General features: G+C 33.9%; 6 protein-coding genes and 1 pseudogene across 7 annotated transcripts in view; 3 read left to right on the top strand and 4 right to left on the bottom strand.

Moving 5' to 3' along the window:
* The window catches only part of LOC120091818 (21.7 kDa class VI heat shock protein), a 4,016-nt gene extending 3,402 nt beyond the window's left edge, over positions 1 to 614 (bottom strand). The window contains exon 1 of the mRNA XM_039049959.2: positions 172 to 614. Within this exon, the coding sequence (XP_038905887.1) occupies positions 172 to 484 (313 nt within the window). The 5' untranslated portion in view covers positions 485 to 614. The remainder of the gene's footprint in view (positions 1 to 171) is intronic.
* A 36,971-nt stretch (positions 615 to 37,585) lies between these two features.
* Positions 37,586 to 92,794, top strand: LOC120090527 (polyubiquitin-like). Of its 2 annotated transcripts, XM_090306733.1 has the most exons (4): positions 37,588 to 37,691; positions 38,190 to 39,324; positions 75,678 to 75,682; positions 92,558 to 92,794. In XM_090306733.1, the coding sequence occupies exons 2-4, from the start codon at positions 38,190 to 38,192 to the stop codon at positions 92,792 to 92,794; spliced, it is 1,377 nt and encodes a 458-aa protein (XP_090162859.1). In that variant the 5' UTR covers positions 37,588 to 37,691. The 2 variants fall into 2 exon arrangements, with proteins under 2 accessions (XP_038904175.1, XP_090162859.1); XM_039048247.2 differs by lacking the exons at positions 75,678 to 75,682; positions 92,558 to 92,794 and having other exon boundaries at positions 37,586 to 37,691; positions 38,190 to 39,499.
* Positions 39,686 to 41,488, bottom strand: LOC120090528 (2S seed storage albumin protein-like). The gene has a single exon (XM_039048248.2). The coding sequence runs from the start codon at positions 40,403 to 40,405 to the stop codon at positions 39,794 to 39,796; it is 612 nt and encodes a 203-aa protein (XP_038904176.2). The 5' UTR covers positions 40,406 to 41,488; the 3' UTR covers positions 39,686 to 39,793.
* LOC150032465 (uncharacterized) lies at positions 68,916 to 70,328 on the bottom strand (annotated as a pseudogene).
* Positions 92,795 to 94,235: 1,441 nt separating the features above from the next.
* LOC150032464 (2S seed storage albumin protein-like) lies at positions 94,236 to 95,900 on the bottom strand. Its single transcript, XM_090306623.1, has 2 exons — positions 95,673 to 95,900; positions 94,236 to 94,796 (listed from the first exon to the last, which is right to left on the bottom strand). The coding sequence occupies exons 1-2, from the start codon at positions 95,898 to 95,900 to the stop codon at positions 94,488 to 94,490; spliced, it is 537 nt and encodes a 178-aa protein (XP_090162749.1). The 3' UTR covers positions 94,236 to 94,487.
* A 36,315-nt stretch (positions 95,901 to 132,215) lies between these two features.
* On the top strand, positions 132,216 to 134,121 carry THI1 (thiazole biosynthetic enzyme, chloroplast (ARA6) (THI1) (THI4)). Its single transcript, XM_039049533.2, has 3 exons — positions 132,216 to 132,685; positions 133,038 to 133,526; positions 133,724 to 134,121. Exons 1-3 carry the CDS (start codon positions 132,263 to 132,265, stop codon positions 133,895 to 133,897), a joined length of 1,086 nt encoding a protein of 361 aa, XP_038905461.1. The 5' UTR covers positions 132,216 to 132,262; the 3' UTR covers positions 133,898 to 134,121.
* Positions 134,122 to 141,528: 7,407 nt separating this feature from the next.
* On the top strand, positions 141,529 to 142,155 carry LOC120090579 (uncharacterized). The gene has a single exon (XM_039048307.1). The coding sequence runs from the start codon at positions 141,529 to 141,531 to the stop codon at positions 142,153 to 142,155; it is 627 nt and encodes a 208-aa protein (XP_038904235.1).
* Positions 142,156 to 144,179: the final 2,024 nt, after the last annotated feature.

Genomic DNA, 144,179 nt, shown 5'->3' with positions numbered 1-144,179 from the left:
AATTTTAAAATTTTCAAATGAGATGATAAGAATAGTAATTAAGCTAATGTGAACATAATTTAGTGTAACATAAATTTATACTAAAAATCTCAAGATTTGAGGTTGAATTTTCCATAAAAAAAAAAATGTATTAGTATTTTTCAGAAAAGGTGGAATAAGTGAAAAAAATACCTAGTAATTCTGCTTGTAGAACGTATTCTTGATCAGTTTGAAACCAATCTATTGAAGATTTTCCAGAGCTGCGAAGGTTAGACAACAGTAGATCAGACTCAAACTCCCATAGCGGAAAAGCATCGGCCGGGTCGAAGAACTTTCCGAACAGCAACGGGCTAAACAACGAGCCATCGCTGAACACCTTTTGCACAGCAGTGTTAGATTGCCCTAGAAATCTTCTAAAAACATCTTCTCCCAAAGCAACAGTCCATTTTGATGGAGTATGGTGGTCTTCTTTACGGACTTCAAGTTGTTGTTTTGAAGTGGCCATGGCTTGAAGGGAGGGGTGGAGCAGTATGTGGCTAGGGTGCAAGAGAAAACTTGGAAGTGTGTCTTGGAGCTATTAATATTATAACACATGTTAAAGACAAAGGATGAGGGAAAAAATATGGCATTGCACAAGAGCAAAAATGCTTTGGGAATATTTGGAGGGCTGTAAAGGCAATTGGAATCTTGCTTTTGTTTTCCCTTTTTTTGTTGGGTTAATGGTGAGGTGATAATGTGGGTAGGCATATATTTGGGTTCTCAACTTTGCCTTAGATGCCATTATCTTGATGTGATACAAATTTTTACCTTTTTGAGGATGATAAAAGAAAAAGCTCTACCCAAGCTCTCCATCCTTTAGCTACTAGAATATGGTGTCATTTTCTTTCTAATGCAAAACTCACATCACTCCTTTCATGGTTCCATGAATTTGGTTTTCATTCGCCTTAGATTGATTCCATTGTGATGTATGATTCAAAATCGTTAATTTATTTGGTTGATTTTTAACTCATAGATTTGATTGAATTAGAGTGCGTGTCTATTACCTTCCAAACACAAATTCACATAGTTTACTCCTTTGGTGTCACTCGATTTGATTTTATGTAAAAATTTTATTAATTTGAGAAAATACATATTTCTTTAAGGAACATTTTAAAAAATAGAAAAATAAGAGTAACTATTTACACAAAATAACAAAATTATTTTAATCCTTTTTTATAGAGATTGATATAAGTTTATCATTGATAGACGCTGATAGAAGTATATTAGTATCTATTGAGTGTTTTGACATTTTTTCTATCTACTGCGTGTTTAGTTATGTGAGTCTAAGTTATGATGATTTTGTTTTTAGAAATTAAATCTGTCATATAACTAACTTCTTACATAAATTCTTCGTGTTTTTCACTCGTTTATAGGCACTTTTGAGAAATTTTAGTCAAATTATAGAACCAAAAGATTTCAAAATTTGGGTAAAATTTTACAATATAGTTTTTTTCTTTTGAAAAAGTTAGATAAGAAAACAAAGAAAATATGGTTGGATAAGAAGCCACTTCTTATAAAAACCAAAAAAAGAAAAAAAAAAAAAAAAAAGGTGTTATGAAATATGCTTTAAATAGTCTATTTTTGGGCTTATATATTTTAATAATTTTCTTTAAACTAACATTTGATGGATTAGTATATATATGGGATTCTATATTCTTTAAACTTTGTGTGAATACTATATGTAGTTTCTTTCCTATCTTCTTCTTAATTTTTCAAAGAAGGATTGGAGGACAACCGCCGTACTGCTTGAATAATCCATTCAACATTCGACTTTAGCTATACACAAAAATTTCTTTTCCTACTCCATTCTCTAAATCTAATCTTCTTTTAATATCTTTTACCAATCTCTCGTGAATATTATACCCTTTATATTTTTGTTCATATTCCTCTTTTACCTACCAAATCCATGTCCGTTTTAAGGTTTGTTTGATAATTATTATGTTTTTTTAGTTTAGTTGTTTTAATCATTTAATCAACGTTATTAAAATTTCATTAATAACATTCTTTTAAAGATTTCAAATATCGATCAAATTTCAATGACCAACAACTCAATTTTGACCATGAATCTAGCCGTAATTTTGAAAGAGAATGTTGTTTCTTTCTTTTCTAGTAGAGGTGGGAGAATTCGAATTACATACCTCTTAGTTGTTAATACATATCGTATGTTAGTTGAGTTATGTTTTGTTCGACCTAATTAATCATTTCTATGTTAGGTTAGATGTCAATTATGTAAATGAAGGATTTTTTTTATTAAAGTAAAATATAATATTACAACTTTGCAATTTATTTTATATAAAATATCTTTTGGAAAATAAAGATACTTTTTGAGGTTGCAAGAATAGCAAAACTATCAATTTTTCTTTATTTTGCAGGTTATCTCTTCTCCAAATTTACAATTGTTATCACGTGAAGATCATATGCGTTTTCCATTGTCCAGATTTTAACATCAACAGTTAGCGTCATCTATAAAAACGAGAGTGCTCTACCTTTCTATTCCAAAATTAAGAAGATGATGAAAACCAAGTTGAACTTGTTCGCAATCTAACTATCCAAGGAAGAAGTCTTGTAGAAAAAGACATACGTAATTTCACATCCATAGTCATAAACCAAAGAAAAATAAACCCCCAGTAAGAAAAATCTTTTATGGTAAAAGACACTAAAGAACGTCAACCCATGGTGAAAAACCAATGAAAAGACAATACTTATAGGATAGAATGAACAAGGATACATCAAAGAATAATGCAAGACATCAGGAGCTTAGACAGGGAAGATAAATCCAAGATGAAGTTGACTTGGGATCAAATAAGTTCAAGTGCAACCTAATCATTGATCCAATCAGATCTATTCCTAACTTATGTAAGATAAGGAAAGATATACCTCATCTTAATTCGAAGAGGAAAAGGTAAACTTCGGTCATTCTCCTTATAAATACATTATTATAACTTCATATAAGCTACTCTCAATTTTGAACATGAACTTCATCTAGAATTTAAATTTACGACTTCTTCTCCACTCTACAATTTTCTATCTCGTGAGTTTTTTAATACCTTCCATATAGGTGGTATTTTTTATATCTTGGAGATTAACAATAACAATATAACCTGATTAATTAATAAAATTATATCAATAAATCATTTCTACTAATTTTAATTAATTACTAAAATATAAATGTGTTATTTAGACTTCATAAATTTCAATTGTAGATGTACCATTAATATTTTATAAGATAAAATTTTCTTAATAATTATAAACATTCTATTTAATTATTTTTAGTAGTTAAATTAAATAATGAAATTAATGTTTAATGTTAAAATATTCATTTGATTTATGTTAGTGATTCAATAATTAATTGATAAAATAATATATTAAATTATATTAATCTGAATTTTTTTACTACTTTAATTTTTTTTTTTACATATAACTAATTAATTATTCGATTTTGGTTTTTTATAAAAAATTGATAAAACAAATGGGTCTTTTTAAATATAAAAAAAATATTTAAAAATATTTACATTTTATAGTAAAAATTTCTCTAAAATCAAGCATACAAATTTAACTTTTCGACATTAATAATTATTATGTATATTCAAAACACCTACATTAATTATTTATGATATTTAAAATTTAAGCATTTAAATTTTAGATATTTAATATTTATACTCATGAAATAATATTTCTCATCCAAACATGCATTATTAATTATACAAAGTTAAGGGAAAGGAATATATATTATGGGTATGGTGTTTGGCTCTTTATCTTTACTTTTAAGTACAAACATTCCATATTCTTCATTTTCTTAAGGGCCAAGGGCCCTTTATTTAACTACCAAATCACATTGTGATATATATATATTTTGGTGCATTTTTCTTCTAAATGGAATTGGCATCTTTCATATTTGCCTTTTTTTCCCATCCTTTTCTTAAAGCAATATTGGAATATGCTTGTTTAGTGTATTGGTTTTTCAGCTCTCAAAATTCCATTGTCACATTGAGAGGAGGAGGGGCATTCACAATTTCTTGTTCAAATGTCAACTTTTGGACCAAGTGGAGATATCTGCCACTTGTTGCAACATAACAATTTGGTTCTTATAACAATTTTTCATTTTTCATTTTTTTTTTTGGTACTTTATAAAGTTGATTTGTCACATCTTTTATGTAAAATTATATAAAATAGACCATGCCTAAGCTTATTATATTTTAGAATTTTCATTTTTTTTAAATCTAGAATCTTTTAAAATTTAAATTTACAAAACAACCAGTTCATCAACTTGTTGGTTAAAACAAAGATGGAATATGAAAATGTAACTTGATGGTGAGCATTGTATGAATAAGCACCATTAAAGTCACTAACGCATTAGCAATTCTTCTATTTTGTAGGGAATATTTTGGCTAATGGGTGTGTTGGGTTATTGACATTGAAAATAAGAGTAAGTTATTGCTTCCTTAGTTGTGGGCTGGGTAACAAACTCTACACAATTGACTCCATGTTGCTATTTTTGTACTCTCAAGGCTGTATAAATACTCCAAATAATAATACTCAATAAGAAGTGAGGTTCCAAATTCTATATTAATATTCTTCATTGTCATTTTCCATGAATAGAAGCTCGAATGAACTTTATAACCCATATCCAATCCAACTCACGAAGAATGGAGTGGTCATTGGCCAAGCACTACTAGGGTGTCTCCTAGAGCTCTATGACTGCATCAATGGCTTGTGATGTAGTTTATCTTAGCATTTCAAGGGAAGTGTAGGTAGCATTAGAAGACCAATATGCTGCAACAAGTAGGGCAAAAATAATTCAACTAAAGGAATGTTTTGCAAACCACAAGGAAATAGACTAATGAGGATGCCTAGCTTCCCTTGTATTCATGAAACAAACTTTGAAAATCTCAATCTAGAAAGTGAAGTTGTTCCTTTCAATTATCTTATATATTGTATTCTAGTCAGGTTAGAAGCTGAACTCATCCCAATAGTCTGTCAAATTAAAGGTATAGAATTAATTATGTGGTCTTCTTTGCATTATTCCACATTACTAACATTCGAACATAATATTGGGAGATTGAATGTGTGCGTGATAAGTGTACTGATGAAAATGTGGATACTTTGAATGCCAATTATGTCTCCCATAGACAAGATGCAAACGAAAGCAAACAAAAAAAATAGTGGCTCATTTAGAAGAGCCAATCAGGAAATGAACGAGGAAGATGACTTGATAGAAATGGAAACTACAGAAATAATGTCTCATAGCCAATGTGTCAATTGTGTGGCAATATATTCATATTGCAGTAGTATGTTTCAAGAGGTTCAAAAGAGATTTTGCTGGACTATATATTGGATCCTAAGTTGAAAATGATAGCATAACATATGTTGCCACTATTAGCGAGCTAGGATAGGTCACAGTACAAGAATTTTGGGCTTTAATGTCGGTTGGAAAAAGTGAAATTGGATGTATAATGTCGGTTTTGTTTTTTTTTTTTTTAAAACGGATCTTTAATGTCAGTTTTAAACTGACATTGTATGAGTATCTTTAATGTCGATTTCGACATTAAAGATCCACTTCACTTTTTCCTCTAACTTTCTATTTTCCCCCCATTTTTTTCATTTCCTTCTCTGAAGGCCAAAACCCAAGCTCTTGTTTTTTCATTTCCCTTTCTAAAGGCCAAAACCCTCTGTTACTCAAGATCATCTTCCTTTTCTTCGCTTTCAACACTCTAACTTTCTGCATTTACTTCACTTCTCACTCTAAAACCTCCCCTCCCACTTCCCCTCATCGGAATCCCACTTCTGAAAAACGCTTCCCCTTCCCGGAAAATCCACATTCTTCCAAGCCCTAGCCCATCTTGCCTTCTTATCTCCCTTGGTCTCACTCCCCTGTCCCTCTCCGTTCCTGTGAGGCCTATTTCGGATTTTCTATTTCTGGCTCAATTCCTTCAATTGTTCACTGGTTAGTTCGGCCTTTTACTGTTTCTTTTCACGAAACTACAAATTTCTCTAACTGAAACTATTTTATCTGAACTTTTTTCATGTTTCTCTCTCAATTTTCTCAGTGTTTCTCTATCATAAAGCAAGGCTATAGCTAGTTATAGAGATTGAAATGGTGAAGGAGAAAATTCAGATCAGGAAGATCGATAACGCCACTGCGAGGCAGATCACTTTCTCCAAGCGTCGGAGGGGACTTTTCAACAAAGCTAAAGAGCTTTCCATTTTATGCGATGTCGATGTTGCCCTCATTATCTTCTCCACCACTAGAAAGCTGTTTGAGTATTCCAGCTCAAGATTTCTCTCTTTCTTATATTTTATTTTTTCCAGAAACAAAAACTGTAATCGGTTTCCCACGTTTTCTGAGTTCTACGTTTCTCGAACCTACTTTAATTCCATTTATAAAGGACAGTATGTTATTAAAAATGGCGAGAACCGAGACAGCAATAAAGAGCTAACGAAAGAAAACACATGTACTTTGCTTACAACAATCTTACGGAAAAAGATGAGAACAAATAAGGATATTAACCAATTCGATAATGGATACAAGAGGATATTCTTGTAAAGTAGTGCCTCATAAATTTTGTCATAACAAACAGAAAAGGCTAAATGAAAACTATAAATCATGCCTCGAGCCTAGCTTTCTCATCAACAACGAGGTTTATGGTAATAGTGATGACTGAACTTTTCAGTCACTCAATTCTAACTATTGCGGTTATGATAACGATGTTTATGCTTGACTCTTTGATCTCTCTAAATTATAAAGATTGGAGTGGAAACATGAATTCATTATCATTAATTTCTTATTGTTTAGTCATTTCCTCCATTGATTATATTACTATCTGTGTTTGACTTTCTGAAGCATGAAGGGAATCATAGATAGACATAATTTACACTCTAATGATCAATAGTTCGGAGGAGGCGAGCAGATTGAAGGAGTGATCAGAAGAAAGGAAGAGATGAATTTGCCAGAATTTTGTAGCAGTGCTTTTGAGCTTGACAGCGGCGAGGAAAGGGTTCTTACCGATGAGAAGTTTCTTGATCGGTTCGTGTCGAATGGGAAGTTCAAAGGCACACTATGCGCACATTGTTTGGATCGTTTCAAGTTGTTTCTGGGAGTAATTTTGAATGCAAAGAGGTAGAATACAAGTTTTTATGGGTTTTTGGAGCTTTTTGTTCTTCTATTTCTGCATTTGAATATAAAATTTCATGGGATTTTGTTATTGACCGCAAAATTAACTTTTGTTTGTTGTGTTGGATTTTGGAGCATTTGTTCTTCTATTTTTTCTGTTTTTTAAAGGTCCTATTTTCATATTTTCATATTAGTTTTTGATTATCCATATTTAAACTAAAGAATATGAAGTTTTATGGGTTTTTGTGATTTGAGATTTCATTTACTGACTTCAAACTCAACATATATTTGTTGTGTTGGATTTTGGAACTTCTGTTCTTCCATTTCTGTAATTTTTCAATTTGAAAACTGATGAGAACTAAGAGAGATGGTTTAGATGGAGTTAGAAGAGCTGGAGATATGTAATTGGCTATATCTATTGATATCAACTTTTGGAAGGGGTGGGGAGCAGATGGATTTCTACCCTATACTTTTAATGGTGTTGTTTGTATGTTTTTTAGGTGTTTGGAAGGGGTGGGGAGGAGATGGATTTCTTGCAACAGCAAGGGATTCACGTAAAAATTGTTCCTAGTAAGTGCATTTTTGAATACTTGCAGTTTTAAGCACAGTTTCTAAGTGTTTTCAAGTGACTCTAATGATATGGAAATTCCTGTTTAAGAAGTTATAGTGTGCTTATTTCTCTTTGGACCATATTGGATTAGAATGTAACACCAGCTTATGACTCATGGGTACTATTTATTTGTAGTTTAGATTTGATTCAAGGTGTTTGAGTTTGTGGGTTACACTATGGTAGTTTGTGGGTTATTCATGCATTATGGTAGTTTTTGTGACAACTTTTGAGATTTGAAGTACATTGTGAGCTAAATTTGCTTATTGATGTATGTGTTCTTGAATATTAATTTTTTAGAAATTCTTATAGTTATGTTGAGAACAAGTGGTTGTGAAATATTTTTGGGAGTGTGTTTCTTTGAACAAGTTCAAGGTAAATTTTTGGTTTTGTTGTGGTAACATCGTTATGTTGTCGAAAATTTTGAAAAATAAGATTATTGAAAAAGGAGTAAAGATTTTGAAAAAGAAGATTCTCTCATTTATTCAACTATTGAGTTTTCTTGTTTTGCAGGTGCAACAAAGGAGTAAAGATTTGGTATCACAACCTCTTTATGCTTTTTCTTGGGGAACTCTAGATCCAACACATTCACTACAAGAATTTTGTCTTGAATGTACCATTTATGCATATTCCCAATAAACACGGTTAGTTGAATATGAATTCTGATCATATTTTTACTTTCAATCCTTTGTCTTAAACCTTTTTTATTTGTGATCCTTTGAACAACAGTAGTCAGATAAAGATGCCTATAACTAGATACTGCTGAAGCTGGAGGGGTCTGTTCAAGAAGAATTATGAAGGGATCTATACTTACCAAGTAGAGAGGGACAGTAAACTCATAGTGTTTGTAAAATCATAATGTTTGTATTACTTGTAATTTGTGTTTTCAAATCTTGAATTATTGTACAACCTTTTAAATTATAATTTTATAGCAGAATTTGCAGATTAAATATAATAAATTTACAATCCATACATGAATAATATGTCATAGCCACAACGTTCGATGATGATGTGTCATGTTATAATTTCTGACCAATAAAATGGATTCAGCAACGAAATTTTTAAAAAAAAAGGACAATAATTGATAAAACGGACAGATTCTGGACTTCAATGTCGGTTTAAAGGGCTTCATTTGATTCTTGGGCTTCAGTTACAACCGACATTAAAGGGCTTTAATATCGGTTGCAAATTTCATTAAATGGCTTTAATGTCGGTTGCAACCGACGTTAAAGACAGTGTTATTAAAGCCCTTTAATATCGGTTTAAAACCGACATCAAAGACAACCGACATTAAAGGGCTTTACTAACACTATCTTTAATGTCGGTTTAAAACCGACATTAAAGCCCGAAATTCTTCTAGTGTCAACTACTATTTTTGGTTTCATAACATACTTGTGCTGTCATTTTGTTGTTTTAATTCGTTGAGTTTCACTCTTCTTATTGCTTAGTTAAGGACAAGGAAACAAGGAGGGTGTTGTTTTAAAGACACATTTAAAAATGTACGCTATCAACTAGATCTTCTGCTTGCCATGTCCAATTCATCCCAAGTTCAACATTTTCTTAGTTTGCCATCTAAAGAGAATTTATATTGAATTTTAGTTCTTTTGAGTTAAGTTCTATAGGTGAGTCTTCAAATATTTCCTTTTTGAGCCAATTTGACGTGTCTAGAGATGTGGGGCACCAATGGCTAGGCCATCCATCTAAACGGAATTCTTTCAAATGTTTTCAAGTCTGCAAATGTAATTGCTCTTAATAATGAAACTAACCTGTTTCGCAATGTCTATCAGTATGGAAAATCTCATGTTCTTACTTTTAAAGAGTCAGAGCCTAGTGCTAAACAATTGCTTATAGCTTGTGATCTATGGGTCTATCACCAATAACATCTAGCTTGGGTTATAGATACTAGATTAGTTTAGTTTATAGTTTCACTAGATTGACCTATATCTATCATCTCAACCATAAGAGTCCATCCTCCCAATCCTTTATTTAATATAAAAATTTTATTAAGAATAAATTTGAGAAAAAGATAAAAACATTACAAACTGATCGAGGATATGAGTTTAGGAGTTTTTCGAATTTCCTTAGAAACCGTTTGGTTTAAGGTTTTAAAGATGTCTAGGAATTTTAAAATTGTTGGGGACATAGTCCTGCAAGATAGTTGTACTCTCCTCACTGTAGATATATTTCTGTTTACTTTAACCAGGTCATTCGTATTTATAGCTAGGTCAAAATTACCGGTTTACCTCTGTAAATACATCTTGCTCCTTAAGCTCACTGATCCTCTATTGAACAATTGGTTTATAGTCCAACTAATAAACCATATCCAACTTGACCATGAGAGGGTGGGGCCCCTTTGTGCAAAACCAGAAGCCAGTATTTAAGGGAACAACTTATCTACTAACCCTAAATTGGGTAGGAGTGAATTTCATCTTGTAAAACTATGTCTCCAGCTATCTATCCGGTCTTATCCCAAAATGAGAGGCTTATTGAGCAGTGTTATGGAACGACTCTGACCTGTGCAGATCAAAGGATAATCCCAAATAAACAAGAGTTCATAGTTAGTTTAGGATTAAGATTGAGTTACCCTAGGTCCTCGAATTTGAAATAGTTAGTTTTAACATTAAATGGTCGTTATAAGGAAAAGTGACTATTTCGAGGTTTGGTCTTATGCAAACATCCTTTGCATATGATGCCTCCACTTGCATGTCTCCACATGAATGATTTTGGGATCACATCATTTGTATTGGTATACAAAGTGGGCCGCATTCAGTAGTGTTGTCAAGATGAGGTACCCAATCTCATCCATATACTTATAGACCATTTTGACATATACTAAAACTTGATCCATATTTATATCTCTACATAAAGTTAAAGTATTCATATTATAGCCATGGATTCGTTTATTGGATTTTTATAACAGAATGCAATATCAATAACATTTTATTGAATGAAAAACTCAATAATACTTTTATTGATAAATAGATGCTTCCAATATTTACGAACGGCGAGTTTTAGGATATTTTCAACAATCTCCCACTCGGACTAATATTCCAGTGAGTTATAAATATATACAAATATATAATATACATAATGTTGAGATGCATAGAGAAAATATAATAAACTAGGGCATCTATATAGCCTTGACATTCTCCCACTTGCCCTAGATAATGAAGCTCGTAGTCCTAATCCAATCAGGTGGCCCTCGAACACTTTTGCCGAGAGGGCCTTCGTAAATGGATCAGTAAGAATATCTTAAAAGGTTATCTTCATGACTATCAAGTCTCTTCGATGTACTATCTCCCTGATGAGATGTTACTTTCTCTCGATATATTTTCTGCATTTGTGGCTTCTTGGTTCCTTTAAATTTTCAACTGCTCCACTGTTATCACAATACAAAGTGATAGGTACATGCATATTTGGAACCACTTCCAAATCTATCAGGAACTTGCATAGCCATACAATTTTTTTAGCTGCTTTACATGCAACTACATATTCAGCTTCCATCGTGCAGTCAAAGATACAACTCTGCTTGATGCTTCTTCACACTAGAGCTCCTCGCTAAAGAGTGAAAAGTGATCCCGGAGTAGATTTCCTAGAATCTATATCAATATGAAAATAAGAATCAATGTATTCTATAAGGATCAAATACTTAGGCCTATAAACAAGCATATAGTCCCTCGTTCTCAGAAGATACTTGAGGATATTCTTAACAACAGTCCAATGATTATGTCTAGGGTTAGATTGGAACCTGCTAACAATTCCAACTGCAAAGCATATGTCAAGACGTGTACACAACATAGCGTACATCAGGCTCCCAACTGCTAATGCAAATGGAATTCTTTTCATTTTCTCAACTTCTTGAGGTGTCTTAGGACACTGTTCATTTGACAAATGAATTTCATGTCTAAAAGGTAACGTATCATTTTTGGTATTTTGTATATTATACCTTGACAACATCTTGTCAATATAAGATAGTTGAGAAAGTGCATTCTGTTCTTGTGATTTCGAACTATTTGAATTCCAAGAGCGTATTGTGCATCTCCTAAATCTTTCATTTGGAATTACATTGCTAGCCATCTTTTTACGTCAGCAAGAATACTTGTCTCATTCCCAATGAGCAAGATATCATCAACATAAAAGACAAGGAAAGCTACACTTTTGTTGACTATCTTCTTGTAAACATAAGGATCGTCAACATTTTGCCAAAACCATAAGATTTGATCGCAATGTTAAATCTTATATTCTAGGATCTAGATGCTTGTTTTAACCTATAAATTAATGGAACTTTTATACTTGCAAACCTTTTGCTCTTGACTCTATTCAAGAAACCCTTCTGGTTGAGACATGTAAATACTTTCATCAAGATGGTCATTCAAAGAGGCTGTCTTGACATCCATTTGTCATATTTCATAGTCATAAAATCTATCAATGGATAAAAGTATTCTTATAGATTTTATCATGGCAACAGGAGAGAAGGTTTCTTCATAGTCTACCCCTTCTCTTTGGGTAAAACCTTCTGCCACGAGTCTGGCTTTATAGGTCTGCACCTAACCAGTTTGATCTCGATTTCTCTTGCAGATCCACTTGCAACCAATGGTTTTTACCCCATCTGGTTGATCTACAAGTTCCCAGATAGAACTAAAGTATATCAATTCCATTTCTAGGTCCATGGCTTTTATCTACTGATCCCTATCAACAATTTCCATTACTTGTTAAAAGGTTAATGGATCCTCCAAGCCATCATCAGGTATGATGACCTGAGTTTCTGTTAAACCCATGTATCGATCAGGTTGTCGTACAACCCTCTCACTATGTCGAGGCATTCTTAATTCTTGAGAAGGATGTGATGAAGCAACAACTGTTATTGATGGACCAGCTTGATCAACAACTCTTGTTGAATTTGTAATTTCTCTGGACATTTCCTTTAATACTAGTTTACTGCGAGGTTGATGATTCTTAATATGATCTTTTTCTAAGAATATAGCATTTGTCGATACAAATACTTTATCATCTTGAAGATCATAAAAAAAATCCACCTTTTTTTTTCTTTAGGGTATCCTACAAATAGCCATAGTTTTAAATGTCGTTTCAATTTCTTAGGGTTTTGCATCAACACATGTGTCAGGCATCCCTAGATTCTAAGTGACGTAAACTACCTTTACGTTCTCTCCATAGCTCATATGGTGTTCCCAAAACACTTTTTGAGGGATCTAGGTTCAAAATATATACAACAGTCTGCATTACATACCCCCAAAAGGATTGAGGTAATTTAGCATAACTCATCATTGAATGAACCATGTCCAACAAGGTTCGATTTCTCCTTTCTACATCACCATTTTGTTGTGGTGTTCCAAGTGCTATGAGTTGGGATTGAATTCTATAAACTACTAGATAGTTTTGGAATTGTAAATACATATACTCACCACCTCGATGTGTTCAAAGTGTTTTAATTCTTTTACCTAATAAGCTTTCAACTTCTGTCTTAAATTCTTTGAACTTTCCATGAGTTTTAGACTTGTGACTCATCAGGTAAATATAATCATATCCTGAATAATCATCAACAAAATCGACGAAATTGAAAGAACTTTAAATCGAGATCCAGTAAGTGGAATTGGATCGTTCCAAATCCCATTGAGAAGGAACACAACAATTACAGTCTAAACGGAAACGATTATGCATATACTATAAATTACAGCATGCTCCTTATAAATGAACAAACAGGGACAGAGTATGAAAACTTTGAATAATCTTTCTTTAAGTATCCCTTGATTGTTCAACAACTGGTTCCACAGTACGAACTCGATCACAACGATCAAAACACGATCTCAATGAATGTCTGGATGAACCTCGAACCTCAAACGAAACTAGAACACTACCACAATGGTTACCTTGGTATTCTTGGTGTGAGAATCTAGGAGTTATGGGCTTTGTACGATTTTGGATTGAGGAAAGCATGAGGTAGACAATCGAGCAAATGGGAGATGAATGAAGTCTATCGTATAGACTAAATACTCAATCGTTTAGAAAGAAGAAGTCTATTGTATAGACTTCTATTTTTATGTTCTTTTTAAAATTAATAAAAAAAAATAAGATTAAGCTTAATCAAAAGATTCAAATCAGAATTTGAATTTTATAAAATTGAAAATATTTTATTTAAATATTTATACGAAATGCGAGTTTTAGGACATTCCCAACAATCTCCCATTTGGACTAATATTCTAATGAATTATAAATATATACAAATATATAATATACATAAGGTTGAGATACAAAGAGAAAATACAATAAACTAAGACATCTATATACCCTTGACACAACAAAATTAAAAAATATAAAATCAAAATGTAATTAAATTTTCAAAACTATCGTAAATGTTGGAATTAGAATCCAACCTAACAAAAATTGGAAATTGAAAGGAATATTAAATTGAGAATCAATGGAAGATTATACAAAACAAAAAGAAAAACAAATTTTTGTATGAAAGCGAAAAGCTGTCCTCAAACTGTGTACATCCAAATACAATGTCTAGGAAGAAATTTAAAGTGAATATGAAAACAAAAATAAAACTCTATAAAGCAAATACAAAGTCTATACACATTATGGTGTAAATCCCAAGACTGGCAATTTAAAATCAAAATAATGACATCTACCACCCTAAGAATTAGCATGCATTTGACACATCTCCTAAATCAACATTAATCACCCTCTCACCCCATTTAACTGATATCTCAAATCCTTTCATATTCTCCATCGTCCCAAACCCTTTCATATTCTCAAATCATCCCATTAAACTGACATCTCAAATCCCTTCATATTCTCCGCCATCTCCTTCCCAATAAAGAAAAGAAAACATAAATGTTTCCTCTCTTATAAATACAGATGTTGTTTGTACCTTATGGGTGAGCTACTTATTTTTACCTTACATAGACAGTGTATTTGAAGGTGTCAAATCCTTTGAAACAATTAGCATAAACCAAGGATGTTGATAGTTGTCTTTCTTCTTAACGTCGTTATCCCCACTTAGATCCGACCACCTCTGTGACTGTCGGATTCACTTGAGTTCATCCTATTCTAATGTAGTTGAGCCTCGTCCACTAGCCTACCACTGTCCAGATTTATCGTCGTGACTATCCAGACTGAGTTTGTGTAGTGGCTGTGTTGTAGGTATGTCATTTTTGTTCTACTTGTTACCATGTATAGATAGGGTCGTTAAGATATAGCATCGTTTTTCTTTGGTAAATATAATTAGGTTATATTCATGCAATCTATTTCTATGCATAGTTAGTCAAGAAATACCTTCATTACCACCATGTTACAACTTCTCCTAATACGCTCTCTGAAATGTTCAAAATTGGAGTCAAGTGGCACATGGAAAGAAACTAAAATTAAACTAATGGTGCTTATTATTTTTATCCCACCTACCACATTGTAGAATACTCTAATCAGTTGTTTGTAAAGTAGTCTAAACAACAAAATCCAAAAGAGGGAGGAAGAACTGAAAGAGAGGAGGAAGTGTTGGATGGGAGATCTCAGAGAGAGAAAGAGAGCAATGTCATTGATGGGGCTACAACACAGAGACGGTGGTAGAATGGATTCCAATTTGTCTGTCATCAAATAGATGTTTGAGAAGCTTCGAGCCACTTCTTTTCTTCCAAGGAGCAATATACAGCTTGATTAAGTACAATAAAACTATGCTAGTTAATTAAGAGGAAATATTATTTAGAATTCAAAACAAGTAAAAAAAAATAACATATCCTAACAAAGATCCAAAAGAATCTATCTCCAAAACTAATCAATAAACCACGTAAATCTATTTTAAAACAGAAAAAAGGTGATAAGGCACACATAAAAATCACCTAGGGATTGTTTGAGACGCTGAGTTGAGATATGATGCTTGTGGAGTTCATATGTCTGTGAAGATCATATGTCTGTATTTGAGGTACAGAGTTATTTGGTTTGAGTTCATGTCTTTGTTTGACGTGTAGAGTTGAGTTCATATGTTTGATATATTTGGTACACTTTTTTTAACTCTAAATAATCTGTTTTTATGATGGTTATTTTCATTTTGATTATTCAATAATTCTATCTATCTTTGTGTTGAATAAAATATGGATTGCAATTTTTTCTTTTAATTTTTAAAGTATTTGTTTGTTTCTTTCTTTCTTTCTCTCCTTCTTTCTTTCTTTCTCTCTTTATGGGTAATGAACAACAATTAATCTACTACATTTCTTACAGAAATATAATTAAATAAAAAGAAATCAAAACTTTTGATTCATAATTTTTCTCCATGAATTTCATCATCTTCTTCCTTTTCTTCTTCTTTATGTTGTTACACTATACTTTTACTCTTTTGTTAATTTTTTTAGTTGAATCTCCCTCATCATTTTAGCAACCAATGGAATGTCATCACATTTCTTCAACACTCACTTTCAGTTCCTCCAAATTTGAAGGATCATAAGAGAACAAATCTCCATTTTTCACTATTTCTTGCCATAAAATGTTCTAGGAAAAAAATATCTATTTTATGATTTTTTTTTATGTATTACATACTTTTCATCTGCATACATACTTTTCCAAATATTACTAGCACCCGTTGATATGTGAATTCAATAAAATTTACAAATTTCTACATATAAATATTACACTTAATGTAGATAAAACAATATTATTTACATAATCAACACCCTTTAACATACTTTAACAGTCATCGATCTTATAATAGTCGAAAGTAGTTGTCCAAGTTGATTATCGAAGATGATTGTTGCTGGAGTATGTAGTTGGAGATGGTTGTCAAAGTCTGAAGTTAGTCGCGTAAAGGTGGTATTGGAGTTGGTCGTCGAAGTTTGTTGTCGGAGATGGTTTTCGGAGCCTAAAGTTGGTCGTCGGAGTTGGTTGCGCGAAGGTGGTTGTCGAAGTTGATCATCCAAGATGATTTTCGCCAGAGTTTATAGTTGGAGGTGGTTGTCGGAGCTCGAAGTTGGTCGCATGAAGGTGGTATTAGAATTAGTTGTTATAGTTGTTCACTCGAAGGTGATCCTCAAAGTTGATCATCAAAGGTGATTTTCATTGAAGTCTGTAGTTAGAGATGGTTATTGAAGCCTGCGAATGTGGTTGTCGGAGTTGGTCATCGGAGTTTGTTGTTGGAAATAGAGGTGGTTGCTAGGACCCAAAATTGATCGTCGGAGTTGGTCATGCAAAGGTGGTTATTGGAGTTGGGTCATCGGAGTTGTCAATAGAAGTGGTCCTTAGTTGTCGAAGTTGGTCACCGGAGTTGCGGAGGTGGTTTCCAGAGTTGCTTGCTCAAAGGTGGTCATCAAAGTTGATCATCGAAGGTGATTTTCGTCGGAGTTTGTAGTCGGAGGTGGTTGTCGAAGCCTATGAAAGTGGTTGTTGGATTTGGTCATGGAATTTATTGTCGAATGTAGTTGTCGAAACCCAAAATTGGTTGTCAAAGTTGGTTGCGCAAAGGTGGTTGTCGAAGCAAGAGTTGGTTCTTGGAGTGTGGCAAAGATAGTTGCCGACAGTAGTCGATGGGTGGAGCCATTGAAAACATTGAAAGAAGTGAGAGTTGGGGTGAGTTGGTAAACTAAACCAACTCAACTCCACCAATACTTAAAGTTGTTAGGCCAAATATTGAGTTGGTATATTATCCCAATTCAACTCAACTCATGTTGGTAAGTCGAACACTCCCTAAATCTATTTTTAAAAGAAGAAAAAAAATACGTGTGAAGCTTGGCTTACAAGATAGTTAGGAGGGCAAAAAAGAAAAATACAAATCAATAGATATACACATGTGCCTCACTATTAGACATTTTTCATTTATAATTAAAGTAGACATTTTTCAAAATCAATTCACAATTTTAGACATCCTTTAAAATTTCTCAACAATTATTGAACTAAAAACCATAAAAAGAAAATAGAACAACAATAACTGTTTTTTTTTCCTTTTCTTGAACAGACTATTTTAAAATGTGGAGACCAAATTGCAACCAACCAATATTTTACAGTAATTTTAGAAATACTTTGTAAGACAGATTGTGCAGCCTGCGAAAATTGTTAATCATCCACTTAAATTTTTTTTTTTTTTCATTCCTTCTTATTTCCCTTTTTTGGTTCTTTTTTCAGCGAACTCAAAATAGTTTTCCATTTCAAATTAGTTTTTTTTTTTTCGGAAATCTTCCGCTCAAAATAGCTTTTTTTAAAATCAAGTCAAATGTGTTTAACTTTACAAACTGCAAATCAAGTTAAACACATTTGGCTTGATTTTAAAAAAAGCTATTTTGAGCGGAAGATTTCCGGAAAAAAAAAAAACTAATTTGAAATGGGAAAACCAATCTTCCGCTCAAAATCAAGCCAAATTTTTTTAAACTAAAAAAAAACTTTAAAAATTTCTTTTTATTTTTAGAATTTAACTAAGAATTCAACTATTTTGCATAAAAAAAAATGTTCAAATTATTATACAAAATTAAGAGAAAATATGCTTAATTTTCTAAATCCAGAGACCAAATGGCTAACTAGGAGACCTCGGTTTTTTTTTTTTTGAATTTTTTAAAATCAAGTTTATAAACATTACTACTACTCCATAAGCTTCTATGCTTTGTGAGTTAAAAAAAAGTTTCCATGCCTAGTTACTATTATCTATTCATGTTTTCTAAAACTGAGCTATGTTTTAAAAACTAAAAGAAAATAAGTTTTTGTTGGAGATTTACTAATTGTCTCTATATTTTTCTAAGGCAGCTTCTGATAGTGTTTGTAGTTGTCACAAATGATGTCTTAAACTTCTGCTTCAGACATATCTAATTATTGCAGACTTTTTTATTTTCCTAATCTGGAATTTATATGCATAATATGTTTATTTTCTAATTCTATAAATCTCTACATAAATATATTGGTCGATATTTTCTTTTTTATAGTGCATTTTATCTTTCAAGAAAGGAAAATAATTTATGGACATTCTTTCTTTAATTGGCCACTATCTTTTTAAGGCGAATTCTGATCTTCTTCGAGGGTCGTTGCATTTGTTGATTATCAGAAGTAAGTAATTCTTTGTAATCAAATAGTGCATCATTGTGATATGTCTTGGCAACCGATTTATTCTTGATAGTCGTTTTCCACATCATGGGTTTTGTTAATCTTTGCCCACTTTATTCTATTGTGCGTATCCTTTGGATAAATCATTCAAAGAACTTGTGAAGATACTTGTTTTAAGGGGAGCCTAAGGATCGCTGAAGAAAAGGAATTTTCTGTCTTAGGGGGAGCCTAGAACTTCATACTCGAAAAGGATTTCTCCATCTTAGGGAGGGCCTAAGATTCATCAGTGAAAAGAGTTCATTGAGTTGTAAGGAAGATAGTCAAGTGGAGAGCAATCTCACAGACTGTCGGAAGCCAAAGTGTTCAACACTAATATTATCATACTTAGTGGAGCGTAAGTTCTTTTGAGAGGAAGACTTACATCTAGGGGAGCCTAGGTGACTTGTGAGTTGGACTCTACATAAATCACTGTAGTAGTCGGAGTATTATAGATAAGGACTATGTTGTAATTTATTAACTCTTTAATATTAGTGGATTATCCTTCTTGGGTACACTTCCCCTCTAACGTAAGTGGTTTATCGTCGAACTAGGTTACCAATTTTAGTGTTGTTTTGTTTGTTTTCTTGTTGTTGACTTTTTGTTGTTATAATATTTTTTAGTGCTTTTCATTTAACATTCGTATTTCGAATGATGAGTCATCCTATCGCGTTTTTCAATTGGTATTAGAACAAGTCACCTTTATTTCAGGTGTTTGAATCATGAACGGAATCAAAGAAGGTGGCTCCACCATTCGTCCTCCTATTTTATATGGAAGAAACTATTCTTACTGGAAAGCTCAAATGATGACCTTTCTAAAGTTAATTGATTGCAAAACGTAGAAGGTTGTGGTTACTAGTGTTAGGGTTGATACCTTAAATCTCCTGAGTCCTGTAGTATGTAATTATAATATATAAATAATTTTATTTATTTAATAAAATATGAGATATTTTATTCGACATTTAGTAGCATTAACCCACAAAAAAATAAACTAACATCCAAGGTTATCTTCTGTAGCTTAAACATGTATGTAGAGGCATACAGGTGGATCATGTTTACGTGATAACCTAAATTGTCTATAGTAAATGGATAAGGCTGGATGCCTTATCCTGGTGACACTACGAATACGACCCGTTTTGTAGATATTACAATTGTCGTAAAGTGCTACTAATGATCTGATCCTACTCCTTCATGTAGAGACATGTGAGCATGAGTATTCTATACAAAGGAGTTTGTATAAGAATGGACTACGAAATAACTAATCTCATTATATAGCACCGTTAATAATGGAGACTTGCATTTCATCAGAATAACCATAGGTGACATGACTTGAATTTTAAGTGAGTTGTGAATATAGCTACACAAGACGAAATTCACTCATTTGATTTGTATGGTTGAGAGTGGCCAGATCGCGGACTTAATAAGCCTACCATTTTGGGGATTCATCTGATTAGGGAGCTGAGAACACAGTTACACAAGAAGGAATTCACTCCTTCCCTAATATCAAGGCAAGTAGATAAATTGCTCCCTTAAGAGCTGATTTCGAGGCTTGAACAATGTGACGCCACACCCTCTCTTGGCCCGAGAGGGGTTTGGTCATAGTTGGATTATGATATATTGTTCATTAGAGGGATCAGTGGTACTTAAGGAGTTAGATGTAACTACAGGGGAAAAATGGTACTTTTGGCCCAACTGTACTTACGAATAATTTGTGAAAGATCATCGTGCTGTTTACTAGTTATATCCAATGGACACAAAAATATATCTGTAGTGCGAAGAGTGCAGCTGTCAGTCTTTAGTGGAGTGACCGACAGCTAATGGATATTGAATAATTTAATTAAAGGAGTTTAATTAATTATTCAAGTACCATTAGAGCTTCAATCTAGGGATTAATGAGAATCAATTTTAGATTAATTAGAATTATTCAAATTAATTGAAGGAATTAATTAATTTAACTAATTATATATGATATAATTAATATAATGTATTTGATACATTATAATATAGTTTATTTTGAGAGGAATTAAATATTTTAATATGATTCAAATACTTATTATATGGATGAGATTAATATAATTAAATTTAGTATAAATGTGATTTATATTAAATGCACGCATTATTGAGAGAGAAACAAACTATAGATTACATTGTATTTTATACAATATAAGAACTATAAGTTATGTGTTATATTTGATATAACATATATTTTAATATATATTATATGATAAGGTAGTTATCATATACCTATATATTTATTTTTTTTATTAAAATTATTTTATTAAATTATTTTATTTTTATATTATTTTTTAAAATTAATATGGGAGGGGTTGTAACTCCCCCCCCTTTTTCTTTCTTAGTAAAAAACGTGATAATGAGAGTGGTTATGTAATTCTTCTTCTTCTTCACGAGAAGTTACAAAGAGTTGTGGTGTGCATTGTGATATTTATTAATCTGAAAAAATTCTCCCAAGAACTATTTTTCTCTTAAAATTCTCTCCTTCTCCCAAAACTCAGAGCCGACACACTCTTGAGAATTCTCTACCCAAAAGAGAATATAGAAGGCTTCGTTTGGTGGTGTCTCTTTGGTTTGCTATGTTTTTGGAGATAGAAATTCATTGAAGGTTCATGACCTTTTCGGAGAGGAATTACGTGAAGAACGGTTCTTCAAGTCTAAGTTTTCTTGAAACCCTAATCCTATTCATTTCTTTATTGCATGTTGTAAAATTTTCCTATTTATTGCATAATTATATTCTTTAAAATTTCTTTTCTATGAAATCTAAAAATTGGGAAGATCCCATTTTTGCAATGGAACTTCATCGTTCTTTCAACTGGATGGTCTCATCCAACCACTAAAAACTGATGATGGGAAGAAAATCTTAAAACTAGGATTACAGTGGACATAAGTTGAAGATGAAACATCCTTGGAAAATTCTTGTACTTTAAATGCCATATTTAATGGTGTAGATCGCAATATACTCAGACTAATTAATACATGTGTTTCTACAAAAGAGGCTTGAGATATCCTCTCCATTGCTCATGAAGAGACTTCAAAAGTCAAAATATCAATGTTACAATTGTTGACGTTAAAGTTTGAGAATCTTAAAATACAAGATGATGATACTATTGCTAAACTCGACGTTCGTTTACTGGATATTACTAATGAGTCTTTTGCTCCTGGAGAGAAAATTTCGTAAGAAAGACTTGTCTGGAAGGTGCTTAGGTCTCTTCATAAGAAATTTGATATGAAAGTTACTGCAATTGAGGAGGTTTAAGACATATCATCTCTGAAAGTTGATGGACTATTTGGCTCCTTACTAACTTTTGAAATGTCTTTGGATGGAAAGCCTGAGAAGAAGAATAAGGGAATTTCTTGTCAATCAGTTAATGATGAGCATGATGATGCTAACAGAGAGTCCGAGGATTCCCTTACTAAATCTCTTTCATTACTTTCAAAACAATTCATTAGTATTTTTAAACAATTTGGTAAGAAGCCTGAAAATTTCAGTTATAAAAACAATAAGTTTGGTGACTCACTTTCTCCTCAAGCAAGTCAGAATTCAAAGTAGTTGTGAGAATGAGGCTAATAAGTTAGGTACTTTATATCTTCAAAAAGAAAGGTCATTGAAATGCAAAGAGTGTGAAGGTTATGGTCATTTTCAAGTAGAATGACATAATTTCATAAAGAAACAAGGTAAAAGTTATGTTTTAACTTTATCCGATGATGAGTCTGAAGATAGCACTGACTTTGAGCAAGATGTCAAGGCTCTTTTCAGTAAGATCTCATCTGACACCTCGACATGTGAGATTTCTGAATATGATGTATATGTAGAGAATGTTCACCACATGACCACTCATGGGTCTATGGATCCTTCCTATTAAGCTCTTTTACTTAAATGGCAGGATGATCAGAAAGTTATTGATGTGCAAAAGGAAAGATTTGAGACTCTGATGGTTGACAATCACAGGCTTTTGACGTTATTGTAAATTTGAAGCATGAACTTAAAAAAGTTAGAGCCAATAAAGAATTTGTTTGTAAAAATTTTAGAATGTTGAATACTAGTACTAAGTCGCTGGAGAAAATTTTGACAAAAGGAAAAAATCAGTTGGTGATAATTCTGGGTTAGGGGTCTCAAGAGGTGATAGGCTTTATAATTTACAATCTCAATACAGAGGGAAGTAAAATATTGAGTTTTTTAAAGCTCTGAATCCAGAGTCTTATGGCTTTACAAGTACTTCCTCTAGAAATTCAATGCCGAAAGTCCATCATATTTACAGACCAAAATGGGTCTATCACTACTGTGGAAGAATGGGCCATACATGTCCATTTTGCTATCAACTATTAAAAAAGTCTTAACAAATTTGGCTACTCTAGAAAGGTTTCTCAAATCTCACAAAATAATTCTCAAAGAAAGTCGAAAGTAAAACAGGTGTGGAGAGTAAAGAAGGTTCTTAATAGATGCAATGTTGTTCTGACTTCCCTCATATATTCAGCTAAAGGAGATTGGTATTTTGATAGTGGGAGCTCTCGTCACATGACTGATGACAAGAATTATCTGTCAGATATTAAACCTATCAACTTAAGAAAGGTCACTTTTGGTGATGGTGCTTCAGGAAAGATCATTAGAAATGGAAAACTAAAATTTTCAAGACTACCATATTTGAATGATATATGTTGATTGAAAGACTCAATGTCAAGCTTATTAGCATCAACCAGTTATGTGATCAGGGTCTGAATGTAAGCTTTACAAAAGATCAGTGTGTTGTTAGTGGCAATGTTAAAGCTCTTGTTAATGACAAATACATGGTTATTTAATAACTGTTATCTATGGACTCCTAACTTTGTCTCGCAAGTTTGTCATATTTCTTAATGGGATGTAGCAAGCCTATGGTATAAGCGCCTCTGTCATATGAGCATGAAAGAAATCCATAAAAACACTAGCTAAAAATGTTATATTTGGCCATCCATCTTTGCCTACATCGACTGGAATTATTTGTGAAAATTGTTAATCAGGAAAGCCACATAAACAGATATCTTACTCAGGTTCTACATGGATATTGGAATTTCTTCACCTGGACTTTATGATATGCAATCAGAAAGTCTGTGAGGTAAACTGTATGTTTTAATTGTTGTTGATGATTTTTCCCGTTACACCTGGATTTGGTTTCTTTTTGAAAATTCATATGCGTTTGCAAATTTTCAAACTCTCTGTCTTCAGTTACAACATGAGAAAGAGTTAAATGTGATTCAAATCAGGAGTGATCATGGAAGGGAGTTTGAAAACTCTCATTTTGCTGCCTTTTGTAATACTGTTGGGATTCATCATGAATTTCCACTTCAATCATTCCCCTGCAAAATGGGGTTGTGGAAAGGAAAAACCGGACTTTACAGGAGATGGATCGAGCGATATTACATGCTAAATATTTGTCTTTTCATTTTTGGACAGGGGTGATAGTCGATTTGATTTTGTCGATTTTAAGGTCAACCAAGAACCAAACAAATCAATCGATTTTAAAAAGAAGAGATCCAAATCAATGTCAAATAAAGAACAAAAACATTGGATTGATTTTATTAGATCATGTTATTATCAGTTTGGTTCTCGATTTTTGGCATTTTTCTTTTTTCTTCTAATTTTTATTTTTGTTACCACTTTGTTAGAATCAGTATTGTTCCAAAACCAATCTACTGTGCTACGCGATGAAGAACACGTAAAAAAGGTAGTAGTCAACGCGAGGAATAATCGAGGGGTGAGCATAAACGAATAAGATGCCAATAGGCTCAAAGGACGAAGGAGTAAGTAGGGTGAAAAGGACAAATTCAAGTAGCTTGTTCCACTATTCCAAAAGAAAGGGCTTTAGAGGCAATTTGACTTTTCTGCTTCGTGGGGCCAGAAACCCAGGTGAATAAAATCATTCGGATAGAAGAGGTAGTAAATACCTTGTCGCTGATTTGGAAGATGATTGGTAGAAAGATAAGATTGCTTCGACGCATCTCGTCATAGAAACGTTGAATAACATCTTTATTGATAATAAAATGTGTTTAACTTTACAAACTGCAAGTTTTAGGACATACAACCCAACAATACTCCCACTTGGACTGAAACTCTAGTGGATCAATATATACAAATATATACGATATTGAGTTACAATGAGAGAAAAAAAAAGAATAAATACGGACTAGGTCTATGAGATATTTGTCACTGGGGTAAGTGGGAGAATTTATAGGTATCTAATGCCCTAGTTTATTGTATTTATTGTATTTATTCTTTCATTGTAACTCAACATTGTATATATTTGTATATATTGATCCATTGGAGTTTCAGCCCAAGTGGGAGAATTATTGGGTTACAATGAAAGAATAAAAAGAATAAATACGATAAACTAGGACATCAGATACCCATAAATTCTCCCACTTGCCCTAGTTACAAATATCTCGTAGACCTAGTTTATTGTATTTATTCTTTTTATTCTCTCATTGTAACCTAACAATACTCCCACTTGGGCTGAAACTGTAGTGGATCAATATATACAAATATATATAATGTTAAGTTACAATGAGAGAATAAAAAGAATAAATACAATAAACTAGGGCATCAGATACCCATAAATTCTCTCACTTTTCTTAGTTACAAATATCTCGGAGACCTAGTCCTATTAGGTGACCCTCGAACACTTTAGTCGAGAGGGCCTTCGTAAATGGATCAGCTAAGTTTCCTTGTGAGGCTATCTGTATGACGATCATGTCTCCTCTGTGTACAATCTCCCTAATGAGATGATACTTCCGTTCGATGTGCTTTCCATGTTTATGGCTTCAATGTTCCTTTCAATTTGCAACTTCTCCACTGTTATCATAATATAAGGTGACTAGCAGGTGCATATTTGGAACCACTTACAAATCAGTCAAAAACTTTTTGAGCTATGCTACTTCTTTCGCCGCTTCACTTGCAGCTACATACTCAACTTTCATTGTGGAGTCAGCAATACAACTTTGCTTGATACTTCTCCACACTACTGCTCTTCCATTCAGAGTGAGTACTGACCCTGAAGTTGATTTCCTCGAATCTATATCGGTCTAGAAGTCAGAATTAATATATCCAGTAAGGATCAGATCCTTAGAACCATACACGGGCATATAATTTCTCATTCTCTGAAGATACTTGATAATGTTCTTAACGGCAATGCAATGATCATATCCAGGATTGGACTGAAATCTATTGACTATTCCAACTGCATAGCATATATCAAGACGAGTACACAACATAACATATATTAAACTCCCTACTGTTGATGCATATGGAATTCGTTTCATAACCTCCACATTTTGAGGTGTCTTAGAACTTTGTTCCTTTGACAGATGAATTCCATGTCTGAAAGGCAATGCTTCTTTCTTGGAATTTTGCATTTTATATCAAGACAACATCTTGTCTATAAAGATACTTAAGATAAGGCTAAAGTTTTGTCTCCTAAATCTTTCATTTGGAATTGCGTAGCCAGCCATCTCTTAATGTCAGCTAGAAATTCTACTTCATTTCCAACGAATAGAATATCATCAACATACAACACTAGAAAAGCGACAGTTTTGTTACCGATTTTCTTGTAAACACAAAGTTCGTCAACATTTTTTTTTCAAAATCATAAAGATTTAACCACATTGTCAAATCTCATATTCGAGAATCTAGATGCTTGTTTCAACCCATAAATGGATCGATTAAGCTTACAAATCATTTGTTCTTAACTCTGTTTAATAAACCCTTCTGGTTGAGACACATAGATATCTCTTCAAGATAGCCCAAGAAGGTTGTCTTGACATCCATTTGCCATATTTCATAATCATAAAATGCAGCTATGGAAAAAAAAAAAAAGTAAAACAGGTTTCCTCACAATATTCAAACTATGACTAGTAATGTAATACAAGTCATTTCCTAAATATAGTAAATAATATAAACAAGAAAAAAGTTTTCATAATTTTTTTATCTGATTTTTTTTTTTTTACGAACTTGACGTTGATAAATCCGCAGATTTAGAAATTCATTTTGGGGGCTAATCCCTGTATGTATGTGTGTGTGTGTGTGTGTATATATATATACACACACACAAACACACACACACATATATACGTATATGTATGTGTATATATGTATACACATATATGTATATATAGAGTTTGGCGTTGATGCCCTAAATCTCATAAGATTCTATAATTTGTAAACACCTGTATGAACAAACTCTTTGTGATGTAATAATATAAGATATTTTATTCACTATAGTGTATGAAATATGAGTTATTTTAGTTGCATTAACCACAAACCAATAAACTAAGATCCTTGGTTATCATTGTAACTTAAGCATGTATGTGGAGACATACAAGTGGATCATGTTTTAAGTGATAACCTAAATGGTCTGTAGTATATGGATAAAGAAGGGAAACCTTATCTTGGTGACACTACGAGTGTGGTCTGCTTTATAGGTGTTACAAGTGTTGTAAAGTGCTATAAATGGTCTGATCCTGACCATTCGTGTATTAGACATGTCAGCGGGGATGCTCTATACAAAGGAGTTTGTATAAGACCGGACCACGAAATGTTTAGTCTCGTTATATAACGTCGTTCATGACAGAAACTTTCATTTCAATAGGATGACCATAGGTAACGTGACCTTAATCCTGAGTGAGTTGTGAACTCATACCTATGAAGGCGGTCCTTTGATTTGCATGGGTGCAAGTAGCCAGATCGCCAACTCAAACCTACAACTTTGGAGATACGTCTGATTGTGGAACTGGGAACTCAGCTACACAAGACAAAATTCACTCCTTCCCCGAAGTAGGGGTGGGTAGATAAATTGCTCCCTTAAGGGTTGATTTCCGGGCTTGAACAATGTGGCGCCACACCTTCTCATAGCCCGGGAAGAGTTTACTCATAGTGGAACTATGACGTATTGTTCATTAGAGGAATCAGTGGTACTTAAGAAGTTAGATGTAACTACAGCGGCAAAACGGTTAATTGGCCTAACTGTACTTACGAGCAATTTTTAAAAGGTCATCGTATTGTTGATTGGTTATATCCAATGGACACAAAAATATATCTTTAGTGGAGTGTCCGGCAGTTAACGAATGATGGATGTCGTGATTAAAGAGTTTAGTCAGTTATTCACGTATCGTTGGAGTTTCAATCTACAGGTCCATAAGGTTCCCTTGGTAGCTCAATGGATTCAAGTTGAGAATTAGCTTTTGGGTTAGTTTGAAGTGTCCAAATTAACAAAAGGGAATTTGATTATATATGATATAATTAAATTGATTAGTTTATATGTGATATAATTGATTTGATGTATTAGATACATTAATTGGAGGAATTAATATAAATATGATTTATATTAAATGCCATGAAGAAGAAAAAGAATTATGGTTTAAATATTACATATGATGTTATTAAAATTATAGGTTATAAATATAATATGATAAATGAGTTATTATATTTATTTATTTATAACAAAACAATTATGAGATAATTGTTGTTGATTATCTTTTTCTCTATTAACCAAATGAGTGGGAAGTTTTAATCAATTTTGATAACTGATGGATAAAATGAAAAACATTTTTATTTTTTTAAAATCAATAGCACATAAAGAAAAGGATATACAATAGCCTTGAGAGTGTAAACAATCAAGTATCAAGTTTGCTAGACGATAGCTCCTCACTACTCAATGATCAAGTATCCAAGTTTGTATGATAATCTTTCTCATTCTCCCACTTCCTCGATCATTTTGTTCCTCCTTCCTTCTACCAAATCCATACAGAGCCCATACCTCCAGGATTCTCATATCGAGAATACCAAGGTAGCCTCTTGGTAGTATCGAGTTTGCTTTTCGAAGGTCGAAGATCGAGTGGTATCGATTGTGTTCGAGGATATTCCAAAGGCATTGCGTTCATGCTGTTGGATCGAGGAAGTATGAGAAGAAAATTTTCTTCAAGGGTATGTTCATGTGAAACCCGGATTTCCATTTTCCCTACTTAAGCAGGTGATTAAAGGAATTAACTAAGTGGAAGTTAAATCCTATGTTAAAGAGTAGGAAAATTCTAAGTGTTTAAATAAGATTGTTTAGTAACTTTGAGATAAGCCTTAACTAGTGAAAATTTGGTTAAGTATGAATCCAAAAAGAACTATGCGTTGGAGGCTAGGGAAAAGTATTTGACAATGTGTTGGCCTTGTGCTAAGCGTTGGTGTGGTGCCATGCTTTGGCCATGAACATTTGAGTGGTTATTTGGGTGTTGAAAGAAGCTATAGTATGGCCGAGAGGAAAGGCTATGCGAGGACAAGCACGCGGCAGCCCATGTCTTGGGAGGTTAGTAGAGCATGTGGTAGCCTCATGTTGTGCGGACATAGGTGCTAGGCGTTGGAGAAGCATTCGCGGGTTAATTGTATATGCGGCGATGCTAGACGATGGTATGCGGCGATGCTACGTGATGATATGTGGCGATGCTACACGAAAGATGCGGCAATGCTACGTGATGGTATGCGGCGATGCTACACGAGGGTATGTGACGACGCTATGCAATGGTATGCGACAACACTATGCGATGATGCTATGCGGCGACCTTGCTAGGCGAGGAGACAAGCTATGGTGAATGCATGGTGAAACGTCTTGCGTTGCTAAGGCTTGTGGTACATAAGGCTTGTAAGGTTAGTTGCATTGGTTTTGAAGTAGAGACTAAGGATGTTGACAAGCAACAAGGACATACATGCATTGGTCATAAAGGATGTGTTAGTAAGAGCCTAGGCGATGGTGAGCTATACCATGAGGTGTCAAGTTGAGAACCAAGTCAACCCAAAGGTTGTTATGCGTTGGTGATGTGCTATGTGCCGAGGACATTCGAGGCATGTGGACAAGGCTTGAACAAATAGTATGCGGTGGAAGAGGGTTGGTCATAATCCTAGTTGAGCGCATAAGGCAAAGGTAAGCCATGCAGTAGAGGGCATGCGACCAAGGATGAGCCTTGCAAGTATCTAGCATATGCGACCAAGTTGCGTCAATGGGATGCACAAGGTAAGGTTGGATGAACATATATGAAGTTAGAAGGATGCATATGAGGGATGAATGCATATGAAGTTGGATGGACACATTCAAGGTCGTCATCCGGACATGTGGCTTGTTGGAATGAAATTTTAGGCCTTAAGCAAATAAGGTGGATGCACAAGGAGGCATGCAAATGTGCAGGCTATGCGTTGGTAAAAGGGGAAGAGGACACCTTGGGTTGTGATGACGTAAGATTGCATTAATAGTATAAGGAAAGGACACTTGGACATGCGGACATGCGGCCGAGTAGGAGGTGTTAGCCTTGGAGAGATTTTGGACACCTATAAATAGGGCCAAGGACTTCTCTTCATATTATAACTTGAGTTCTCTTCAAAAGGACATTAGGAAGATTATATGAGGACTAATTGGGAAGAGACAATGCGTTGATGAAAGAACGCATGCGTTGGTAGCAAGACCATGCGTCGGTCATGAAGTTCCAAGAGAAAGAGATGCTGTGGACAGGAAGGTTTGGAAGTAGCATCAACTTGGGACGAAGAGTTCTCCCAGAATACTTGTACATTTAGAGTGATTTCAAAGCCACCTGAAATCTCTGAGAGTCTAGTTTTTAGGGTAGGGCTTCCATAGAAGAAGCTCCAAGGAATTGGGCTAGAGAATGAGGAAACAATAGAAGGGTCGAACTGTCGGGTAAGCTTGGGCCAGCCTTGATTTTTTGATGATTTCGGCCAAATCACGAGGAGTACTAAGCTAATATTTCAGGGTAATATTCTTGAAACATTTTAGAACATGTTTGCAGAAGGAAGTATCTTAAAATACGTTCTGGAACTATAAGTAATCTGAGCTTTAAATGTAATCTGGAATTTAGGGTTCAAAAGAGGAGCCCAAGAAGATCAAGGAACTTCTAAGAGAAAGATTCATATCCTTACCAAGGTGAGTGGCACTTTCCTTTACGTCTTAAGCATATCTTTTAGAGTAAATTGTATATGCTTATGTTATGAATGAGTATCTATCATGAGAATGAGATTATGTGATCGGGATGGTCAAGGGGTCAATAGACCTAGTTCTTGAGCTCGAAAGCAAAACCTCACGGGATGGTCAGGGGCCGAGAGGTCTAGTTCCTGAGCCTGTGGGAGGATCCTCGTATGGGATGGTCAGAGGGCCAACGGGCCTAGCTTCTGAGCCCATGAGCGAGGAGCTATGTGCACATAGGAGACATTGGGAACAAAAGGGAACGCAAAAGAGTAAGCATTTATGTTTTAGTAACAGTTAACTATCTACCGTGTGTGTGTAGGTAGGTAACATACTCACTTTAAGTAGTTATCATTTTAGCTATCTACCGTGCGTGTAGATAGAGTTGAGAACAGACCCATTCGAAGCTGAAGTTTGAATGTAACCTCGTATTTATGATATGCTTGTTATTTATGAGTTGAAATATACTTTAGAAATTGCTTACCACTCACTGAGTTTTGTGAAGCTCATTATTTTCTTTCATGCTTTTCTTCCCAGGTAGCGAAAGGTGAGGAGTTCCAGGGTGCTGCTAAGGTCAAGGTCTGCCACAGGCCACAGTTGCACTTCCAGAGGGTTTTAAGAGTGGTTTTTATGAACTTTTGTAGTTAAGCCTTGGAGTTGTATAAACTTTACATTGTTGTGAAATAAAATGGTCCTACTTATTTAGTTGTTGTTTATCTCCTTGACTTAAAGTTTACTGAGAGTAAATAGGTTCAGATGGATTGTAGATATCACAAAAGGGTGGTATCTACAGTCCCTCACGCCTCTCCTTGGGCTTCAGAGTGCGGGCTCGGGGCGGGGTGTGATAGTTCAATCGATCTCTTATATTGTCTTGTTGAAGCATGTTGTAATTTAGATTTGATGCATAATTGTTTTGTTAAAATGTAAATGTTCATGTTCTTTCACAATGGGATTTGGAACGATCTGCTTCCGCTCATTGGTCTCTTGTTTAAGAGTTTCTTCAATAGGATCCCTCTTGAATCAGAAATATTTTTTTTGATATATCGGGAAAATTGAAACCAAGAATGGAGATTAACTAATTATTTTATTATTTCGACAGAAGAACAGGAAAAGGCATTTTTCTAGTACCGACTACTATTTCCATCATTTTTTTATTCTCTATTTACTTATCTGATTTTGAATATCTAATCGAATTTGATTCTATTAGAATCAAAATGGATACGTTCAGTGACATTTCAATCTAGCACTAGCGAAATAATAATACTGCTCATATTTGCATTGTAAAAAATGAAAAAAAAAATAAAGAAGAGGTAAAATAGACTTCCTCGCAATATTCATCCTATAACTAGTAATCGGATACAAGTCATTCTCCAAATACGAAAAACAATATAAATAAGGAAAAAGTTTTTCATAATTTTTTTATTCTTTTTTTATGAACTTGATGTTGAGAAATCCACAGATTTAGAAATTCATTTCGAGACCATCCCTATCGGGAATAGCCCTCACGACCTAGTTTATCTTGTGCACCAGGATATAATGTCTTTAACTTTTTGGCTGCATATAAATATATAAGCGCTAAACCATTTTTCTTTGCTTTAAGGTATAACTGTAAACCTCGAACCCTAGTTTCCCTACTTAAGTAAATAATAAGTATGTTAATTAAGACTAAGTTTATGTTAAGATAAAGGTTAAAGGGAAATAGGCGAAGAATAAGTAAAGAAGCAAATGTTAAAGTATAGGAAACATGGCTCTCGGTTGAGGTTGAGTTAGCCTAGCAAGAGAGAAAATTTTGGCTAAGTGTTTCCATAGAGTTACCTTATGCGTTAGTCTTAGGTTGGGATTAGAGGTGAGATCATTATGTGTTGGTCTTTCTTTTTGAGGTTAGGCGAGTTCTTGTGGAGGCCAAGTGTGGCCGAGTATATGTGAGCTAAGCGTTGGAGTTGTGCACACCATGGTGGTTTTGATGGGTGCATGTGACCTATGCTTTGACAAGGTGTGCGGCAGCTAAGGGCTTGCAAGGTTAATGAACATGTGGGAAAGAGTGTGCTAGGCGTTGGCAAGGTGAAGAGCAAGGCTAGTAGGGTTGTCTAGGTGTTGGCGCAAGGCTAGGCGATGATCTTAGCGCATGCATTCAAGGGTGAGTGATAGTCGTGAGCTTGTGCATTGAGGGTAATGCATTGACAAGAAGCCTTGGAGGTTAGCATGCTTGTTCGACATGCAGCAAGGTAAAGCCTTGAGTGTTGGCATGATAAGGCGTTGGCTTAGGTGCTAGCTAGGTGTTGGGCGATGACCAAAGGCTTGATTTACGCTGATGAGGGGTTGCATTGGTCATCCCTTACGAGGTTAAAAGCTAGATGGTGTGATGGTTTTGAAGGCCAAAAGGCCAAGGCATCAGCCCTAAGCAAAGGGTTGAATGAGGCATGAGATGGCACAGGCGTTGGTCCTAGGGCATGCATTAATGAGGATGGCATGCGTGTGGGCTATTGTGCATTGAAGCTAGCTGAAGTCAAAACTTGTGTTGGTGATTTAGAGGAAGCTTTCAGCTCAATCACCAAAGTTAATAGGCTAGTTGTCGTGGTTAGGTTTAATGAAACCACTTAGAACTTGATGTGATAGCTTATTAAGGATGCATGGTTGGCAAATTCAAGTATAAAAGAGAAGGCTGAATTCAAAAGTCTGTTTTGAGCAAACCACTCGAGCAATTAAATTTATTCCAAGGTAATCTGAAAGTTGAAGGAGTCTAATTGATGGTGTGAGGCTGCCGGAAGAAGAATCCAACGGGAACAAGCTGAGAATTTGAAGAGAGTGCAAGAAGGTCAAGCTCTCGAGTAATCTAGGGCCAATGATGAAGATTTGAGATTTTTCGGCCAAACCACAAAAAAATTTGAACTTAAACTCTTAAGTAAGCTTGATAAGATAATTTTGAGCAAGTTTATAAAAGAAAATTTCTTGAGAAAGGTCTAGAAATGGAGTTATTTAAATTATAAGTTCAATCTTGAAATTTTTGAACAAGTAGGCAGCTGCTTGAGCTGAACAAGTTAGCAGCTCAAGGTTAGACACATGCGTTCATGTAGAAGTAAGCCTCAGCCTGTGTTGGGGCTGTGTAGGAAATCATAGGTGACTTAAACACCAAGGGAAGGTGTATATGTTGATGTGCATCAAGTTGGGTGATTGGCGCAAGGGCTAGCCTATGTGTTGGGCCATGCGATAGGGTGGTGGGCATTTGCTGAAGACTTGAATGCATAGGAGCAGTTCGTGCATTCAAGTGTGCCTGAAAGAACGCCTAGGCTATATGTTTGAAGCATGGTATGTGGTGGTGATGTATGAGACTGTCGCTTAGCCAAGCCTGACTTCTAAACATTATTCTAAATGTTCAATGCCTAGGAGGGTTGGCGTTGGAAGGTAAGGTCATTATGCGAGGAAGATTATGAGTTTTAAATATGAAATTAGTTTCAAAAGGGATACCATAGCATATAGTTAAAATATATTGTTATGTTCAGAGGGTTGACATCAATAGGAGAAGCTTATCAACCTTATGAGGATTGACCAAGGTTGTGAGTGACTATAAATGTTTTATAAATGTTTTGAATGTTTTAGTTAAAGTTTATTCTCATGCTAGCTTATTCTAAAATAAGTTTTCCAAGAAACCAAGTTTAGAAAGGATGTCAATGCATGCTAGTTTTAAAAAGAGAATTTCTAACATATGTTTAAGTAATGATGTACTAGGTGTTATGAGACATGCGTTAGTTGTTATGTGCTATGATACATGACTTCAGTAAGCTTGTTAATGGAATTATTTACATAAAAGTTATGAAGAGATTGACACATGCTAGGTTATAAAGATATAAAGTATGAATTCATTTAATGAGCTTTTATTATTTATGAGCATTCGTTAGGAACAAAGTTCTCATGAATACTATATCTATAACACCATGTTTTCAGTAATCCTTTCTATGAAAGTACTTTCTTATAATGTATGAGCAGCTCAATACTGAAGTACTAGGAGGTATCTGAGCTTAGTTTTAGTTATGATCCTTGATATCAGGATCCCGATTAGTTATACATGCACGTATGTCAAGTATAAAGGTTTAGGATAGAGGGTTGAGCAAAAGAGTCTCTCCCTCAAAAGAAGATCAACATGGAAGGCTTAGCAAAAAGGTCTCTCGTTCACATAAAGATCATGATAAGGTGATGGCAAAAAGGTCCACACCTTAGCCTAAGTTATATTGAAAGTTGGACAAAAGGGTTTCTTTTCTCAACCTAGTATCAGTTCAGTTATGTTTTCAAATATCATATGTTTTAAAAGGCCAGGTTTACGGTTGGGAATCAAACAAAAGGGTTCTTTCTCAACTGAGGATCAGACCAACTATGTTCTAGAAATATTATGTTTTTAAGTTATGCACGAATGTTTGCTTGGCAAGTTTTTAGTTTTAGTTTTCAATTAAAGTCACTTATTAGGCTAGTAGCTCACTCGTTTTTAAATATTTTCCCTTCCAAGTAGTGGTCATCTCCTAGAAGTTAACTGTACTGCTATTCTGCCAGTTAAAGATTAGTTGAAGGAAACTTAGGTGGCTACTTTGTAAATGTTTGTACACATGTGTTGCATATTAGGGACTAGTTTTGAGTATGTGGGACCCACTAAACCTTGCTTCTGTATGTATATATTATAAGTTGTATGAATGGTACCCAAAGGTTGTCTTAATGTTAGAAGTTCTGTAGGTTCTTGATTGTTAATTATAATGCTTAGGGTTCCTAAACAAGTCAGCTAGGCAGTAAGTGCCAACTAGAGAGTTGGCAACTGGGAGGGGATGTGACAATAACACTTTAGCTTCTTTAAGAATTCTACTAGCAAGCATAATATATTGGCTTTTCTTGACCATTTTGATTATCCTTGTTAGCACTATTCCGATAGCATTATCATTAAAAGCAAGATATAGTTAACGTTCCTTATCTGCAATTGAAGCTATCATTACTGGAGCGTTTGCTAAAGTCTCCTTGATTTTTGCAAAGGCTTGTCAATGGACCTCTTCCCATTTGTACTCTACCTTTTCTTTAGCAATTTTATAAGAGAGGGCCGATAAGGTTGCTAATCCTGGTAAGAACCTTCCCAAGTAGGAAGCTTTTCCTAAACATGCTTAAACTCTTTCACTAAGGTTGACTCTAGCAAATCGAGCACTGTTTTGTTTTAGCTTGGGCCTACATTCGTGCCTTGTCAATTCACCAAATAACCTAGAAATTTCCTTGATGTTACTTCGAGGACGCACGATACTATTACTTAAGGGATTCATCTTCAATTGAGATTTTCTTGATCTTTCAAGAACCCTTTATAGAGCGTTCGGATGTCCTTCTCCTGTCTTGGATTTGAAAAGTATATCGTCGACATACACCTCAATATTTATTATAATACATACATCATACCATGAAAGATTACAATCATAGCAGTATGGTATATATAACATTGTTGCCTCAATTTGTATATATGTGTGTATATATACATATACATATTAGGGTTGGCAAAAATCCCTGTGGATCGGGTACCCGCGGGTCCCCACCCCAAAGGGATAGGAGTCAAACCGAAATTCTAACCAAGTCCCCGTCCCCGACCTCGATAATTTTTTAATATATATATATATATTATTTGCAAATAAATGTATATAATATATAATTATATATATACCCTAAAAATATATTATTTACAAATATTTATATAATTATATATAATAAATATTTTATTTTAAAAAAAGAACAATGGGGATGGGTCCTCGCAGAGACCCGTTTCCCCCGGTGGAGAATCGGGGACGGGAATGAGGAATCCCCCCGTCCCACCCCGGCCCTGTTGCCAACCCTAGTACATATGCATATGCATATCTAGATATATGCATATACATTTATATGTATAAAATGATGGGTAAATAAGTGAAGAAAAATGTCTTCAACATAGGAGTGTCGAACACTTATGTATCAAGAAGACATCTAAAGTTTTTGAAATAATGTCTCCTATGTGAACATCTTAATATATATGATATCTTATATTTATGTAAATGCATGTTTGGAAGTGATTTTGAAATTGTTAAAATTACTTTTATCACATTTAAAATCACATCGAACATACTTTAATCATGCAAAGTCAACTCAAAATTTAATTTTAAACTTTTAAATACAATTTTATCATCAAATTTTATTTTGAATGATTAAAAACATGTTTTGAAGTGACTTTGAAAATGAAATAAAAAAGTGATTTTAACCATTTCAAAATCACTATCCAACATTCCTTAAATTAAGTTGATTAATTCAAATACTCATCCCATAAAAATTTTAAATATCTAGTTGATCAATTCAAATACTCATCCCATAAAAATTTTAAATATCTACCAAACTCATAAAGAAATCTATTCGATTTGGCCAAAAGAATAAAAAACATTAGAAAATTTATCAAATAATAAATTATGATTAGACAATTTACTCACCTAGCTGCATAAAGATACGGTGCTACCAAAATGCACATAAAGATTTGTTCATATATAAAATAGATATTTTTTCTATAAAGATTTTTTCATATATAAAATAGATATTTTTTCTATATATAAATAAGAAATTGGATGGTAAACAACGTTATGCCTTCTTTAGAAGGCTTTTCAAAAAGCGCGTATAAATGGAAAATTGACCGTTCCAACCAGATACTTCTAGAACCAATCTATGCGTGACACGCAAGTAAATAACAACAATACGTGTCAGTTTTCTATAGGATATGCTTGAGAAATGAAAGTCGGCAATTTCAGGTATAAATACATGAATTCCCAAGCCTTAGTTTTCCATAGACTCGAAAAGTTCGAAAGTTTTTCTCAACGCGACTAAATTCTAATTTCCAAATTCGCTCTTCTTCAACCGTCTTAAGGTTTTCATCTTTATCTTTCATCTGTTTTCAGATTGATTTTGATTCTTCTCTTGTTCGATTAATTGATGTTTGAGCTTTCGTGAAACCATTTCTTGTGTCCGTTAATTTAGAGCGATTCTTAATCGGGGTGTTCGTCGATGTTCTGTGGTTAGGATGAATGATCTGATAATATCAACTTGCTTTGTTTTGCTTTGATTCATTTGAACTTCTTAATTTTCTCTCTTTGTTGTGATTATCATGGTTTATATATTTTTTTCCTCAAGATTTGTAAGTTTGTGATTCCCCGTTCCGTTCTTGGTCTTTCTCATATACATGTATTCGATCTGTTTATCAGAATTATGTTTTTTCGAACGGATGTCTTCCATTACGTTATTTTCGATTTAGATGCATTGTAGGAAATACGATTTGGTATCTGAGTAATCGTTTGTTCAGACTATTCTTGATTAAATGATTTACATCCAATTGCTAATTGTTTTTGTTCAATTGGGGTTCTGACAGATGCAAATCTTTGTGAAAACTCTCACCGGCAAAACAATAACCCTTGAGGTTGAAAGTTCTGATACTATTGATAATGTGAAGGCCAAAATTCAGGATAAAGAAGGAATCCCTCCAGACCAGCAGAGGCTTATTTTCGCTGGAAAGCAGCTCGAGGATGGTCGAACCCTCGCTGATTACAACATACAGAAAGAATCAACCCTTCACTTGGTGCTCCGTTTACGTGGTGGAATGCAAATCTTCGTGAAAACCCTCACTGGTAAAACCATCACCTTAGAGGTGGAAAGCTCTGATACCATCGATAATGTGAAAGCTAAGATCCAAGATAAAGAGGGTATCCCCCCTGACCAGCAGAGGCTAATTTTCGCTGGGAAACAACTTGAAGATGGCCGCACTTTGGCAGACTACAACATTCAAAAGGAGTCAACATTGCATTTGGTGCTCCGTCTTCGTGGTGGAATGCAAATTTTTGTCAAAACGCTTACGGGGAAAACTATTACACTAGAGGTTGAAAGCTCCGACACAATCGACAATGTCAAAGCTAAGATTCAAGACAAAGAAGGCATTCCCCCGGATCAGCAAAGGTTGATCTTCGCAGGCAAACAGCTCGAAGATGGACGGACATTAGCCGATTACAACATTCAAAAGGAGTCCACTCTTCACCTTGTGCTCCGTCTTCGCGGTGGAATGCAAATTTTTGTGAAGACCTTAACGGGGAAAACAATCACTTTGGAAGTTGAGAGTTCAGATACAATCGACAACGTTAAAGCTAAGATTCAAGATAAAGAGGGGATCCCACCGGACCAACAGAGGCTAATTTTCGCTGGGAAGCAATTGGAAGATGGCAGGACTCTAGCCGACTATAACATTCAAAAGGAATCGACTCTCCATTTGGTGCTGCGTCTTCGTGGAGGGATGCAAATCTTTGTAAAGACTTTAACAGGAAAGACAATCACATTGGAGGTCGAGAGCTCAGACACTATCGACAATGTGAAGGCTAAAATCCAGGACAAGGAGGGTATTCCTCCTGACCAGCAAAGGCTGATTTTCGCTGGAAAGCAATTGGAGGATGGACGTACATTGGCCGATTACAACATTCAAAAGGAGTCCACCCTCCACCTTGTCCTTCGCCTTCGTGGTGGCCTTTGAAATTCATCCTTGCACTTCGGTATTATAAAGTTACTATACTCAGAATCTGTGTCATGTCTGCTTATGTTTTCTCTCCCTGAATCTTGCTTGTATTCTGGTCTTCGTTATGTTCTCTGTTCTTGAACCCAATTTACAAATAATAATACATACTCTATCTACTGTAATTGAATTGCTTTATTAAAGTACGCTCGATCATTTCATGAGTACGACTGAGGTTGTTATCTTGTGTTATCTTGAGCATTAGGAATCTGTCACGTCTACCCCTTTTAAGTGATGAAATCAAGTTGGGACAAAAAGCACACGACGATGTTGCAAACAGAACTTGTTATTTAGTGAGAAACAGAAATAGCGATGACATAATTCATAAGTGTTCATTTATTGAAACATGGGACAAAAAGCACACGACGATGTACTGCTTATTCTGTTATTTGTCTTGGTGGGTGGGGTAGCTTAAGCGCTTAGAAGTAGCATTGTTGTGGGCGGATTCCACACATGGATGGCAAGTTTCTAGCTCTTTGCATCATCTGCGTTCCTTGGCCTCGTGCTCTCCTCTGCTCCTCCCTAGCAATCTCCTCCAGGAGTTCGCACCTGCACTCCTCATCTACATTCCTCAGCTCGCTGCAGCACTCTTCAAAGGCTTGCCCTTCTCTCCTCCTTTGGTTGTCGATTCCACGCATCTGCAAATACCTGCTCTGCTGCGACAAGTACTGCGCGCAGCTGCCGATCTCCTCACGTGCCCTCATCTGGCGGCACCTCTCCATCCGCCCTTGGTTGTCTTCGTCCACTTCCACAGTGGTGATGGTGGTGCGGTGGGCATCCGCAACCAGCAAAGCCACCGCCAAGAAGGCAAAGATGCATGTGAGTTTCGTCATTGTGGAAAAAGGAGTGTGTTGAAGGAGTTGAGTGAAGATCAAGAGTTGGCCGGGGTGGTTGTATTTATATGAAGTGGGGGTGGGGTGCATGCAGGGAACGTGGAGAGAGGGACTCTGTGGTGGGGTTTGAAGCTTGCGAAGGTGTAGTAATGGTGGAGTTGAGAGTTTTGGTTGAGCTTCCACGTATGGGGTAGACATGCAAATGAGAAGCTGTATGTGTCATTGAACTGTATTTGAAGTGAGATTTTGGATGCAAATGGCTAAATTGATTTAATTTGGGGTGGATACGTGGTTGTCTTGGAGCTAAAATCATTTTGTAATAGCCAACGTGTGAACACAATTTTTCTTCGTTGAGAAAATGAGGCTTTTTCCTCGGGCTGACGAGAGACTACTAGTGGAAGCACACTAGAACCGAATACATGATAGCACGAACTACTTCTAAATCGAAACAACGTTATCTATATTTTTACTATTTAAAAAGGATGAGAATCTTTCATTTTTTCTTCTATCCTTTTCGTCTTATGGTTATGGTAACTTATAAAATTTAAATAATTTATTAATTAAGGGCATATTTACCGAGCCGTAATAAAAATTAGTGTAATTGGAATGAGATGTAATTGATGGATGAATAGTAGATCACAAATATAGTTGATTGTCTTACATCCCACAATTGGATTGAACAAATTTTATTCCTCAATCAGATTGCACGAAAAATTTCAAGGTGGGTTTCACAAACGTGGCCTAATTTCATAATAGTGTATATGGACTGCACTTATGGTTACATACAAGCTTGAATTTCGAGTAATAGTTAGCACCTTTAAGGGTAATAATTAAGAGTATAATAACACTTTTAAAGAATTGTGAATATAGTAAGATTTGTGAGTGATAGATTTTATCATTATAGACTCCTACTAGTGATAGATCATTGATAGACTTCGAAAGTAAAATTTAAATATTATTATATCTATAATTTTCTTTTTACATTGTATTATTATATTTATATAAATACATTGGACGTAAAAGACAGTTACAAATGTAGCAATAAGACTTATATTCTTGGAAAGCAGATGCAAATATATAAGAGTTATTTAGAGAGGCAGATCCTCTACGATGTTTAAAATATTGAATATTTACAATATATGATCTACATACAAATTTAGGACCAAAATACCCCTTTAGAGGTTAGCCTGCAGTGCATTTATGGCCATTTATTCAGAATTTTTTTCCCATATTTTATAGGGGTATTTAAGGCTTGAAAGATATTTTAATGGCAATATATTAAATTAGAGTTATCATAGTTAAAGATTCTAAATTGGTTAGCATGCCTTTATGATCCATATATTTCAACAATTATATTTTTAAGAAATATTGATATACTAATAATATACCAACGTTTATATTTAAAATGAATTTTGAGTTAATGTTGATATGATTCTAACATATCAATGTTATATTTAAAATTTTATTTAAAAGAAATGTTAATTTATTATTGATATATTAATGATATTCTTGAAATTAAATTTTTTTATGAATATTGATACAATATTGATAAACTAAGTTGTACTTTAAACGAATTTTGAATAAGTGTCCAATTGTAACTACTAATGTACTAATAATATATGTACTTGAAATTGAATTTTGAATGAGTATTGATATACTACTAATAAATACACTAGTACAATACTTAAAATGGATTTGGATCATAAGTACAAGATTGATACACTAACATTTAATGCATACTAATATACTATCGATATATTTATGTTATAAATTTGAATGAGTGTTGATAAAATACTTGTTTAGGCCCTAGACTCATGGTTTGTAAATAAATAAAATTTATTGATTATTAATAAAATAGTTATTATTTTATTTTATGTCTTAATATTGTATGACTCAATACAATAAACAAAATCCAAGGATATTTACATGAAACTTGAACAATATGTACATTGATGGTTTGGAAGACCTAGCGAAAATGTGATATGTATCTTGTCTCCTAATTTAATTTTACAGAACAACAATAATAAGAGAAAATGGAAACTTATGTGCAATAAACATTCAATCCAACAACATGCTTTTACATAGTACAAAAAGAGAAACAAATGGAGAGTCTTATACTTACCCTTGAAGACTCAAAATCTTCACGATTCCTCCCATACGCACTGCACGAACACAAAGAATTGTACTCTTCCTTGAAGACCACGTACTATGCAACAGGACCAACCAACGGGTGACCTCTATATTCTTGGAGGATGAGAATCAGCGAGAGGGGTGGGCTTCGCTTTTAATTTAGAAGAGAGAGATTTTTAGTTTCTTGAGAGGGGAGTTTGCAGAGAGTTCTTTATGTGTAAACAAAACATGAGGATGTGAAGAAGAAAATGAATCAATAAAATTTCTCTACCCCTAACATGTTTAAACGAGAGAAGTGGGTTGAGGGAATTAAGATAGCTCCCTCCCAATTATTTAATATTGAATTTAAAAATGAATTTATATAATATAAATATATATATTAACTACTTTAATATATATAATAAACCTTATGTTATATCAAATATACACATAACCTATAGTTTATACTATATCACATATAATATAACCTATAGATTATTATTCTCTCATTTAACCTATAGTGTTTGATATGAATCAAATTCATATTAAATTTAACCTATAATATTTATATGAATCACATTTATATAATTTAATATTAGAACCATATTCAAATAATTATTTCCTCTCAAATAAAACTTTATATTATAATGTATCAAATACATTATACTAATTATATCACATATAATTAATTTTCTCAATTAATTAGAACTATTCAAATTAATCGAAAATTAATTCGATTCTCATTAATCCCAGTTAAGCTACCGAGGGGACTTTATGAACCTATAGATTGAAGCTCCAATGGTACTTGGTTAATTAATTAAACTCTTTAATTAAATTAACCAACTTTCATTAACTGTCGGTCACTCGACTAAAGACTGACAGCTATACTCTTTGCACTACAGATATATTTCTATGTGCATTGAATATAACCAATCAACGATGCGATGACCCTTCACAAATTGCTCTTAAATACAACTGGGCCAAAATTACTGTTTTTCCCATAGAGTTACATCTAACTCTTCAAGTACAACTGACCCCTCTAATGAATAATAAGTCACAGTTCAACTATGACCAAACCTCTCTCAGGCTAGGAAAGGGTGTGACACCACATTGTTCAAGCCCCAGAATCAACCTTTAAGGGAGAAATTTCTCTACTTACTCTAACTATAGAGAATGAGTGAATTCCTTCTTATGTAGCTACATTCCCAGCTCCCCAATTAAATGAATTCCCAAAATGGTAGTCATATTGAATCGACGAACTGATCACTCTCACCCATACAAATCAAATGACCGCTTTCATAGACAGGAGTTCACAACTCACTCAGGATTTAGGTTAAGTCAGCTATGGTCATACTGGTGAAATGTAAGTCTCTTCTATCAACAGTGTTATATTGTGAAATGTAAGTAGATGAGTAGTTCCTTTAAGTGTTGACTTCGAGACTTGAACAATGGGAGACTTGATCTATGGTTGGATCATAAAAAAATTGTTCATTAGAGGTGAAGCAATCGAATTCCTCAGCGTAAACTCGTGAATGATTTTCAAATTTGTTTTGAAATTGTGGAAAAATAGAGAAACATATAAGAATTGAAGATAAACATAAATACGAATAAACATACTCTTACCAGGAAAGAAAAGACTAACCTTTGAAGACCTTCTTCAGCGCTTTCCTCTCCATGTCACGAACGTTTCGTACCACGAAAAATTCCCTCAAATCCAACTTATAGAAACACCACCATCGAGTCTTCCTTGCTATTCTCCAAAACAAGAATCGAATAGTTGTGGGATTTTCGATTTTTATAAAGGAAGACTATTTGAGAGAATGAGAGAATTCTATACTTTAGAAAGGAAATTGATAGAGAAAAATTCTTTGTAGAAGAACTCACCTATCCTGTCATTCAACTAAAGGGATGAAAATCCTAAGGCACAGCGGAAGTCAAAAAACATAACCATTTCGATTTTTTTTTTCACGAATTGGCATTTAAAATAAAATTAAAAAAAATTACATTGGAATAAAAAGTAATAATGATTAAGCATGCTATTACCAAAAAGACTAATTATACCGGGGAAGAAACCTTACTTTGCAAACTTCTTCCCCTGACAAACATTTTGAGAATTCTATAGAATTTCTCTATTGAATTGGGATTGGGCACCACCACTAGGAAATCTCTTTATTCTTGCAAGAAATTGAGACTATGAAGAATTGTGAGATTCTATTTTGGGATCACAAAACGATTTTTTCTTTCTTTTCTCAGGAAGAAGAAAACACACACAAAGAGCTTAGAGTTTTTTTTTTTTTTTTTTTTTTTTTTGCTCCCTCTGCAAAACAAAACTCTTTCGTTGGAGAGAAGGATGGTGAAAGAGGGAGAGAAAAACGTAGGATTGATCCACGTTTTCTCGTAACTTCCCTAAAATAGGAAGTTAATTTGTTTAATTTAAATTAAATAAAATTTAACTAAATTTAATTAAATTTATCAATTAAATCTTATTTAATTAAATGATCATTTAAATAATATTTAAATAATTTCCTCTCACATAATCTATAGTTTTAATGTGCATTTAATGTACATTAATTTTAAACATATAGTTTTGATTTAATCAATTTAATTAAATTCAAAATTAAATCAAATCAAATCAAATTAAATAATTAATTAATTCTTCAATTAATTAATCATCTAATTAAATATCACATATTTAATTTAATTTCCCATTTGAATCATATTCAAAAACATTTATCTCATTTAACCTATAGTTTTAATGTACACCCAATGCATATTATTTTAACCTATAATTCTCAATATGAATCTTATTCATATTAGATTAATTTTTTTTTTTTTTTTAGAATAGGTGATATTATTATACAATAACAAGGGGATCCCACAGCCCGAGATCAAGGCATCAAAACAACAAAGCACAAGCAAAGATAGGACAACAAAACCAAAACAAAGCCAACAAAATAAGACTAGAACAAAACGAAAACATAAACGCAAAAACCCCAAAACAACCAGGGAGAAAGCCAAAGAAAAGAAACCAAAACCCCACAACTAGGGACGACAACAGAACAAAGAGCAACGACAAGTTTAAAAAAAAGAAACAACCGTAAACACACTAGATAAGACCATAAGGTGAAACAGAGTAGACACCGACCTCGATCGACCTCTAGATGAAGTAAATGGAAGTACATCAGAATACACTGAACAACTTACAACACACCCCGTTACCCGATCCCACTCGGCACAACCAACTCAACTCGACATCCCAACTCGCCACTCGATGCGACGAACTCAACTGATGCAACACACTAAACCACACCTCTTTCCCAAAACCACACTAAAAAAATAAATGATCCCGCGACTCCACACCTCCCCCACACAGAAGACACCCTCCTCTGACAACATACACCAACTCCTCAACCAATCCCGCGTACCCAACCTGTCCCTCACAGCTAACCACGCAAAGAAGGAGTGACGCAAAATACCACCCCCCGCCCACAAAATACCAGCCCAAGACACCCTAGGACGATGATGACGCATACTCTCCCACACACTATCGATAGAAAATCGACTACTAGCACTCGATACCCAAACCCAATAATCCTGCCCCTCACCTTAGGCCCCACTATCTGAAAAAAAAACCCAGATCTCAAGCAACTCCCAAGACACTGTAGGCCACCTCAAACCTCCTTCACCATCCATGAACTCCGACAACTACGCCTCCAAACTACTCCCTGCATCATAAACTACCGTAGACCCATATGAATCTAAAATCGCACCCTCCAACAGTCAAGGATCCCACAAAACAAAACAATACCGTACATCACCGACCATCAAACGAACCAAATGTTTGAATTTATCTCTACTATGCAAGATAGCCCTCAAGCACCAAGACCTCTCAACCTCACTTCGAACAACCCACAAAGACTGCCCACGCGAAATATACGCTTCCACCCACACCACCCATAATGATCTCGATTTAATTAAGAGAAGCCAGAGCAGCTTTATAATAGCAGCCTGGTTTCATGAGGCCACATGTTTTACACCCAACCTCCCCTCTCCCAACGACAAGCACACCTCATCCCACACCACTCGTGTACTACACCGACTCATTGCACTACCCTTCCATAAATAACTACGTAACAAACGATCAACCTCATGAGTTACATACTCAGGCAATACGAAGATGTTATACCAAAACACCTGAAAGGACTATAAAACAGACCTAATAAGCTACAACCTCCCAACAAAGGAAAGGGACTGCACTGCCCAGCTTCTGATACGAGTTGTAATCCTCTGTATCAAAGGTGCACAATCCACAGCCCTCAATCGACCAACCAATAAAGGTAATCCCAGATACCTAACAGGTAGCGAACCAAGAGAGAATCCCATAAACGCGGCTAGTTCCCTTGCCTCACCAAACTCCACACCCGTAACAAACATAGAACTCTTCCCAATATTTGCAATTAACCCAGAAGCCCTGCAAAACCCACCAGGACCTGCCTCACATACTCCAAAGAATCTCTCTCAGCTGCACATAAAATCATCAAATCGTCTACAAAAATCAAATGAGTCAGACCCACACGCTCACACCAATCATGGAACCTAAACAACAAGCAGGTTTATTCAACAACCTGGACAAGACCTCCACCACCATCACAAACAAAAATGGAGACAATGGATCCCCCTGCCTCAACCCCTTCCTACCAAGAAAAAACCCCTAAAGGGAACCATTAATCATCATAGAGAACGTAGGTGAAGTAACACAAGCCCTCGCCAAACTAAAAAATTGAAGAGGCGTACCTATAGCCAACAATACACTAAACAGAAAATCCTAATTGATCGAATCGTACACCTTTTGAAGGTCTACCTTTAACATACATCGCAACTTTCCTCTGTCCTCCTTATAGCCCCCACAAGCTCCTGACACAATAAAATGTTATCGAAAATTGACCTACCAGGAACAAACGTAGACTGGTTACCACTGATGAAAGAAGGCAACCACAACGGTAATCTCTCAGCTAAGATCCTCGAGATACATTTATACACAACATTGCAATAAGAAATAGGATGAAACTCCTCCATACATTTAGCTCCCCACCTTTTTGGGATAAGAGTAATAGCAGTAGAATTAACTCCACCAGGCAGGTAACAGGACTAAAAAAAGTTTAGCACAACATCACAAAAATCATCCCCAACCATACTCCAAGCAGCTCAGTAAAAATATACTGAAAACCCATCAAGCCCAGGAGCCTTCCCAGACTTCATCGAGAATAAAGCCTTCTGAATCTCATCCCGACTTACTGGGCGACCAAGCGCATCCATCCCCTTCTTGGACTAGCTGAACTGCACAATATCCCTAATTCGGGCAGTAAGAATCCTATACCCCATAGACTGAGACCCCAAACTACCCTGAAAGAACTCAACTGCGACCTTCGCCACCCTGTCATGCACCGTCTGGTGAGTCTCCCTAGCATCCACAATGGTAAATAAACCATTGCAATTGCGTCGAGAGCGAACACGACGATGAAAAAAAGTCGTGTTCATATCACCTAACTCCAGCCACCTCACCCTGGCCTTCTGTCGGAGCGACGCCTCCTCCAATCTAGCCACTAACTAGAACATCTCAGTGGCCCAAGCCATCTCCGCACACAAACTCTGAATAAGGATGCCTCTCCACTTCAGCCTGAGCAGCCTCCATAACCTACCTAGCCACCCGCACCTCATCAGCTAACACAGAGATATGCCTACCAAACGATGCACACCTTCAAATTTCGCACAAAGCTAACCATAGGAGACACATCCTCAGATCTTCTTCACACTAACCTGATAGTATCAATAAAACCATTAGCCTCAACCCAATGAGAAAAATAATGAAACGTGGGAGGTGGCCTACTCCTCGTTTTCCCTATAGAAACTAGAAGAGGGTTATGATAAAACAATCCCCCACTGACCAACCCTAACCTCCGAATACGAAAAAGCTACCTTCCACGCCTCATTAGACAAGCATCGATCCAACAGGTGCAAGATACCATTCCCTTGAAGTTTACTAGTCCAAGTAAACAAGTTACCTGTCACACCCAACTCAACCAAATCTGCTTCCAATAATGCCTCATCAAACTCCTCCATCTCCCTCAAGCTAGGGCAACCACCAAAATCCTCCGAGCTACTACGAATAGCATTAAAATCCCCCAAAACAACTCCATGAAGCTTCCACGAGGCACACACATCAATCAACTGAGACCACAAGTTCCTGCTCTCGCTCACATGATTAGAGGCATAAACAACACTAATATGTATCCTAGCACTAGATATAATATCAACTAAGGTTCCAGAAATGAACTGATCCCCATTGACATCTATAAAGATATCATAGACATTCTTCCGCCACATCACTCAGATCCTCCTAACTCCCCGCACACTACAGCTATACACAAAACTTCAAGCATCACCAAACCTACCCACCACCATACCTAAGTTCTCACGACGAATCCTCGTCTCAAGTAAACAGTAGAAAGTAACAGAGGAGGGAGCCAAAAAGTCTCCCACCACCCTACACTTGACAAGGTCATTCAACCCCCTAACATTCCAGGAACACCAAATCATGAACTTTGCAAGAAATCATACCTACCACCTCCCACTAGGCCTTTGCCCGAACTCCCGAACATCCTATCCATAACAGACAACTGATCAGGATCTGTCTGCACTAATGCCAATGCCAATGAGTCTCCCCCCTCATCACACAAAACGTCAAACTGATTACCTTCATTAATATGCTTTACAAACCTTAAAACTCCAGGGGACCCATAAACTACTCTGCTCTTCAAGGACGCCGAACTCGGTGACCCATTGCCACCTCTATGCCCTACACTTCCTCTATCATGCCTACGACGACTAACCATAGTAAACTCGTCATCACTTCCTGCACCCCTATTCCCACCCACTGGGCTAACTCCCCTCCCACTAATACCCAAATCTTGCCCCTTTCACACTCTCAAGTCCCCCATTCTTCCCCAAACACCCTTTATTAACCTCCATAATACACAACTCCTGACCCTTTGCCATACATTGTTTCTCACACATAGCCCCAATATGCCTAAAGGAACCACAACAAGCACACCTACGACGTTTCCACTCATACACTACTGGAATAATAAACTCCTGACCTTGCATTCTAATAGTGACTAAAGGGGGTAATAACGAATCACCATCCACCTAAACATAAACCCTCGCATATGATAACTGTCGCCGCTCTCTTGTTGTAACATCAAAAGAGACAGGCTTACCCACGACATTAACTAACATTGCTAAACCCCTACCTATCCACAACTCTAGAGGAACACGCTCCAGTTTAATCAGAATAGGAATAAAATAAAAAATAAAGGTTTTAGGAATAATTCCTGGAGACCACTGTCGTAATAATATGGGCTTGTCACCCAAGTTCCATGGACCATTTTCCAGCACCCAATCCCGCGACTCTGCCTTCTGAAATTTAAAGATAATCAAATCGTTCTCCAATAAGGTAATAGTTAGCATCTCTACACCTCCCCAAATTCTCTGAATAAATTGAAAAATAACAGAATACGAGAGTTTGGCATCCACAAACTGACCTACCAAAGATTTCTCCCAGAAATAAACACCTACATCAATAATCTCCTCATAAAGTTCAACAATAACTTTATCATTTCAACCAATGGGGGAATAGACTCTAAATTTTCCCTCAAATTAGTCCCAAAAAAGGCCGCCCACGAATTTCCCCCTTTGGACCAAACCCCCTAGCTAAACAAGTTTTGAGAATCGGCTCCTCCCACTCACAAAAATCCCGCGCGTCCACCGAATGACCCTCATTTCCAATAAGCCCAACCCGTGAAACCTCCTCATGGCCTGACTTCTGCCCTCTCGAGCCTCCCAACTCTAGCCTAAACCACGCGGTCCACCCACCAAAGCCCCCATGCCTTTTGACCCTTTCCCCAGCTCCCCCTACACCAGTCCACTCCCTTCACTCAACCTCAGCCCACTCCCAACAGGCTCGCTCACCCCAGTTGCCTCAAGGCCTAACCCAACACCTCTCACAAGTCGGTTTTCTTTCGAACCACCAAGATGCTCAAGGCTCTCATACACACACTTCACATCCTAGGCCCCAACTCAACTTGAGCTCAAACTCCCCTGCCCATCAACTAATGCAAAACCTAGCCTACCCGGTTCGTCCCTCATAACTCGGTTTTCTTCCGATTCTAGGTTAGACAACAGAGGCTTCTTCAACTCTTCGACCGCTGCCGTAACTCTTTTCAAATATTTCATTCTCTCATTTATTAATGTTGAATCATATCCAAAATTAATAATAAAGTCTAAAAATAAACTTTATATTAAAATGTATCAACATAAATTAAAAAAATTTCAATTCTGAATTTGAACATTTCAAATTCAATTTAATGGCAAATTACCTTAATACCCTTTACAAGCTAGGAAAGGGACCTAATGGACCTGCAGATCAGAAGCTCCAACAATGTGAGATTAATTGTCTAAACTCATTAACCAAATTAATCAATATTTGTTAACTGTAGGTACACTCCATTAAAGACTGACAGTTGCACTATCCTCACTACAGATATGTTTCTATGTCCACGAATATAGATCAATAACATCAAGTTAGTCCTTCAAGAGTGTTCATAACACTACCTGGGTCAAAACACTGTTTTAACCCTGGGTTACCTCTACATCCTTAAGTTCTAGTGCTTCTCTAATAAACAACTTGTTTATGGTCCAACTATTAAATAGAAACCTCTCTTAGGCTAGTGAGAGAGTAGGGCCCTTTGTTCAAGTCCGATGACATCACTTAAGAGAACACACATTTACTTACCCCGAAGTCTGGAAGGACTGAAATCCATCTTGTATGATTATATTCCCAACTACCCATTTGGTCTTATCCCCAGAATGACCATTCTCATCCATACAAATCTAAGGACAATCCCTCGTGAACAAGAGTTCATAATATACTTAGGAGTAAAACTAAGTTGTCTTGGTCATCCTATTGAAATAGAAACCTAACTAGTCAACGGAGTTACATCTAGTGGTTACTATTTTGCAATCCGGTCATGTGCAAACTCATTGCATAGGAAACCTCCGCTCACGTGTCTCTTACATGAACGCATTGAATTACTGCGTTTGTATCAAATACAAAGTGGGTTGTATCCATAGTGTTACCGAAATAAGGCACCCAACTTTATTCCTATACTATAGACCCTTTAGGTTGTATCTTGAACATTGACCCCTATATCTACATACAGTTCAAGACTCATAAGACAGTCTAGGATGTTAGTTTATTAGATTTTAGTGTTAAGACAAAATTAAATAAAACATCAATAACACTTATTGGTAAAAATATTAATAACTATTTATTAAAGATGGTCATTTAATTACATTTATTATTTACAAATCCAATATCAACATCACATAACTCTTTTGTAAATAACTCATGTGAGGGCAGATAACTCCTCTTAACTTCTCATTAATTCCCTTTGTAACTGATGGGGGGTTAACATTAATATCTAATTTCAAATTAAATTAAATCCCATTTAACATAATTAAATTAATATACATAAAATTCATATATTTAATTAATGTCACATCTGAATCATATTCAAATGTATTTCTTCTCATATACTATAGTTTTAATATGAATCTAATTCACAATAAACTTAACCTGTAGTTTTGATATGAATCTTATTCATATTAACTAAACACATAGATTTAATATGAATCTCATTCATAATGAATAATATTTGAATCTTATTCAAATACTTATTTCTCTTGTATATAGTATTAAAATTTATAATTAACTATATATTATATTAAATGTATCATACAATTAATTCCCTTATTTAATTTGAACAATTCAAATTAATCCAAAATTAATTGATTCTTATTTTTATCGTTTGTGAGTTAGCAAGGAAACCTAATGGACCTAAAAATTAGAAGTTTCAATGGTACGAGATTAATTAATTAAACTTTTTAATTAAATTAATCAACATTCATTAACTACAAGTCATTCCACTAAAGACTCACAGTTGCACTCTTCGGACTGTAGATATATTTCTGTGTCCGTGGATATAACCAATCAACAGTAAATCGACCATTCACAAATTGCTCGTAACTACAATTGGTTCAAATTACCGTTTTACCCTTGTAGTTACATATAACTCCTTAAGTACCAATGATCTCTCTAATGAACAAACAGTTCATAGTTCAACTATAAACTAATCCCTCTTGGGCCAGTGAGAGGGTGAGACCTCATTGTTCAAGACCCGAAATCAGCTATTAAAAGAACAATTCATCTACTTACTCTAAAAACGGGAAAGAGTGAATTTCTTCTTGTATAGCTTGAAGGGATTTTGAATACCCACAGCGGAAGCAATTGAACGTATTTGTCTTCAATTTTGTTCTACAGAACAATAAAAATTCAGAGACAACGAAAACCTCGATAAACATATCTACTAAACATGCATACTCCTGTAAAATACAGAGAATAAATAAGAGATAGGATATCACATACCGTTGAAGAATACCATCTTCTTGCTTCCTCTCTACAGCACAAATACGAACTTGTTCTCTCGATCTCCCAAATCTGCAACCACAAACTCAACGTACAGAAGAGGACACCACATGAGGTATTCCTCATTATTTTTAAAGACGATAATAATAGAGAGTTGTGGACTTCTAATGATCAATTTTGATGAAAAGGGAGATGATGAGAGCTTTAGAGAATTTTTTTAAGAAGATCACACAATGTAGTAACCTAGAGAGATCTACGGAAGAAATGAAGATGATACGTGAAACCCTTTCACGTTCAACCAACCACCTTCACCAAAATTAACTCCCCAGTTTTATTTTAGTCAATTTTGAGAGAATAACTCCCAAATGGAGTGATTAATTTAAATTCAAATTAAAAAAAATTGAATTTAATATATATTAACCATTTTAATATATATTTAAACTATATGTTATATTACATATAATATAACCTATAGTGTGTTATTCTCTCAAATAACTTATAATATTAATATGAATCATATTCATATTAATTTTAGCATTTAGTTTTTATATGAATCACATTCATATAATTAATATTTGAATCACATTCAAATAATTATTTCTCTCATAAAACTATATAAATTTAATATGAATCTTATTCATATTAGTTTTAGCATATAGTTTCTATATGAGTCATATTTACATAATTAATATTCGAATCATGTTCAAATATTCATTTCTCTCATAAAACTATATAAATTTAATATTAATCATATTTCACTTAATCTTAACATATAGTTTTTATATGAATCATATTCCTATAATAAATACTTGAATCATATTGAAATACTTATCTCTCTCATTAAACTACATAATGTAACAAAATATCTTCCACCTACGGGTTGATTTCAAACATGGAATAGTTTCAATTTCTTTTTCGTAGATGCTAGCTGACTTCGACTGATTGATGATTTGTCCTGATGCCCGCTCATAAGCATTGTGAATCTCTTTTATTGCTTGTTATCGTTCTCCGAAGGCCTGCAAAACATTAAGCTATCAACAACAAAATAATAATAATAATAATAATAATAATAAGTGGGAGATGGAGGGTCAAAACTTGATGATCTTCATCCCTTGAAACTTTTTCAATGATTCCTGCTTGAAAAGCATTGCCAAGAGACCTTTAACACAATGAAGGAACAAATATGGAGATAGAGGAACCCCTGTCAAAGGCCTCTTTCAGAATAGAAAACCGTAGTGGGAGACCCATTAATAAGCATCGAAAAACTCACAGATTTCACACAGGCCATACCCTAATGATCCAACCCTGCGAGAATCCTAGCTTAGCCATAAGCTTCTAAAGAAAATACCACTCAACCCTATTGTGGGCTTTACTCGGGTCAAGTTTCAGTGCCAAGGCTCTCGATTTTCCATGCCTTTCAGAGTTGAGGGTATGAAAGCACTCAAATCCCATAAGCACATTATCGGAGATCAATCTGCCTGAAATGAGTGCAAATTGGTTTCGAGAAATAATATCATCAATAAATTTCTTCATCCAATTGGACAAAGACTTGGAGATCAACTTATAGACAACATTACATAGGCTTATGGGTTCAAAACTAGGCTATAGTTTCAATTTAATCTTTAAATTTTGAATTCATTTAATTTTTTTAAGACAACGATTAAAGAATTTTGTTGATAAATTTATGGTGGTAGAAGTTTGTGCATGTGCCTTGTTGTCGCTTAATTAGCAACTTGATAGTTTAAACACATAGGAGAAGTAAATTTGGGAGTTGAGATTGGCAAAATTTAGAGGTGAGAGAAGGAAAAAGACTTTACAAAAATTGTTTATTAATGCATCATTTTATTAATTACTATTATTTTTTTCCATGTATGTGTTAACATAATTAGTACCTAGATCAAACTATGAATTCTCATGCATAATTATCCTAAAGTTGTTTTGAACCTAACTTCAAGATTTGAAGGGTTAGAATTAAAAGTTTTAAAGTTAAAGTTAGGGGTACTTTCTATAATTTATGCTATATTTTTATTTTTAAATTTTAGTCTATAAAATATATTAATAGTCCTAGAGTTGATAGATTTCTACTTGGTTCACAAGTTAAAAAATTTTCAGCTTTGAATCCTTGGTTGACCTTAGATAGATAATTTAACAATTAAGATCTCGTTTAACTCGATTACGTTTTATTGGTTTTTCAAAATTAATCTCATAAATACTAATTTTATTTATTAATTTGTGTTATGTTATCTAATTTCAAGAATATTGTATATGTTATTAATCTCCCACTAAAGTGTTCTATTTATTTTGGGTAAATATTTACTTAGGTATATTCCGACTAATAAAACAACCTAAGTCTAGGTGATTTTCCAAGTATAATATTTATATTTTGATTTAACTTATAATGTCTAGGTGATAAACCATAAAACCTCACATTACTCATGCATGTCCATAAAACCGAGTTAACAACGCTCAGCTATTCTGCTATAATTCCCAGGTAGCAGGTGTTCCGTAAACCGTCAACTTAAATACCTCCAACTTAGATAGGATTATAGACCAGTTGAGTTTGTAACCAGAATTTTACAAGATAACAACCTATTTTAACTATTAAAACAAGTTGTTATTTGTTAATCCTAGGTGAGCATGCATCTTATCTTTGTTATAGATTTTATGAAGAAACTCTAATTCAAGAGTACCTATGAGCGGAAGTGAATCTTTCCAATTCATTGTGACAGAATTTCTACATATACATTCAAACATACTAAAATGCATTCATAATGCTAATGAGATCGAAAGATCATATCAGTTGAAGGCTTCTCCTTCAAAGCAAATCTCGCTTTTTCTGAGACGGTAAGCTATTGCTCAACAAAACCCAATCGTCTACCTCGAAAAGTCTCCACACAAACAAAAGAAAACAGAGATGAAATCACCACTTAGAGCCCTTAGTATTCTTGGAGTGAGAATCCAAAGGGGTGGCTTTGTTCAGATTTGGTAGAGGGAAGGAGGAAGAGGGATCGTATACAATGATCAAGCAAGTGAGAGATAGGCTCGTCTATCGTATAGACAAAATGCTTGATTGCGTAGGTGAAGTATACGATCGTGTAGGAAAAAGGTAAGTGATCGTCTAAATGATCGTGTAGGAAAAGGTAAGCAATCATCTAAACGATCGTGTAAAAAAATTAAGCGATCCTCTATACGATCATTTAGTAAATATCGGGTGCTAAACGATCGCTTAGGAAAAGGTAAACGATCGGCGGGTGTAATTGTTAAACGATCACTTAGCACTATCGTATAGGAAAACGATCGTTTAGGCACTATCATATAGGCACGTATTTTCTAAGCGATGGCACACTTTAACACAATGTCTGTGCGTCCCATGCTTAACACACCGTGAGCTATTTATGCGTCTCAAAATGATCTTTCAACTTACTCATCTGTTATTAAAACAAAAGAGATGTCGTTCCATTACTCTTTCAACCATCCAATGAATGTGATCACATCATATTCATAACTTATGAATTAATATCATATTATTTTTCCTCCTCAAGATATAAATCATATTTATATCCAATTTCTACCAAATTAATGTATCTCATACATAAAGTTAATTATATCATATATAATTAACTAGTTCAATTATATTATATATAATAGAACTCCCTCTTGTCAATTTGAACATTTCAAATTGACCCAAAAACTGACTCTCAACTTGTATCCAAGCTACCAAGGGGACCTTATGGACGTGAATAGCTCGAAGCTCCAACGGTACGTGAATAACTGACTAAACTCTTTAGTCACGCTATCCACCATCTGTTAACTACCAGGCATTCCACTAAAGACCGACAGTTGAACTCTTCTTGCCATAGATATATTTCTCTGTCCATTGGATATAACCAATCATCAGTACGATAACCCTTCACAGGTGCTCATAATTACAGAAGGCCAATTTATCGTTTTGCCCCTATAGCTACATCTTTCTCCTTAAGTATCACTGATCCCTCTAATGAACAATACAACATAGTCCTATTATGTGTGAATACCTCTCGGGCCATGAGAAGGTGTGTGACGCCATATCGTTCAAGCCCTAGGATCAACCCTTAAGAGAGCAATCTATCTACTTACCCCTGCTTTGGGAAGGAGTGAACTCCATCTTGTGAAGCTAAGTTCCCAGCTCCCAAATCAGACGGATCCCAAAGTTGTAGGTTTGAGTCGGCGCTCTGGCCACTCACACCCATGCAAATCAAAGGATTACCGTCAATGGTAGGGGTTCCCAACTTACTCAGGATTGAGGTCATGTTACCTATGCTCATCCTAGTGAAGTGAAGTCTCAGTCATGAACGAAGTTATATGACGAGACGTTAACACTTCGAGGTCAGGTCTTATACAAACTCTTTGTATATAACGCTCCTGCTCGCATGTTCACTACACGAATGATCAGGATCATACTATCTGTGACAAGTCATAACACTGTAGCCATGAGAGCCTTCGTAAACGGATACACGGATCATCGATTTGCCATTTCAGGTTAAAAATATGTGAAAGCGCCTCTCTCTATAAGAACGGTGCATTCCAAGGTGTGAAGTGAGAGAGAAAAGTGGGAGAGAAGGGGTCAACTGAAAGGATCGTCTGATCAATCGAGAGATCATTCTGAGACTAATATCATGTGTTTATAAGAAGATAGTCAATAGTTTAATAGCTTTCTTAGTATTCCATGTAGACGATATACTACTCATTGGGTGATTACGAGTGAATCTTTCAAGAGTACCTACGAGCAGAAGCGGATCTTTCCAATTCATTGTGACAGAATTTTCACATATACATTCAAACATACTAAAATGCATTCATAATGCTAAGGAGATCGAAAGATCATACCAGTTGAAGGCTTCTCATTCACAGCAAATCTCGCTTTTTCTAAGACAGTAAGCTATTGCTCAGCAAAACCCAATCGTCTACCTTGAACAGTCTCCACACGAACAGAAAGAAACGGAGATGACACCACCAATCAGAGTCCTCGATATTCTTGGAGTGAGAATCCAAAGGGTGGGCTTTGTTCGGATTTGGTAGAGGGAAGAAGGAAAAGGGATCGTATACAATGATCAAGTAAGTGAGAGATAGGCTTATCTATCGTATAGACAAAATGCTTGATCGCTTAGGTAAAGTATACAATTTTGTAGGAACAAGGTAAGCGATCGTCTAAACGATCATGTAGGAAAAGATAAGCGATCGTCTAAACGATCGTGTAGGAAAAGGTAAGCGATCATCTAAACAATCGTGAGAAAAACTAAGCGATCGGCTATACGATCATTTAGTAAATATCGGGCACTAAATGATTGCTTACGAAAATGTAAACGATCGTTTAGTAAATAGCGCGCACGGGTCTAATCGTTAAACGATCGCTTAGCACTATCGTATAGGTAAACGATCATTCAAGCACTATCGTATAGGCATAGATTTTCTAAGCGATGACACACTTCAACACAATTTCCATGCGTCCTATGCTTAACACATTGTAAGCTATTTATGCGTCTTAAAATGATCTTTCAACTTACTCATCCATTATTAAAACAGAAGAGACGTCGTCCCATTACCCTTTTAACCGTTCAATGAATGTGATGACATCATATTCATAACTTATGAATTAATATCATATATTAATCATATTATTTTTCTTCCACTAGATATAAATCATATTTATATCCAATTTCTTCCAAATTAATGTATCTCATACATAAAGTTAATTATATCATATATAATTAACTAGTTCAATTATACCATATATAATCAAACTCCCTCTTGTCAATTTGAACATTTCAAACTGACCCAAAAATTGATTCTCAACTTGTATCCAAGTTACCAAGGGGACCTTATGGACCTATGGCTCGAAGCTCCAACGGTACGTGAATAGCTGACTAAACCCTTTAGTCACGATATCCACCATCCATTAACTACGACATTTCACTAAAGACCGACAGTTGAACTCTTCTTGCAATAGATATATTTCTATATCCATTGGATATAACCAATCATCAGTACGATAACTCTTCACGGATGATCGTAATTACAGTAGGGCAATTTACCGTTTTGTCCCTGTAGTTACATCTTTCTCCTTAAGTACAACTGATCCCTCTAATGAACAATACAACATAGTCCTACTATATGTGAACACTTATCGGGCAATGAGAAGGTGTATGGCACCACATCGTTCAAGCCCTGGAATCAGCTCTTAAGAGAGCAATCTATCTATTTATCCCTACTTCGGGGAAGGAGTGAACTCCATCTTGTGAAGTTGAGTTCCCAGCTCCCAAATCAGAAGAATCCCCAAAGTGGTAGGTTTGAGTTGGCACTTTGGCCACTCGCACCCATGCAAATCAATGGACCGCCCTCAATAGCAGGAGTTACTAACTCACTCAGGATTGAGGTCATGTTACCTATGGTCATCTTAGTGAAGTGAAGTCTCAATCATGAACGGAGTTATATGACGAGACATTAACACTTCGAGGTTAGGTCTTATACAAACTCTTTGTATAAGATACCCCCGCTAGCATGTCTGCTACATGAAGGATCAATATTAGACCATCTGTGACAATTCACAACACTTGTAACAATTCCACAAAGCGGGCTGCGTCCGTAGTGTTACCAAGATAAAGTTTCCCTCCTATATCCATATACTACAGACTATTTTTGTTGTCACTTAAGATATGATCCACTTGTATGTCACTAAATACATGCTTAAGTTACATAAAGACAACCAGGCATATTAAGTTTATTGGTTTGTGGTAAAATAAAAATATCTAAATGTGCAAAGTCAAGCAATGAAGTATATCATCACAAGCGTTCTTACAAAGTTATTTACAAACTACAGAACACGAGACTTTAGGGTACAAATCTCAACATTTTAAATGTCTAATCCATTTTATAACAACTTATAAAACTTTAGACATGTTTTTTGTCCATAACATACATCAAGCATTTCAACATTTAATATAACTATTGAAATTAAACACTTGAAATCCTAATACATGCTTCCTATGGTGGGATTTTGAATCTACATTGGCATACCATATGCATATACAAGATTGATTTAATTACAAGATACATTCATAATGCATAAATAATTAAACATACACTAATATGGATCGATTTTGGCATCCAAAGCAAGCAAATAGCCTAAATTATTATAATAATGATAAAAACAAACTTCTGGATATCACAAACCAACTTGAATCAGACTTGAACCGCCCGAATCGGACATCCAAGTATCCAAAAAGGGTTGAACCGGCCAAAATGTTTTGAATGTTCTAAAACTCGCAATTCGTAATCATGGTAACATATTCTATTTATCAATAAAAGTATTGTTGAAGAATTTATTCAATAAAAGTGTTATTGAAATTGCATTATATTATAAAATCCAATAAACGAATTCCTAGCTATAGTATTAATATTTTAACTTTATGCAGAGACATAAAAGAGGATCAAGTTATAGTATATAGCCAAAAAGGTCTATAAGTATATGAATGAGATTGGATACCTCATCTTTGGGACACTATGAATGCGGCCTACTTTATACTGATACAAATGATGTGATTCCGAAATTGTTCATGTGGAGACATGCGAGTGCAGGCATCCTATGCAAAAGATGTTTGCATAAGACTGGACCACGAAATAGTTATTTTTATTTATAACAACCGTTTACTATTAAAACTGACTATTTCAATTCAATGACTTAGGGTAACTCCATCTTAATCCTAAGCTAACTATGAACTCCTATTTATTCGAGATTATCCTTTGATCTGCATAGGTGAGAGTAATTCAACAACACTGCTCAACAAGCCTCCCATTTTGGCAATAAGGTTGGATAAATAATTGGGGACATAGTCCTGCAAGACGAAATTCACTCCTGCCCATTTAGGGTTAATTGATAGGATATTCTTGGTCTTGACAAATGGGCCCCGCCTTTTCATGGCCGAGAGGGACATGGTTTATTAGTTGGACTATAAATCAATTGTTCAATAGAAGATCAGTCGGAGCTTAAGGAGCAAGATGTATTTATAGGGGTAAAACGATAATTTTGACCTACCTATAAATACGAACGACCTGTGAAGGATCTACTTACTGATTATGGTTCAATCAAGTGGATAGAAATATATCTACAGTGAGGAGAGTGAAACCATCGACCTATAGTGGTATGTCTCGGTGGTTAAAAAATATTAATTAATTCGGATTAAAGAGTTTAACCGATTAATCTCAAATTGTTGGAGCTCATGATCTGTAAGTACATAAGGTCTTTTTTCTAACTCGTAAAAAATTAAACCTTATATTAGAAAATTGAGTGAAATTGAAGTGTTCAAATTTCAATTTAGGGTTTGGATAATTATATTCGATATATTTAACGTTTAAATTTATCGAAATTAAACGTAATTGGAGAGTTTAAAATATTTAAATATTGATTTAAGTATTGATTACATGAATAGGATTCATGTTTGAATGAGATATTTTATTAATTTAATATTTGATATTAAATTATTATTTAAGTAATTAAATTTGTTTAATTAATTTAATTAAATTAATTTCAATTTTTTTAAGCAACTCAATTTTTGGAAAATTGAATTTAAATTACGTTTAATTTATTTTTAAATTAAATATATTGAAAAATAGAAAATTTTGGAATTTTTTACATTTGAGTGGAATTATCCAAGATTTCATTTTCTTAGTGGACTTCTTCACAATTCAACACCTAGGCCACTCATTTAGTGTTAATTGAAGTATAAATTAGCTAAATGAATGAGTGCTTGCATTGTTGAACTTGTTAAATACTTCATTTTTCAAAAATTTGAAGTTCATGCAATCTGAAATTTGTAAAATTTATGCAAAACTCATTTTACTCTCAAACCCATCTTGTTCTCTCCCAATTCTGTGTTTCCACCACTCAATACAAGGCTGAGAATAGTAGAGAAGATTCTCTTTGTGGTCTACTGAAGAAATTGAAAGTCAATTTTCGTGGATTAAGCAAGGAGCAAGTGGAAATCTACAAAGGTATACACAATGAAACCATCTTTCTGTTAAAATTTATTTTTTAGCATGCTCTGTTCTCAAATTAAATGTAATTAGAGTGCTTAATGATTCTGTTAGCTTTCGTTTTATGCATCTTTACTCTATCACAGAACCAGGCTAAATCGGACCTCCAAAACTCGAATCGGCCAAATCGGTTCACTTGAACTGTTGGTAGGGTCGCACGCGCACATTCTGGATTGGATGAACAGCGTTGTGATGCTTATCCCACTATTGCGATGCCACAAGAATTTGTCTCGTTTCTGGGCTGTTTGAAGAGCAGCGTTGTGACGCTCTACACGCAGCGTTGCAACGCTACATTGCAATAGCTTCATTTTTGGTTTTCTGCAGCTGACTTTTCTTGCTTCTTTCTTCAATTACAACCAAATGGTAACTCTATTGACTCTAAAAAAATTAAAGACACTTAGCCACACATTAAAGCCCATAAACAAAGGCTCAATTATAATAATTATTACTAAATTGAAGAGGAATAAAATGCCAAAACTAAAATTATCCATATCAGCTCCCATTTTAATATAACTTATGAAAATCACCCACCAAGCTAAAATTAACACGAATTGAGTGCTTAAATCATGCTCTGATACCCATTAGAGTTAGAATGCAATTAATAGATATAATAACGATCTAAAGCACTCTACCATCAATTTTAGCGTAGAAACATACAAGTTCGTAAACTAAAAATAGGGTTTTGAAGATATACCTTTGAAGAACTCTTCAATCTTAAAAATCCAGCTTTAATCTTCATTCAAAATACTTATAGACCACCATTTGATCTTCTTACTATCCTTTAGAACCTTAGATTTAGTGGTGGAACCCAAAATGAATTGGAATTGAATGGAATATTTGAGAAAAAAGATGGGTTCTTAGTTCCAAGGTTGAAGAACCCTTCTTCAACAAAAATTCTAGATAATTTTATTTGCATCTCACATGTTCAAATTCATCATGCAATACCTTTGAATAACATGAGGACACCTCAAACATTTAGGCTAAATGGAATATTTGGTGTTCAAAGTAGGAATAATTCACTTAGGGAAATTTTTATAATTTTTAAATTAAAATTCAATTTTTTCAATTTAAAATTTTAGAAATTAAATTAAATTAAAAAAAAGGTTGAATTTGATATTTGAATTTTCATAAAATTCAAACTTCTAATTTTTTAAATATAATTAATTTAAATAATTTAATATCCAATATTAAATTATTTACACCACCAATTCCACAATCATGAATCCCTATTCATGTATTTAATATTTAAATCAAATTCAAACATTATCCAATTCTCAAATTTTGTTTGATTCGATAATTAAACGTGTAATTATATCGTATATAATTACTGATTCCCTTAAATTGAATTTGAACGCTTTAAATTTACTCATCACACTATTCTAAGTTTAATCCATTTGTGAGCTAGTAGGGGGATCAAATGGACCTACAGATCATGGGCTCCGACGATCTGAGATTAACCAGCTAAACTTTTTAACTTAATTAACCAACATTCGTTAATTACCGAGTCACTCACTAAAGTCCAGTAGTTGTACTCCCTTCACTGTAAATATATTTCTATCCACTCGATATAACCATAATCAGTAAGTCGACCTTTCACAAGTTGTTTGCAATAACAGTTGGGTCAAAAGCTATTTTACCTTCGAGATTACATCTTGTTCTTTAAGTCCGATTGATCCTCTGAACAATTGGTTTGTGATCCAATCACTAAACCGAGTCCCTCATGGGCCAATGAGAGGGTAAGGCCCCTTGTTCAAGACCCAGAGTTAGCACTTAAGGGAACAACCTCTCTACTATCCCTAAAAGTGGGTAAGAGTGAATTGCAAAGTGAATTCCATCTTACATCCTATATCCCCAGCTATCTACCCGATCTTATTCCTGAAATAGGAGGCTTATTAAGCCGACGTTGTTGAGCTAACCTTCGCCCATGAAAATCTAAGGATAATCCCGAATAATAAGGAGTTCATAGTTAGCTCAGGATCAAGGTCAAGTTACCTAGCCATCACTTTGAAATAGTCAGTCATAAACAGTAAATAGCATTATAAAGTAAGTGTGACTTATTTCTTGGTTCGGTCCTATACAAACTTTTTGCATATGATGCCCCCACTCGCATGTTTCCACATGAATGAATCAAGATTGGCCGCATCCAATAATGTCCCCAGAATAAGGTACCCGACCTTATCCGTATACTATAGACCATTTTGGTTATCTACTCGAACTTGATCCACTCTTATGTCTCCACATAAAGTCCAAGTACTCATGTAATATTCATTGATCTTAGTTTATTGGATTTAGGTTTTTTCTAAAATGAAATGAGCAATTCATATATTCAATAATAATTTTATTGAATAACAGAATAAATTTATTGTTTACAAACCACGAGTTTTAGGACATAAAACCCAACAGTTCGTGCATCTCGTTATAAGGGTGGGAAACTATGAAAACTTAGGAAGTATATTGCTAATCACAGTTTTTCTATAAATTCTATTCAAACTTCTCATAGACAAGCATCTTCATCATTGATTGATGATTGTATGATAAAAGAATTTAGTCCTTGAGACTGTTTGACTCCGGATGATATTATGATTCACATGCGTACTAAATTTGGGGTAAATTTTAGCTACTGTAAAGCTTCGAGAATGGAAGAATATATTATGAAGTCAATGAATGGTGATACAAAGGAATCTTATGCCTTGATCCCAGAATTTTTTACGAAGCTAAAATAAATGAATCCATGTTTGTTTTTTCCTCCTATCTTTATATATCATCAATCAAGCTTTCAATGAGTATGTAATTAGTATTTGATAGACTTGTTTAACTAATATGGTCTATCACTAATATTGGTTTACCAGTTATAGGTCTTATAGTAAATGAGCATATCATTAGACCATCACTGATATTTGGTCTATCAATGATAGATCTATTGTAAAACGACATGTAATTATTCTTTGATATATCTTTTTTTATTTTATTTTATTGTAGGTTCATCCACTGCATATGAAACTTATTATGAGGGACATTTTAAGTATTGTTTTATGGCAATTGGATCATGTGTTGAGGTGTGGAAATATAGTAGGCCAAATATATCAGTTGACGACATCTTTTTGAAATGTAAATATGGTGGAACTCTTTTGACGGCGTCAACAAGTGATGGTAACAATCAAAATTTTCCTCTTTCCTTTAGTATTGTAGACTCTGAGAATGATGTATCATGAAGATGGTTTTTTTTAGAATATAAAGAGAAGTTTAGGGGATCGAGAAGGTTTAGTTATTATATTTGATCATCATTTAAGTATTCTGATAGGTGTTTAAAACGTTTTTCCTACTGTTGAATATTGTGTTTGTTTGCAACATCTTTTGAGAAGTTTGAAGTTGACATATAAGGACTCATCTATTGATAATATGTTTTTTAGATGTGGAAAAGCATATACTTTGCTGATTTTGGGCTGAATATGAGATACATGAAGGCTATATACCTAGCATACGAGACTATCTTAGTAATGTTGGTTTCGAGAAGTGGGCTCGTGAGTATTGTAGAAGGAGAAGATATTAAACAATCACTAGAAACATTTTAGGATGCTTAAATGCAATTCTAGAAGAGCTTATAGGTTTACTTGTGGCATCACTACTTGATTCTATCAGACAATTACTTCAAAAATGGTTTTATGATAAAAGTAAAGTTGTATATTGTATTAAAATTGTTTTGACTAGTTGAGCTGAGAAAAAATTACAAACACAACATCAGATATCAAGAAGCTTCACAGTAAGAGTTACTTGTTTTCATGGGTAGTATCGCAAAATCTATCTGTCATTGAGTTCTATCAGTGATAGACTTCTATCACTAATAGACTCCGATAGTTTGAAATTAATTAATTTGTTGTCTATGTGTCACTTTCCTCAGGTTAATGCAATTAATGATGTTGAATTTCAAGTGATTGATAAAAGCAATCACTTTACGGTACATTTAGATTCCAAATCATGTACCTACCGTGTTCGGGATCTTAATGAAATTCTATATGTCCACGCAATTTTTGTTCTTCGTGAATGCAATATGGACACTTACTCTTTTGTTCCTAAATATTTTTTGTCAAGTACATTGATTTCGTGTTATGCTGGATTTGTTCGTCCAATTGGGAACCATGCTAATTGGAAGCTGATGACAGGCAGAAATGCACATTATTACAGGCCTTTTATTTAGAATTATAAGGGCTGTTAAGTAGAATATGCGGCGATTATGTTAGGAATTCATGAGAAAACGAGTTTGCGTCGATCGACATTAAGAATCTCGGCTAACCCATTATTATATGTTATTATGCGTTCAATTGTCTATCTTTGTAGCTAACGCAGGAAGCGGACTCATATGCGAAAGTCGAGTTATCGCAAAGACGACCGCATGCGGGGAATCTCTCCATCGCAAAGGAAAATGCATACGTTCGACGCATGGATGTTGCGGCCATCAACCGCATGCATCCATCGCATAGAAGTTACAGCCGTCAAGTGAATGCAGTCATCGCAGAGAGATTGCGGCTACATAATGATAACCATAATAGAAGGGGCGACCGCAAGGTTAGTGGAATGCAAGCATGAACGTATACATTGGGATTATAAAAAAGATGATGTTGACATTCCACCTACCATGCCGTTAATAGCACAGATTCAGAAGAGGACCATCGCGCCGCGAGTGTCAGATTCAGAGTAGGTTCATTAATACTGTCGGTGATCCAGCTCTATAACTAGAAGCCATTGAGCATAATTTCAAAACATACAAGTTTCTACCTTCGGGTGGATCCTTGTGATCCAGACCAAAGCGTGAGAAGATAGCTTGAGAGTTCTTCATCCCCTTCAATCATTCCGAGTGACGACCGGAGCCTTCACCGGAGTTAGAGCTCGAGAGGGTCTGCTCCACCGTCCATTCATGGCACCACCGGTAACCTTGACACACATCTGCTGAAAGTAAGACATTGCTTCCAGTTGGTCCTTCCATTTCTCTTCTTTCCTTGTATTGTATTACATTTTGGCTTAAGGAATTAATACATTTTGTGATCAATACATTTCTATATTTTCCTTCGACTCCATCTCCATCTTCATTTACTCAGCATCCTTAACTTTCATTGCATCACTTAGTGAGACTGTTAGAGTATCGCATACTTAATCATACGGATTAGAGATATGAAGCATGTAGCAAACCATCGGGAGGTGTGCATCGCGTGAGTGTTGTGAGAAAACCTTATTTGCTTAGTGTGAAGTTGTAACAATGCTTGTCTATAAGCAGACGCAATGCTTGTTTATGAGTAGAATCAGCAGCAACTAACTGACCGGGAGGGTAAGTGGTTGGTCGCATTAAGCAATATAAACAAGTGTTCACTAGTGATAGGAATAATCTTACGTCAGCGAGGTTTGTGCGATTACCTTGTCTTATGAGTGCATCATTCATCATTTAGGCATAATTGGGAGAGTAGTTTGAAAACCAAATCTAAGTCTCGAGAGATCGGATTGGATCGCATAAGCAAGAATGGGGAACTTAGAGATAAGCTTCATTTGCTACTACACAGCGTATGCACCCTTTAAGTAGGATATGGTGGTATGCGGTTATATAGAGGCTTAGAAATAGGCTTCTCGACACTTCGCATATACATCGCATGCATCTACGTCAAGTGTGTATAGCATGATTGCATAGCTTGCGTTGGTTGGGGTTGCCCTTGCGGTCACGCTTAGTGTTATAGTGAAGACATCCTCACCATTTTATCTATTTTTCCATACATTTTACTACACATCAACCGTTGTCGTGTCTCTACCTCTCAGTCATATTTCCATCGCTTAATCTGTTAGTTAGGAGTAAGAGTAGTTTATAACTTATAACCCTCCCATCATTCTTTTATTTATCCGCCGCAAATACATTACCGCATACCCTTTAGCTACAAGTCCCTGAGTTTGACCTTGGATCACCCGAGAAACTTGCGTTCTCATTATACTTGACGAGAGCGCAAAAAAAGTCAGAAAAAGATCAGTTGTTGTCGTCATGTTAGTCATGACCGTAGAACGTGTAAATTTCCACCATTTATACAATGATGTAGCATTTACTATCATGTGATTTTTATAGATGTGAATTGTTGCCAGTATTTTTACAATGTTGTAGGGTTTGCCATTTTAATTTATGTGATTTTTATATTGTTCATAAGAACATAACATTCTCTTGAGAAATATAGAACTTTTTTTTTTTTCATTTTTTTTGTCAATAGTATATATATTCAATTTGCTTCTTATTCAATGTGAAGTAATGTCATTGAAAGTACAGAATTTAGTCCTTGGAAAATTTTCTCAATAGAAAGTACAAAATTTCCCAACATATTTTTATTGAATAAAAACACAAAATCAAGTACATATGAAAGAAAGTAACATCGATTTCAAGTAATGTCATTGTGCTTTTTATCACTGATATTGGTCTATCATTGACATTGATCTATTACTGACCATCCATTACACAATAACAAGAGTTTAGTCCTTAGAACTTTAAAATAGAAAACAAAAAAGGATATAATTTGCACTGACTCAACTGATGATCCAACAATTTTCTATATTTATATGACAAAATGAACTACATATGAAGTTATTGTGATCAATTTTAAGCAATGTCATTGTGACTTCTATAACTGATATTGGTCTATCATTGACACTGATCTATCACTGATCATCCATTACATAATAACAAGAGTTTAATCCTTAAAACTTTAAAATAGAAAGCACAAAGGTACATAATTTGCACTGGTTCAACTAACGATCCAACAATTTTCTATATTTATATGACAAAATGAACTACATATGAAGTTAATGTCATTGTCAAGTCTATCATGGATTTTTTCTATCACTGATACTATTATTTTATCCACAAAAACTAAGGTATAATATCCCACAATATTAAAGTACTGAAATATCCATAAAAACTAAGGTCTAATAGCCACATTAAACTAAGCCACAACTACATTATTACATCTAAGAGATTTTTAGGTCAAAACTTGGGGCAATGTCCTTGATTCTAGAAAAATGTCTTGTTTGTTTTGGAGAAGCTTTCTTCTGGTCTTTTGCATTCTCCAACATCTTCTTTGACGGTTTAGGCTGTCTTTTCGGTCTAACATTTACAACATTCATCATTGTATTTGCCTTTTATTAAATAACCTGAAAGGTCAATACTTAATTATAAGTTTATAAATATATATTGAGCCTATAAGTCATAAAGCAATATAGGAAATGTGACAATTGTTATACCTTCACTTTTTTTGCTTTGTCATGCACAATTTTTTACCTTTTTTCATGTCCATTGTCTTCTTCCTCATTATCTTCAATCTTTTGTAAATATATTATATAAGTGTACTAATACATAAAATTGTAGAAGCTATCAATATACTTTTTCTATCATATAGTCTATCATTGAAAAAAAATTAAAATAACTAGATGTTGTTACTGTTGGCCTCCAATAAAAAGATGACAACATTCTATCAATGATAAAAACCTCCCACTGATAGACTTTAGTGAATAGCATGCTTGAAGTCTATAAAAGCACAATAGCAATAACCTACTATTTAACTATATGGTTACCTCTTTTCGCTCAACAATAGTGGTTTCTTCTATTTCCTTCTCTTTCTCACGATTTTCTTCAAGGTTCTGTAGATATTAGTATACAACTAAAAAAAAAATGAAAATGTTGTCAGTAAACTATATGTACTTTATATAGTCTATCATTAGAAAAAAAAAAGTAAAAGAACTAGAAGGAAAAAAAAAAAGTAAAAGAACTAGAAGGCTTTAATACTTTTACTTCTTTCTCCTTGGCATAAGTAGTTGCATATTCAACTACTCTATCAATATTAGCATCAACGTCGACATCTATCATTTCTAGACTCAAAGATGGAGGATGATTCTTTTCTAACTCTTGAGATTGTCTTTCACTTTGACATTTGTGTGCAACATTCTACTTTACAATTTTCGTTAGAGAATGTAACAAAGTGAAAATCTCCGTTTGTCCTTTTTTAAGATCTTCAAAATCTTCTTTGGATTACCTTTTTAGATCTTCAATATCTTCTTGTAAAGAAGATATTCTTTCTATAATCTTTTTTATTTTTTTTTCTACAACATATTCTTCTTCCTTCAATCTCTTCTTCTATATCTCCATAAATTTTTTGAAGTACTCTGATGTCATTTCTTCTTTTGATGCAATAATAGGAACTAAAGATAGCTGAAAATATAATATTTAATTAGTATTGTATACAAAATTCCTTCTTTTTATGAGATTTGAAATACTCAGATAATCATAGGTAGGAGTTATCAGTGACATAGTTTAATGAGATCATATCAATGATATGTGTTTATCACTGATAGACCCCGTTACTAATTGACCAATATCATTGACATGGTTTACCTATTTGTGATATGTTGTAATATTGGTCTATTATTGATAAACTATGTCATTGATAGACTCCATCCAACAATTATTTGAGTGTTTCAATAGATATAATATTTATCCATCACTGGTAGACCAATATCATTGATATTTGTTTATCACTAGACCAATATCATTGATAGACTAATATTTATCTATCATTGATAGACCAATATCATTGGTAGACTTGTATCACAGTTATTAATGAAAAAAATTAGAAACTTACATTTTGTTCCGAGAAGACGTTGTCATTAAAATCTTGCCAATCTAGTTGTTTTGTTGTTTCCCAATTCAAGATTCTTGGAAAGCCATTTCCTATTCTTTTTGCGAATCCCTCCGAAATTTTTGGTAGTATTTCATATGCATAATAAGTTAAAACTATGGGGAAGCCTTGCAAATAGGCAACTGGTTTTGGTTTAGTCTTAATGGATTTCTTAAAAAAACTCTATGATAAGATTATAAGACACTCTTCCTCCAAGGATAATTCCTAAACTTCTCCTCATCATTCAACATCTTAACATGCTTCCATCCACACAATTATGGAGTTGTTATGGAATCAACAAGTTTTCAGCAAATAAAGATTGGCAAGTTTTGCTATTTTTCTTTCATCACTGCAGTGACTAGAAAAATAGTTAAATGCACTCTTCAAATTTTCTCTTGTGATGTTAGTTTCATTCTAAAAAATGCTTGTTTAATTTCTGAATTATTTTCTTCAATTTCATTTGAAACATCTTCAACAGGGTATTCATCACAATTTAATCCAGCAATCAAACAAAAATCCCTCAACCCAAACTCTATAATGTTACCTTCAATGTTTAAAAGAAGAACATTGTTATCAGCAAAGACACATTATCTTATAATCAAATGCGCTAGAAGTTGTAAAGATAATTTTTATATTTTTAAACCTAGAAAATGTCCAAATGGTCTTTCTATAAACAAAGATACACATATAGAATCTAAGCCCTTAATGACATGGTCCATCTCTTCCAACTTGATATAAACTGTGACTTTCAAAGTGGAATTCCAACTTTCATTAGGAATTTTTTTTGCCTATTTAAACAAAAAGAAAAATATATGTTTTTAATATTCTAAAGTACAACATAGAAATAGATATATACTAAATATTCTAAAGTACAACATAGAAATAGACTTGAAGTAGTGAAGTCTATCAATATTTAACTTATCACTGAAACGTTTCTGTCATTGATAGACTTGAAGTGGTGAAGTCTATCAATGATAACCTTATCACTAATAGACTTTACCACTTCAAGTCTATCGGTGATAAAAACTTATCGTAGATAGACCCTAATCAACAACATATTTGAAGTTTAAAAGTAGGCTAGCAATTGTCTATTAACTAAACAACAAATAAACATAAATGAAACTACAATTTTTCTTCATTTTCATGAAAAAAAAATCAATAATATATTCTAATCAACAACAAAATAATAATAATAATAATAATAAATAGTAGTAAAACTGTACATTTACTTACATTGCATGAAAATACATTCAACATCCATTATGTATATCAGTGATAGAACTTATCACTAATAGACTCCAATCAACACACTAGTAAAAAAAAAAAAACAGTGAAGCTATGTATTTACTTACTCATGAAAAACAAAAAAAAAATTCAACATTCTTCAAGTTTATTGGTGACAGAAATCTATCACTGATAGACCCCAAACAAAAACACATTTGAATTTTAAAGCACACAAATAATAATCAATCAACTAAACAACAAAAAAGGGAAAAAATGTCATGAAACTAGCTTTTTCTTGCCTTTGAATATGATTCCGCGGTCGATTTTAGTGTTATTTTACAAGTATTGATTGATTCTCCCCTTCGATATTTGATCAATGAATGGAAACCGAAACAGATGCGCTGAAAGAAGATTGTCATTGACGATGGTAGGGTTTTTTCGATTTGTAGATTTTAGGGTTTTGAAGATTGGGTTAGGGTTTTTTGAACAAGGAAAAAGGAAGATACGAAATGGTGGATGGATGGAAACTTTCTATGCAGATCGAAGGAGATCCCAAACTATGCAAATCAAATACCAAAGAGGGTTAGAAGAGGGATCTCAATCGTCGATCATTTTGGATAGGCTGGAAGAGAGCTAGAAGAAGATCGTGGGTCATGGGCTTATTACATTTCCATGAGCTTTGTTTTTTTTTTTTTTTTTTTTTTTTTTTTTATGGGTGGTACTCAAATTTGACCATATTTGTAATTTTTTTTGTTAATGCTATATTTACAATTAGTTTAGCCCAAAAGGTTATGTTTTTATATAAATCACATTCATATAAATTAATATTTGAATCACATTCAAACAACAACCTCTCTCATCAAACTATATAGTTTCAATATGAATCATATTCACATTAGTTTTAACATATAGTTTCTATATGAATCAGATTCATATAATTAATATTTGAATCATATTCAAATATTTGTTTCTCTCATAAAACTATATAAATTTAATATAAATCATATTCATATAAATAATATTTGAATCATATTCAAATATTTATTTCTCTCATAAAACTATATAATGCATGAACATACATTATACTTTATAATGTATCAACATACATTATAATATATCAATATATATTATTTAGTTGTATCTTATCCAATTAATTCTCTTTAATTAATTTGAATAATTCAAAATAACCAAAATTAATTTGATTCTCATTAGTCCTTATTGAGCTACCAAGGGATCTTATAGACTTATAGATTGAAGCTCCAATGATACTTGATTAATTAATTAAACACTTTAATTAAATTAATCAACCTTCATTAATTGTCGGTCACTCCACTAAAGACCCACAGCTGCACTCTTTGCACTATAAATACATTTTTGTGTCCATTTGATATAACCAATCAATAGTGTGTTGACCCTTCACAAATTGCTCGTAAGTACAGTTGGGTCAAATTACTATTTTACCTTTGTAGTTACATCTAACTCTTTAAGTACCACTAATCTCTCTCATGAACAATTAGTCATAGTCCAACTATAACTGAACCCCTCTCATACACCTCATGTTCAAGCCCCATAATCAATCCTTAAGGGAACAATTTGTCAACTTACCCTAACAATAGGGAATGAGTGAATTCCTTCTAGTGTAGCTATGTTCCCAACTCCCTACTCTGATGAATTCCCAAAATGGTAGGCTTATTAAGTCGGCGAATCTGGCCACTCCCACCCATATAAATCAAAGGATCCCCTTCATAGGCAGGAGTTCACAACTCACTCAGGATGATTTAGGTTAAGTTACCTATGGTCATCCCGGTGAAATGTAAGTCTCTTCTAACAATAGTTTTATAAAGAGACACTATGCATTTGTGGTCCGGTCTTATACAAAATCTTTGTGTAGGATACCCTTGCTCACATGTCTATACATGAATAATCAGATTAGATCATGTGTAGCACTTTCCAACAATTGTAACAACTACAAAGTGGGTCGTATCAGTAGCATTAACAGGATAAGGCATCAAACCTTATCCATAAACTACAGACCATTTAGATTATTACTTAAACATGATCCACCTGTATGTCTCCACATACATGTTTAAGTTACATTAGATAATCTTGGATCTTTGTTTAATGGATTATTACATATAAAACTAATCAACCATTTATTCAAATAACATATAACTACGAGGTTTTAAGGCATACATCCCAATACCAAGCACCTACCTCGAGTGGTTACATGCGTGTGCCTTGCGCCTATTAGATCGTGTGATGCGCTTAAGTTACTAAGGGCTTGAACTTGTTCTATTCTTGAAGTCTAAGTGTTGGTAAGCCAATATAGAGTTCCTTAAGGAATATTGAGCATAATAAGTTATTAAATACCTAAATATGGACTTGAAGAGGGAAACTGGAGATAAATTTAAGCTAAGGAAAATGAGACATAAAAAGATAAGTTAGTTAAAATAGGTTTAAGCTCTAAAAGGAGCTAATGTCGTTAACCAAGGGTTATTCATGTATTTGGTCGGCCAAATAGAGATAGGGAAGGCCTTCAATATTTTCAAGCATGTTTCATGTGGAATGCATAAGTTTTAAGGATGTTTTCTTTAAGTAGATCTTTTTCAATGCATAATTCACCTAAAGTATGAGTATGTTAGACTCATGGTTCACCCCAAAGTAAGGTTTTCTAACATATGATAAAGCATGAGTTTTCTCTTAAAGTATGCTATGTGCTTCAATGTTTTTAAAGCAAGATTATATCTTATTGAGCTAGATGTTCCAATGGTTTCAAAGCATGTTTTAAGCATGAATGTTAGCTAAAGAAAATTTTATAAACTATGTTGGTAAGCAAAGTCTAGCATGATTTGATCAATGAAAGAATTCTTAATATGTTATGAATTTGTTTACTCTGTTTATCTATTTGAATGCCAAGTTCTCTAAGCATTGCTTAAGAGTTAAAGTACTATGTATGTTCAGTGAAACATGTTTCCAAAACTCTAGTAGATACTCAAGGTAATGAAGGTATCCAGGGTAAACATTATAAATATATTTATATGAACCTTTGGGGTATATCTACATGCATGTATGACTATTATCAATGCTGACTGTATTGAGACTATTCTACATCAGCTAAGGTTATCAGCATTGAGTGTATGAGTAAAAGGGCTTCTACCTCAACTAAGGCAAATGAGTACAAAGAAAAATATGAATGTTTTACAAGATTAGACAAATTTATGTTTTGTTTTTAGGGTTTTTGTATGTTCATGATATGAATTTAAAGTACAAAGATTCTGAACTTGAGCTAAGTCTGTTTTCTTAACCCAGAAGCTATGAAAGTATTTCTCTTTATCAGTCATTATCTGAATAATCCATTATGCCTATTTTTTTTTAGCTTATTAAAAAGTTAGTTATTCTTTGGGTATTTTAGCTCACTCTTTAAAAAATGTTTGACTTTCAGGTAGCGACCCATTTCCTGGAGCCTAGCTTACAACTAGTCTGCCATAAATCTGTAAATCCCTGATAGACCAAAAGTTGCTTAGGTTGATGTTATGTCTTTGTAGGGAAGGGTAGAACCCTAAAATTGTATATATGGGGAAGTGGTTGTATGTGAACTTTATTTGAAGTATGTAAATAAGTTACCACCGAATTGCTTATTGTTATTTAGGTTCCGAATGTCTACAAGGCTTTAGCTAGGAATGCTTAGATAGATTACTATGTTTATAAATTGCCTATCAAGTTAAACAAGTGTGATAAAATAGGTTGCAGGTACTAGTTGGACAGTAGGTGTCATGAGAGGGTTGACATCAGCTGTCCTCACATCTCTTCTTAGGTTAAGAAGATATCTTGAAAGGGGGTGTGATAAAAAGTAACATGATCAGTAAGAAAAAAAATCAATTATCCATGCACTATTAGGAATAGTAGTCTTACCAAAATCATTTACAGCTACAACAAGAGTTAAGGCGGTTTCAATGAAATCATTCGTGCCTTCTTTAGCAAGGGTGACGATAGGTTCTGTTTAGAATCTTTCTTTCGTGGTGCCTTATTATTATTCCACCAATCTGGATATCCCATAATCTTAAAACGACGTTCCTTTAGATGTCCAACTCAGTTTCAATTAGTACAACATTTTCCCGCATCATTGGTACTCGTTTGTTTATTTCCAGACACTATTATTGTAGCTTCAGAAATTTCTCTAGCTTCCTTTAACATTATTTGACGTGCAACCTCTCTTTTAATTTGTGCATAACATTCTTCTAGATTTGGAATTGGTTCTTTATGCAAGATCTCTCCATGCACATGTTCAAACATTCCGTCTAAACTCACAAGAAAAAATATGCACCCTTTAGTCTTTCAACTGACTTTTGGTGTGCTATAATATCATTAGGATTTTCATAACAATTTTATCCCGATGATCTAACTCCTGAAATATTTAAACTAATTATCCATAATATTCTGTAAGAGGTTTTCCACCTTACTTGGCAGAGAAAACCTATTGATTCAAGGTGAAAATTTGTTGCTTGGCAGAGAAAGCATATTGATTCAAGGTGAAATTTGTAACACATCACCTCCATCATAGAATTCCTTAGATAAAGCACTCTAAATTTCCTGAGTTGTTGGCATGTGTATGTATCCCTTCATAATATCTGGATTCATAGACATCAACAACCATAATTTTACTTTTGGTTGTTAGCATACCAATTATCATATCCATCTTTAGATTCAAGAGGATTTCTTGTTTTGCCAATCATAAAAGCGAGCTTCTCCTTTTTAGCAATATGCATCTCCATTAATTGAGACCACACATCATAATTTGATTCATTAAGGACGATTCCTATGTTTAAAACATCTTCAAATTGAACCCCAATAGGAACATCATCTTTTCCACTCGTATTTTCAAAGAACATCGAAACTAAAGAATGTTGACTCTGATACTAACCTAGATAACATGGGGTTCCATATCAAAACTAATTGGCAATAGGAGAAGTAGCCTCTAGCTTATTATGAGTGTGAAGTGCTTTAAATTTTCTGATGTGGGACTCTCAACATGTCCCCTCAAGATGATGTCTCTTTTGGGTTCACCATTCTTCATTAGATCTCAATTTCATTTTATTTGACCAATTACCCTTTTAGGCTTTAGGGGCACTGATACCAATATGAAAGATACTAGAGCAAAGCTTTCTTTGATTTTATTCACTGAAAATAATAATAAGTAATTTTGTACAAATATATAGAGTAATACTAAACTCCAATTATGGACTTTTTCCATAATTAAGGGATCAAATATTTCAATCAAGAAAACTATCCATTATGTAAAATCTATTTAAAATCAATAATATAAACCTTAAGATTATGGAAATAATTTAGTAAACAAATCTCAATATGTGCTTGGCTCTAAATTGCAAGTTTGCAAAGTTGGCTTGCACATTATAAAGCTGCTCGACAGAGTTTTGTTTCTCCAAACGATAATCATAGCTTTTGGTTCTAACATCTTCAATAATTGGAAGTTCAACACAATACTAAACAAAAGTAACAAATGCATTATATTCAGGGCCAAGACCCTCCAAAATATAAGATATATGATCCTCTAAGGATATGGGTTCACCAACGGTGGCCAACTTATCAACTACCTCTTTGTGTTAGCCTAATTACTTTATATCTATATTGAATAGATAATCCCTAGGCAAGAATAAATAACATATCGAATTCTATTGTGATTTATGATAGCTTCAAGATAATGATGACTTTGATATGACTATAACTTCCTCAACCAAAACTCTGTATACTCTTAGTGGGATCTCTATCTAGATGAGATTCAAGAAAAACTGAGTTCTTATTGTTTTGGTACATTTGGGACCATAGCCCTAAGATCTCTTTTTATATTAGTTCAATTAGGATTCCCATAAAACCTTAATTAACTAGAAATGGACTTCTACCAATTAAGTCCATACTCAATTAGGAATCTAAGGCCTTAATTAATTAGATCACGTAATATGCTCCAATCTAATAAAATAACCCAATATGATAAATTATTAATCCACACACATAGCCTATATTTTAATTAAACATACTATTATTTAAATATATCTAACAATCTCTCACTTGGGTTATGTTTGTGTACTTGATATAATTAAATCTCATAAACCTTAAGCACGCATAAACAAGTTATTTCAATAATAGAATTCCCCTTTAGTTCAATCTGATTCATCTCTTGTATTAGCACGAAATCAAGGTAGCTTTCCTCACTACCCTTGTTACTAAATCTTCCTTGATCACCAATTCCGATATATTCAATGACATAGATCAAATATGGATGGATAGCATGAAAACTACATGCAAAGTGATCTAGATCATGTCTGTTTCCAACTGGTCCAAATTCCTTAGTGAGATCATCCTAAAAAAACTTTATGCTAAACCGTATACATGATAAACAAGTTCAGATAATAAAATATAAACCATCAACTTTGTTCTATATAAAAAATAAATAAAATAAGGTCTAACAACATCCTTCATAACAAACTTCCACTAAACCATAGAATTAAACTAGTGACTAACACCCATATGAGCAGCATGCTCATGAAAAACTTTAGGTCGAAAACCTTTAGTCAATGAATCTACCACCATAGAGTTTGTTTCTATGTGTTCTATCGATATTTGACCATTCTGAACTCTTTATTTAATAACCAGAAACTTCACATCTACATGTTTTGACTTTGTATTACTTATATTGTTGTTGGAATAAATCACTACCGACTTATTGTCATAAAATAATTTTAGTAGTCTTTCTATGCCAACCACTATCCATAGCCTAGTGACAAAATTTCGCAACCATATTCCATGATTTGACACCTCATAACATGTTATAAACTTCGCAGCCATTGTAGAAGAAGCCATAAATGTTTGCTTAACACTTTTCAAGGATATAGCTCCTCCAGCCAATATGAAGATATAGCCTGAAGTGGATCGCAAAGTTTCTTGGCATCCAACATAATTGGAATCAGAAAACCCAATGATCTCCAAAACTTCTGATCTCCGATAAGTGAGCATATAGTCTTTTGTTCTATGTAAATACCTCATAACCCGTTTGGCTGCTTTCAAATGATCCATCCCTGGGTTGCTCAAATATCTTCCTAACATTCCAAGTATGAACACAATATCTAGACACGTACATACTTAAGCGTACATTAGACTTCCAATAGCTGATGCATAGGGAACCTTCTGCATCTTCTTAGTCTCGAATGTGGTCTTGGGGCATTGACCTAAATGAAATTTATCACCTATAGTGACCGAGGTATCTCCTGATGCACAATATTTCATGCCAAATCTACTCAAAAAAATTTCAATGTAGTTCTTTTGTGACAATCTCAAAATACCTTGAGAATGATCTCGCGGTATTCAATTCTCAATACAAAAAAATGATCACCAAGATCCTTCATCAAAATTCTTTTTGAGAAATCTCTTAGTGTCATACAATAAACCTACATCATTACTTGCTATGAGTATGTCATCAACATATAACCCAGAAAGATTGATTTACTCCCACTAAAATTATAATATACACAATCTTCCACTATATTCACCTCAAAACCAAAGGAAGTTATCACTTCATGAAATTTGTGATACCATTGACGAGAGTCTAGCTTGAGACTATAGATAGATTTCTTCAATTTACACATCGTAGACTTTGAATTACCAGATAAAAAGTTTTCTGGTTGTACCATATAAAACGTCTCATCAATGTTCCCATTGAGAAACACAGTTTCATCCATATGGTATAGCTCTAAATCAAAATGAGCTACTAGTGCCATGATTACCCTAAAAGAGTCTTTCGATGAAACTGAAGAGAAAGTTCCTTTGTAATTAATGTCTTCCTTTTAAGTAAAACCCTTTACAACAAGACGAGCCTTATATCTCTCGATATTGCCATGTGAATCCATTTTTGTTTTAAATATCCATTTACAACCTATGTGTTTCACTTCTGATGACAATTTGAAAAATACCCAAATTTCATTGTCTTTCATGGATTTTATTTCCTCTTCATAGCATCTGAGAGTTAGAACTTTGTAGAAATTGTTTGAAGTTGATTGGATCATTTTCCATTACGCCCACATCATCCTGATGTTCTTGAAGAAACACAATATAATCATCTGGAATTGCACTTCTTCTCTCTCTAGTAGATCTCCTTAGTGGCACTTCTTAAGGTTGTTAAGTTTGAACTTCAGGTTCAATAACGGGGACTTCCATGTTGTCTTGTTCTATAATTGGTTTAATAACGAAGTCCAGAATTGGAGCTTGAACATCATTGATAACCACATAAAGAAAAGAAACTAATTCCTTTTCAAAAACGACTTTCCTTATGTTATCCTCCACCCCCCCCAAACTCAACATCCTCAAGCAATCTAGCATTTTCCATCTCAAACAATGATCTAGAAGTGGGATCATAATACTTGAAACCCCGAGAGCGTTCATAATACCCAACAAAATAGCAGTTAATAGTTCTTGAGTCCAATTTTCTTTCATTAGGACTGTAAGGCCTAGCCTCAGCTGGACAACTCCAGATGTAAAGATGCCTAATGCTAAGCTTCTTTCCTATCCACAACTCATAAAGGGTTTTAGCTACTGCTTTACTAGGTAACTTATTAAGGATATATATTGCAGTCTTTAGTGCCTTACCCAAGAGGGATTCTAGTAGAGAAGAATGACTAATCATACTTCTTACCATATCCTTAAGTTTTCTATTTCACCTTTTCGCTACACTATTCATGCTAGGTTTGCTCGACATAGTGTATTGTGGGACGATTCTACATTCCTCTAGGTATTTGGCAAAGGGCCTAGATGTTGTTCACCTGATCCATCATATCTACCGTAGTATTCACCACACAATCAAATTTGAGAGTCTTAATTTTCTTTCCTAGGTGAAGTTCAAATTCAACTTTGAAAGACTTGAAAACGTCTAAAAATTGAGACTTCTTATCAATTAAATATAGGTACTCATATATTGAATAGTCGTCTATGAACGTAATAAAATATTGTTGTCCATTCTAAGAAGCCATAGGGAATTGACCACAAATATCTGTATGTATTAGTTCTAAGATGTCTGAGCATCTATTGGCACCTAATTTTCTTATGTTTGTCTTTTTTCCCTTAATACATTCCACACAAACTTCGAGTTACTTAAATGAAAGGAATTAAAGATTCCATCTAATACAAGTCTCTGAATTCTCTGTTTAGAGATGTGACCTAAATGCTTGTGTCATAACATAGCGAAATTCTCATTTAATTTACACTTTGTACAACATAAATTAGATAATAGAATCTTGTTAAATGAAGCAAAGGAATCAAGCATATATAGATTATTAATTAAAGAATTGGTACCAATAAGCTTGGAATCTTGAAAAAAACTAACTTTATTATTTCCAAAAGAACAAGAAAAACCAAATTTGTCCAAACTTGAAATAGAACTAAATTTCATCTAAATGATGGTACAACAAAAGTCTCATTCAAATCCAAATAACACCCCGTTTTTAAATATAATCTAAAATTCCCAATAGCTTCAATTAGAACTGCTTTGCCATTGTCTACATAGATGAATCCTTCAGCATCACTTGGCGGCCGGCTCCATAGGCAACCCTGCATTGATATACTTATGTGAGTAGTAGCACCAAAATCTACCCACCACAAGTATCTGTATGTATAGAAGCTAAATTAACTTCAGAACAAATCAAAGTAAGAAGTTTACCCTTTTTTACATGTCACTTGGCCTACTTGGGATAATCTTTCTTGAAGTTACCTTTCTTTTTGCAGAAAAATAGGCATTTTTATTATCCTATTTCTTGCTCTTATTCTGCTAAAATGTCCATTCTGCAGCAAGCGTAGATTCTCTTTTCTTCTTATCACAAGAGTCAGTTGCCAAATGAGCATTTTCTATCATTTCTCTCTTACTCCTATCTTCTTCTTGCACACATGGTGAGATAAGCTCATTAATACTTCATTTATCCTTTTGAGTATTATAGCTTCTTTTAAACTGAGTGAATTGTGCAAGAAGAGAGAAAAGTACCAGATGTACGAGTACATTTTCATTTATGTTAATATCAAGTGCCTTTAATTTACCTGTGAGATTGGACATTTCCATAATGTACTCCCTTATGTTCCCATTGCCTTTATACCTCATGTTAGTTAAAGAAGTCAAAAGACTACTTACTTCCCCTTTTTTCCTTTTTAACAAAATATTTCTCAATTTGAGCAAGGAACTTATTGGCATTTTCACTTTCCGTGATAGAACCTCGAAAAGACTCCGGAATGTAGTGTCCAATAATCATTAGACACATGCGATTTGACTGTCCCATTTCTCTATATTAGTCGTATTTGGTTGTTTCTAGATAGAAGTAGGTTTATCGATCCTCAATGAAGGTCCAAATCCACACACCCGAGAAGTTTCTCTAGGCTTTCCTTTCAAATCTAAAAGTTCAATCCATTCAACTTAGGGATTAAATTCAGATTTCCAAATATTTGAGTAAGACCAACTAAAACAAAAAACAACAAAACATATTCTTACAAATCGAATATAACAAAATAATTTCACATATGTGGTGGGCTCCTATAACAAGATGCCTAGCACAACATTGAGCCTTTGGACAAAAAATACAGCCTATAAATGTTACTCTCAATGCAGTAATCAAAGTATTGGCAATAAACTCTGTCAAGCCTTTTTTTGGACAGACTATTTCTTACATGAGCAATTCTTATAATTGTCACATATCCATACCCACAATTTGGTCAAATAATTATCTTCCTTTGGGCCGATAATTATTTACATAAATCCATTATCTAGATTAGATTTAAACGAATTTAGATAATAGAGGCTACTTTGGTAACATATTATTTTGACCAATTTAATTTAAAATATAAGACACAATAATATAACAATATTATTGTACAAAAACAATGAAAAAATAATATCAAATAGTCTTTACCAAAATTCACCAAATAATTGCATACACATAATACAATTAAAACAACATAAACATGTGAATATAACCAAATATCATTAATCAAATTTAAATTTAAATTTACCAAAATATCAATCAAATTTAAATTTAAATGTACCACATTATCAATCAAATTTAAATTTAAATTCACCAAAATATCAATAAAAATTAAATTAAAACCACAACTTAAACAATTAATCTTGAATCCACAACATGATTAATCAAATTTAACTTAAATCAACAAAAGCTTAAATCGGTACTATTTTCTCACAAATTAAAACCAAATTCACAAAATTATCGATTAAAATCGAGATTTAAATTACAAAATTATCAATTAGAAATCTTGATTTTAAATTCACTCAATTATCAAAATCAAGAACCAAGTAAACCACTCTCAAGAAATTTAGTAAAATTATTCTTTAAGAAATTTGCAGTTGACCAGTACCCATCTTCAACCAAATAACCACCATGGTAGGTGACAAGCAATTAACAAAGGAAAAAAAAAAGGGCTACAGCTGATGTCATCAGTAACCAGAACCCATGAATGCACAGCCGACGAGATTTGCACCGCAAGTAACGAAACCCACTGAGAGCACATCTGGTAATCAAAATGGGTTTTACCCTGACTGTACGTCACCGTCTATGTGAACATTATGCACACGAGAGTTTCGGCCAAATTTTTTTCTTCAAATAATCTTTAATTCTTTAATGAAAACCAAAATTGAATCATAATACCAATGAAAATGAAAGTAAACTAACAATTCAACATGAAATTCATAATTTGATACCACTTGATAGCCTAATTACTTTATATCTATATTGAATAGATAATTCCTAAGATCATTCATCCCAAATTAGCAAGAATAAATAGCATACCGAATTATATTGAGATTGACGATAGCTGCAAGATAACGATGGTTTTGATATGACTATAGTCTTTCTCAACCAAAACTCGGAATGCCTTTAATGGGATCTCTCTATATAAGATTCAAGAAAGGCTGAATGCTTGTTGTTTTGGTAAATTGAGGATCATAGTCTCTTTTTATACTAGTAAACGCTATCCGAACGCTTAGTAATATCTAAATGCTTGCTTAATATTCTCTAAACACTCGCTTAGTATTCTCTCAATGATCAGGAAATGAACGAAATTGAGGAAGACCCTATCATTGTAAAGTATTAGTAGAGACATGCATTCACCAAACGGTCTGAAGACTTTTTAAAAACTGGGGGTAATTTGGAATTTTGCATGCGCAAAAGATCAGTGGTAAAAAAAATTTTAAGAATAGGTCATTGGTAGAAAAGTTTTTGGGTCTCGGGTCATTTTGTCAAATTTTCCGACCTCTTGCCCATGCGAAATTCCAAATTACCCCCAGTTTTTAAAAAATATTCAGACGTTTGGTGAACGTGCGTCTCTATGAGTACTTTACAACGATAGGGTCTCACTCTATTTCGTTCATTTCCTGATCGTTGAGAGAATACTAAGCGAGCGTTTAGAGAATATTAAGCATGCATTTAGATATTACTAAGCGATCGGATAGAGATTACTAAGCGATCGTATATAGAATACTAAGCGATCGGATAGAGATTACTAAGCGATCGTATATAGAATACTAATCGATCATTTAGACATCTGTTATGCGATCGTTTAGCTAACTGTTACGTGATCGTTTAGATATCTATTATGTGATTGGTTGTCTAACTATTACGCGATTGTTTAGGTTTTGTTATACAATCATTTAGATATCTGTTATGCGATCGTTTAGTTTTTGTTATACGATCGTTTAGGTTTTGTTATGCAATCATTTAGATTTTGTTATGTGATCATTTGGCTAACTGTTACACGATCGTTTAGATATATGTTTATGTGATCGTTTAGTTTTTTTTTTTTTACACAATTGTTTAGATATCTGTTATGCGATCGTTTAGATATCTGTTATGCCATCATTTAGTTTTTGTTATACGATCATTTAGGTTTTGTTATATGATCGTTTAGTTTTTGTTATGTGATCGTTTAGCTTTTGTTATGCAATCGTTTAGTTTTGGTTATGTGATTGTTTAGATAAATTTGTGTTAAATTTATAGAATACAATTGGTGTTGTACATTTAACTAAGAAAATAAATAACTTAGCGATCGTTTAGATAAATTTTTGCTAAAATTACATATTGTAAAGTATAATTGGTGCTAAAATTACATATTGTACAGTATAAATTTGTACAAAATAATTGGTGTTGTACAGAAAAAACGAAGCGAAAATTACATATTGTTTAGTCTAGATGGGCCAGTGCCAAGTGTTATCAATGTTTGTCTGCACGTTTTCCAGTCATGTCCTCTCTGAGCACATCGTGTACACCTGTGTATTTATCTTGCCTCCTCTCCAATTGAAGGTATCCTAATGGTTTAATGTCGACCTACACTTGCTACCTTTTGTGGTGGTAGAATTGGTTCAAAATCTCCAACATATGGTCTTCAAACCCATTGATTGTGTCTGACTAGGAAGATTGGTTTGACGTAAGCAACAAGCACACACTCAACTGTAAACTATTTTGCACATAATGTTTGAACATTAATGTTTCTCAGGGTCACTGCAATTATTGTATGAGAGCACGGGATCTCAAGGCAATTAAACTCCATACACGTACATGTCCATGAACGAAGATCAACCAATTCCCCCAAATATCCATCGTCCATATTAATTATATGCATATCCACCAGGAAAACACGATATGCTTTAGACATCAATTCTGATTCCTTAAGAATACATATTGCGTAATCAGTTATAATGTGTGTGCATGCCATTGCATGTGTACGTTGGATATAGAACCAACCTTGTAGCCACTCATGGATATGCTCTAATAGCTTTGTGTGGTAGCTCTAAGCATCTTTCAATACTCCATTGAGGCATTCTACTATATTTGTCATCATCTTGTCATACTTACAATGGACTTGATAATCCCTTGCCCACCGTTGTAATCCATCCTCCTCAAGATAGACCATCACACCAAGATATTGATGGAGCTTAGCCCAATACATCTAAAAGTCAGACATTCTATAAGCTTTCGCCGCTAGGTAGAAGTGTGAGATTATGTCTTTATTCTTGAATTTATCAACCAAATTGTTCTGAATATGGTATATACATAGGGCATGAAATGCATCAGGGAATATATTTGCAACAGCCTTTGCAATTAAGATGTGACGATCTGATATAATCACTAAATTAGGAACGTCTCCTATCGAAGCCTTTAAATGAGTCATGAACCAAGTCCATGATGCATCATTCTCACCATCTACAATACTGAAGGTGATTGGTTATATGTCATTATTGCCATTGATACATGTTGTTATTAGCAACATACCTTTGTATTTCTCATGCAAATAGGTCCCATCAACAATGATTACTGGGCGAATGCAGTTTAGAAAACCCCTGATACACGAACCAAGTGCCATGAAGACATACTTAAAGTATTGTCCGTCCTCTACTACAACCTCAAATATTGTACCTAGATTTACAAGCTTAAATGCCTCGCCATATTTCCTAACAATAGCATATGATCCTTCTAGCGACCCTCGTGCATACACTAATCCGTACTATCTAGCACGATAGGCCCGTCCGTAACTTATGTCCACTCCATAATCCCGTCGGACGTCCTCAATTATCCCTTGGGTGGTAGGTTTGACCAACTTGTTCGTATTTGAACTTGATTAAATGTTCAATAACCTAACTTTTTTCTTGTCGATGATTACCAGTTCTCATTTCAAGAGAACATGTATGCTGGTGGGATATTTTGTCACTTTGGAGGAATCACTTTCTTTCATTTTTTTTTTTTTTTTTGCACAGACCCTTCACTTGCATTCCTCCACCGAACACTGGATAGTTAACAAGCTCTTTGTTGACTTTTTTACACGGTAGTCAAAGTTTTTTCTTGTTGAAAGCATCAAAAATTTAACTGACAAGTCATATTTCAAAAAGAAAATTTGACCGACCTTTATTTCCTCATCATTCAGACAGCCATGAGGTATTATAATGAGGTCATCATATGATGGGCCCTCTGATGGTTTGGGTATATCAACAAATGGTTCGGTTGGAACGGTGGAATGCATTAGAACCGAAGGTATCACAACTAGTGGAACAGGAGCAGGTGGGGTTGGAAAATGGATGTTAGGTGTTGGAGAAGTTTGTAGTCCTGAAGATTTTCCACATCCATGTTTAGAATCAAATTATGAAGTACATCTGGGTACACTGTTCTGACCAAACCAAACTTCACTTCGGTCATCCCCCATGTTACATGGCTCAATATGAACATCAAGTGAAGACATGGTATAAATTGGATTAGGTCGATTGGTTAGATTGCAATGCTGGTACATATTGTCCACGTGTACACTATGACTTTCACAAGGTGTAACTGATAAAAATAACGACATCCGGGATACATCACTGCCTTCTAAAAATTAGCTAAGATCTTCATTGTCGACTATGTCAATTGGGGGAGCCAGGATCAATAGATTGTAGCAATATTTTATGTGTATATCAAACATATCCATATCAATATTCAATCGTTGGTGCATCATACTCACTAATTCACTGGCTGTTATATCATTTTTAACTTTCAGACCTTTCATATGACCACCAACATAATTTCTTCCGGACTTATCCCAGTCCCCGTCAAATTGTACAAAGATGCGAAGTAGTGGCATTGATCTACAATGGGATAAACAAATCATTGATAAGTGAATGATCGTTTATACATTACTATGAGATCATGTATAAATTACCATGCGATCATGTATAAATTACTATACGATCGTTTATAATTTACTATACGATCGTGTAGTAAACGATTGCATAGTAATGTATAAACGATTACATAGTAATGTATAAACAATCACATGGTAATGTATAAACGATCTTATTGTAATTTAATGCTAAACAACACTTATATTGTATTGAACGATTGTGCATAAATTACTACACGATCGTTTATAATTTACTATATGATCATGTAGTAAACGATCACATAGAAATGTATAAACGATCACATAATAATGTATAAACGATCGCATAGTAATGTATAAACAATCATATTGTAATTTAATGCTAAATGACACTTATATTGTAATGAACGATTGTGTATATATTATTACATGATCGTTTATAATTTACTTTATGATCGTTTATAATTTATGAGCAATCGTGCAGTAATTTATACACGATCGCATAGTAATATATAAACGATCGCATAGTAATGGATAAATGATCATACTGTAATTTAATACTAAACGACACTTATTATGAAAACGATCTGGGATAAGAAATCGTACATTGAATGAAAGGCTGAAGAAATCGTTAAAGGAAGAAGAAATGTGGACTGAATCTGACGATGAAAGCGATCAACGAAGATGTTGAGCTAAAACTCTGGGAGAAAGCTATGAGAGAACAATGAGAGAATTTCGTGGGGAGTTCGATGACAGAAAGTGAACAATGAGAGTGACATTTCATTCTCTTCAATGCTTTTGGAAGAATATTAGTTGGGAATAAATGTTTTGGTGGAATGTTGGTGGTGTATTGAATGCACATTGAATGAAGAGCTGAAGAAATCGTTGAAGGAAGAAGAAATGTGGTGCGGTCTGAAGGCTTTTTAAAAATTGGGGGTAATTTTGGAATTTCGCATGGACAAAATATCAGTGATAGAAAAGTTTTTAGGAAGAGATCATTGGTAGAAAAGTTTTTGGGTTTGGGTCATTTTGTGAAATTTTCCCATTCAGTCCATATTCAATTACGAATCTAGGACCTTAATTAATTAGATCACATAGGTCCAATTTAATAAGATAACCCAATGTAATAAATTATTAATCCACATATATAGCCCATACTTTAATTACACATATTATTATTTAAATATATCTAACATATTGGTCTTACCAAAATACTAACAAATAAACATACCATCCTTCTTGATCAATTCAATCTCAGATTTGAGACTAAGAACGCGTTAGAAGAAGAGGAGGAGCAAGACTTATGAAAAGACCCACACTTCAGTTGCAGAGGTGATAAAGATGATCTTGGCCATTTTCTCCTCAGCGAGAGAGGAATATATCGACGACATTACTATACCGTTGAGTTGTTGCCAAATAGAGATAGATATTCCAGATTGGGCTAATGATGGTAAACCAAGGAGGGGCAACGAATGGTTCTGTTTATGAAACCATCTAGGCCGTGAGTACCCACAACATAGAGACGTTGATTTTGCCATAAAAGATAGTTGGGACTATTTAACTTGACTGAAAGAGAAAGGGCAATATTACGAATAACTTGATGAATCAATCAATGAGGTTTGTAGTTTTTAAATCAATGATGGAATGGGCAGATTGGAGGTTTGGGGTTCGATAGGTTGAGGGATTCAGGTTCCAAATTTGAGGTTGATCGAATATTAATGCTTACCGTTGGTGTGATTAGTGATCAGATAGAAGAAGATGGGAGGTTGAGAACACATCCGATTGAGTGATGGGAGGCAGAATAGGTTGCTTGATGGGAAGATATGAAAGTTGTGTTGCCTGGCTAAAAGACACCACAGGACCGGACCCAAGGATGAAGAAGGTGGAATTTGCTCCATGAAAAATGGGATTTAAGCTTATCTCATACACCATACTGAACATATCATATATAATCGAATTACCTCTTGTCAATTTGAACATTTCAAATCAACACCAAGAACTGATCCTCAATTTGAATTCATTAAGCTATCAAAGGAACCTTATAGACCTGTAGCTCAAAGCTCCCACGGTATGTGAATAACTGACTAAACTCTTTAGTCACGGGATCCACCATCTATTAACTACCAGGCACTCTTAACCAATCAATAGTGCGACAATAAGTACAGCTCGGCCAATAACCGTTATGCCCCTATAGTTACATCTAACTCTTTAAGTACCTCTAAATCCTCTAATGAACATAAGTCATAGTCCTACTGTGATTGAGTCCTCTCTTCCAAAGAGAAGTTGTGACCACTATGTTTAAGTCCCGAAATCAGCTCTTAAGGGAGCAATCTATCTACTTACCCTTGCTTCGGGGAATGAGTGAATTCCATCTTGTGTATTAAGTTCCCAACTCCCAGATCAGACAAGTCCTCAAATAGGTAGGCATGTTGAGTTGGCAATCTGGCCACTCTCACCCATACTAATAAAAGAACCACCCTCAATGGCAAGAGTTCACAAAATACTCAGGATTGAAGTCGTGTCACCTATGGTTATTTAGGTGAGATGTAAGTCTCCAGTATCAACGGCGTTATATATAGAGTCTAGTCATCTCGTGGTTCGGTCTTATACAAACTCTTTGTATAGGACACCCCCGCTCGCATGTCTTCACATGAATGGTCAGAATCTACCATCTGTAGCAGTTTACAATACTTGTAAACCTCTACAAAGCGGGTCGTATCAGTAGTGTCACAAGGATCAGGTATCCCACCTTAATCCTTATACTACAGACCTATCTAGATTATCACTTATGGCATGATCTACTTTTATATCACATATACATGCTTAAGTTTACATAAGATAACCATGGAGCTTTGTTTATTGGATATGAGTAAATGCCAGAATGAAATAACAATTATTTTATTCATAAAACAATGTGTATAATTACAAACAACGGGACTCCGGGAGAATTAGGATACCAATCCCAATAGGTCCAGAACTCGATCCTCGATTCTCGGTCTAGAATTCGACCCTCAATCCCTAATCTTGAACTCGACCCTCGAATCCCTAATTTCTAATCCCCAATCTGATTCAGAACCCCATTCCCTAAGGTTGCCCAATCTCGTCTGTCACTCAACCATATCCATCTACCCCATCAAAGCTGTGGTTTCATAAATACTCTTGATTCATTTCACTCCATCAGTTCGGTTCAACCAGTCTGGTTTAGTCATTCTGGTCTGGTTCGATCATCATAGACCGGCTCAGTTCTCTCAATTTGGTTCAGTTCAATCAGCCAAATTAATTTAATTTAGTCACTAAGTTTGGTTCAGTTTGGTTCTTATTTGATTCTTTTTCAGTTTCGATCAATTTTTTTTATTTTCTAGAGTCTCTATTTCCTTTTATCTTTTATTTTCTAATCTTTACGCAGATCTCTATTTTCGGCTCTGAAATTTGTGGATTTTGTTTTAGATCTTTATGAAGGTCTCTTTTTCCAACCTAGAAGTTCGTAAGTTCCTGTTTTCAACCTAGTTCTCTATGTTCTAGTTCTTCATGGGTTTCGCTTCACAGACCTATCGTGTTTTGATTCAGAATTACTTCTTTAATTTCTATCATCCAGTTGCTTCAATTTATCCACTCACAAACTCAAGTTATTTCTATCACGTTGAGTGGGAGGGTGTTGAGATATTTAGGCCTTAATTTATGTATCATGCATATATGTAGGCAATAATTAGGCTTCTTCCTTTCTATATATAATTGCATGTGTTCCTAAAATAGTAATATAAAAACGGAACAAATAAAGAGATTTTGAAAACGTTTTTCAAATTTTTGAAACAAGAACAATGATAGATTATCGAATAAGTCTATTTCTTAAAAGGAAGAAATGATAATAGAAAATAAGATACAAGTACGTTAACAAACATACTCTAATTTACTTTAAGTTACGATTAATTTTTTTAAAAGATGGAAAAATACTTTTTTAGTCTCTAGTCTTGGGGCTAGTTTCAAACTAGTTTAAATTTCAAAATGTTACACTTTTAATCCTTAAGTTACATAATGTTATAATTTTACCTTTACATTTGAGTTTTTTTTTTTTTTTCAATTTAGTTCATGGGTCTTAAGATTTACTCTTTAACCCCACTTTTTCACTAATCACTTTTCGTCTTTAATGGTAATTTATATTTAATTAATTTATAAGAATTAAAAGAATTATAATTAATCAAAATTTCTCTATTTTTCATTACTATTAAAAGTAGAATTAAAATTTTACTTTATAATTATTTAAAATCAATTAATAGATATAAATGTTAAAGATAGAATTAAAATTTTACTTTATAATTATTTAAAATCAATTAATAGATATAAATGTTAAAGATTAAAAGTGAGTATCTAGTGAAAAATCAAAGTTAAAAGTGTTAATATTGAAACAAAACACATATAGTAAAAGTAAAATTGTAATATATTGAAACTTAGAGAATAATTTGAAATAAAATTCAACAGGTAATGAACAAATTTGTAATATTTTAAACCTTATCAGTTAAATAGAAACTAATTCCAAAACATAAAGAAAAAATATTAAAAAAGAAGTAATTGATGACAATAATTTTAAGATCTAGAACCATTGCAAACCAAAAGACAATAATTTTCCTTGATTAATTAATCAATAGACTCTAGTCTTAATTAACACCAAACAATTTATTTTTCCAAAGAGTTGAAAAGAGGAATCAAAGTGCATGCATGTACAAATTCGTTTGAAACATTTGGTCATTTTAAAAGAAAGACTCATCGTTATCTTCATAAAAAAACATTAATGCAAATACTCAACTAGCTAGGAAGCAACCATATATCATAATGTTTACCATCCATAAATATATGTTCTCATATCATTATTTTTCAAGGCAAACAACCAATCAATCAAAGCTACTTCATTTAAATCAAAGTTTGGTATCATCACTATATTTGAAGGTAAACCCATTTAAGTTTTGATGATGATTTAAATTAAAGAAGATAATTGTGAATTGTTGGAGTTTTGCTTGTGTTTTTTAATGGATAATGCAGATGCTGATCTTTGTGAATATGTTAGATGGAAAGAGTAGAATTTCTATAGACGTTGGATCAATGGATACGATTGCGGCTGTAAAGGCTACAATCAAATCCCATAAGATCATGCCTATTGAGTCTCAGAAGCTGATTTATGCTGGAAAGACCCTCGAAGATCATCAAACTTTAGCACATTATAACATCCTCGATGATTCTATTTTGTATTTGGTTTTTCGTCTTCATGGTGGTTTTTAACTTTTAACATACATATTTAAACCAACACCACAGTTATATTATATGATATCACTATAATGTAATTTGCATTGGGCTCTTTTATATTATTTTCTTTACTTTTCTCTCTCTCAATTATTAATCTCATATTTTTCGAGTTTGTGAAAGTTTTTAGTATTACATTGATCATCTTAGTCTGTTCGTTCATATTAGAAATGTGTCTTCAACTCCATGAAACATGTTGATGGTAAAAATAAATTAGATAGGGAATAGGTATACGACCAAGAGATGTATTTTTTTTATACTAAAAATAAGTGAACTTGTCTTTATATTATATTTGTGCTGATAATCTCATGTATTTTTTTTTCAATTTTAAACTAGAAATTAAGAATGTATGATTTTAATTCTTTGCTTATATAGGATTTAGATTCTTTAATCAAAAATACATTTTAAATTAAATTATTGAACAATACATCATATTTTTTCTAAGAAATAAAATGAAAATTGAGAGTGACATTTAGTTTGATTTTCTGATTTTGAAGCTAAAAAGAATCATATTGAATTGGTAAGTTTTTTGAAAAAGGGACCAAATCAATGTTCAAATAAAATTAATAGTTTGGTTTTTTGGGTTTTGTTTTGAAACTTGTTTGTTTGGATTCTTGTTGCTAGTTGAATAATGCATAGATATATATCTTTATGGATCTCTATCTCATTATAAGTAAAAAGAGAAAATATATTTTAAAAAAGAAAGAAAAATTTGTTAGTTAAAGCAAAGCTTTCTTCGTTTTCTTTAAAAAGTTAAAAAGTTTTTAACTTTTTAAACTTCAAATTTAGTTTCTAAATTTTATAGATTAGAGTTCTATTTAAACATAAAACAAAAATTTATATCTCATAGATTAATTAATTTTAAATATTTGTAAAATTTTTAAATATTTATTGAAAACAACAATAAAAATTAAGTGAGACCTATTATTGAATTTGAAAATTTTGAGACTAAATAAACATAAAAAATTTTAAAATATATTTGAAACAAAAATAAAAGTTACTGATCTATTAAATAGAAAAATTCAAATTTAGAATTTTATTAAACATTTTTTCAAAGAAAAAATAAATTAAACATAAACTTCAAACTAGTAATTTAAGCTTCAATTTTTAGAATGATTGTTTTCAAATATATAAAAATAAACCGTTTTTATTTACCAGTATAACAAAATGTTAATGGATAATTGATAGATATTGATAGCTTGACACTTTGCTATACTTAAAAATATTTCTAACCGTTTTTTCATTTAAAACAATTATCCTATTTAAAAGGATAAAAAAATAAAATATTGTATATGTATCAATGGGAAATTACTTCACATTAAATTAAATTAATAAAATGATGAATGGTAAAACAAAATTAGATGAAGTAAAGTAAATAATCAAAGTTCAAAGTTAATTATTCCAAGTAGAAAGATTAAGATTTATTTTTGATTCAACACGCAAACAAAACAAAAACCCAAAATAAGAAAATTAAACCAAAAAAATAAAAAGGTAAAAGGAAAAAAAAAAATAAAAGAAACTAAGTGATGTTTGTTTTAAACATTATTACAGATCTCCCACAAAGTCGGGGAGCCGTCATATTTTATTGATTATTACTTCATTTTTAGATGGTTCAACCTCAATGGGCTCTCTCTCTTTTTTCTCTCATTCTACCATTCTATTTTGTTGTAATCTACCATGGAGTGGTGGTCGATCGGAGGTCACAGCGGCGTCGGCTGATCCGGCAGACCGACGGCAAGTTAGTGGCTCTTTCCAGCATTTGGCCCATGTCGATCCCCTGCAGCCGCCCTTGCTGCCTGCGGCGCTGCACGATCCGTCGAAGCCCCTCGCACCGGCACGCGTCGTCCATCCCTCTCAGTTGCTGGCAACATTCCTCGAGATGCTCCACTGCATCTTCCTCTTCCTCCGCTGCTAATAGCTGCCGGTAGCGGCGGGGCCGTGTCAACAACTGCTCGCAGTGTCGGAGCCGTTCACCCCGAACCTGCCTCATTTTTAATGACATGGTAGGTGTTATCTTTGATTGTCATAAAACATTAGTGTGAATAATATGCTTTTAGATTTTATTTTGGTTCTCCCTATTTGAATTCTTTGTTAAATTTTAAAATAATATTTTTAAGAATTATCGAGATTTTTAATTTTCGAGATTTGAAACTATGAATGTTTATTTGTACTATGAAATTTGGAATTTTCTATTTGTTCATTTAGGTTTAGAAAAAATCCACACAAAGGTTCACAAATTCTTACCTATACATCTATAATTTTCAAAACTCAGTTTGATAATATATTTTTTTTTATTTTTAGTTTTTAGAATTAAACTTATAATTAAACACTCATTCTATTTTAAAATTTTTGTTTTGTTATTTAATTTTTACTGATATTTCTATAAACCAAACCAATTTTTGAAAACTATAAGAAATAATATTCAAAAATTTTTATTTTTTAAAAATTTGGTTAAAAATTAAACGCTTTCACTAAAGATTTATGAAAATCGGGGTAAAAAATTTGTAAAAATTGAGAGAAAATAAACTTAATTTTAAAAAATAAATTAAAATTAAAAAAAAAACACTAAATAATTATCCTGTGGATCTTGAATAACAGTGAGATGTAATTTTATGCAAGATTTTCAGAATGAACAAAATAATTAATTTCTGAAAAGATGGGAATTACAATAGTTATCTGTTTAAAAGAAAAATGGACCATGAAACAAAAGTGAAAGAAGATTGAAACCCATAAACTAAAACACGTACAAAACATAGGTCCATGGGTTCATGCATGTGCATTCTACTCCTCTTCAACAACACAATAAAAAAATTCAAAACCATTTAAAACAGAGCCCGAAAGTGGGTAGTGAGAGAACCTGTTGACGGCACCTCTGCAACCAGGGGCGTTGGTTCTCATCGTCGAAGTGGTGGTCAGAGGCGGCGGTAGCGACGACGAAGAGGAAAAGGGAGAGGAGGAGGATGGACATAACTGGATTTGTAGTCATTATATTATATGGGTTTGAGTATAATGTTAAGAAGGAGGGTGGGGGAGAAACGTTGTGGTTGAAAGGGTGAGTATTTGAAGGAGTGAGAGAGCAATGCATGGATGAGACGTGGAAGTTTGAAGCTTGAATTTGGTGGCTTTTAATGGCTATGGAGGTTTCCATGTTGCTTCCACGTTAACTAGCTCCTTTGCCATTTGTTTTTCTTTCGTCTTCTTCATCTCCTTCCAAACTCAGTTCTGGATTCCAAACGTGTTCAAATACTTCTTATTTCTCTTCTACAAACAAAGAAATAATTCCGTTATTATATGTATTTCGTGTTTGAAGTTTATGGTTTTGTTTTATGTCCTTCAATTTTATTAACTTGTATTCAACCTTTTTTTTTAAAGAAAAAATAATAATTAAGAACGATGTATTAAATATAAAATTGAAAGGTTGGCATACATGAAAGTCGACCTATTTCAATAATCTTTTATCGGAGGTTATAAAAAATGTTCAAAAAATATAGATATTTATGGGAGGTAACGGAAAAACTTTTAAAAAATATATATAACTTTTTACATTAAAAATCATTTAAGAAGACATATATTTATCAAAGGTGTTGAAAAAATATATGAAAAGTATCTACTTTTTATTAAGAGAAATTCTTATAAATAGAAAAATTCAAAACATATCTACATTTTATAGCAAAAAGTTCCAAAAGTGTTTTGTACTTTTGGAACATTTTGCTATAAAGTGTAAAGATTATTAAACATCATTAAAAAAGGATAAACATTTATCAAAGGATATTAAATATCTTTGAAAAAATATATTATCTTTTATTTGATTCATGGACTTATGAGATTGAGAGAGAGATTATTTGACACACAATGTTACGACAATCCTAGGGAAATTTAATAAAGCACAAATAAAAATACTAAAAGACAAAACACTCAGGTTTGACAACCCAATTCGGTGCAAATGTCACCTACATTGTCTGGGGTAGTGTACCTAAGAAACATAATTTTATTAATATAAAATCAAACAATTACAACGTTATACTTATTTGTAAATAAATTGCTATTACAGTGACACACGAATGCCTAACTTAGTGAATAACTTAGACTTCCCTTAAGTGTGAGATTCCCTCTCAACAAGAACTTCTATCTTTCCATCATCAAATGAATACCACTTCACTTGGAATACTTAGGTTCCCCATAAGTATGAAAATCCCTTCTCAAGAGGTAGTAGAATGTTTCAATATGATATAGAGACCACCTCAAGATCAACATGAGTAGAAGTTTCACAATCATGAAAAATACCACTTTGAACAAACTCACAAAATGACTCAAGATCTTCAAAGGTGTAACCCTAAATCTCCTCAAAGTGACCTTATATATCCTTGGCATGGAAAGATAAACGACCAAAGACCAACCAGCCGAACTATGAGAAGGAAAGAATCCTTGCATAATAGACACACAAATTTTCCAAACAAGGAAAATATATTCATATAGGAGTCGCAATAGTAGAAATATCTTGTACGATAAACCAAGCAACAAAAAGACAAACATCTCATGGGACAACAACCACAATAATCTTAAAAAATATAAATAACACCAAATCTCTAACATATCTAACACTTTTTACAAATTTGAGATTTATTAATCACAACTTCAAATATAGGGGATAAACTAACTTAATTGTTACAGTCGTCCACTAAACAATATAAAAGTATTTGTCTAATAGTACCACTTGTTACATACAGTCGTTCACTTAACAATGCCTCTCTCTCGATTTTATTCGCGTCTTCCTGTTTTTTAATTTTTCCCTACTCGCCCTATTACCTCTATTGTTGTTTATTGTCCGTTGTCCCCATTTGATTCACTCATTCTTCTATAGGTGATTTCCCTAAAAATTAGAGTTTCATCAGATGTTTGGATGAGTAGCTATAGAGTTAAGTGCATCTGAGTGAGAGATGCAAGCATACCAAAATTTGTAATCATAGTTCAAATGCTATCACCACACTAGCAATTGACTCCTTGAAACTTTTGAAGGATGAAGCCAAATTATGCCTTAAAATGTTCTATAGGGAAGGTGTCACACCCTGAAATTCTATTCCGTGACATAAGACATGGTGGTGTTGGCTCTCTAACACCCCTAGACCATGACATGGTGCATGATCCAAGTGAGCCACTCTATGACGAACGCTTTGTGCCATGGTGAGGGATAGAATCGTGGGACGAGTGTCTTAGGAGACTTCCCATGAGAAAGAGTACTATAACTAAAAGATACAATAATAAATGACATTTTTAGGGCTAATAATTAAGTATATAGCAATATTTTTTAAGAATAGCAAATATAAAAAAATCTATTAATGATAAACTTTATCGTTGATAAACTCTTATCAATGATAGACTCTACTACTAATAAATTCTTACCATCAATATAGTTTATCACTGATAGAATCCAAGAGTTGAATATAAATTGTGCTATATTTACTAATACTTTAGGTCTGATGACTATATTTACAACTGTCCAATTATTTTAGTAACTACTACAATTACAAACTATTCCTAAATGCAATTAAAAGTAGAAATAAATGCCTTAATTTTATTTAAAATTAGAATTTATTAATTATTGAATAACCATAACTCATTTTAAAATATTATTTACACAACCTTATAAATTTAAAGCCTCAATTTATAATCTACCAAAGATAAATATAATAGGAAGAAAAGTTAATAAAATGAGTTTGTATTAAAACACACCACTTTATATTCTCAACTGATTATGTTATATTATATTCTTCGATTAAATGGTCGGACGTTCAATTTTCCACTCATTATTTTTTTTAAAACAAAAGAATTTTATCATATAAACTCTAAAACTTAGATCCAAACTTATAATTTCTTTATCTATACTATCTAAAATGGGTTAATGAGAAGAAACTTTTGATTTTCTCGTCTTTTTAATGGATAATTATATAAATATCTTAGATAATTTCATATTAAATCATTAAATAAAGTTTTTTTCCTTTACTTTTTGGCATTCACGTTAAATGATAATAGATTTTTCTTCAAAAAAAAATCCATTTTATATAAAAAAAAAACCTACCATTCACGTTAAATGAATATCATTTTCAGACAAACTCATTTTATCACTAAAAAAATAATAATAATAATTCACGTTAAAAGAAATTTCAGAAAAGAAAATTTCATTTTATCTAAAAAAATATCTATATACTTCTATACTATCTAAAGGGGGGTTTATGGTAAAAAAAAATAAAAAAATAATAATAATAAATAAAAAATAAAAATAAAAACTTTTGATTAAATACCTTTTTAGTAGATGATTATTATGATATATTAGGTAATGTAATTAATACGGATTAAACAAGTTATTTAAATTGTTTATTGATTTCAAAGTAACATGAGCATTGTATTTTTTTAATCAATTTTTGTAACTACCCTCAATTTTTATAGCGTCATCACGTGATCAATATAATTTGATTGAATATAAAATCAAATTAGATTTGAAATCTAAATATAATTTGGTTCAAAATAAAATAGGATTCGAAATTTAAATTTTGTCTATAAATAGCTAAATTAAACCTCCAATTTTTTATAGGTATTTCATCTCCATTTTCTTTTCTTTTCTTTGTTTGTTAATCTCCTCTCATCTTTTTCTCTTCTTTCATTTTTCTTGAAGAAATTTAACCAAAAGAGTGTTATCACAAAATTTTAGAAAAAATGGTTTAATTTAGTGTTTAAAATTAGGGAGTAATCAAATTATCCATTGTTTTTTTTAAGAAAAAGGAAAGGATTATGACAACTTTTTTAAAATATAATTATATACTTGCTTCCACTAAGGATTCAAATCCTTCACAAACCACAAGGAGTCTAATATACAATCTCTCTAAGCTAAATTAGTCTATAGAAAGCAATAAAAATGGGAGGTTTTGGTTGTTTGGTTTGATAGGAAAACTAAATGTGGGAAATTAAAAATGCAAAAAGTAAGATAGATTGAGAAAAAGAGAGAATGAACACGAGATTACCTTCGTCAATTTAGAGACAGTTAGGCTATTTATGAATATGTTCATCGATTAATCATGCAAACATTCATGGATTAACTATTTCTCAAGTCTAATTGAATGTATGGAAAGTTCGACAAACTCTCTACGGAAAATCAACGTATCATCGATTACTAAATGAACTAACCGTTGCCACACAAGCCTATTCACTTAGTTAATCACATTAAGTTCTTGGATTGATTAGAATATTAAGTTAAATTGGCTAATGCATTTCCAATCTTCAGGTTTGTTATCTTTTAGGTGATCCTAGAAGTCTAGCAATCAAGCCATAATTCCAACTAAAACCTATTACTATACAAATTAAGTGGGTTTAATTCTCCTACACTTGACAGCTAGCCCACTCAAGTTGGTGGTTAAGCTATGATCACCCCTTAAACCAACGCATAGTTCACCATCCTCTTACCTTTGCATGGCACATCCAGATGCACACCCTCAAGGCCAACGCACATACTCAACGCGTTTTGCGCCTATTTCCTGCCTAAGGTCATAGCCTGGCTTTCCTTGCTTGTAGTTCTATCCTAGCTAATGCATAACCAAAGCCATGCGTCTAGGGCCTTTCTTGTTTTGCTGCACACATCCTTGCCTAACTAACCTCACATGAGGCTTGGCCAACACATAGCTCACACCCATTGCATGGCACACTTTCGGCCAACACTTAGTCATCTTCTCTATGCTTCACACCCAACATGCGCTCGTCTAACCTCCATGAGTATGGCTACCACCTACCCATCAATGCATCAAGGCCATCAATGCTAAACTTCCACACTTACTCAAATTTCCCTTATCAAGTGCATTAACATCTTGCTATCCGAGAGCTTCATCTACCATACTTAGAGCATTTCTCCTTCCTTAACCAACCTCAAGCTTTTCCCTACAAACATAACATTAAGTTATACTTAATCTTAATAACATACTTAAGTAGGGAAAATAGGGTTCGAGGTTTACAATTTACCTGTCCCTTAAAAAATTTTGTCCTCTAAATTTACTTCAAGTCCATCAACTGAATAGTTGAGGGTATTTACTCCTCATTTTCTCTTTAGTTTCCCAAGTGGCTTCCTCAACTCCATGATTCCTCCATAATACCTTTACTAAAGGTATTGTCTTGTTTCTCAGCACCTACTCTTTCCTGTCAAGGATCTCCACTGGTTCTTCTTCATAAGCAAGATTTTCCTTCAACTGTATTGGTTGCTCTGGTAACACATAAGCAGGATCTGGCATATACTTCTTCAATATGGATATATGGAAGACATCATGTATACGAGATAGTTATGGAGGTAAATCCAATCTATACACCACTGGGCCAACTCGCTCCACTATCTCATAAGGTCCAATATACCTTGGACTCAATTTTCCTTTATTGCCAAACCTTAGTACTCCTTTCCAAGGAGACAAATTAACGAATACCCGATCACCCATTTAAAACTCCAATTCTCTTCTCCTCTTGTCAATATAACTCTTTTGCCTATCTCCGGTCATCTTTAGATTTTCCTTGATCAAATTAATGTTGGGAATGTTCTAAAACTGGCAGTTCTTAATCATGGAAATGATGGAGTAAACTAACATGCAACGGAGAAAATCAGAATCAATAAGCACTCTAATTACATTGAATTTAAGTTTAAAACATGTTTTAAAAAAACTATTTCATAAAAGGGTTTGTTGAACACAATACCTTTGATGAATCTTCTTAAAAAACAGCTGAGCGCCACAAAAAGATGCTACAATCTTCAAGTAGACCCCCACAAAGATCTTCTCTACTATTCTCTTGCAAGGATTCTGTGATGGAAATACTAAATTGAGTTGGTTTTGATAGAACTAAAGAGGGTTTGTTGAGGGTTTCAAATTCTGCAGAATTTTTGTAGAATTCTGAATGCATGGCTAATCATTCAGCCTAACACTTCAATTTATAAAGCTTTCAACATGCAATCTCAAAGCTTGCATGAAAGCGAGCTCCTTCTTCATGAATTTCATGGAGAATGAGTGGAATTGGATGAATAAGATGCTTGCACCTTTAATGGAGATTTCCAACTTTTGGAAATTTCCCTTTTGTTTTTCAAAATGTATATTCAAAATTGATTTCTAAAATCAATTTAATAAATAAACCAGTTTATTTGTTTATTAATTTTAGATAAAACTAATTGATTAAATCTTTTAACTAATTTTGTTAATTTAATGTCTAATATTAAATAATAAAAACACCCAATTTCACTGTGATGAATTTAATTTCTTATAATTAATATTTAAATAAAAATTTAAACAGTAATTGATTCTCCAATTTTATTTAATTTTGATAAAATTAAACAATTCAATTGTATCAAATACAATTAATAAAAACCATAATTGAATTTGAACATTTCAAATTCTAAACCCTAATTTCAAATCTCATCAAGATTACTCTATTTACTAATCCAAATTACGAGCTAGTAGAGAGACCTTATGGACTTACAAATCATGAACTTCAAGAATTTGAAATTAATTGGTTAAACTCTTTAAACCAAATTAATCATTATTTGTTAATTACCAAGACATTTCACTATAGCTCGATAGTTGCACTCTCCTCACTGTAAATATATTTTTGTCCATTTTAATCATAATCGATAAGTCAATCTTTCACAGGTTGTTTGTATTTACAGCTGGGTAAAAAATTACCATTTTACCCCTGTAAATACATCTTCCTCCTTAAGCTCCCATTGTTCCTCCATTGAACAATTGATTTATAGTCCAACTTATAAACCATAACTCTCTCTTTCATGAGAGGGCGGGGCCCCCTTGTTCAAGACTAGGCATCGACGCTTAAGAGAACAGCCTATCTGCTAACCCTAAGTCGGGTAGAAGTAAATTCTATATTGCAAAGCTATGTCCCCAGCTATGTATCCGGTCTTATCCCCAAAATGGGAGGCTTATTGAGCAGTGTTATTGGACTACTCTCACCTATGCAGATCAAAGGGTAATACCGGATAAACAAGAGTTCATAGTTAGCTCAGAATTAAGATCGAGTTACCCTAGGTCATTGAGTTTGAAATAGTCAGTTTTAACAGTAAACGGTGGTTATAAAGAAAAGTGACTATTTCGAGGTCCGTTCTTATGCAAACTCATTGCACAGGATGCCCTCACTCATATGTCTTCACATAAATGATTTTTTGATCACATCATTTGTATCAGTATACAAAATGGACCGCATCCGATAGTGTCACCAAGATGAGGTACCCAATCTCATCTATATACTTATAGACCATTTTCGGCTACATACTAAAACTTGATCCTCTTTTATGTTGTAACATAAAGTTAAACTATTCATGTTATAACCATGGATTTGTTTATTGGATTTTCATAAAAGAATGCAATATCAATAATAATTTATTGAATAAAATACTCAATAATATTTTTATTGATAAATAGAATATGTTAACATTCACGAAGTGCGAGTTTAGGACATTCCCAACAGGAAACGTATTCTATTTATCAATAAAAGATTATTGAAGCATTTATTCAATAAAAGTGCTATTGAAATTACATTATGTAATAAAAATCTAATAAATGTGACTATAGTATGAACACTGTAACTTTATGTAGAGACATAAAAAAGGATCAAGTTATTAGCCAAAAAGGTCTATAAGAATATGGATGAGTCTGGGTACCTCGTCTTAGGGACACTATGGATGCAGCCTACTTTGTATATTGATACAGAAAACATGATCCCAAAATTGTTGATGTGGAGACATGCAAGTAGAGGCATCATATGCATAAGAGTTTTGCATAAGACCGAACCATGAAATAGTCACTTTTTCTTTATAACAATCGTTTACTGTTATACTATTTCAATTCGATGACCTAGAGTAACTCGATCTTAATCCTGAACTAACTATGAACTCCTGTTTATTCGAGGTTATCCTTTGATCTGCATAGGTGAGAGTAGTTTAACAATACTACTCAACAAGCCTCCCATTTTGAGGATAAGACCATATTGATAGTTGGGGACATAGTCCTGCAAGATGAAATTTACTTCTACCCGTTTTAAGGTTAGCAAATAGGTTGTTCCCTAAGTACTGATTCTTGGTCTTGAAAAAAGGGACTCTGCCCTCTAATGGCCGAGAGTGACATGGTTTATTAGTTGGACTATAAACTAATTGTTCAATAAAGGATCAGTGGGAAGCTTAAGGAGCAAGATGTATTTACAGGGGTAAAACGGTAATTTTGACCTAGTTGTAAATACGAATGACCTGTGAAGGATCAACTTACTGATTATGGTTAGATCAAGTGGACAGAAATGTATCTACAGTAAGAAGAGTGTATCGAGCTATAGTGGTATGTCTTGGTGGTTAACAAATATTGATTGACTCGGGTTAAAGAGTTTAACCGATTAATCTAAAATCGTTGGAGTTCATTATCTGTAGGTTCATAAGGTCTCTCTACTAGCTCGTAAAACATTAAACCTTGATTAGAAAATTGAGTGAAATTGAAGTGTTCAAATTCGAAATTAGGGTTTGGAATTTGAAATGTTCAATTTTCTTGTTTGGATAATTATATTTGATATAATTAACGTTTAAATTTATCAAAATTAAATGTAATTTGAGGGTTTTTAAATATTTATATATTTATTACATGAATAGGAATTCATGTTTAAATTAGGTATTTTATTAATTTAATATTTGATATTAAACTATTATTTAATTAATTATTTAAATCAAATCAATTTTAATTTAGGAAATTTTCTAAGTTAATTTAATTAAGTTGGAAAAAGTAAAAAAATTGAAATTGAGTTGAGTGGAAAATTCCAACATTGAGTTTTTTTAGTGGATTTTTCCACATTTTGACACTTTGCTCACTCACTTAGTGCTAATTGAGGTGTCATTTAGCTGAATATATGAGTGTTTGCATGCTAAAACTTGTTAAATACTTCATTATTCAGAATTTTGAAGGCATGCAATCCAATTTTCTGAGATTTTCAAGCAGAAATTGTTTTTATTTTAAAAATCTCTCAAACCCTCTCAATCCCTCTAAAATCTAAGTTTCCACCACTCATTCCAAGGCTGAGAATAGTAGAGAAACTTCTCTTGGTGGTCTACTAGAGATTTGGAGATCAATTTTGTGGAGTTTAGGAAGGATCAAGAGAGATTCTACAAAGGTATACATACTTGAAACCCTTTTACTTGAAAAACTATTTTTAGGCATGCTTTGTACTCAAATTAAGTGTAGTTAGAGTGCTTAATGATTCTGTTAGTTTCGCATTTTGTATTAAATCTTGGATTGATTAGAACATTAAGCTAAATAGGCCAAATTAACCTAATGCATTTCCGATCTTTGGATTTTGTTATCTTTTAGGTGATCCTAGAAGTCTAGCAATCAAGCCATAATTCTGACTAAAACCTATTGCTACTCAAATTAAACATGCCTTTGATGCAATTACGAATAATAAAAACATACATATCATGGCGAACAAACATAAAAAATTAAGTTGTCAATTTAATCTACCTATGTGCTCGTTCTAGTCAAACAAAGATATGAAAACAATGAGAAACAGAAAAGTCAAGAAATAATGCATCAAAGTCTCATAAAATTCATAAAGAAAACCACATGAACCTCAAAATTGTCGTTCGAGCCTTCAACCGTTCATCGAATCCAAATCCAAATCCCAAAATACATAATTAAATTTTAAAATACAAAGCAATCTTGTGAGTTTTGGACAGATTGGCCAAAATCAAGCTTAGAGCTCTCCAAATCGACCTAACTCTCCTCCCTTTTTTAGCTAGAGTGGAAAAAGAATTATTTATACCAACAGTGCAGCATTGCAACACTCTTACCATAGCGTAGCCCTTAAGTGTAAGAGCTTGCATTGCAATGCTTCTTGAAATTGGTCAGACACCCGTGCGGATCAGTCATTTCCGTCAAACTTCGTAGCATAGCTACGCTACGCCCTCTTCAATATTAGCCACTGCCTTCCAGCGTAATGCATGGGCATAAGACTTGCATTGCAACACTTTGATGCATGGGCTAATTCTGCCTTCCGGCATAATGTTACACTCAATAGAGGGTTGCAATGCTCTATCTAGAGACATTTTGGTAATTTACTTTCTTTGAAGCGCGAATGCTCAATTTAGCTCCAAATTGCTCCAAATTTACCCTGGATGATTAGTAATGGTGGAATCTACCTCCTAGGCATCCTAAACCTATAAAAACACAAAATAAGCACATTAAGCATAGTAATGACCTTGGATTAAGCTAGGGAAAATTGCACTTTTATGGTGCTATTAGAGGTGAAAACCAAATTCAATTTGGGCATTTAGATCTTGGAAAAGAAAAATTAATGGTGGAGATTTTTCTTTTTCTAAAACAAGTTGTTAGACACAAACACAAAATGATATAATAATATATATATTCTGAAATAATTTTTTTAGGACCCAATAAAAAAACAAAAACCCATCATATGTCCAACTAGCCATTAGACACAAATATAAAATAATATAATAATATATTTTTTAAAAATAATTTTCTTTAAAACTCAACAAAAATTAAAAAGCCTACCATGTGTCACTCCTCCATTACTCCAAGTGGTACCATTCAATTGAGTCCATTTTTTATAATTTAGCCGCCACATCATCACCTTGGATATATTTCTGTTAAGTTTATTTCAGCTATATCTATTCTGTTTGAGCTCCGATTTAAGTAATTCAAAATGTGTTGGAATCATTTTTTCGAGTTGTATGTAATGGACACTTCAAGATACTCAACTTGTAAGTAAATTAAAGTTTGTTATCATCAAAATATTAATTAATTAACTAATTTAATTAATTTGAGATTAATGATAAAAAAGCCAACATTAAAATAGTTGCAATGGGATAATGTTAAGGGTTGCAAGCAAAAGAACCGAGGATCAGGGAGACATGCGCCGGTCAAGTGCATTTGTGCATCAAGAGTCTATATGGACAAACGTCATGGCTGGAAGAGCCAAGTGATTGGGAAGCAACTCGCAAGAATGGGTTGTAGTCTCATGAGAATGCTCTCTTTATGTGGAGCAAGTATGTCCCTTAAGTCATTCCACATGACTATGTGGGATGGCTTCACAATTGTTGAGGCCAGTGTACGTTGGAGATGACCAATAGTTTGGCAGATCAGAAAAAAAGAAGAAGCTACATCAAGAGCAAGAGAAGCATCTTCGCAACATCGCCACATGAGGTGGCTAAGTGAGTCGGCTAAAAGGTAGCGCCGACAAGAAGAGGGTTGTGTTTTCGCTTTCAAACTTTCAATTGTATGGGTAGGTGCCACGATAAGACAATTCTATGGTAGGCTTGCGAGCCTCACCTAGAGAGGTGCACCATTACATGTTGCTCAGAGAATATGTGTTGTGATCGTTGAGTAGGCCGAAGTCCTAGTAGGGTGAGATAAAACCCCATTGCAGAGGTAAAAGTTGTTGGATTTTATGTCCCAAAACTCGTAGTTTGTAAATTGATAAACATATGCTATTTTGTTTTTCGATAAAATTGTTTTTGAATTTGTAATCTTGAATCCAATAAACTAAGGTCCTGAGGCTATTTAATGTAGACTTAAACTTTATGTGATGACATAAAACATGGATCAAGTTCGAGTATATAGCCTAAAATGTTCTATAGTATAGGGATAAGGTTGGGCGCCTTGATCTGGGACACTATGGATGCGGCCCACTTTGTAGTTAGTATAAACGATGTGATCCTGAATCGTTCATATACAGATATGTGAGTGAGGGCATCCTATGCAATGAGTTTGTATAAGACTGGACCATGACTTAGTCATTTTTGCTTTATAACAACATTAACTTTATAAAACTGACTAATTCAAATTTGATGACCTAGGAAACTCGATCTCAATCCTGAGTTAACTATGAACTCTTGTTTATTCGAGATTATCCTTAGATCTGCATGGGTGAGAGCAGCTCAACAGCGTTGGCTCAATAAGCCTCCCATTTCAGGGGTAAAATTGGGTAAATAGTTAAGGACATAGGGTGTAAAACGGACATCACTCTTACCCATCTCTAGTGGTAGTAGATAGGTTGTTCCCTTAAGTGCTAACTTCGGAATAAGAACAAGAGGCCCTACCCTCTCACCAGGCTGAGAGGAACTGGATTTGCTGGTTGGACCATAAATCAATTGTTCTTTAGAGGTTCAGTGGGACTGAAGGAACAAGAAGTGTTCTCGGGGGTAAAACGATATTTTGACCCAGCCAAGACCACGAACAACCTATGAAAGATTGACTTACTGTTACGGTTATATCAGATGGATAGAAATATATCTACAGTGAAAGGAATGCAACTACGGGACTTTAATGGAATGACTCGTTAGTTAACAAACGTTGATTAATTAGGTTAAAGAGTTTTACCGATTAATCTCGGATTATTAGAGCCCATGATCTGTTGGTCCATTAGGTCCCCCTACTAGCTCATATGGATTAAACTTAGAATAGTATGTTAGATTCATTCGAATTATTCGAATTAGGAAAAGAGATTAAAACCGACAAATATATGTTATCCGCTATCGGTTTTTTTTATGGCACTCTATATTAAAATGTGATTTGAATTTCAAAAATATGAATGTGGATTCATGTTCGGAAGGTCAAAATTAGTTAAGAGGGTCAAAACTATAAAAAGTCAAAGGGTTGATTTTTTTGCTAAAAGTCAAAGTTTGACTTTGACCAAATAGAAAAAGACCATTTTGCCCTTGACTAATAGTTGGTGGAATTATCCAACATTTTTGTTGGATAATCCCACTAACTTAAGTGAACTATGCGTAAACATTATAGAATAACACATAGCCCACTTCGGTTTAGTGCTTTGTAAGGTGTTGATTTTTTGTGAGTTAATGCATGTAATTGTTTTATAAAAAGGAAGCTTTATAAAACAAATTTTTTTTCTTTTTTTTTTTTTCTCCTTTAAGCAAGCTGAATTTTTATAATTTTGGTTTCCAAAATTTTCACCAAAAATTCCCTTTTTCTCACATTAACTTTGAACCATCAATTTTTCCCCTTTTCATTCCTTCATTCACTGGGTCCCACAACCCGGTTCTGAGTCCAAAAAATAGCGGGTAAACTCTAGTGGTAGTCCGAAAGAGTTCGGGTCGAGATTCAGCGAGGAAAAGTGTTTTTCGGGAGCTACAAAAGTTGTATTATATCCCTTTAATTTACTGTTTTTTCCTATATTTGCATGTTATTTTCCTTTTAATTAAAAGCAATTAGAGTGTAGTTAGATCCTTATTCCGCTGCGTATGTCTCGTGTTCCATCATGTAGTATAAGAGCATGCTTTAATTACGCTCAATTACTTTTGATGGTTAGTTTTTTCTTTTCTTTCAAGTGTTGAATGAAATCTGGACTAAATTGGATTTTTTATGATTTTGGCATTGTTTTTCTTTAAATTTCTAGTGAAAATTTGTGATTGCTCACATGTTTATGAGCATTAATGTGTGAAAAAGGGTCTGTAAATTTGTTAAAGTCATTAGAGTTGAAATTAGATTGTAATTACTCGATTCCAGGAGAGAGGACAACATCAAAATTGAAGGAATTTTGCTTCCAGACCCGTTTTGGCCACCAGACCCGACGACACGACCCACTAGCCCAAGTTCTGACCCGATTCGAAGCAGCTTCGTGCGTCGACCCGATTCGTCACCCGCCTGCTCGTGCCTCCATGCGCCCGCGCTTTCCATTCGACCCGATTCGCCCGTGCTTCCGTTGACCGTGCCAGCGCGCGTTGACCAGCCGGTCCAGACGGTCTAGACCGGTCCGTTTGACCTGGTTGAGCCTGTTTGACCGATTCAACTTGGTTTTTGGGGTTTTTGAGCCAGTTCGAGTGGTTTTTGAGCGGTTCCAGATGTTCAAAGTGTATGAAGCCGGTTCTGGGAAGCTGGTTGCTGATTTCTGTAATAAATTAGTTATTTGTTTGTTTTTAATGCCAAAATCGGTCCATTTTAGTGTTATTTACCTATTATTCATATGATGTATAATGTTGTTTAATTATGTGTGCATATAGTATGTCATATAGTTTTAAAACCCCACCATAAGAAAAGCACGTGACATGCATTTGTTATATGTTATAAGTGTTATAAAATATATATTATGCATGCTTAGTTTTAGTATAAGTGTTATATTAAAGCATGTTTGATTGAAGGAAGCATGTTATAGATGAATGCTCTAGGGTTATCATTGTTATAATTTATTTTATAATTGTTATAAAATAACCTAGACTTCTAAAATCCATAATAAAGATAAGATGCATGCTCATTTAGGCTTTACCATCGAGCAATCCCATTTTTCATAGAAAATCGGTCAATATCTTGTAAAACTGAAGTTACAAGAAAAATCACCCGGGAAGATCTTGGCAAAAAGTCAAATAAGATGACAAGGTTATAGGTTTTTAAGTTGACGGTTCACGGAACACCTACTACCTGGAGATCGAGCTGACGTCTGAGTTAGGTTAAACCGGTTTTATGAGCATGCGTGAGCGGTGTGAGGTAATAAAATTTTTTTATCACCTAGACATCGTAGGTTAAAAATTCAGTATAAAAGTTATACTCAGATGAATCACCTAGACTTAGGATATGTTTAAGTTAGCTGAAATGTATCGCTAAGTATTTTATACCCTAACCGTCTAGAACACTTCAGCTGGAGAGAAGTAATGTACTTTTAGCTCTAGCGTCCCTAAGAGTTCACACCGTGAGATTCATACTTGGCTTTGGGCCGCATCGGGAGCAGACTCCATTCGGAGAGTGTTTGCATGAGTCAATACCAAGGTGAATAGAGGAAGTTGTTCATAGTAAGTGGGAGAAGGAAGTGTGTCAACACATCCTATGGTCTCTTCCATTAGGTCGCACCGTGAGATTCCTATAATGTGCCTGCATGTTTGCCCTAGAGCGACCTTACCAATCGGAGGGTTGTATTATAATATTCAGAACTCCGCGAACTCTAGAAATTGATAGGGTCTCTTAGGTCCATTTTCATTCTTTTCTTTCCAACTTCGAAAGCATAATGATTCCAATCTTTGAGGTCTGAAAATGGAGGGTCACACTTATGAGAATTTTTAAGTGTTAGTAAATTCTTGACCAAAGTAGCGATAACTAAGTTACTATAGGAATAAGAGTTATTCTGGTGATAGTATCTAGTCAAGAAAGTCTTGGTTCAACGGAGGAATAGTCGATCACCCCTCGGTAAAAGTTATTCTAAACCGTTGAAATATCGTTGCAAATATAATAATGATGCGTACATTATTTTTTGCTAAACTTAATTGGATTTTAAAGTTTAATGCTTTTTACTAAAAAGGATATGTTTTTCTTTTCAGTATGACGAGCTCTTTAGTTCAACTATTAGCTTTTGAAAAACTTAACGGTGACAACTACTCAACACGAAAAACAAATCTGAATTCAACACTAGTAATAGATGACCTGAGATTTGTCTTAACTGAGAAATATCCTCAAGCCCCTTCCTCGAAAGAAGCACAAGGTAAATATGATTTACTAGTTACTGAAACATGTTTAGTGGAGTATGATACCTCAACCTGGATATTGGATTCATGAGCCACTAACATATTTGCTTCTCTTTTCAGGAAACTAGTTCCTGGAAAAAGCTTGAAGAAGGCGAGATCACCCTCAAAGTTGGAACATGAGAGGTCGTCTCGCCGAAGCAGCGGAAGACTTGAAGTTATTTTTCAACGATAGATATATCATACTTAAAAATGTTTTGTATGCTCTAAAATGAGACGGAATTTAATATCTATCACATGTATATTGGAACAAATGTATAAAATATCTTTTAAGTTAATGAAGCATTCATTTTCAGAAAAGGTATTCAAATTTGCTCTGCTATACTTGAAAACAACTTAAGTTAAGACCAACTAAAGCAAAATTGTCTTAAATACTAGATGTTTAGAGCAGTCAAAACTCAAATAAAAGATAAAAAGTTTCTTCTAATGCCTATCTATGGCACCTAAGACTTGGCCACATAAATCTCAAAAGGATTGAAAGATTGGTTAAGAATGGACTCCTAAATTAGTTAGAAGACAATTCTTTACCTTCATGTGAGTCATGTCTTGAGGGAAAAATGACTAAGAGATCTTTTACTGGAAAAGGTCTCAGAGCCACAATACCCTTAGAGCTCGTACATTCAATCTTTGTAGACCGATGAATGTCAAAGCTCGAGGTGGGTATGAATATTTCATCAGTTTTATTGATGATTATTCAAGGTATGGCCATATTTACCTAATGCATCATTCTTTTGAAAAGTTCAAAGAATATAAGGCTATGGTTGAGAACCAGTTAGGTAAAACAATTAAGACATTATGATCAGATCGAGGTGTGGAGTACATGGACTTAGGATTCCAGGACTATATGATAGAACAAGGAATCAAGTCACAACTCTTTGCATCTAATATGCCTCAGCAGAACGGTGTATCTGAAAGAACAAATAGAACCTTGTTGGCATGGTTCGCTCAATGATGAGCTTTGCTAAGATACCTAATTTCTTTTGGGAACATGCATTAGAAACTGTTGTCTATATTTTGAATAACGTTCCCTCTAAAAGTGTTTTAGAAACACCTTATGAGCTATGGAAAGGGCGTAAAGGAAGTTTACGTCACTTTAGGATTTGGGGATGCCCGACACATGTGTTAGTGAAAAATCCTAAAAAATTGGAACGTCGTTCAAAACTATGCCCATTTATAGGTTATCCAAAAGAAACAAAAGGTGGTCTATTTTACGATCCTCAAGAGAATAAGGTATTTGTATCGAAAAATGCCACATTCTTAGAGGAAGACCACATAAGAAGTCATCAACCTCGCAATAGACTAGTATTGAATGAAATTTCCAAAGACGCTACAGATAAAACTAGTTCATCTACTAAAGTAGTAGATAAAAGTAGTACATCTACTAAAGTAGTAGATAAAACTAGTACATCTGGTCGGTCACATCCTTCTCAAGAGTTAAGAATGCCTCGACATAGTGGGAGGGTTGTTTATCAGCCTGACAGTTACTTGGGTTTAACAGAAACACAAGTCGTGATACCTGATGACGGTATAGAGGATCCATCAACCTATAAATAGGCGATAAAAGATGTGGACCATGATCAGTGGGTCAAAGCCATGGACCTTGAAATGGAGTTTATGTACTTCAATTCTATCTGGAAACTTGTAAATCAACCAAATGATGTAAAACCAATTAGTTGTAAGTGGATCTACAAGAGAAAACGAGACCAAGCTGGTAAAGTACAGACTTTTAAGGCTCGACTTGTGGCAAAGGGTTATATCCAGAGAAAGGAAGTAGACTATGAAGAAACTTTCTCTCCCATTGCCATGCTTAAGTCGATTAAAATACTCTTATCTATTGCCACCTTTTATGACTATGAAATTTGGCAGATGGATATCAAGACAACCTTTCTAAACGGAGATCTTGAAGAGAGTATCTATATGGCTCAACATGAGGGGTTTATTGCACAGGGTCAAGAACAAAAGGTTTGTAAGCTTCAAAAATCCATTTATGGGTTGAAACAAGCTTCTAGATCTTGGAATATAAGATTTGATACTGCGATCAAATCTTATGACTTTGAACAGAATGTTGACGAGCCTTGTGTTTACAAGAAGATCGTCAATTCTACTATAGCGTTCTTAGTTTTATATGTTGACGATATTCTACTCATTGGGAATGAAGTAGGTTACCTAACTGACATCAAGAAATGGCTAGCAACGTAATTCCAAATGAAAGATTTAGGAAATGCGCAGTATGTTCCCGGGATTCAGATTATTCGAAACCACAAGAACAAAACACTAGCCATGTCTCAAGCAACTTATATAGACAAAATATTGTTTAGGTATAAGATGCATAATTTCAAAAGGGGTATGTTACCATACAGATATGGAATTCATTTGGCAAAGGATCAATGTCCTAAGACACCTCAAGAGGTTGAGGATATGAGACACATTCTCTATGCTTCCGCAGTAAGGAGCCTGATGTATGCAATGTTATGTACTAAACCTGACATATGCTACGCAGTAGGGATAGTCAGTAGGTATCAGTCCAATCCTGGATATGATCATTGGACTGCGTTAAAAATATCCTCAAGTATCTTAGGAGAACGAGGAACTACATGCTCGTGTATGGTACTAAGAATTTGATCCTTACTGGATACATTGACTCTGATTTTTAAACCGATAAAGATGCAAGAAAATCTACATCGGAATCAGTGTTCATTCTGAATGGAGGAGCAGTAGTATGGAGAAGGGTGAAGCAAAACTGTATTGCGGACTCCACAATGGAAGCTAAATAATAGCTGCATGTGAAGCAGCAAAGGAAGTAGTATGTTTGAGGAAATTCTTGACAGATTTGGAAGTCGTTCCAAATATGCATCTGCCTATCACCTATATTGTGATAGTAGTGGTGCAGTTGCAAATTCAAGAGAACTAAAAAGCCATAAGTGCGGCAAGCATATTGAGCGAAAATACCATCTTATCCAAGATATTGTACATCGTAGAGACGTTGTAGTGACCCAGATATCTTGTGAACAAAACATTGTTGATCCTTTTACAAAGGCCCTCACGGCTAAATGTTTGAAGGTCACCTACAGAGTCTAGGTCTATGAAGTTTGTAAACTATGACAAGTGGGAGAACTTTTGGGTATATGCCCTAGTTTATTGTATTCATATGTTTATTGTACTCATATGTTTCTCACTTAAATTCAACATTGTGATACTCCGCTAGGAGTTTTAGTCCAAGTGGGAGTTTGTTGGATTTTATGTCCTAAAACTCATAATTTGTAAATTGATAAACATATTCTGTTTTGTTTTTCGATAAAATTGTTATTGAAATTGTAATCTTGAATCCAATAAACTAAGATCCTGAGGCTATTTAATGTAGACTTGAACTTTATGTGATGACATAAAACATGGATCAAGTTCGAGTATATAGCCTAAAATGATCTATAGTATAGGGATAAGGTTGGGCGCCTTGTTCTGGGGACACTATGGATGCCACCCACTTTGTAGTTAGTACAAACAATGTGATCCTGAATTGTTCATATACAGATATGTGAGTGGGGGCATCCTATGCAATGAGTTTGTATAAGACTAGACCAGGACTTAGTCATTTTTTCTTTATAACACCATTTACTATATAAAACTGACTAATTCAAATTTGATGACCTAGGTAACTCGATCTCAATCCTGAGCAACTATGAACTTATGTTTATTCAGGATTATCCTTAGATCTGCATGGGTGAGAGCAGCTCAACAACGCTGGCTCAATAAGCCTCCTATTTCAGGGGTGAGACCGAGTAAATAGCTGGGGACATAGAATGCAAGACGGACTTCACTCCTACCCATCTTAGTGGTAGTAGATAGGTTGTTCCCTTAAGTGCTGACTTCGGAATAAGAACAAGGGGCCCCACCCTCTCACTAGGCTGAGAGGAACTGGATTTGTTGGTTGGACCACAAATCAATTATTCTTTAGAGGTTCAGTGGGACTGAAGGAACAAGAAGTGTTCTCGGGGGTAAAACGGTATTTTGACCTAGTCAAGACCACAAATAACCTGTGAAAGATTGACTTACTGGTTATGGTTATATCAGATGGACAGAAATATATCTACAGTGAGGGGAGTGCAACTACGGGACTTTAGTGGAATGACACATTAGTTAACAAATGTTGATTAATTAGGTTAAAGAGTTTTACCGGTTAATCTCGGATTGTTGGAGCCCATGATCTGTAGGTCCATTAGGTCCCCCTGCTAGCTCATATGGATTAAACTTAGAACAGTATGTTGGATTAATTTGAATTGTTCAAATTAGGAAAAGGGATTAAAACCAACAAGTATATGCGATATCACTTTTGATTTTTTGTATGGCGCTCTATATTCAAATGTGATTTGAATTTCGAAAATATGAATGCGGATTCATGTTCGGGAGGTCAAAATTAGTCAAGAGGGTCAAAACTGTGAAAAGTAAGGGTTGATTTTTTTGCTAAAAGTCAAAGTTTGACTTTGACCAAATAGAAAAAGACCATTTTGCCCTTGACTAAGAGTTAGTGGAATTATCCAACATTTTTGTTGGATAATCCCACTAACTTAAGTGGACTATGTGTAAACATTATAGAATAACACATAGCCCACTTTGGTTTAGTGCTTTGTGAGGTGTTGATTTTTGGTGTGTTTTTACATGCATTAGATGCATGTAACTGTTTTATAATAAGGAAGTTTTATAAAACAAATTTTTTTTCTTTTTTTTTTCTCCTTTAAGCAAGCTAAATTTTTATAATTTTGGTTTCCAAAATTTTCACCAAAAATTTCCTTTTTCTCACATTAACTTTGAACCACCACTTCTTCCCCTTTTCATTCCTTCATTCACCGGTCCCACAACCTGGTTCTAAGTCCAGAGAATAACGGGTAAACTCTAGTGGCGGTCCAGAAGAGTTGGGTCGAGATTCTGTGAGGAAAAGCGTTTTTCGGGAGCTACAAAGGTTGTATTATATCCCCTTTAATTTATTATTTTTCCTATATTTGCATGTTATTTTCCTTTTAATTAAAAGCAATTAGAGTGTAATTAGATCCTTATTCTGCTGTGTATGTCTCATGTTCCATCAAAAGTGTGTCGAAGCATTGCCATGGTTTATTTGGTGAGTCCCAGGCCAAGTCCTAGGGTTGGACGCAAGAAGGTCCCTGAGGGGCAGCCCACAACCATTGGCCTTTTTTTCGTGCATATATTGCGAGTCTCGGGGCCAAGTCCTGAAGTTGGGAGAGGTAGGTCCATTGATGGGATAGCTCATAACTAGTGTGCAGTTTCCATATTCATTATGATTCACATCATTTCAATGGGTCCATTATGCAGTCAACCCAAGTTCGGATCGTCATCAGGATGATGCTGAGTTTAAGTGGGGGATAATGTTGCAATCCAATGAGAATCAAAGTGGATTGCACTCCCAAGTTTGTCATTAAGGATGATGATAGTTTAAGTGGAGGAGGATGTCACAATATAACTTTGAGATAGCAGATTATGAACCCACTTGTACAGATAGTGAAATGGTGACACGTGAGTGTCGACACATCTGACAAAGACAGAGGACCAAGAGAAGTGTCATGATGCGATCGAGGAGGATGGTGCATCATCCAACACACCAACATAAGTGGGCAAGCATGCCATATTGAACATTAAGCAAAAAGACAAGTAACCATGTCATCGATAGTGTCAGTGACAAGCTCAATAGGGTTCTAGATTGGGCCACTGGCTGTGACCTCAGAAGGTGGAGTTCCATTGTGAGTTTGGATGAGTAACTCTAGAGTTAGATGCATATTGGTAAGATATGCAAGCACTTCAAATTTCATGTCAATTGGAGTTCACATGGGTGTTCTACATTGGTGAGTGACCATTCACCACATTTCATATGCATGGGTGGCAAATAGGAAAATGTTCCGAATGCACTATAGGGGGAGGCATGGTGTCAGCTTTCAACCACCCCTGGGCCCTGTGGCCTAAGTGAGCTACCCCATGGCACATGTGTGCGTCATGGCGTGGGTGACCGTTACAAGACAAGTGTCTTGGGCGTCTTCCATCGAGAACGATATCTCATGAACAGTGTCGGACGGTACGGATATGCTAGCATTGCGCCCCTACCCATAGGCCAGAGGTTCGATGTAGCACTCGGTATGTTCGAAGGGTCTAAGTCTCGATTATGTTCAGATGGATGGATGTCCGAGAAGTCTGAGTTGGATTGTTGCCCATGAGTCTATTGATGATGGTTCTCGATAAGCATGCCTGAACAAAAGAGAGAAAGCTGATGACATCCCGATACTCGGGATGGCATCCTAAAGCATCAGTGGGACTTGATAGTTTCTGGTTGCATTGTAATGACCATAGCCTCATATATGGGTAAGGTTGAGCCTCAGAACTTAGACTAGAGTAGAGGCAATCAGCTAAAGTTACACATGAGGGAAAATACACGTACGGGCGACATGTATGACCGAATGAAGTTCAGTTTCGCATGAGTTCAGTTCGATTGAGGATGGAATAACCTCGCCTTTAGTTCGACGAAGCTTCAAATAGTCGAGCAAAAACTGACTTAGGATATGAGCATCCCTTAATGCTGACCATGATCACGGGTGAATCATGATGCTGCACAGTTGGAGGAGTACAACCGTGACACTATGCAACCCACAACTTTAGGTTTAATCAACTTAGTCCCTATGTAAGTCCACATCCTACTTGTTACTTTTCCTATAAATAGTGGCATTTTGTGGATCTCAATATAATGCAATTGATGAGAAATCCACTTCAAAATTCCATTAATTTTCATATCTAATTTTATAATTTTAGTTATTTTATTTTAGATTATATTTTATGTATTTATTATTATTATTATATAAATATATTATTATATTATATTTTCTCCATATCTGTGTTCCCATCATGCTTCTTAATTTCACAACATGTTATCAGCACAAACTCTTGTTGTTTTCTCTACTAAAGGTAGGTCCTAAAGGTATGTCAGTTTTTCCCTCTTCGTTATAATTAATAAATTTAATTTAATATTCAATATCTATTAAATTTCTAACCTAAGTACAATATTTTATGATAGGGTTGCCATGAAAAATCTCACAAAATTAGAATTTTGTCCTTGATATTAATGGCAATAATTATTTGTCATGGGTACTTATGCCAAAATCCATCTAGATGTTATGAATCTTGGGGAGACTATTAAAGAAGGAAATACGACATCTAGTCAGGCAAAGCAAAAGCTATGATTTTCCTTCATCATCACTCCACGAAGGATTGAAAAGGGAGTATCTTACAATAAAAGATCCTCGTATCTTGTGAAAAATTTCAAAGAGAGGTATATGATCATTAAAAAACAAGTATTCTTCCTAAAGCTCGTTATGAGTGGATGCACTTGAGGCTACAAGATTTCAAATCAGCAAGTGATTATAACTCCTCATTATTTAAAATAAGTTCGAAATTGTTGTTATGCGGAGAGAAAATTACTGATGCTGATATGTTAGAGAAGACATTTTCTACATTTCATGTCTCGAATATGCTCCTACAATAGCAATATCAAGAGAAAGGTTTTAAACAATATTCTGAACTAATTTCATGTCTTCTCGTGGCCGAATAAAATAACGAGTTATTAATGAAGAACCACGAATCTCGACCAACTGAAGCAATACCATTCCCTGAAGTGAATTTTGTGAATGTTAATAATCGTGGTCGAGGTCATGCCGTGGTTGTGGTAGAGGACATGACCGTGGTAGGGGAAGAAATAATTATTATTTTCGTGTTGGTCGTTCTAATCATTTAAATTTCAAAAGAACCACACAAAATGATGATCACAAAGGAAAAGTTCCACGAGATAAAAGTTCATAGAGTGTTGAAAATAAATGCTTTAGATGTGGAATGATTGGGCATTGGTCACGTACCCGTCGTACGTCAAAATACTTAGTTGACCTCTATCAAGCCTCTCTGAAGGAAAAAAAAATGTGGATGCAAATTTTGCATACCAGAATAATGACATATTTGATCCATCCCACATGACAAATTTAGATGTGGTGGACTTCTTTGAATCTCCTGAAGAGAAGATTGGCACAGTTGATGGAATATCAAGTGTTTCTTTTGACTTTGAGAATATATAGACTTAATGTTGTTGCTTTCTTTTATCTATCTTCATGTTTTTTTTAGTAAACTTTTGTATATTTTAAGTGTTTTTTTTCTTATTTTAATTATTTTTTTAATGAAGAAACATGGATCATTTTCATATGTTGGGTGTTTAAAAAATGAACAAAGAAGATCTATGTCTGGCAGACAGTGCAACTACACATACAATACTTACAAATAAAAAATACTTTTCCAAATTGACAATGTTGAAAGCAAAAGCAAATACAATATCAGGTTCTGCAAACTTGATCGAAGGTTTTGGAAAAGCAAAATTTACAATTGACAATGCATTGTTCTCTAGTCAATCAAAGAGAAATCTTTTAAGTTTTAAAGATATACATTGTAATGGTTATCATATTGAGACTAATAGTAAGAATAATGTGGAATATCTATATATCATATCCACTGTCTCAAATGAAAAACATATATTGGAAGAGTTGCTTGCTTTATCTTTTGGATTATATTATACTCATATACGAGTAATTGTAACAGATGCAACAATGAAAATGAAGTTCATGAATCCAGACATATTTACAATTTGGCATGACCGATTAGGTCATCCAGGATCTATAATGATGAGGAGAATTATTGAGAATTCAAATGGAATTCATTGAAGAGCCAGAAGATTATTCAATCTAATGAATTATCATGTGATGCTTGCTCTCAAGGAAAATTGATAATTAGACCATCACCAACTAAAGTAGGGACTGAATACCTACATTTTTTAAAATGAATTCATGGTGATATATTTGGACCTATTAACCTACCAAGTGGATCATTTAAATATTTTATGGTATTAATAGATGCATCCAGTAGATGGTCACACATGTCCTTATTATCAAGTCGAAATCTTGCATTTGCAAGATTACTTGCTCAAATATTTAAGTTAAGAGCACAATTTCCTGATTATACAATTAAGACCATTCGTCTTAATAATACTAGTGAATTTACATCCCAAACTTTTGATAATTATTGTATGCCAATTGGAATAAGTGTTGAACATCTTGTAGCTCATGTTCATACGCAAAATGGTTTAACAGAATCATTCATAAAACGTTTGCAATTAATTGCAATACCATTACTTATGAGAGCTAAGCTTCCTTCATCTGTATTGGGACATGCTATTTTGAATGCAGCGTCGCTTGTACACATTAGGCCAGTTTATCATAAGTACTCGCCATTACAATTAGCTTATGGTCATGAGCCAAATATTTTCCATCTGAGAATTTTTAGGTGTGCAGTATATGTTTCAATTGCTCCACCACAAAGCACTAAGATGGGTCCTCAACGGAGGTAAGGAATATATGTTGGATATGATTCCCCATCAATTATTAAATATCTTGAACCCCTGACGGGTGATGTATTTACTACTCGATTTACTGATTGTCATTTTAATGAGACAAATTTTCCAACATTAGGGAGAGGAATTAAGGAATTGGAAAAAAAATTACATGAAATGCATTGTTATTGTCTCATTTAGATCCCCATACATATCAATGTGAACTTGAAGTTCAAAATATAATTCATTTGCAAAATATAGCAAATCAATTACCAGATGCATTTATAGATGTAAAGAAAGTAACTAAATCACATATACCAGCTACAAATGTTCCATGAAAAATTGATATCCCAACACAACAAGTTGTCGCTAATAAGTCTAGAAGACACTAGAAGCGTGGTAGACTAGTGGGTTCCAAAAATGAAAATCATCGAAAACAAAAAATAAGTCAAAAAGACTTAATTGAGGATGTAAATACTCATGAAAAAATCCTTGACATAACTAGTGAGGAAAGTGAAAAACCTAAAGATAATAATGAGATTTCAATAAACTATGTCTTGACAGGAAAAAGATGGAATCAAACTAATATAGTTATTGACAACATTTTTGCATATAATGTTGTTCTTGATATTATATCTAAAAATGAGGATCTTGAACTAAAATATATTGAAGAATTTTGACATAGAAAAGATTGGCTTAAGTAGAAAGAAGCAACCAATGCAGAATTAATCTCACTTTCAAAACAGCAAGTTTTTGGACCAGTAGTCCAAACACCAGAAGGTGTCAAACCTATGGGATACAAATGGGTATTTGTGAGAAAAAGAAATGAAAATAATGAGGTCACAAGATACAAAGCAAGACTAGTTGCATAAGGTTTTTCACAAAGACCTGATATTGATTATGAGGAGACCTATTATCCAGTGGTAGATGCAATTACACTAAAATATTTAATTGGCATGACTGTGTATAAAAGTCTGGATATGTATCTTATGCATGTAGTCACAATATATTTATATGGATCTCTTGATAATAATATTTATATGGGAATCAAGGATTTAAAGTACCTGAAGCATATACATCAAATTCTCGAGAACGGTATTCAATAAAATTATAAATATCACTATATTGATTGAAACAATCAGGACAGATATCGTACAATCGCTTGAGTGGATATTTATTAAAAGTAGGATATCAAAATAATCCAATATGTCCATGTATTTTTACAAAAAAATCGCAATCAGGATTTGTTATTATAATTGTATATGTTGATGGCTTGAATATAATTGGAACTCTTGAAGAGCTTTCAAAGGCAATAGAATATCTTAAGAAATAATTTGAGATGAAAGATCTTGGAAAAAGAAAATTTTTCCTTGGTTTGCAGATTGAGCATTTAGCAGATGGAATATTTATTCATCAGTCAACTTATACAGGAAAAATTTTGAAAAGATTTTATATAGACAAAGTACATCCATTAAATATTTCAATGGAAGTCTGTTCATTAGATATAAAGAAGGATATATTTCGACCTCAATAAGATAATGAAGAACTTCTTGGTCCTAAAGTACTATACCTTAGTACAATTGGTGCATTTATGTATCTTACTAATAATACAAGACCAAATATTGCATTTTCAGTAAATTTATTAGCAAGATATAGTTCTTTTCCAATAAAAAGACATTGGAACGGAATTAAGCATATACTCTGTTATCTTCGAGGAACAATCGATATGAGTTTGTTTTATTCAATTAAATCAAGTTTTGATCTAGTTAGTTATGCAAATTCTAGATATTTATCTTATCCACACAAAACTAAATCTCAAACAGATTAGCTATTTACATGTGAAAGAACTGTTATATCATGACGATCGGTGAAACAGACCATAATGGCCACTTCCTCAAATCATGCTGAAATTCTTGCAATTCACGAGGCTAGTTGAGAATGTGTATGATTAAGGTCAATGACTCAACATATTCATGAAACGTGTGGCTTGTCTTCTAATAAAAAATTTTCAACAATATCATACGAAGACAACACAGCTTGCATAGCTCCAAATCAAATGAGGATATATTAAAGGAGATAGATCAAATCATATTTCACCGAAGCTTTTCTACACTCATGGTCTTGATGAAAATGACGACATCACTGTACAACAAATTTGTTCAAATGATAACCTGACATATTTATTTACAAAAATATTATCAACTACAACTTTTGAAAAATTGGTGCACAACATTGGAATTCGGCAACTCAAAGATCTTAAATGATGTTTTCATGAGGGGAGTAAATATATTGTATTCTTTTAGGAGTATGTAATATATGGGCATCTAAGGGAAAGTATTATAAATATCATAAAAATAGATGGCCAATGCTTAGTGTCCTAAAAATCATGTGTCATTTTACATATTGTCTATGTGCTTTATAATAATTCATACGATGTGTCCATGTAAGTCCACATCCTACTTGTCACTTGACCTATAAATAGTGATATTTGGTGAATCTCAATATAATACACATTGGAGAGAAGTCCACTTCAAAATTATATTAATTTTTATATCCAACTTTATAATTTTAGTTATTTTATTTTAGATTATATTTTATATACTTATTATTATTATATAACTATATTATTATATTATATTTTCTCCTTAATAATCATAAGAACGTTTAAATAAAATTTAAATTTAAAACAAAAAAATCAGCCAAATTTGTTAAAAATGGACAAATTTGCCCTTGACAAAGATATTAGATATCAATAACGAAGTTATTATAATACAATCCATCCAAATCAAAACACCTTTTTGTTTGCCTCGACGGTGTTATTTTCGTGATGTCAAAAAAAAGATATTATTTTTTAGATTCTTGTTCCTTAGCCCTTCTTCCATTATAATATCGGAAAACCAACGCCTAGTTTTTTCTCCAATTATTTGTAAGAGATTTTCAAAAATAAAAAAGATAAAAGGAAATTATTTAACAAATTTTTTTTTTTTTTTTTATAGAACGTGAACGTGATATGATAGAATTCTATCCATATCTATTTTTTTTTTTTCAAATTTACATATGAATTATATAAAGTTAAAGAAAAAAAAACAAATCAAGGACTAACTCTAAAACAATTTAATAAAATAAAAAATGGTAGAAATTACAATTCAAGAAGAAAATTATACATAAATTAAATTGTAAATGTACTTCCAAATTTTGAAGATTGTGTTTATTTCTTTTCTAAATTAATTTTAAAAATTTTCTATTAAACTTCTGACTCTTTTTCAAGGCTATTAAACCTATTGTTATTTTATGCTTGTCCTACTATTGTTAACATCATAAACTAAAGGATGACATGGCATGATCTATTTTAGGCAAATTTTGCCAACTTTGACATTAGCACTTTTTTTTCTTTTTTTTTTTTGGGAAGATTAACCATAATTTCAGCTTACAAAAAAAAAAGTGTATCACTCTTATGATAAAGTCAAATGATATCATTAGGATAATGAGAAATCTTCGATAGACAGATATCACTAACATCTATTTAAGTTCTACCATCAATATCACTGATATAACTAATGTTACCGATAGATGGATATCACTTGTAGACTAATATCATTGACATCTACTTAAGTTGTTCTATCGTTGAAATCGTATCATCGATACATAGATATCACTGATAAAATGATATAAATCTTATCTGTTTAAATTCTATTTTCACTGATACCACATATATTTAAGATATCAACGATATCTACCTAAGTTCTATCACCAATATCACTTATATAACTAGCTGATACATAGATATCAATGATATGTTGATAAAACACACGTAATCTTCCCTTAAAAATAATGGCAAATTTAGAATTAAGTTATCTTCAAAATAAGATTGTAATTTTTTTACCTAAGTTTAAATTATTTGCTATATTTATAAATAATAAATCTTATAATTCGTTATTTTTTATTCATGTTAAAATCTAACGGAGAATTTTTCATTTATTTTGCATGTTTTTAATCACCTTTATTAAAAGTCTGACTAATTATTCAAGATTTTTGTTTTCTTCCAGTGTCAATTATATCACTCTCTTTAAATAGACTCCACATTTTTTATATATAATAATTTGATAATCTATACTATCTAAAAGAGACTATAGAGAAGAAACATTTTATTTTTCCTTTTGCCCCTTTTAGTCGATGGACATTAGGATATCTTATCTAATTTCACATTTAAATCATTTAAAAAAATCTAATTTTATAGTAATAAATAATTTCTTTTAAAAAAGTCACATTATATTGCTAACTAATATCTTAATAAAGAGAAAATTATATTTTTTAAACAATCACATTTTATCTCTAACTAATATCTACTTCACCTTAAATAAAGGGAATATATACATAAAAAATAAAATCACATTTTATCTCTAACTAATATCTATTTTTTTTAAGGGAAAAAAATATTTTTTTAGAAAATCACAATTTATCTCCAAATAGTATCTACTTCACGTTAAATAAAGGATTCTTTTTTAAAAATCACATTTTATCTCTAACTAATATCTACTCCATGTTAAATTAAAGAAACATTTTTGAAAAATCACATTTTTTTCATAAGGTATGTTATCTTTTTCAATTTTTTTTCTTATCATTTAACGTAAATTGTGTTTTTTAACATTTGTGTGAGATTGAAATTTATTCAACGTTATGTAACACGTGCAAAATGTTTCAACCTTACTATAAGGGCGAGCATCATGGAGAACGATGGTGAGAATGAGTGGGGAGAATGAGTTGACCCAAAAATAGCGTCATCGAGGAAGATGACAATGTTAAGTGGGGGAAAGTGTCTCAACCCTACTATGCTAGAGTGGGTTGAGACTCCCACGAAGTGGAGAAGACAGGAAGCAAGCATGATGACATCTAAAAGGGTGTCGTCCATTAGGCCAAAGAAAAGGCAAGAGAAATGAAATGCCATGATGCGATTGAGGAGGACAATGCATTATCCAATACACAAATAAAAGTGAGCAAACATGTCAGGTTGAACATCAAATAAAAAGATAAACACCAATGTCATTGGTGTTGTCAGTGACAAGCTTAGTAGAGGTCAGATGGGTCCTGGGCTATGACCTCGGAAGTAAGGGTCTCATTGCGAGTTTGGACGAGTGGCTCTGGAGTTAGATGCATATTGAGGAAATATGCAAGCACGTCGAATCTCATGCCAATCAAAGTTCAAACGAAAGCTCTACACTGGTGAGTGACCGTTCGCCATAATCCATATGCATGGATGGTAGATTAAGAAATGTTCAGAAAGCATTATAGGGAGCAAGCATGGTGTTAGCTCTCCACCACCCCTAGGCCTTGGTGCCTAAGTGAGCTACCACATGACACACAAAATGTGTCATGATGTGGGCGAGTGTTGCGGGATGACTGTCCTAGACAACTTTCTGTGAGGAGGAGTAACTTAAGGACAGTGTCAGGTGGCACGGGTGTGCCGACATTGTGCCTTCTCTGGAAGAATGGAGGTCGGTATATATGCTCGGATAGTGGCACAATATCCTCACACGACACGATATGGTCGCAAGTGTAGTCATGCCATGATGATGTCTATATTGATGATTGTCCCATTGGTCCCGATAAATGTGAAACGGCCGAGAGTCAGTTCTCGATAGTTGTGTCCCTATGTAAAATGAAGTTGTATGTCATTCTAAGGTTCAAGGTGGCATCCTTGAATACCAATGGACACTTGGTGAGTGTCAAAAAGTTAGTCTTATCTCAGTTGGAAGCAAGACTTATCCCAGTTGGCAAGTTTAGCTAGTTCCTGACTCAAGAGGATGCAGGAAGCTTATAGTGAGTATGATAAAGTAGGACTCACCTCATGATAGGTTAGGAGTCATGCCGGTAAGGTCCCGACTCGATATGAGGTATGGGATGATCAAGTGGTCGAGAACTAAGGTGAAAGAAAGATGGTAGAATGTACGAAGGGACGATGTACATTGCTAAGACAAGCTAATGTGTAAGTGTCAAGTTAAGAACACTCAGTTAAGACAATATCACTGGCGAGCAAAAGAAGGCTCACAAGTATGACTAGTCGAGTAGATGTTCGATGCAAGTTGTGGGACGAGGATTATGTAAGCTCGACTGAGGATGAAAGAACCTTGCCTGAAGGTTGGACAGAGTAAGATGACTCGAGAAAAAAGGATATATTGCCTGGAATTAGCCTTTAGGCTAGCCATGATCAAGAAAAGATCATAGTGCCGCATGGTTGAAGAAGTATGACTGTGACACAAAGCACGTAGTTTTGACTAGTACCATTATAGAGAGGAATACACTCGTGCCATTCTCATCATTATTATTTTTTTCCATAAAATTTTCATTATTAATTGTACTATAAACATGTGGTCTAAAGTTTGATACCTCCACTCCACATAGAAAAAAAAAGAATTATTAATTAAGAAGAGCGCAAATTTCCTTTCACCAACCTCATTTTTAAATCATGAATCATGTTACCAGGGCTCAAAACAAATTTAATTAATTATATCATACCAATGTTTTAAGTTTGAAACTAAAGTAATTTGTTAGAAACTTTTTTTTAATATTTATCTATGGTTAAAAATCATACTTTTGTAGTTTGAAACTAAAGAAATTTGCTGAAACCTTTTTTTAACTACAAATGAAGAACTTGATATGGAGAACAATATTAAATCATGAATCATGTTACCATTCTAGGGCTCAAAACAAATTTAATTAATTATATCATACCAATGTTTTAAGTTTGAAACTAAAGTAATTTGTTAGAAACTTTTTTTTTATATTTATCTATGGTTAAAAATCATACTTTTGTAGTTTGAAACTAAAGAAATTTGCTGAAACCTTTTTTTAAAAGGTTTCTACAAATGAAGAACTTGATATGGAGAACAATATGATATATTTACCAATAACATTTGTTCAAATGAGATTTGACCACATTTAAAAAATAATAATAGATATTGAAAAATTAGTTGAATCTAATGCAGAACTTACACACAATCAAACACAATGTTGTAATAATACGAATGACAAGAATGCAAACTAAATAATAAATAGGGATGAAAAGACACAGGGATTGGTCATCCAGTTTGGTGCAACATCACCTATCCTAGATAATATATATAAGAGTTATACAATTACAATGAAATACTAATTTATTAAACTCTTTCTACTATGACTCACGTACCACCCACAAAATATACAACTGATTAAATGTTCTTCAACCTATAGTCTTAATGACCCACGACAACAACCTCACTAGAAGGGTTCACAAAACTTTCTTTTCAATAAAACTCGAGCACAAATGCACTCTTTCATAAAAAGGGTCTAACCCTAAAAGAGAACTAACCACTTAGTGTATGTATATATGTAGCTGCTTAAAGAATAGCTTTAGAACAAGGAAAAAAAAATTTCATAAGAAACATGGAAAGCGGTACCTACAAATCCAAAACAGATAAGGAACGTATTTTCAGATCAAAGTTGTATAACATGAAACAAAGGTGCTTGACATCCATTAGGACAAAATGGATAATATTTTACTTTAAAAAATCAGCCAACCAAACTGTAGTAATAAATATTTGTTCCCCCTTTCTCCCGACTCTTATTCCATTTTTTTAACTCGAATAGCATTGTATATGAATCTCCTTTTTCATTCTACATCTCTTTGATCTCACATATTACGTGTCTCATCTCTTTTAATTTTTTTCTCCCCCTTCTTGTCACATGTTTAGCACCACCCTTTCCCTTATCTTCTTTTGTTTGATGATGACGAGCGAAGTGTTACTCTCTCTCAATGATGACTTGCGAATGCACGTCTCGTCCACAACAAGTTTTTCGAACACGCAACAAATTCAGTGCAAAAGGAGAAAAAAAGTGAACAAGAAGAAAAAAAAAAGGTTCTAAAATATGTTTGTCAATACCAGCAAATAGTTAGAAAATTTTAAGTAAAAGTATCGTTTTGGTTCATGTATTTCTGGTTCCTTTTGATTTTAGTTCATATAAATGATAATAATAATTTTCTTATAAAAAAAAAAAAAAGTTATTATGTGAATATATTTTCTTAATTTATAAAAGAACGCTAATAGAGATTAAATGCTATTTTGAAAAAGAAAAATCAACAATAAATTAATTACGTAAACTAATTTTATAATTTATTAAAAATTTATATACTAAAATTCGACCTTGTAATTAAAATAGAACCAAATAAAAAAAAATTTTAGGGCATTAGTTAATTCTCACCTTTTATTTATTTATTTATTAATGAATTTTTGGGGCAAAGTTAAAACTCACTTGAATATAATTTTTGAGGTCATTTGATAGAAAAATCTGTAAGCATGGACCAGCTTTAACCCCAATGATAGTCCATCCTCACATCGAAGAGGACGAAAAATAGTGGATGGACGGGAGCAAGTTGAGATGTGATGTTGCTGCCCATCGCCACTTTAATTTCTTTCCTTTCATATGAGTGTGATCGGACATAGATCTTCTGAATTTAATAATATCTTTCTACAAAACAACAACAAAATTGTATCCTTCTTTACTCTTTACTTTAAATCACTCACCTCTTGATTCTACAAACATATGTCAGTCGACCTATATAACAATTTAGTCTTTAAATTTTAATGGTTAACGATTTAGTTTATATACTTTCAAATTTATAACATTTTAATCTCCAAATTTTAATAAGTAACAATTTAGACTCTGTACTTTATAATTTGTAACGATTCGATTTCTATTATCAAAATTTTGTAAGATTTAACAAAAATATTGTACATGTAGATTATAAATTGATCGGAGATTAAAATTCTTTTATAAACTGACGAAACTTTTCATGATAAGGACTAAATTATTACTTATTAAAATCTAGAGATTAAATTGTTATAAATTTAAAAGTAAAAGGATTAAATCACTACCAATTAAAGTTAAGAGATAATGTGGGTTTGATTGCATTATTTGGAATGTTGTTGATTTTGTTGTAGGTAAATTAATTTTGCCCAAACCTTTAGATTTATTAAAATGAGTAAACTTGGGGAGATTTTGACATTATTGATTTTTTTAACGGAAATTGCAACACTTTTTATAGACAGTGAGGGTTTTTTTTTTTTTTTTTCACGAAAAAAAAGTATATGTAATAATTATGAGGATGAGGATGAGGATGAAATCTCAAACTTAAATTAAAGTACATACAAGTTATCACCTTTATTCTTAAATGGAATAAATTAAGCTTAAAATTAAATAATTTATCTTCAAAATATATAAGAAAATTATTCCAAATGGTAAAACTGTTAAAAATATTTACAAGATATAATAAAATTTTAGAACTATCAATGATAAACGTTGATAGACACTATTAATGTCACTGATAGAATCAATATCTATCATTGATAGTTCTCAAATTTTATTATATTTTATAAATATTTTGATTCATTTTTTATATTTTAAAACAACCCAAATATATATGCTCTGTAATTTTTTTTCTCTTTCTAAAAGAATATATTTTTTTCCTTACAAAATGTTTATCCCTCTCACTCTTTTTTTAATCTCTCTCTCACTTATTTTCCCTAAAGCTATTATTTCTACTTACATTTTATTTTCTTTTAACTCTTTCTCCTCTCTCATATCTTATCCAAGTTTTCTTTAAAACATTTTTTTCCCCTTTCCTCACTAACTTTCTTTACCCCTAAAAAATAATTGTATATTGTTCGATTACAAATAAAGTCTCACATTGTGACGTTTTAAATAGTTCTAAAAGTTAAGACTATGAATGCTTATACCCAATCATATAATTGTAAAGATATTTGGAAGTTCGTTGTCCTTTAACTATGTAGTATTATATTCTTGTCCTTGAATAAGCGATATTGGTAGAATTCTTGAGGAATGAATTACTAGGAATGTGACTAAAATTGCACATTGACTAGAATAAGGGGATGATCACCGATATATAAATGGGGGACAATCACTGACATAGAGAGACCTTTTGTGTAAAACAAAAAAGAAAGTCACGAAAACTTAAACGATATCATACTATTGTAAAGACATTTTGAAGGTTATCCTTCTAAAATACCCCTATTTAACTTTTATTCTCTCAAACAAAATTTGATGGGAACATTTTTCTTCAATTTTGGTATGTATATCATTCTTTCAAATTAAATGTCTTTCCCTCTCTTTCCATTTTCTCTTTCTAAAGTTTTCGTCCTTTATCTATAATTATATATCATTTGAATAAACATCGTGTGAGATTTATAATTTTTTCAGTTAAACTTTTAAATCTTATTAGGTGGATCAATTTAGACTCTTAGTTAGAACATTAAAAATCATCTATAAATCAATTATAATCTTCCATTTTAATAATCTAAGTGACGATTTACATACGATTTTCAAACATTAAATCGTCGGTTAGATTATTCTAACATAAATTTTAAACTCCCAATCAACCTTTCATTACTTCTTAAAAATGTTTTTTGAATTTGGCACAATTTCCAAGATGAGTGCATTATTTTCTTAAATATATAGTTTGAAATGTACCCATTTTGTCTAATATTTTTAAAAATTTTTACCTTATTGTAATTAACCCTATGAAGAAGTCTACATATGTGATACATGTAAGAATCATTGTTAAAAAAAAAAAAAAAAAAAAAAATCTAAATATTAAATTGATCCACTTACGATAATTACAATTAAAATTTTACTCTAAGAAAACATAAAAAATAATATAAATTAAGGTAATTACGAAAATACCATATATTAATTGATACAAACCTGAAACCCCTATTAACTCAATATTCTCTCAAATTTAGTATAAATAAATACAGAATATTGTTTTAAAAATCTCGTGATTTAAAAACAAAAAGCAAAATGAGTGGCCTATATATAAATATCTTTTTCTTTTACAAGGCTAAGTGAAATATCTTGACGAAAAAGGATGTCATATCATGACTCACAATCACAAATACAAATTAACAAACATCAGATATTGGGGAAAAAATCTATTTTTTCTTTTCTGCAAAAAAATCTATTCAACGAAAAAAGAAAAAAAAAATGTTGGAAATGAAAAAAAAAAAACAAAACAAAAAAAACAAATGGCTGCCATGGATGCCATGTGTACAGCCTTACCATCTCATTCTGAACCCTTCATTTTCTATCCTCTCCCCACGTGTCCCCTCTCAGATATTTTCTCACTCTCCCCAACTTAAAACAAAATATTTGAACTTTTCTTACCATAACTTCTGGATGCTCCTTAGACTGCATCAAAAAAAATAAACTGAAAATCCAAATTCAACCGGGTTCATTTACTGTTTTGGTTCAAATTTTTAGCATAAAATTAGATAAAAAAAATTGTTGGTTTGGTTCGAATTTTGATTTTGAAAACAAACTCATCTGTAAAATTGTGCGACATTCTTCGATATCTTCTATAAAACCCTTGTTCCTTCCCCTCATCTTCCCCACACAGCCTTCTCAAACTACATCTTCTCTGTTTTCCTCTGCTTCAAAAATGGCTTCCATTGCCTCCACTCTCACCACCAAGCTTCAAAGGCCTTCCTTACTTCTTGACTCGTCTTTCAATGGCACCCCTTTGGCCCCTCCTCCTTCTCTCCGCCTCAAATCCACCACCACCACCACCGCCGCCACATCTCTCTCCATCTCCGCCTCTGCCTCTCAGCCCCCCTACGATTTGAACCAATTCAAATTCAATCCCATCAAGGAATCCATCGTCTCCCGAGAGATGACCCGTCGCTACATGACTGACATGATTACCTACGCTGACACTGACGTGATCATCGTCGGCGCTGGCTCCGCCGGCCTCTCTTGCGCTTACGAGCTCAGCAAAAACCCATCTATTCGTATCGCCATCATCGAACAATCCGTCAGCCCCGGCGGCGGTGCATGGCTCGGCGGCCAACTCTTCTCTGCTATGGTAGGAATTTCATTTCCTTTCCATATATGCCTTACCATTTTCTTACCTTCTCCTCATTTGGATAGATGCTCTGGTTTTTTGTTTTTTTCTTGAAAATACCAAAAATTTCATAATCCTCCACTCAGATTTCATGCATGCCTTATTTGGACTCAAGGTTTCATCATTTTGAACAGAGATCTGAAAAAAGGAAAGATGTTGAACCAAATATATTCTTGACGATTCTGGGAAATAGTATTCAGTTCTTGTGATGCTCTGAGATTAAATTTCATTAAGAAATTTGAACAAAGATTCTGATCTTGTCAATCAAATAGATTTGGGTTAAATTTAATTTTTGATTAAAATTGTTTGACAGGTGGTTCGGAAACCAGCCCATTTGTTCTTGGACGAGGTGGGTGTGGAGTACGACGAGCAAGAAGACTACGTCGTGATAAAGCACGCGGCTCTCTTCACGTCAACGATCATGAGCAAGCTCCTCGCCCGGCCGAACGTGAAGCTGTTCAATGCGGTGGCGGCGGAGGATTTGATCGTTAAAGGCGGCAGAGTTGGCGGTGTCGTCACCAACTGGGCGTTGGTGTCGATGAACCATGACACACAGTCCTGCATGGACCCCAATGTGATGGAGGCCAAGGTGGTTGTGAGTTCTTGTGGCCACGACGGACCCTTCGGCGCTACCGGAGTCAAGCGCCTCAAGAGCATCGGCTTGATCGATAGTGTCCCTGGGATGAAGGCGCTTGACATGAACACTGCCGAGGATGCCATTGTTCGGTTCACCCGAGAGGTCGTTCCCGGCATGATTGTCACCGGCATGGAGGTTGCCGAGATCGATGGAGCTCCAAGAATGGTAAACCAACTAGAGATTACTGCTATAGAACAAAATTTAGATACAGCTGTTGGAATCTATCGTGTGATCAACGATAGAGTATAAATTTTACTATATTCATCGTTCTTTAAAAATGTTGCTAGCTATTACCCAAATGTACTATGAGTTGGATAAGCTTAAGTTAATGGGTTATATAATATATCTGACGTGCGATGCAGGGGCCGACGTTCGGGGCGATGATGATATCGGGGCAGAAGGCGGCACACTTGGCGCTGAAATCGTTGGGGGAGGCGAATGGCATTGAGGATGGAGAAGTGGGAGAAAGAAAGGTTGTGGAAGAACCAGAGCTGCTACTGGCGGCGGGGGAGTCGCCGGAGGTTGCAGATGCTTGAAATTTTTAATGACGGCCGGATGTTGATTTGGATGAAATATTTGCCTTTGGGTTTATGATGTTTGTTTGTTAGTAGTGAGTTAAGAGTGTGATGAAAGGGGTTGTGTTTGGCTTTGTGGTTTCATAGCACAATGGGGTCTGGGGGAAGACAAAATATCAATTCCCTTTTTCTCTCTTTTTTTTGTTTTACTTTTATTTTGTTAATAAAAATGCCTTTCCAAACCATCTCTTCCCCACAAAAATGAGTGGAGTTTAAGATGTTCCAAGTAAGAGTATGTCTGTGTGTATAATCTAACTTCCTCCAATACAACATCCCAAGAAGAATCACATAACTTGGTGGTACAAATTGCATTAGCTAAATTTGAGAATCAATTAAACCCAAAAATTTGAGAAAGCCAACTCATCGACCATTAGGAAAGTTCGACCAACTCTATATTAGTAAGCCCAAACTAACTTACCTTCATAGGCTTTTGTGTTCCGAGGGTGCGACATAACGTGGAAATTTGTAACTGGTCTCAAAAGGTGAATCATATGTAACAAATAAATGAGAAACACTACAACAAAATCACCTTTTTAGTAACACGATAAAGACATATACGTCGCTAAGAACTACGATTTATTGATGATATAGAAAATGTTGATAAAAATGATATCTGATTTAATATATAAACTTGTCATAGAAGTTAAAATATAATAATCTTCTGAACAAATTAAAAATCAAGTATTTAATTTGTATTCAAACCAAAAATTATAAGTGAAAGTACACGTTTTCAATATTATCATTGTAACAAAACAAAATAATACCAACTTCACCACAAGTTTAAATGACAAGTTATATCAACAAATTTCGAGTAACTTTCTAATAAGTAAGTTCGAGTAATATCAACCTGAGTTATCTTTATATGAACAAAATTAGTACCAAATTGGCTATCACAATTTTGCATAACAAAAATTCTAATAGAAGGTCATTGAAGCATGAAACGTCATTTTGAAATAAAAATATAAAATACCAATCCAAACTCTTTCCCGAATTGAACAAAACTCATCAAAATAACTCAAACATAGCAAAATAAAACACATCAAAGTAACTAGAACAAAATTAAACCTTGTGCAATGACCTTTTAATTTCATGTTGGAAACCAAAAAAAATCATGTTAAAGGACCTCTTCTAAAACAACACCAAAATCATGCTCGATATTTCACTCTTCAAGATAGGAATGAGCTCAAACAAAACAAAACAAAACTCATAAAAAAAAGCATCAAAGTAACTTAAACATAACAAAACCTTGAGCAATGACGTCTTAATTTCATACTAAAGAGACCATAAAAAAAACCTATCCTAAATACGATTGGGGGAAGGAGAGTTCAAAAGCACAACCATCTAGAACACCACCAAAACCATATTCGACATTTCAAATTCAAGAAAACTCATTAACATAGTAATACCTCAAACAAAACAAAACAATATTCATCAGCAAAAAGCATCAAAATAACTCAAACAAAACGAAACCTTAATCAATGACCTCTTAATTTCATGCTAAAGGGGCCGTTAAAGAACTATCCTGAATATGATGGGGAGAGGGGTCAAAAGCACAAACATCTTCTAGAACAACACCAAAACCATGCTCAACATTGAAAATTCAACAAAACTCATTAATATAGCAATACTTTCAATTATCTATATCAAGAACTCAAACAAAACAAAATCTTGAGGAATAACATAGCAAAAACTAATTTATGACTACTATAACTGTAGGATAGTCATAGCAATTCAATTGTACCAAGTTTACATATACTAATCTAATCAAATACTTTAAAATAAACTAGAATTTTAAGATGAACATCTTATAAATATTACCATATGATAGTCATATTTTGTTATTCTGGAGTCTATTTAGCTTAGATGCATCTTCTCTCTTGTCAACCATCCTCTCCATTTCGTCTTAAAACATAACTATCTAATAAATCCAATATGTTGCAATATAATTATAACACATTTAAAAAAAACATGACATGGAAAGAAAAACTTGTGGAACAATATTAAAATGGAGCATACAAAAAAAAAAAGTAGATAATCAAATGAGATTTAATTATAGTTGAACTATTGCATTTGGAAATAAACACGAAGCTTTGCAACATAAACAACAATAGTCAAAAGAAAAAAGTGTTGTTCATTAGTAATACAATGCACAAAATAATACAATAGGAAGTGGGACAAGGAATTCAAACCTTAAGAAACTTCTAACTTAAAGTGCAGATCGAGTCCTCTGCCATTCTTTTTATTTTTACATTATGTGATTGAAAGGCCCCTAAAACTGGAAGCGATCAGCATAAACCCATCTTAAAGAGCTAAAGCAATATAGATGGACAATTGATAAAAAAAAACTTGTAGACATACAAGTTATTGTCTCTTAAAAGTTGGAACAATTAGGATTCTTAATGATAAAAACACATTTGTCTTAAAGGAAGACGCATGGAATTCCTCAAACACCACTAGCCTTTACAAAAACATACTTTTTGATATAACTGCTTCACTAACGTATTTTATCACATGATTTAAAGAAAATTCGCTAAGTATCGCAAGCTAAGCTAACGCAAAGACATGAGTCCGAAGTTGGCCAACGCAGAAAAGATATATTGGTTCATGTTGTTCCTGTCAATCACCACTTGCAAGTATGGGTATCTGGCTGTCAGCGTCTGAAAAACAATTGAACTGGCAGACGGCTGACCATGGCATAGAAATTAATATTGTCCTATCACAATGCCTACAAATAAGAAGACTTGCAACCAAGGAAGGGATCATTCTGATAGAAGCTTTAAAAGATAGATCATAGTTACTTTGTTGTTGCAAGAAAGACATAGGAGGGAAAGAACCATTGTCATTGTTGATAAAAAAAAAGAATTGCAGAAGACCAAGCTTGAAAGAGAATCCTTCTTCATTTCTTCACCAAGTTGGTTGTACACACATTTGGATCAAGCCAAAGAGGACAAGAGATTGAACTCTGCGGCTGACTCTTTCCTTTTCTTACTTCAATTCCATTTCCATCTCATGCGATTAAGTATTATCATTGTAAAGACAGTTTCATTATTTATTAAATTGTGCATTTGATCCATCACTTTTGCCTCTGCTTACATTCTATTGTGTGATAAACACGTTTATGACTTGATGCATGCTTAATCCAAAGCTTTAATCATTTTGATCATCTGGTTGAAGTTATAATTTAGTTAAAACTATTCGAGAGAATAGGATAGCTAGAAACGCATTGAGTCAAAATACAAAATAGATTTAGAGATAAAAATACAGTGTTTCACTGCTTTCTATAACCAACGCATGTACCCTAGAAATAGGAACGTATGTGACATTCGCATTGAGAAATTTTGAATAATAAGATCAGAGAAACAGAAACCTAACGAGTCTACATACATTTGGTTTGTAAACAAATATCTGTCATCTTCATTTTTACCCATACTTCTGCACGCGTGTTCATCTTACTTGGATCAATGCATATCCCTAGCACTTAGCACCATTCATTCATTAGCCTTGCATTTCATTTGAATTCTTATGTCTTCTTGTATGCATGCAACAATATTAGTGTAGATAAACTTCTCCCGCATTTATCTAGAACCCTTCTGCAATTGCCGCAACGCAAGGTCTGCGTTAGTCTAGCATAAATCCCTGTGTTCGACCCTGGATTACCAGGAACCTGAATTAGATTTATACTCGGATCTGACTCAAGAAAAGCTTGTATTCATTATAGAAAGTGTAACGCGATACATCAACACATCATCCACTCTTCTCACCTAGAGAAGTGATTCATCATTCATCTTCATTCACTGCAATCTTTTTTTACATCTTTATTTATAATACACTTCTAGCGCACATCACGAGGAACGAACAAGTTTTTGGCACCGTTGTTGAGGATTTTAGCAACAAGACTAACCAGAATTTTTCTTTTGTGTCTCTTGTAGAAAAAACCTTGCAGCTAAGGGAGTAATACAAGTTAAGCCTAAGCTTGTAAACGTTTTATGAGCAGGGAAAACACTCCTGAGCTCCTATATGACCCTGAAGTTGAAAGGACCTTTAGACGAAGGAACCGATCGAATCGTTGTCAAAGGTTAATGCAACAACTAAGACAACAACAACAAATGGCGGATGATCAGATAAACTAGAACTTAGCTCTGCAATTAGCCAATACTGCTCAAAATCTGATCCTAATGACGAATATGAAGGAATGAAATATCATGCAACAGAAGACTTCAGAATCAATAAGCACTTAAACTACATTTAATTTGAGTTTTAAGCATGTTGTTCATAAGATATTCAGAAGAGGGTTTGAAACACATATTACCTTTGAAGATTTTCTTCTCAAATTCAGTCGAAATCCACCAAGATAGAGCTTGAAACTTTAAGAGGACTACCACCAATATCTTCTTTACTATGCTCAAACTGGAACGTGTGGTGGAAACACTTAAATCAAGTTGAATTGATGAAGAACAAGTGAGGGATGTGTAGGGTTTTCAGTTTTTCACTTCAGCAAGTAAAACTCAGAATGCCTTGATGATCTTCATGCATGGAGCTTTTATATATAAGTAGAACTCATGCAAATATACAGGGTTGCATGGTGGACAGCTCCAGTTTGAAGATCATTACAAGAAGGTATTGGATTTTAGTGATAATTCATCAACATTTGTTAGTGGGGTTTCCCCAAAAAATAGAAAACCCCCATTAACTTACAATGATTTCAAAAAAATCATTTCATTTTTTTGTTATTTAAATTAGTTTTACGAAATTAATTCAAAAATAACTAATTTAAATAAAACTAATTTAAATAAAACTAATTTTAATTAATTTTTAATTAAAATAATATTAATTTAATATCTAAACATTAAATTAATAAAATATTAATTTCACCAATAAATCAATTTTAATTTAAATATTAATTGATTTTTCAATTTCGTTTAATTTCGATTAAACTAAATGTTTTTAATCGTATCATATACAATCAATCAAAAACCCTAAAAATTGAATTTGAACACTTCAAATTCATAACCCTAATTTCATACATCAATACTCAATTTGTTATTTCAATTTAATGAGCTAATAGAGGGACCTAATGGACCTGTAGATCATGAGCTCCAACGATCTGTGATTAATTCGTTAAACTCTTTAATCGAATTAATTATTATTCATCAACTATCAAAACACACCACTATAGTTCGGTAGTTGCACTATCCTCACTGTAGATATATTTCTGTCCATATAAATTATAATCAGTAAGTCGATCCTTCACAGGTCATTCGTAATTACAACTGGATCAAAATTACCGTTTTACCCCTGTAAATACATCTTGTTCCTTAAGTTCCCACTGACCCTTCAATGAACAATTTGATTCATAATACTACTTAAGAATCATGTCCCTCACTATTATGAGAAGGTGGGGCCCCGATTATTCAAGACTTGGAATCAACACTTAAGGGAACAACCTATCTGCTTACCCTAAAATGGGTAGGAGTGAATTCCATCTTGCAAGGCTATATCCCTAGCTATCCATCCGGTCTTATCCCCAAAATGGAAGGCTTATTGAGCAGTGCTGTTGGACTACTATCACCCATGCAGATCAAAGGATAATCCCGAATAAACAGGAGTTCACAGCTAGCTTAGGATTAAGATCGAGTTATCCTAGGTTACTTAAGTATGAAATAGTCAGTTTTAACGATAAATGGTCGTTATAAAGAAAAGTGACTATTTCATGGTCCAGTCTATATGTAAACTCATTACATAGGATGCCTTCACTCACATGTCTCTACATGAATGATTTGTGAATCACGTCATCTATATTACCTATACAAAATGGGTCACATCCAATAGTGTTACCAGGATGAGATACCTAATTTCATCCATATACTTATGGACCATTTAGGCTATATACTATTAACTTGATCCTGTTTATGTCACCACATAAAGTTAAAGTATTTATATTATAGCCATGGATATGTTTATTGGATTTTCATAATAGAATGCAAAATCATCAATTTTATTAAATAACATACTCAATAATATTTTATTGATAAATAGAATGTTTAACACAAAATTTACGAACTGCGAGTTCTAAGACATTCCCAACAGGATAACAGTACGCATCCAATGTGGGAGTATGTGTCACTTGTGATGTATGACTTTTCGCCAGGGATCATATATCCAACGCCGAACGGGACGAGATTTGAAATGAAGTCCGTAATGCTCCAGATGCATCAAACAATAGGTTGGTTTGGAGACGCCCGTGGCAAGGATCCAAATGTCCATATGAAACGCTTTCTAGAAACATGCAACTCATTTGTGATTCCTAGAATCACACCGGAAGCCATCAGACTCTCTTTATTCCCCTACTCTCACTGCAATGATGCCAAGAAATGGGCAAGCTCCTTGGGACCTAGCGAGATAACAACATGGGAAAAGTTAATGGAAAAGTTCGTGCAAAAGTACTTCCTTCCCACTATTAACACAATGAGGCGTAGAGAAATTATGAACTTTGAACAAGGAGATTTTGAGACATTGGGTGCTGCATGGGAACGATTCAAGGGATTGGCCAAGGACTGTCCTAACCACAAACTACCTTTGACTGTTCAAATGGAAACTTTTTATTGGGAGGGGGGAAAAATATAGCTTCTCAGATGGTAGCTGATGCAGCAACAGTTGCCAGCATAATGCATAAGTCATATAAATGAAGCTAAAGAGATCTTAGTTCTCATCGCCAAGCATAATATGGAATAGGTGGATGATACTTACGATGCCAGAACAGATAAAAGAAGGTGTTCTCAGAATGGGAATAGTCTTGATTGAAATGCAATAGCTACGCTTTCTGTACAGGTGGCTGCAGTGACAAACCTATTGCAAACTCTATCACTAGGAAATGCAGCTCACACTCAAAAGGTGCACCAGGTGGACTAGCCCACGGCTAGCTGTGTGGGCTGTGGAGAACCTCACTCCTATAATGACTGCCCGCAAAACCCACAATTATTCTGTTTTATAAAAAACAACCCATTCTCAAACACATACAACCCTAGATTGAGAAACCATTCAAATTTTTCTTGGGGAGGTCACCAGCAAGAACAATGACACCCGAGAACGAACCAATAGCATAGGCAAAGACCGCCACTTGGATTTTAATCACCACAGTAGCTTTAGAATCAATCCTTCAATAGAGGTGGTCAGGCGTCAAGTTCAACATCTCCACTTGAAAATCTCTTAAAGGAGTACATAACCCAGAATGACGCATTGCTAAAGAGTCAGGCGTCATCTATCAGGAATTTGGAGATGCAAGTAGGACAAATTGCTAGCGAACTGAAGAACCAACCGCAAGAAGTACTGCCTAGCAACACGAAAAACTCTGGAAGTAATAATGGAAAGGAGACATGCCATGTGGTGACATTACGAAGCGGTAGACCTATAGTTGAGAAAAAGATGAAATCAAGAAATAGCAGTAATCCTTCAATAGATGAGAACACAACACACACAAAGGCATTTGAAGATCGAAAAGAAAGAACACCTGGTTCTACAAGTCATTCCCAGCACGTCTAATGTAGGGGCATGCAATTAAGTGCACCATTCCCCAGATGCTTGCAAAAAAAAGAATGACGAACAACAATTCAAGCATTTCTTTGAAATCCTTAGGCAATTGTACATACATTCCTCTTATAGAAGCCTTGGAACAAATGTCAAAGTATGTAAAACTCATGAAGGATGTTTTAACAAAGAAAAGAAAAGTCGGTGAGTTAGAGGTAGTAGTGTTGACACAGGAATGCAATGCATTGATCAATAACAATATTTCTGAGAAGCAGAAGGATCCGGGTAGCTTTAATGTCCCTTGTTCAATTAGAGGGATGGACGTAGAGTATGCATTGTGTGATCTTGGAGCAAGAATTAACCTCATGCCCCTTTCAATTTTAAAGAAACTAGGAATTGGTGAAGCTCAACCCACTTCGGTAATGCTTCAGCTCGCTGACAGGACGATCACGTATCCTGAAGGAAAGATTAAAGATGTTTTGGTGAAGGTTGACAAGTTTATATTCCCAACAGATTTCATTATCCTGGATTATGAAACTGATCGGGATGTTTCAATCATCCTTAGACGCCCATTCCTTGCCACTGAAAAGGTATTGATAAGCGTGCGTAAAAGGGAGCTTACTATGTGCGTGGATAATCAGGAAGTTAAATTTAATGTGTTGAATGCATTAAAGTTCCCAAATGATGAAGAATAATGTCAACTTAACAGTCCAATTGAGTTTCTTGAAGAAGAAGAAATGGACCAAATCTGCAAGGTCTATGCGTTGGGCAAAACCTTGAGAAAATTTGAATTGCTAAGCCTGGATGAGCAACAAACTATACCAATGCATCCATCCCTAGAAGAACCACCACTTGAATTAAAACCTCTACCTGATCATTTAAAATACGCTTTTCTTAGATTTAATAATACTTTTCCTGGTATTATTTTAACTAATCTTTCTCAGCCTAACAAATACTCTCTTTTACAGATGTTGTAGAATCATAAGTGTGCAATTGGCTAGATGCTGGCTAACATTCGTGGCATTAGCCCATCCTACTGTATGCACAAGATTCGGCTGGAAGAAGGAAAAATTAGATCAATTGAGCCTCAATGCAGGCTAAATTTTGTTATGAAAGAAGTGGTGAAGAAAGAAATTAGAAAGTGGCTCGACGCAGGATTAATTTACCTCATCTTTGATAGCAGTTGGGTGAGCCCAGTACAATGTGTCCCCAAGAAAGGAGGCACTATTATGATAGTTAATAGCAACAATGAACTCATCTCCTCCAAAACTGTCACAGGGTGGCGCATATGCATGGATTATAGGAAACTCAATGCGTCGACCAAGAAAGACCACTTTTCCCATCCCTTCATTGATCAGATGTTTAATCGGCTAGCTGGCAAAGAATTTTACTGTTTCTTAGATAGATACTCAAGTTATAACCAAATCCTCATTGCCCCTAAAGACCAAGAGAAAACAACGTTCACATGCCCCTTTGGAACATTCACATTCAGACGCATGTTCTTTGGGCTATGCAACGCACCAAGGACTTTCTAAAGATGCATGAGTTGAGAGTGCCTCAACATAGTGGGAGGGTTGTGCAACAACCTGACCGGTACATGGGTTTAACTGAAACTCAAGTCATCATACCAGATGATTGCTTAGAGGATCCATTAACTTTCAAACAAGCAATGGAAGATGTGGATAAAGACCAATAGATTAAAGCCATGGACCTTAAAATGTAGTCAATGTACTTCAATTCAGTCTGGAATCTTGTAGGTCAACCATAAGAGGTAAAACCCATCGGTGGCAAGTGGATCTATAAGAGAAAACGAGACCAAGCTGGTAAGGTATAGACCTACAAGGCTAGACTTGTGGTAAAAAGGTTTACCCAAATGGAGGGGATAGACTATGAAGAAACCTTCTCTTTGGTTGCCATGATAAAGTCTATTAGAATACTTTTGTCCATAGCTATGTATGCCATGATGTGTACTCGTCCCAACCTATACTATGCAGTCAGAATAGGCAGCAGATTTCAGTCCAATCCAAGATATGGTCATTGGACTTCTGTTAAGAACATCCTCAAGTATCATCAGAGAACAAGGAATTATATGCTCGTGTATAGAGATAAGGATCTTATCCTTAATAGAAACACTGATTTTGACTTCCAGACCGATATTGATTCAAGGAAATCAACTTTGACAGTGACGACTTGTAAAAATACAACTTATTGTTCTCTATCGGTCAAAGTTGGAATTGTTAGGGTTTTAGTGATGTAAACACATTCATTGCAAAGGAAAGCATATGAAATTCTACATATGTGATAAACTCCTACAAAAGTATCAACAGAAGAGAGATTTTAAGTAAAAGTCCTTTTGCTTCAATAACAATTTAGCACCTTAAAGTAAGAAGCAGAAAAAACTACCAATTGTTGCAGAAGAAGCTAATGCAAGGGGTATGTGTTCGAGACTACTCGACGCATGAAGGATTCATTTGGCTCAGCCTGCATTTTATGTCAAATCACAAGTTGTAGGCTGACTGATAGCGTCTGATTGAATCAGAGTGGCAGACGACTATCTTAGGGTATGGAATTTAATACAATCACATCACTAATTTGCTAAGAGAAAAGTTCTGCCTATATAAGGAGAAGTCACCTGCAGGAAGAAAACTTCAGACAGTTAAGAATTTAGAACACAAACAGTCAATAGTTAGAACTTTTTCACCTCATGCCGTTAGACACG

Source organism: Benincasa hispida, chromosome 11, assembly GCF_027475165.1.
Source record: "Benincasa hispida cultivar pf3 chromosome 11, pf3_genome.v1.1, whole genome shotgun sequence".
Taxonomy (NCBI): Eukaryota; Viridiplantae; Streptophyta; class Magnoliopsida; order Cucurbitales; family Cucurbitaceae; genus Benincasa; species Benincasa hispida.
The sequence above is the reverse complement of the archived record's forward strand: the minus strand, read 5'-3'. Positions and strand labels throughout refer to the sequence as shown.

Bases quoted from the DNA above. Each gene is read 5' to 3' on its own strand.
- LOC120090527 (XM_090306733.1), top strand. From the start codon at position 38,190: ATGCAAATCTTTGTGAAAACTCTCACCGGCAAAACAATAACCCTTGAG.
- LOC120090528 (XM_039048248.2), bottom strand. From the start codon at position 40,405: ATGTCTACCCCATACGTGGAAGCTCAACCAAAACTCTCAACTCCACCA.
- LOC150032464 (XM_090306623.1), bottom strand. From the start codon at position 95,900: ATGCATTGCTCTCTCACTCCTTCAAATACTCACCCTTTCAACCACAAC. The intron at 94,797-95,672 runs GTTCTCTCACTA...AAAATGAGGCAG, and splicing joins TGCAGAGGTGCCGTCAACAG to GTTCGGGGTGAACGGCTCCG.
- THI1 (XM_039049533.2), top strand. From the start codon at position 132,263: ATGGCTTCCATTGCCTCCACTCTCACCACCAAGCTTCAAAGGCCTTCC. The intron at 132,686-133,037 runs GTAGGAATTTCA...ATTGTTTGACAG, and splicing joins GCCAACTCTTCTCTGCTATG to GTGGTTCGGAAACCAGCCCA. The intron at 133,527-133,723 runs GTAAACCAACTA...CGTGCGATGCAG, and splicing joins TCGATGGAGCTCCAAGAATG to GGGCCGACGTTCGGGGCGAT.
- LOC120090579 (XM_039048307.1), top strand. From the start codon at position 141,529: ATGACGAACAACAATTCAAGCATTTCTTTGAAATCCTTAGGCAATTGT.